Source organism: Arvicola amphibius, chromosome 3, assembly GCF_903992535.2.
Source record: "Arvicola amphibius chromosome 3, mArvAmp1.2, whole genome shotgun sequence".
Taxonomy (NCBI): Eukaryota; Metazoa; Chordata; class Mammalia; order Rodentia; family Cricetidae; genus Arvicola; species Arvicola amphibius.
Window position 1 is genome coordinate 73,112,564 of NC_052049.1, and position 120,844 is coordinate 73,233,407.

The 120,844-nt window shown below is 38.1% G+C and overlaps 1 protein-coding gene across 1 annotated transcript; it reads left to right on the plus strand.

The window, feature by feature from the left end:
- The first annotated feature begins 7,637 nt into the window (after positions 1-7,637).
- On the plus strand, positions 7,638-119,521 carry Cwf19l2 (CWF19 like cell cycle control factor 2). The gene is made up of 18 exons (XM_038324071.1): positions 7,638-7,750; positions 9,581-9,691; positions 10,957-11,079; positions 16,766-16,876; positions 17,751-17,870; positions 19,192-19,282; positions 23,664-23,779; positions 25,710-26,368; positions 36,433-36,523; positions 39,480-39,572; positions 42,328-42,441; positions 44,292-44,429; positions 90,982-91,194; positions 96,615-96,731; positions 98,603-98,758; positions 99,753-99,833; positions 113,153-113,254; positions 115,553-119,521. The coding sequence occupies exons 1-18, from the start codon at positions 7,658-7,660 to the stop codon at positions 115,691-115,693; spliced, it is 2,670 nt and encodes an 889-aa protein (XP_038179999.1). The 5' UTR covers positions 7,638-7,657; the 3' UTR covers positions 115,694-119,521.
- Positions 119,522-120,844: the final 1,323 nt, after the last annotated feature.

The following is a 120,844-nucleotide window of genomic DNA, read 5'->3' on the forward strand; positions in this document are numbered from 1 at the left end:
GTTGCTCTATATAAATATTATGTCTTTTCAGTAACTTGACATCTTTAATTCTATTTTTAGCCACTACCTTGGTTTTAGAGCATACATCTCTACGTTATGTTTTACTTAATAATAACAATAATAGCTCAATAAGACCTCCCAGAGGGTTCACTTTCACAGATAGGTATTCAAAGGTCTCCCTTAAGATCCTTCAGATTCTATTCAATACTCCCTTTCGTAAATGCTGTACCACATACAGTCTGCATGTCAGAATTTCAGACTATGGATTGATTATGTTTTGCTTGTACTGTTCATTATCACTTTTTGTGTTCTGGTTCACAAAGTTTTTCTGATGGCTGTTTCCAAACATTTCTTGTCATTTTCCTCCTGCCTCAAGCCTCACCCCTCTGATTTTCTGCCAAATGCTGTCAAAGTGAGTTGTATAGAACGTAAATATCTCTCACCTTGATTGAACTCTGTGAGTAACTTCTAATTCTTAGCAATGTATCCTGTAAATAACAACTCATTCCATTGCTGCTGTTGTTGGAGCTATAGCTGTTGGCTTAAATAGAGAATGAAAGAATGTGAGTTTGAAACAAGAAAATAAATTAATGTAGCAGTAGAAAAGATAATTGAGACTATGCTCTATTTTAACGTTCACTATAATCTAGACACAGAGCTTTGGGTGGTGTTGTGTTTGGTCCCCTCTTTGCAGAATGTTACATATGTGAGTGCAGATTTCTTTAAGTGAAAAATGTGTTTGCCAACAGTTGCACAACAACTGTCTTTATACATTGCTTAAGTCACCATTATAGTGCTATGAAGATCTATTATGACCCAGGCAATTCTTCTAAAAGAAAATATTTAATTGGAAGCTGCACACAGTTTTAAAGCATTAGTCCAGTGGGGAGATGGCTCAGTGGTTAAGAACACTGACTGCTCTTCGAGAGGTCATGAGTTCAATTCCCAGCAACCACAAGATGGCTCACAACCATGTATAGTGGAATCTGATGCCCTGTTTTGGGATAAAGGTATACATGTAGTTAGAACACTCAAACCTTAGTCCATTATTCTTGAAAGGAAATATGGCATAATGCTTGGCACTGGAGTAGTAGCTGAGTGCTACATCATGATCTGCAGACAGAGAAAGACTAGGCTGTAGCACAAATAATGAAAACCCAGAGACAGATATTGGGGACCAAACTGGACATCAGAAAAGCAAAGGAGTCAAGCCATTAGAGGGCTTTTATGTCTACCAAGGCTCAGTCAGGCAAAGGTGTGATCCTGTCTTCAGTGTGACTAGACTGCAATGCTCACCACCAAATCTCAGACTGCAATGAGCTCTTGTATCCTCCTGCCATATACACCCCTCTGCCCCAGCCATATCACTCCTGTCTCCACCTCCCTAGTGCTGGGATTAAAGGTGTCTGACTCCCGAGAACTGGGAGCACCTTCCTGTAAGTTCTATTTCTCGTTTTTAGATAGATTCAATCTTGTGATGCCCAGGGTGTCTTGAGTTCAGGATTAAAGGTATGTGCTACCACTCCCTGGCCTCTAGTAGCTTAGTTTTGCACTCTGATCTTCAGGCAAGCTGTATTTATTAAAACACAAATAAAATACCACTGCACTAGGCCTGACATTGACTTCTGAAGCTTCAAAGGCCATCCCCAGGGATACACTTCCTAAAGCAAGGCCAACCCAATTCCAATAGGGCCATTCCTCCTAGTTCTTAAGTCCTTTCAAACAGCTCCTTTCCCTGATGACTAAACATTCAAATATATGAGGTTATGGGGGTGTTTTTAATAGAAAAAGTCATTTATGTAATTTTTATCTACAGAATATAACTGATTTCTTTAGAACAAGAAAATTTATAAATGACAGTATTGCTTATTTTGTCAAACACTTCTTCAAGCAAGGCAGTATATATGGTTGCTTGCCTTTTGAATAACATGGTAGTAAACAGTGGGTATTAATATTTTATGTGTGTCTTAATCATTTATTCACAATAAGTCTTTTAAGTCATGATTGGTCACCTGCTAAGATGTAAGTGATCCAGAGGAAGAAAAAAATTCAAGAAAACATAAAAACCTTTCTGAAGATTTTGTTTTGTTTTTCAAGACAGGGTTTCTCTGTAGTTTTAGAGATTATCCTGGAACTAGCTCTTATAGACCAGCCTGGCTTCAAACTCACAGAGATCCGCCTGCCTCTGCCTCACGAGTGCTGGGATTAAAGGCATGTGCCATCATTGCCCAGTCTCCCTGGAGCTTTATAAAACAAATTCTTTGTAACATCTTTACATCTCATAGATCTTTCCACCTAATAAGCTAAGTACACTAATTATGTTTCTTTTCCCAACATTTGTTTTGAGGCTAGCACAGTAGGATGGTTTATTGACTGACTTGGTTCTGTACACAGTGAATACCCTTACATTCTTCCTACAATAATTACATCTTCCATAATAATTTTTATTACAGACAAGAGCAAAAGCTTAAAAGGAAATAAATACAGAAAGACAAATAGCAGTTTAGTCACAGAAATTTAGCCAAAGTATCTTTAAGAAAAATATTTTTTAGAACATGAATGTTTCAAAATTTTTCAAAAACAGTATTGAAATAACAATGTGAATTACTCCATGATTTCATGACATTAATCACATGAAATAAATGCATACTTGTGAGAATTTTCAACTAATTTTTGATCTTCCTTTCTTTTTCATTAAAAATTTCTACCTCCTCTCCGCCTCCCATTTACCCCCCTTCCCCCTCCACTCACCCTTCCTCTCCTGTCCAGAGAGCAGTAAGGGTTCCCTGCCCTGTGGGAAGTCCAAGTTCCTCCCCCCTCCATCCAGGTCTAGGAAGGTGAGCATCCAAACAGGCCAGCCCCCCCCCCCCAAGCCAGTATGCGTAGTAGGATCCAAATGCAGTGTCATTGTCCTTGGCTTCTCAGCAGCCCTCATTGTCCTCCATGTTCAGGGAGACCGGTTTTATCTCATGCTTTTTCAGTCCCAGTCCAGCTGGGCTTGGTAAGCTCCGAATAGATTAGCCCCACCATCTCAGTGGATGGGAGCACTCCTCGCAGTCCAGACTTCCTTGCTCATGTTTTCCCTCCTTCTGCTCCTCATTTGGACCTTCGGCGCTCAGTCCGGTACACCAATGTATGGCTCTGTCTCTATCTCCATCCATCACCAGATGAAGGTTCCCTCAGGTCCTGACATTCTTTCTCATGTTCTCCCTCCTTCTGCTCCTCATCAGGACCTTGGGAGCTCAGTTCGGTGCTCCAATGTGGGGCTCTGTCTCTATCTCCATCCATCGCCAGATGAAGGTTCTATGGTGATATGCAAGATATTCATCAGTATGGCTAAAGGATCTGGCCTTTTCTGACTCCCTCTCCTCAGCTACCCACGGAACTACCAGGTTCCATGGATACCTGGGAACCCCTCTAGAGTCAAGTCTCTTAACAATCCTAAGATTGTTATATATCCCTTAATTAGGATATATGCTTCCCTGCTCCCATATCCACCCTTCCTATATCCCAAGCATCCCATTCCCCCAAGCTCTCCCTATCCTCCCCTTCACGCTTTTCTCTCCCCATCTCCCCTTGCCCCCAAACCACCCCACCCCCAAGTTCCCAATTTTTGCCCGGCAATATTGTCTACTTCCAATATCCAGGAGGATAACTATATGTTTTTCTTTGGGTTCACCTTCTTATTGTCTTCTCAAGGATCACGAATTATAGGCTCGATGTCCTTTATTTATGGCTAGAAACCGATTATGAGAGAGTACATCCCATGTTCATCTTTTTGGGTCTGTGTTACCTTGCTCAGAATAGTGTTTTCTATTTCCATCCATTTGCATGCAAAATTCAAGATGTCATTGTTTTTTTACCACTGAGTAGTACTCTAATAGGTATATATTCCACACTTTCTTCATCCATTCTTACACTGAAGGTCATCTAGGTTGTTTCCAGGTTCTGGCTATTACAAATAATGCTGCTATGAACATAGTAGAACAAATGCTTTTGTAGTATGATTGGGCATCTCTTGGGTAGATTCCCAAGAGTGGAATTGCTGGGTCCTGGGGTATGTTGATCCCAAATTTCCTGAGAAACTGCCACACTGCTTTCCAAAGTGGTTGCACAAGTGTGCATTCCCACCAGCAATGGATGAGTGTACCCTTTTACCCACAACCTCTCCAGCAAAGGCTATCATTGGTGTTTTTGATTTTAGCCAATCTGACAGGTGTAAGATGATATCTCAAAGTTGTTTTGATTTGCATTTCCCTGATAGGCTAAGGAGGTTGAGCATGACCTTAAGTGTCTAAGAAAAGCATTTCTTAGTAGGTTCTTAACTTGGAACAGATCACTAATTTTCTCTGACCATCAGAGTAGTTTGTATTCAGATGTAATCTTCTCTGCAAATCACCACATTTTGTGTTCCACATTAGGTAAGTAAAGTGAAAAACAGAATTTTAAATTTTAAGGTAGACATGTCACCATGGAGAACATTAACATTATCATCAATGAGTATAATTATGGAAAGTATTCCTTCACCTTCTGACTTCTGTAAAGACTGATCTCCACTGTGTTCAAATCCATCCAACATGTAAACCAAAGTCTATAAATTCCTGTTCTTAGGAACAATCAGTTTCTTAGGAACAAGTGAACAGTCTCTGACTACAGTCATCCTCACTGGCTCTATTTCATCCTCAAAGAAGTAATTTTCTCTCTCTCTCTCTCTCTCTCTCTCCCTCCCTCCCTCCCTCCCTCCCCCCTCTCTCTTTCTGTGTATGTCTGTCTCTCCTAGTGAAACTGAATATCCTTCTATACCTTGTATATTAATTTATGCATGTTACTGTATAATAATGTTGTTTTCAAACACCCATGTACCTTTATTTTATGGGAAATTTTGTAGATGGTCTTTATTGTGTTTGACAGTTGTATTACACATGACAGAATTTAACCTCTCCAAAACATTGTTTCATATAAATAATTGTGTTCAAATATGTTGTCTAATTTGGCAAGGATTAAAACTTTTTTAATTAATTTATTTTTCTTTTTTGTGTATGAATGTTTTAACTCTATGTAAGTATACTGCATGCAAGCAGTGCCCACAAAGATGACAAGAGGGCATCTGATCCCATGAAACTAGAGTTACAGATTTTTGTGGCCTGTGTAGGTGCTGGGAACCCAGTGTGGGGCCTCAACATGAACAGAACCTCTTAACTACTAAGCCATTTCTTCATCCACAGACTTTGTTTTAAAGTATAGATTCTATATTAATACTTTTTAGATCTTGCAAGAATTATAAAGAATATGAAAGAAACTCTTAAATTATAAGCAGTTATTTATAATTATTATTTAAAATTATATGCAGTTTATTTATGTAAATTCAGCCATTCACCCAAGATCTTGAACTCACATGTGGTAGTTATCCAGGGGGTTATCCAGGAAACAAGAAAATGGGCAGCAAAAACAACTTCAAGTAGAACTAGAGGGCTATAGCAGCATTAAATCATGATGTGAAAATATCTGGGGAGTAGTGTGAAGATGGGAACACTACACTTTGTGATCAGGGAAAGGGATATTTGTTTGACCTGGAATATGAATGGCATGCAAAGGCCTTAAGTAGGAATAAAAACTGGAAGGAGGCCCAGCAATTGAAGTAAGTGAGCAGAAAGAAAAAGAAAGGAAGAAGGATAGAGGGGAGAGAATGGAGGGAAGCTGAGGCAGAAGAGGCAGTGAAAGCATAGCTACAGGGTAGCTTCTATGAATGGCTCAACTCCATGACTTATGAGAAGGACAGAATTCAACATCTATGAGCCTGCCTAGACTGTCCTCAAACAGGACAAGGTCTAACAGGGTTTAGGCCTTACCTGTGTTTTTCTTTACACAGTTGGAGCAGGGCAAACCCTGTGGAATTAATGGAGATACAGGCAACTACACAAAGTCAGGCACCTCTGTCTTAGCTGTAACAATGTCAGTCTGGTCTCTCATAACTCGTGCATTTTGTGATGGGTTGTTGTAATCTGTTGGCCTGGTCTGTCATCTAGGTACACTATCCCTTTAAGAGACAAGCTCTGCTCCCCTCTTCAGCGATTTCCTGCCTCCTCCACAGCCCTTGCCCACTTTTTCTCTGTCTGCCTGTCTTTTGGAGAAGCAGCTTCTGCCTCTCTCCTCTCCTCTCTCTCTCTCTCTCTCTCTCTCTCTCTCTCTCTCTCTCTCTCTCCCTCCCTCCCTCCCTCCCTCCCTCCCTCCCTCTCCACTTCTTCTTTCCTTCCCCTTCTATAAACCACTAAATAAACTCTATACCCCATCTCTCTGCATGGTGTACCTGTCTGTTTCTCACCCCCAGCCATCTCCCACCCACCAAAGGGACCAGATGAGGCCTTGTGTGGACCCCTTGTGGAACCAGGCCTTGGGTTACCACCCTTTATAAATAATTTCATGGTTAACAGGGAAGAAAAGTAGGGAAATTTTCAAAATATAGTTTCCGGTTTCCTGACATTTTCATTTCCTGTCACTCTTCAATGCCAAAGCTCATTGGTATTGCTCCTTAACAACAAAATGAACTTTCAAAGCACTTCTGACTTAACAGAGAAGGCACATTACTGAAAACCACCAAACTGACTAGAAGAATTTCACTGCATGCCCTTCTAGGTGCCTTTGGTATTGGGTGAGCAGTTGCAACAGCCCTTCCAATCAGCTATCTTGATTTAGATGCACAGGTGTATTTGAAAGGGTGCAGCCTCCCAAGCATAATGAATCAAATCTAACAATAGCACTTGGTGAGGGGAAGGGGTTTGGACATTTTAAATTCTGCTTAGCTGCCAGAGGTAAAAGGAGAAATGGTTCCTTTCAGTTTTCGTATTACCATCCCTGTGAAACAATCAAATGAAGTATAAATAAGGACTAGTATTTTGATACAGAGACTTAATTATGCAAGACGCAAGAAACACAATAAAGAAGTTCCTGTTTTCTTTATGAGAGATAATCTTCCACCCAATGCATCTTTTCTCAGGGTGATGAGAACTCTTCCTGTAGCCAGACTTGCGCAACACTTAGTTTCAATCTCTGTAGATTTTTTTAAAAAATATTTTTTTATGAGTGTTTTCTCTTCCTGTAAGTAAAGTGCACCACAAAGGTGCAGTACCTGTGGAGTCCAGAAGAGGATGTTGGGTCCCCTGGAACTCGGTTTTCAGTATATTTAGACAGCGTTCAACAACAACAACAACAACAACAACAACAACAACAACAACAACAACAACAACAACAAATACTAAATTTTAAAAGAAGTTTTTTTTTTTTCTATTTTCTTTTCCCCTATTTTCTCCTGACTTTCTTACCGGCTTCCCTTTAGCCTGGTGCACCATCACAGGATGTCAGAAAAGAACGTTGAGGTTTGAATTCTTTTAAGAGTCTAGGCAAGAAAGGAGTTAATATAGTGCAGGATGCTTAATAACTCCTGTTGATATTAACTCAGCGTTTAGCGAATCCAGTTCACTTAAAATGTCAGTCCTCCAGCAGTCTTCCAGGCTAGTAAACTTTTTTCTGAATCCGCCTGCTCCGTTGGCCATAGTAACGCCCTGGACTACTACTATGAAATCTGGATTTGGGTTCTGAATTACGACAGCCGCAAACTGAGGTTTCCTTACGGCGTCCTCGCTTTACGACAGTAATAACTATGGCGGCGTTCGGTGTAAGATTTGAAAGTGCTACGAGTATCGAAGACCGAAAAGAACAGACCCGACTTGCCAGGGACAATGTTTTACGCCAGGTACCGCCGCTTTTCAGGGCTTTCTTTCTTCCTTTTAAAACTAGTGCTTGCACCGAGAACTTCTACATGCTCGGCCAGCACTCCCAGAGACTCTGTCTTTACACAGATCCCGTAAAGTTGAGACTCCTGGGAGGCAGCTCACCTCCTCCTCCCGTTACTTCAATATCTCGCCCGGTCTGACTGAGGTCTCTTTACAATGCTGTGTTTTCTAAATGCTCTGGCCGGTTCCATTTGCTCATTTTCTTTGCAGAGAGATGCGATTGGTTTCCTCCCAGTTTCCTTAGCTTTTACGCCATCTGTTCTTGACATTTCTGTTGCCTGGGTTGCTCAGTTGTTATGTAGTGTGTTACGTCTGACGACTCCACCATTTATGTCGCAGCCCGAGTCATGGCAGCGGCTGATTTGGAAGTAGGTCATCTGAATACACTGGTGATCCCTCCAACCCTAGTTGAAGAACAGAATGTTTGGTAACGATTTTTTGGGGGGTGGGTGGGTTTAAGATGAAAGAGTGCATATAAAAATAGTAGAAAAGAAATAGAAAAGACAGGAAGAATGACTCTTCCAGTCACATTTTAAGGGAATAAATGAGCAGCAAATTTTGGACAAGTAAACCGTTGTGATTATTCATTGTTCTCACAATAGTTATAATAATGTTCTTTATTATTGTTTGTCTGGTATTTCCAGCAGTTTTGGTAGGAAATTCTTTGTAAGCTGTGATGAGTTTCATAGGCATTTACTTTATGATCAAACTCAGCTTTGACATTTGAGAAGTGGATGAGTAAGCAGAAGAAACTACTTGAGAAAACCTTGCATTGTTTGGCTGTTGACCACTGACTAGAAACAAGCAGTATGATCCTTTCTTTTTTTAAGATTTATTTATTTATTATGTATACAGTGTTCTGTCTGTCTCTATGCTTGCTGGCCAGCTGAGGGCACCAGATCTGAGCCACCATGTGGTCGCTGGGAATTGAACTCAGGACCTCTGGAAGAGCAGTCAGTGCTCTTAACCTCTGAGCCATCTCTCCAGCTCCTATCCTGTCTTTTTTTTGCTTTTTTTTATTCTTTTTTTTTTTTTTTTCGAGACAGGGTTTCTCTGTGTAGCTTTGGAGGCTGTCCTGGAAATAGCACCAGGCTGGCCTTGAACTCACAGAGATCTGCCTGCATTTGCCTCCAGGGTGCTGGGATTAAAGGCGTGCCCCACCACCGCCTGGCTAATTTTTTTTTGGGGGGGGGGAGTTTGGGAGGGGATTTTTTTTTTTTTTTTTTGACAGGGTTTCACTGTAACCTTGGAGCCTGTCCTGGAGCTTGCTCAGTTGACCAGGCTGGCCTTGAAATCACAGGTATCTGGGATTAAAGTGCTGGGAGTAAAGGTGTGCACCACCACCACCCGGCTGATCCCCCCCCCCTTTTTTTTAAAGAAGATAACTATTTTTTTTTTCCTGAGACAAAGTGTTGGGGTACAGATATTGCCTATTAAAGGCATGGGAAAATTCAGCTTCATAACTTTCTAAAGAACTAGCATCAGGAGTGATGAAGCCTAAAGTGATTCCAAGTTGTATTTGTGACAGGGAGAAAGGGGGACAAAGGCTAGACCTGGGCAGGATATTGTGTGTGATTTGTACCATGATTTACTGAAGGTTGGTAGTTCCAAAGAAAAGCTATTGTTAGGTTTTCAAAAATCTTTTTTTATACTAGAGAAACAAATTTATTGTCAAAATAGACCATTTATTCATTAGAAATCTTTATATGAAAGTGCTACCAATTTTTCTTTTTATATATGAAAAGTGGATCTATCAGCTGTCACCTTATCCTTTTATTCTTTCCTTGTAGGCTAAAAGTAATTTCGAAAAAGAACAAAGGTGCAAAGAACTTAAGCAATTGAGAGGTGAAGATACGTGGATGTTACCTGATGTGAATGAGCGAATTGAACAGTTTTCACAGGTGAATATTACCAGTTGTGCTTGCAGTAATAATAGGACTTATTTTCTTGATTTGTGTTTTTAGGAAGGGTTTTTCTTTGTAGCTCTGGTTGGTCTACAATTTATTATGTAGACTAGGCTGACCTCAAAAGCACAGAAATCAGCTTGCTGCTGTCTACCAAGTGTTGGGATTAAAGGCATGTGCCATTATGCCTAGTTTATGTCTTTTCTTTTTAAAGTATGTTTCAAGTTAATATTGGGGAACAGTTCTTTGTTTATGTATTCTTTCTCTTTCTCGTGTGTGTGTGTGTGTGTGTGTGTGTGTGTGTGTGTGTGTGTGTGAGAGATGATACATGTGTGCATGTCAGAGGACAACTTGCCTGAGTCAGTTCTCTCCTACCTTGTGTCTTCTGGGGATTGAATTCATATTAACAGTAATATGTTCACTATCAGGTGGTTAGTATTATTAAAATTTATCTCGTTAGACCATAAAATATCTGTCTTCACAAGTTCATGATGATATGAAAAGATTTTGTTACTTGTGTTGGCTGGTAGATTTAGTTATAAATAAGTGGACTATTTGTAGGAAGCTTCTAAATCTGAAAGTACATGCTTTAAGCTTCATGTCTTTATTTTTATTTAATTAATTATTTTATTTATTTTTATTGAGCCTCCTTTTCTCCCTTTACAAAGTTTTAAAAGTTTGCCTTCTGGCATGTGCCCTCACAATTGGTGTAGGATTATTTATTTATTGTTTGTTTGTTAGTTTTATTTTTAATTGGCAGATGTTTATTGTTTATATTTACAGAGGACACTGGTATTTTGACCTTTGTATACATTATGGAAAGATTTAATTGAGGTTATATACCCTTCATCTACTCACTTTTTTTCTTGTAAGAATATTAAAAGTCTGTTTTTTAGAAAATTTTAAATGTTAATATTTATTAGTTTCTGTGGTCCTGGTCCTGTACTACCTTTCACTAAAACTTAATGGTTGTATGTATATATCTATATTTATTTGGTAATACCTGTCACATACAAATAACCAAAACTTTTTTTCATATCTTCTCTGGTAAGAAATCTGAGCTACTACTTTGATTAGTAGTGCTCATCTTACAAAAAGTCTATGCAAGTTTTTTAGAGAATTTTTTATGGATAGTCATGATTTTTCTTTTCATGAAAGATGTAAAGTTTTTTGTAGCATGGATTTTTCATTCCACTCAAAATGCCTTACTATTAAAATTAAGTAAGATTTAAATTATGTTTATACTTGTTCAAAATTATTAGGAACACTCTGTGAGGAAAAAGAAGAAAAAGGAAAAGCATTCAAAAAGAGTGAAGAAAGAGAAAAAAAAGAAGAGCAAGAAGCAGAAACGTGAAGAAAAGAGTGAATCAACTGACAGTTCCTCAGTGAGTAAGCACTGCGATGGAGTCCTGCCCCTGTGCAAAGCAGTAGACTGGAAGGAATAATGTTATGATAGAAAATGTTTACGAGACATCTATGTGGAGTTCCTGGCAATGGAGATTGTTGGTTTTAGAAAATGGATTATCATTTATTGATCTTTGATGTTTGGAGATGTAACAGTAATGAACTGTGCAGGGAAACTGAAAGATGCACACCAATACTGAAGTACTACATGGGAAGGAGAGAAAACTACTTGTATAAAAGTGGTTGGAAATTATAAGTCAAAGTAGCAAAGAATTGTGTTAGAAAAATAAGGGAGCAGAGTTAAAATACTGGAGTCTATTTTTCTTTGGTATTTCTGTTTTTGTCATAGAAAGCAACATCTAAGTCTTCAAAGTAGAATTTATTTATTTATCTTTTCGGCCAAAAAGAAGAGAGTTCTACTCTGTGAGGACACAGAAAAAAAGCCAGCAAGCCAAATCTGTCATAACTTATTTTCAAGACGAAAGGGGTTAGTGTAGAAAGTGATGGCAAATAAATGTTTAGGGATGATTATTTCTCCAGATAAACTTGGGTTTTATTAGCAGGTAGGAAGAGAGGTGACATAGTCTTACTGACAGGAACCCATGCAAGATAAGTGCTATGATCAGGTTTCCCTGTAGCACTCCAAATGTGTGATGTATAGAGACTGGGGAAGGAAGGGGAGCAGGGAAAATGGGGATCCTAGAGCCGTATTTGGTGATTCAGTTGGGAAGGTGACAAGATCTGATTTAAGACTTCTGTTTTAAAGATGGAAAGGGGATATGTGTTAGTTGAAATTCTTTGTTGCACGTTATAGAAACTAAACAATTTAGCAGACTTGAAGAAGTCAGAAGGATGTATTATTCAGGTATAATATTCAGGTAAGACATTTAAATATAGGAGTAAGCTTAATCCCAGTAACAGATGGAATTGGAATTGGAGTTGTAAGCGCTTTATAATCCTAACTGGTCCATTTTTTTTTTTGAATTCCACTTTTCAACACAAAGATAGATCCTGATAATGTCTTTCTAGTTCTCTTTGTTTTTACATCAGCCCATTTGACTTCATTGTCAAATTCATTGACAAATAACTGTTTTGGCTAGAAATGTAGTTGGGGCTGGGATTGAGGTATGCTCACAGGGCAGTGATGTAGTGTTTGCTACATGGAATATTTAACTAGTGTTTGGAGTTGAAAATCAGCTTGGATTGGTGGTCCAGATGATTCTGTAATTCCTGACTTGATGATGCCAGGTAACCCAGTTTAGTTCAATCAATTCAGCAGATGAAACAGGCTTTATGGAAATGAAGGATTTATTGTTCTTGAGTTTAGCATAACACTCAAGATGGTAATTAAGTCACTAAAGCTTTGGTTGTACAAATAAATAAAGGAAGAAGAAAAAAGGTAATTAAAACAATGAGAATGAATAGTGGGGGCAAAAGAGTGTATAGAGAATAAAAATTATATTAGTGAGAAGGTGGAACCTCATGAGTGCTTAAAATCTGAGTAAAGGATGGAGAATATAAGAAGAAAATAAAAAGTAAGCATTGAGGGTTGGACTGAAGAACATCTTGAAAATTTTGAATGTGAGTCATCAGCAGAGTTGAAGTTCTGGAGATAAAGACTGGAATATTTTGTTGAGCTTGGAAATGTGGCAGCCATTTATGAAGTTTGAAGAATTGTCACTAGATTAATGTGTATGATAATTATGAGTTTAGAGAACTGTTTGATTGGGCAATTACTTTTTCAGTAATATTGTCCTAGAAAAGGATTTGGCGGATGAATTGCTCCTACAATCATACATAAGGCAGGGAAATGCCCCCATCCAAAAAGAAAGGGATTTGAAATGCTTAAGCTCACACATCTCTAGGCCATCAGAGCCCTTTGAAGCAAATCAGAAAGAGAGAGGTTGGTGGCTTGACTGAGACCAAAGTCCTTGGAGGAGGACTTACCAGCAGCAGGAGCAGTTGATAGGAGGATAGATCTAGCACAACTGTAAGTAATTTTGCCAGGGGTTGGAGGAATAGATAGAAAGCGAAAGTGACTTCTTTTTGGTAAGGTAAGACGAGAGATCATTTGCCTTGCATGTAGGAAATGTTAATTGGAAAAACCTTTAGGAGGGTATGAAGAAGGCAACAGTGGTCTGGTTATTAGAGTGGGTCCAAAGTTGGCAAAAGTGATTGTGGTTTCTGTAGTCATAGAACGTACTACCTAAATCAATTAAGGATCAGTAAGGTGAACTCTAGTTTCATTAGTGTCTAGTTAACTGAAATTGCAGGTGGTAATGGCATCTGGACTAGTTGGAACTGGGTGATAAAGTTCCCAGTGGCTCAAACTAATGAATTGAAGTCACTGGTCATACAGAGAAAATTCTCACTATAGAATTCCTGTAACAGGACACACCAGAACTCAAACTTCATTGTTATTTTACTTCATTTTAGTAAACTGGTCCTCTTTTCCCCCCACTCCCCAAAAGTGCCAATTGTTTCAGGCTGTAAATCCCCATTTTAGTGCATGGCATCAAGAACTGTGATTGAGGCACTAAAGTGACTTGACAATATAAACTTGAGTTAGGCTAGAACTATGTGTGTGTGTGTGTGTGTGTGTGTGTGTGTGTGTGTATCTACTTTATATATATATATATATATATAAAATGATTATTTTATATCTATATATGAAATGATTATTTATAAAAATATGTAAATATTTTTATTCCATTCATATGTAAATATGAATAAGTTATGGCGTTTCAGTACAAAATAAGGCATGAATGAGTAAATAGAATCTGCTTTGGGAAACAGTTGGCAGTTAATATGACAGAACATAAATATGTTTTACGTATTTCTTAAATCACAGATTTACTTGTGGCTGGAGCCACATCAGAAGAGCATTTGCTCCTTTTTCAGAGTACTGATGTTCAGTAGTTCTTGGCCCTCGCATTGGGTGGCTCACAACAGCCAACTCCAGGATATCTAGACCATGTGCTACACACACACACACACACACACACACACACACACACACACAAATTGTCTTAGGATTTCTACTGCTGTGATTAAATACTGTGACCAAAGAGCAAGTTGGGGAGGAAAGCGTTTATTAGGCTTATAGTTCAGCATTGCTTTTCAACACTGAAGGAATTCGGACAGGAGCTCAAAACAGAGCAGTATCGTGGAAGCAGGAGCTGATGCAGAGGCCATAGAAGGGAGCTGCTCACTGGCTTGCTTTCCTTGGCTTGCTCAGCTCATCATTTTATAGAATCCAGGATCAGCAGCTCAGGGATGGCACCAACCACCATGGGCTGGGACCTCTTCCATTGATCACTAAATGAAAAAGTGCCTTACAGTTGGATCTCAAAGAGGGATTTCCTCAGCTGAGGCTCCTCTCTCTGATGATTCTAGCTTTTGTCAAGTTGACACACAAACCACACAAAAACCACCCAGTACAACTGACCCCTTGTCAACTTGACATCACTACTAAACCCTCTTCCTTTATTATTCATTCCCAAGATCTCACATTAAGAACATAAAAGTTCCACTGTCTTTACAAATTCAAACACATTAAAATTTTAGTAACCAATCTTAAAATCCAAGGTTTTTCAAAATTCAAAGTCTCTCAACTGTAGACTCCTGTAAAATAATGTTCTTACTTTAAGAGGGAGAAATCAAGATACAGTCACTATCAAAGCAAAACATAATTTCAACTGTTCAATATTTGGGATCCACTCATGATCTTCTGAACTCTTCCAAAGAGCTTGGATCACTTCTCTAGCTCTGCCTTGTGCAACATATACAACTTGTCTTCTGTTCACTGACTGGATCTACTCCATTGTTTCTGCTGTTTCTCATGGTCATTCCATGGTATCTTCAAAATGCTAGGATCTCTCACTGCAACTGGACTGCACTTTCATAGCCTCTTCATGCTTCTTTGCATGACCCCTTCAGTCCTGGACTTTCAGCGGCCACTGAGACTGCACCTTCACTAATGGTCTTTCCTGGCCTTGCATAGTGTGAAACCTCAGCTGCTTTCCATGACCCCTTCATGCCTTCCAAACAAGTACCACCTGGGTGATGCTCACACATATCCAAGTCCAGATGCCAGCACGAGGTACCATCTTGGCCGCCTCTTAAACATAGTTTCCCTGTGCTGTCAGGAAACACTTCGTAGAAGACTTCACCTGAGTGGTGCTGGTCTCTTCTTAATCACCACTAATTTCTTAGATCTAAAGAGCCAGCATCCAGTACCCTAGCAAAGCAAAATGTTGCTTTAGTAATATTGCTATCTTGTTGATCACAACTCATTCTTCAGCCCCAGGTAGCCAGAACCACAGGATCTTAATTCAGAATAACACATGGCCCTTTAAACTTCTCTCTGAAATTTCACAAGTCAGGCCTCCATCTTCTGCATTGTTCTTAACATTCTTATCTTCCAAGCTAATAAAGAGTGTCCCACTGAGCTCTTAGTACTCACTGGTTCTTCTAGCCCAAAGTTCCAATGTCCTTAAACAGTCCTCACCAAAACATGATCAGGTCTGTCCCACTAATACCCCACTAAGCTGGTACCAATTTGTCTTAAGGTTTCTATTACTGTGATGAAACACCATGACCAAAAGTTAAGATGGGAAAGAAAGGGTTTATTTTGCTTACATTTCAGCATTGCTGTTCATCACAAAAGGAAAGGAACGCAAACAGGGCAGAATTCTAGAGGCAGAAGCTGATGCAGAGGCCATGGAGGGGAGCTGCTTACTGACTGCTCCACCTGGCCCATTCAGCCCAACTTCTGATAGAACCTAGGACCTCCTGCCCAGGGATGGCACCAGCCACCATGGCCTGGGCCCTCCCTCAATGAATACTAAATGAGAAAATGCCTTACAACTGGATCTCCTCAAGGCATCTTCTCAACTGAGGCTCATTCCTAGCTATGTCAAGTTGACTCAAAAAATCAACCAGTATACAAACAATTCTTTAAAAATGCTTTTAGGCAGTTTTGAGGAATTTCATGGAAGAGACAAGAGCATTAGTTTTTTTCGGGGTTTTGATTCAATTGGTAAAAGTGTTTGCTATACAAGCATGAGACCCTAAATCTCAGTCACTAGCACCCATGTAAACTGGCATGTCTTCACATGCCTCTAACCCAAGCACTGTGTAGAAGCTGAGACAGGAGGTTTTCTTGGTCTTACTAGCTGCTGAGGCCAAGTTCATTCAGAGACTCTTAACAAGGGAATAAGGTGGAGAGTGATAGAGCAGGGTAACCAGCCCAGATGTTATTAGAGATCTCTGCAGTTTAGGTCTAGGGAAATCCCCAAATTTTGCACTTAAGGCAAACAGTGAACTCCTTAACATGGTTGTTATTTCCCTGGTGCTATTTAGACAAACTTATGAGTTCATTTGGATGTTGGTAGAAATTGAGTCTTGCTTTGGTGCTTTTCATCCTAGCTTTTTATTTTATCTTTTGATATAACTCATGAGAGAAAGAATTAATTTGGTATGTCTTTTGGGCTCAAACCAAAGTAGGGATTCATGTTATTTCTTGAGGTTTTCCCATATTATTTTCAAAAGGGAAAAGCAATGAAAGTATCTCTTTTAATAAGCTGAATTATTTCCACTTAACATCAGAATTTTATATATAAGTATGCAAATTGTGAATGTTATGTATATGCTAAATGTTTCTAGAGCTCTGAAGAGTGGGTTGAGGCTGTCCCCTCTCAGATACCTGACAAAGAAAAGACCTGGAAAGTGAAAGACAGAAGTCTAGAAAAAGAATGTGACAGCCATGCTATGCAGGTAAGTACCCACCTGATTTAGAGAGAAAAGTCTTCTAATGGATATTAAACTGATGATTATAACTTCTTGAGGAGAATTATACTTTACAGTAGTTTATGAAGCCTCTCCACAGAAATACTGAATGCTGGTGTTTAGACTAGCCTTCTGCTATGGAAGGTAGATGCTTATCTGTGCTGCAGCCCTACAGGGCTCCCTCACCTATGATTGTTGGCATTTTCCTCTTTTTTTTTTTTAAAGATTTATTTATTATGAATTCGGTGTTCTGCCTGCATGTATCCCTGCAGGCCAGAAGAGGGCACCAAATCTCATTACAGATGGTTGTGAGCATATATGGTTGCTGGAACTTGAACTCAGGACCATTGGAAGAGCAGGCAAAGCTCTTAACCATTGAGCCATCTCTCCAGACCCGGCATTTTCCTCTTTTAATGGATTTACCAAATACTAGAAATCTCTGAATCTCCTGGATGTGTCAGTTTCAGCTTTTCTTTCTCTTCCCTTTATGTTGCAATTTTCTTAGCAATGCTTAAAGGTGAATAGCAAGTAAATTTTGAGTTCTGGTTCATATGCCTAGGAAAGAATATAATTTACCCACTTAGCCATAGATACAGGAGGGAAGGTGAACAGGAGCTAACATTTCAGTGTGTGTGCCAGACCTTATGTTGGCTGCCTTTTATATATATTTTATTTACTCCTTAAAACAAACTTGAATGGTGAGTTCTTTACCGCACTTTTATAAGGGAGAGACTAAGTATAGCAAAAACAAGAAACTTCTTGAGAGTGGCTAACCACTTGTTTGTTCCTGTTTGGTGCTTGCAGTCTCTGATATTAAGAAGGTCTTAAGTACAGATTAAAATGGCTTCATTCTTTTAAACAGCGGGATGAGTGGATGACTGTTGATTTTATGTCTGTTAAAACTATGTCTTCATCATCACTCAAAGCGGAAAAGGAAACTCTAAGGAAAATAGAGCAGGAGAAAGCCCAAGCACTAGAGAAGGTAAGAGAGCAGTTTCAATGTTTTCATTTTTGAATTCCCTTAAAATAAATACCTTATTTGTAATACTATTTAAAGTATGTTTTAAAATGGTATTTGATAACAGTGATAACTAAAGAATGTGAAACTAATTTTTAAAAAGTAAATTTCTTGTAGAAAAGCTGTTTAAAAGCATCCTAGAGCTTGAGAGATGTTCAATAAGTAAGAATAGACTACTGTACCAGAGGACTCAAATTGGGTTTTCAGCTCCCACATGACAGCTGACAACCATCTATAACTCCACTTTTAGAGGTTTATTGTCCTCCTTTGGCCATTGGGGGAACTGCATATATGTGGCACACAGACATACATGCAGACAAAGCATTCATACACTTTAAGTAAAAATAGATTTTTTTTTTTTTTTTTAAGAAATGTATACTAGATTTGGGCTGGAAAGATGGATCAGTGGTTAAGAGCATGTATTGCTCTTCCAGAGGACCCAGGTTCAATTCCCAGAACCTATAGTGTGTGATTCATGGCTGTGTGTAACTCTAACTTTAGGAGAGCCAATCCATCTGGCCTGGGCAGGCACTTATACACATGTTCACATATTTACATCTAAACACAGGTACATAAAATTATCTTTAAAAAGTCATTTTAGATGTGTAAATCTAGGTGAATGTAGTTGAGCAATTATTATCTGTTACATGACTGTCATGAATTACAGTTGAACTATCAACCGAGCCTTTAGTGTATACACAAATTACTTAAAAGAATGCTTTCAAGATGCTTAGAATGTCATATGAAGTATTAAACAAGTATTTTTATGCTATTGTTTTCACATTGATGTTCTGAAAACAATGGGAAATCCTTAGAGACCACAAAGTATAGAAATGCTTTCAGAGATTGTCTTATAATTTCCCTTAAATATGATATAGATTAATAACTGAAAAATGTAGCAAGAGATTTTGAGAGTTCTTTGGTCAGTGTTGTTTTTTGTTTTTTCTCAGTTTAATTTTAAATATAAGTGTGGAACTGTATTGTCATCAAGCTGCTACTTGTGTGAAATATCGGAGGACATGATTTTTGGAATGTCTTGTCTAAGTTTTGGCATGTCTTGTCTAAGTCTCTGAGATAGACTTGATGGTCCTAAGAAACAGTAGGTGTTCAATAAAGACACATGACATTGTTAGACATTGTTATGGGCAAGTTCCATAATATGTCTTAAGATTTTTACATGATATGTTGATGCTTTTATATCCAACAGTTAGCCACCTCAAATGATTTAGTCTTTTCCATGGTGATTGACTTTTACATTCTAACCTTTCAAAATGTTTTGTTCTAGTCCAAACTGCTAGAAAGAGAACTGAATCCATACTGGAAGGATGGTGGGACAGGTCTCCCATCAGAAAATTGTATACTGGCAGTTACTAAAGGTATCTTTATATTTTTTGTAGACTTGTGTGTATATCTCAGTTTCTAATAATGAGCATGGTAAAGATCTTTAAAGTATGTTATGTACTTGTGTGAAAATGTCATGATGAAACCCACTATTTTGTGCAGGTAATATATACTAATTATATACTAATAAAAGAGTACAAATCCTTAAAGTTTAATGTTCCTATGAGAATGGCTTGAGTTTATATATAACAAAATATTTATGAAATATCTGCAGTCTTTTGAAATCTTACTTAAGTCATTATGGAAAGTTTACTATTACATATTTTGCAGCAAGATAATTCAGTATATGTTGTTCATAATAGCCATCATTTGCAAATTTCTCTTTTAAATGGGCTAAGACAAAGCATGGTTATATGAAACTTTATATTGCATTTGATTTGTTAAATTGTATAGCAAAATACAAAAATGTATGTAGTTAAAATTTATGCAAATAATGTATGAACATTAATGATGCAACTTTATTGCTTTTAGAAATTCCTCATTCGTCAGGATTCACAAAATTTTTGTTGTTCTTAGGAGGAGAGTACTCTTGTGTTCTACTCAACGGAGACAAAATCTTTTGAGTATCACTAGTGCTCAGTATTGCCAATTCAGTGATAAGTTCAAATACAATTTAGCCAGAATAAAATAATATTATAAATAATGATTTTTTTGTCTTAGTTATTTATCAGTAAGATACTTTGTTTTATTTATAACTCATTTTTATTTGGCTGCTTCTTAAAGATTCTTTGTGGTGGCATAAAGCCACTGAATCCACTCAAAGACATCTTTAGAATTCTTAATTAGTAATTTTACTAAGGTATAGTACCTGTGTGTTGTACATGGGGTTTTTCTGTCCTGACCTCCTGTTCTCAAATAACCACTCAGAGTCTTAGTATTAATTATAATTGCTTAGCCAATAGCTCAGGCTTATTACTAACTGGCTCTTATATTTCAAATTAACCCATATTCCTTATTTATACTCTGCCACAAGGCAGTACCTTCTTTTTTTTAAATTATTTATTGATTGATTGATTATGTATACAATATTTTGTCTGTGTGTATGCCTGAAGGCCAGAAGAGGGCACCAGACCTCATTACAGAACAAATGGTTGTGAGCAACCATGTGGTTGCTGGGAATTGAACTCAGTACCGTTGGAAGAGCAGGCAGTGCTCTTAACCGCTGAGCCATCTCTCCAGCCCAAGGCAGTACCTTCTTAATATGGCATGTTCATCTCCTGTTCCCTTGCATCTGGCTGGCAGTTTCTCTGACTCTGCCCTCCTTTCCTTTGTCGTTAATTTTGTTGTTCCAACTATATATATGGCCTGGCTACTGGCCAATCAGCTTTTCATTAAATCAATCCAAGTGGCAAATCTTCATTCACAGTGAACAAAAGGATTATTCGACAGCAGCACGTTTTATTTTGTGTTTTTGCATGGACAGAAATGTCTCTATAAATAATAGTAATGGTAGTCATACAAAGCTCTTTTTGAAATATAGCTTTCTAGAAAGTTAATAGGTAGGGAACAATGAGTTAGCTCAGTCTGAGACTTAGAGTGGTCAGGTGATTTGTCTGTAGTCATGTAAGTACTAAGGGACCAGGCCTCAGATTCACATTGAAGCATTCATTACTGCAGATTTTTGAGAAGACTGATTTTTTTCATGTGCTTAGTGGACACTGATTTATGGGCTTTTTCAGTGAGTTCTGGTTGATTCTTCCTCCTCTTCTTTTTTTAGACTTTTCTGTCAGAATCTTTAAGTTGAAAGGACCTTTAAAGGTGGATACTTTATTTAGCATGAAGATACGAAAATTCAAAGACGAATAGTTTGGTTTTTGATGTTATAAATATTTTGTATTTAGTAGTAGCAGCAAGACTGAAGTCTAGGTTTCCTGGTGGCTTAGTTTATTGTTTTTTCCCTCTGTATTGTCTTTTTTTCCCCCCAGGCTTTTTTTTTTTTTTTAAATATTTATTTATCTATTCTCTATACAATATTCTGTCTGTGTGTATGCCTGCAGGCCAGAAGAGGGCACCAGACCTCATTACAGATGGTTGTGAGCCACCATATGGTTGCCGGGAATTGAACTCAGGACCTTTGGAAGAGCAGGCAGTGCTCTTAACCACTGATCCATCTCTCCAGCCCCCTTCTGTATTTTCTTTAGAGAGAAATGGGAGAGATTTCTAGTGTTTGGTTGTATTTTGTTTATTATAGCATAGCATAACTTGTTAAAACCATGAAATTAAAACTTAATTTTACGTTACTCAAAAAGTTAGGTGTGGGATACAGCTATATATTAAGTGTGTCATACCACTGAATTTACTGTGATTACTGATATAACTTTTTTTCAGCACAGACGGGTAGAACTATGCTCATGGTTTTTGAATATGATGTGTTAAACAGTTTTCCTGAATGTTAAATATTTACTAAGGACTTCTTGATTGAATCTGAGGATGCTGCTGCAAGTTCTGTTTCCTTTAACATATTCAATTGGGTAATTTCTCAGCAGTATATTAGTATCAATCCTGGTGATAACATTAATAAGACTGTTAAGTTTATTTTGTCAATCACGTTTCCTAACTGATTTTTATTCCAATTAGGTTTCACACAGAGCAGCATAGGGAAAGCAGTCTTAATTTTGTTTTCCTGAATTTCTCTCTGGACTTCTAATATCATAGTGACAGTTGAGGAGAGATTTTCATGTTTTTTGATTAGTGATCTAATTATGTAGCCGGAATATTAATAAAGACATAAATTGCTGTGGGTTGTCACTTATAACTATGCTGACCACATATTTGGGTTAAGTTCCTTGAGTGCTTACAGTATATAATATATGCTATATAAGTAAAAAAGCCCAAATTAAATAACATTTTGAATGAAAAGTGCCATCATTAGAGATCTGGGCTTGAATCACAAAGTGTTTTAGATCTGTAAAGAAAGACCTCTTTGTATTAGAAGAGATTGCTTAGAAAATGTTGAGATTTGAGTAAAATGATACAGTTACTATGAATATAATTTAAAAATCTGTTTTGCTTTTAGTTCTGTCTTTAAATTTAAAAAATATTTTTGTTACTTTTATTTATGCATACATGTGAAGTTGGAGTGTTATAAATGAAGGTGTCAGTGCTGACCAGTTATGCCAAATCTGGAGCTAGAGTTATAGACAATTGTGAGCCAACTTCTGAAAGTGTGGGAACTGAACTCTTGGATCATCTGATAAAGACAACGCATCATGCTGCTAACCTCTATTCCTTCCTAAGCCTCTTTTCAAAGTCTGACATACATAGAAAAGTACCCAAACCATAAGTGAGACAGAATGAAGTGTCATAGAGTGCTATGAAGAAGCAGCAGTCTTAACACTGCAGAAACATTTTCATCCCCTTCTAGTAACTGTCGCTGGAGGGGTAGCCACTGTCCTATTTTCTACCACCAAAGATGATTTGTGCTCTTCATCTTTTTAATTCTTTTGTCCACATTTAAAGTTCCTCCATATTGTTAAGAATAACTAGTTCATTCATTCTCGAGGCTGTATAGTAGTCCATTTAAGAATAGATCATGATCCCCGTGTCCTGCTCTGACCTTGACTATTTTCATGTTAGGCTATTGGTAGGCTGTTCTGATATGAAGATTCTTGTGCTGGTCTCCAAGAGCTTTTGTGTATTTCTTGGCTCTAGAGCTAGTGGGATCTATAACTGTCCTTATTGGAACAGGGAATATCAGGAACAGAGTTTTAATTTAAGTAATCAATTAAATTTCTTTGTATCAATTGAAAATAGGACAAAACATACACACACACACAGTTCATTGAAGGCATTCAAATGTTCATAGCTGCTAATCACAACTAAGTTTTAACTTAATGACATTGTCTTCTATAACTTTATTTATTGTGTTGCTTTCTTATTTCTGGGAGGGGCAATCCCTTATATATGTTGCAATAAGTCTAACTGGAAGGTCAGAGAAAATTCCATAGAATAATGCTTAGGCTAAGCATGATGACTCATGCTTTTAATTTCAGGATTTAGGAGACAGAGGCACAGATATCTCTGAGTTCAAGGCCAACCTGGTCCACCAGGCCATTTAGGGCTGCATAGTAAGACCCTGTCTCATTAAACAAACAACTGATCTTAATATATATAATTTTATGTTCTCTTAAATTGGTGTTTACTTACAGGTAGTTTGTTTCTCCTTCCTTTTTTCATCACGACGAACCTTTGTAGCTTGTATAGGTAGGTATTTAAATGTATGGTGAATATTAATTGTGATTATAACTTTAAATTAATCAAGGAAAGTATTTAATTTTATACTTTAAAAGTGATAGAAACCGTATTTTTTTAATAACCACCTTAGAAATATGACTGATGTTTATTATTGGAATTTAGCTTCAGGAGTAGAGGATGGTGGATTAAGCTGGCTAAGAAAGTCTTATCAAAGAATGAAAGAGCAAGCTCAAAGAGAAAACAGAAATTTTGTGGATGTTGTAGCTGAAAAATATGGGGTAAGTATTTGTGCTTGAAGAAGATATATAATATATTGTTTCATAGTTATTTGAAAACAATATCTTTGTTTTGAATAATGAAGCAATTTGAATCAAATAATATTAGATTTATCTTCATTCTTTTAAGTAATTTTCTGCTTTTTATGCAAGGATATTGCTTAAAAATGTTTTACACTTACTTCTGTACATGTACTCAGGAATGTACACATGCCACAGGGCCCATGTGGAAGTTAAAGGAGTCATTTCTATCCTTCTATTATGTTGTTATCTTATATATGTGGGTCCCAAGTATTGAATTTAAGTCATGATGCTTGTTAGCAATTGCCTTTAGCCTCTGAGCCATCTTGCAAACTTAGCCTAAATCTTTTTAAGATTAACACAATGAATGTAAAGCCCAAATGTTTAAAACATGAAATGTGTGTATGTTTAATATAAAAGTAGAATTTTTCTCATTGGAAGAAAATTTAGATAATGCAGGGGATTCTCTGTAGTACACCTTTAGAGATAAGCATTGTTGATGTTTTGTTGACTCCAGAATTTCATATTTTGTAGCATTTTGCAATGTGACTATACTTTAGCATATATTTTTTAAGCCATCATGATGTCTTTTCAGGTAATGTTTTAATTGCATACCTTGTCTGTGAATCAATTCCCACTTGCATAATCATTTCCCTGTCAAGATTTTGCAAAGATTTTTATTTTGAGTAGAATTAGGTTTAATAGTCTTTCTCTGTCTATCCCCCATCTAAAAAGGCCATTTTGTTCAAGAAAATCAGTTATGTGTAATCCTCTGTTTTTTTCCATGCTTTTCTTCCATCATCCTTTTCTTTGGAAGACTAAAAACACAGTTATAAGGGTCTCTAGAATCAAATGTCTACATGTCGTTTCCCCCCCTCTTAAAACATGCATCTGCTTGCTATTGATTCCCAAACTATATAAAATTTCCTGGTCAATTTGATTCTTTTCCCCCAGGATCCAGACTCCCTGTGTATTTTCCATCTTTATATGGCTTATCCTTTTTATATTATTCTGTTCTCTCTTTTTAAACATTTATTTATTCAATATTTGGGGGTTTCACATCAAGTACCCCAATTCTGTTCACCTCCCTCCATATCCCCTCTCACCCTTTTGCATCCGCACAAGGAAAAAAAACTAAACAGAGTAAGCAAGCAAGTAAAAAAAAAAGCAAGAACAAAAAACCCTCCCCAATAAACCAAAACAGAACAAAAACAACACTAGGGACAGAAAATTTTCTGTTTATCCTTCTTTTCTGACTCTCTATCACCTTTTCATCTATCCTGGTGGCATTGGAGGCTATCGTGTGTCATGCAGACTACACCTTTGTCCCATCAGCTTGACTGGCAACTGCTGATTGCAATAAGTCCTTGGTCTGGTTCAAGCCCTTTGGTTTTTGGTACACCATCCTCACTGGGTTATCACCAGAGCCCTTCTAGGGTATCCTGAGCCCCAGCTTGTGGGGGAAACAGACCAGCCTCCCTGATGCCAGAAGCAGATGTGCTTAGGTGGGGTTTTCCCAGCAAATAAGAAGGCCAGCCCGGGTCCTTGGGCCCAGCCTGGCAGTCAGTCTGATTTTTGAGAATTTATTTCATTCAGTGTACCTAAACTTTCCCCCATCATTTTAGGAATTTTTATAAGTTGTATCTGTAGTGTCTGTATGATACTCTATTGTGTAGAACATTTGTTCTCAGTGCATCCCCTTTTGAAATCTTTTAATTTGATTTGATTGTTTTTCTTTATCTACTTATACTTTCTAAAGTATTATTGGTGTGTGTTGATTTTTATGGTTGTGTCTACTTTGGTGGGTTATTTTTATTATACCATTTAACAATGCATCATAACACAGTGGTATGTGGGAGACAAGACACTGAACCTCTCTTAATTGTAGATATGTTATTATTCTCTTTTATAGTCAATGGAAATATTTCAGTCAAAATTAAAAAAAGCTGAAAAAATTGCATGCAAAAGAGAAGATTATGGACGGGAACGGTGGAGGAAGCCTGCACATTCAGATTGTACGCAGTGTAGTCAAGCAAGTAGCATTTCAGACTTAATGAAATGTAAGAAGGACTCAAAGGACAGAGATTTTGCTACAGAGGTTGCAAAGAGGAGCATTGGTGACTGTGAGTTTAGTGGCCCTGACACAAGGAACAGATCTGGATCTATAGAAACTTGTATAAAAGAATCTGCCCTAAGACAAAGGAAAAAATCTTCTGGAAATTTGAGACCTAAATTCTTAAGACCCTCTGATGAGGATGAACTGTCACTTCACAACAAGAGGAGAAATTTTGAACCAACTACTTCATCTTCTACATTAGTGGCTCAGACTTCTTTGCATTGTGATTTTCAAAAATCCACAAAGAACAGTGAAGAAAATTTGACTTCCTGGAGCCTGTGTGGTAGGCAAGGAGGAGACCGAAAGCATTCAGATCGAAAGCCATTGGAAACCTGGAGCCACAGTGCTGATCAGCACTCTCCAGGAGGCAGGAGAGAACAGTTACAGGCTGAGAGCTTGAGGGGTGACCCGCCAAGAAGAGGACATCTGCAGAACTTAAAGGCAGCATTTTCTGGGTATTTTATAAATATTTGTATTTTTTTCAGTTAGGTTCTAGAGTGGGATTATACAAAACTTGAATTTGTCATAGGGGTGACTCTTTTAGAGGTTAAAAAATGTATTCTAAAGATAAGGACTAACTTCCACTTAAATCCTTAAAATGGATTAAAGCTCTAGGGAGATAACTGAGATAGCGGGCATAGCAGTATGTATCTATAAACTCAGTGCTCCAGCAGAAAGATGGGAGGTGGAAATAGGAGAAGCTGCTGAAGCTCATGAGCCAGATAGCCTTTGGAAACTGAAGCAAAAGTTTTGTTATAATGACTGGATAACCATGGCAGGAATTAGAGAAAATTAATGTGTACAGTAACAAAAACGAGAGACTCTATTTCAAACTACCCAGAAGGCAGCACCACACTCTTGCCATGTGCCACTGAAAGGAAAAATATTGATTGAATAACCATTGGAGGGATTAGAAGAAGTCAAACTACATGGGCTTTATTTTGGGTGCCTTTTTGTTTCAAGTCCCCAAATTCCAATGGATGATGTCATTAAGTATTGATATCATTAATACTGGCTTAGCATTTGGCACAATGTGCTGGTCTTGTTTCTTTGAATGTAGATGAGCCATGTGTGCATAGCTTCCATATAAACATTGTTATTATTCTATCTAGTTGTTGAATTGCTTCATTTCTGTTATGTCTTCTGACATTGTAGATTTCTGGTACTTATAATACAGGAATGTAATGCAGGCCCTGTGGTCTGATATTATTTTTTTCAGATTAGTTAATTTGATATTAGAAGAAATTGTAGCTTTTTATGAATTCCATTATTAGCTGGAGAGAAAAAGAAGAATTTAGGAATCATCCCTATATAGTTGGAAGAAAAATATTTCTCAGTCATCAAGTAGTGGTAAGAAAGCAAGAATGCCAGAAAGTGTCAGTGAAGGAATGCTGAAACCTATTAGTGTTGTGACATTGGACATTGTTGTGAGATATGTTTGATTGTTAAACAAATGCTAGGATTCTAGGAATTTTTAAAACCAGTGAACTTCAGAACTGTAGAAAGGTTACTAACCTAATTTTAGAACCAGGAGAGATCATAGTCTGAGTCTTGCAATTTTCAACTGTGAAAAGTGAGGGAATTGAGGTTGTAATCCTCATCATATAACTATTGTTGCTTGACTTAGTAAATAAAAAAATTATTTTAAGCAGTTGGACATATTTATGATTTAAATAACAAACAGAAAACCCTGTTGCTAACCTGGAATTTGAATATAACTAGATTTATACATTTTATGTGGCAGCTCTATAGCCCATTAAATTTTTACTAGATACATACATTTTTGAAAAACAACTTTCCCATGGTATTTGTTTCTTTAAGTAAGTGTAGTAGTGGTACTTTTGTGTAGTTGGTTTCTTTTTCTTTATTAGCATCATTAGTTGGTTTCCTTTTCTAACCATTCGTTCATTTTCTTTCATAGGATCATCTTTAGTATTTCTCCTTCATACTTTTTGAGCCTGTGATTATTTTATAGGAAAACATCATCTAATACTTGGCCACATGTATTAAAGCTTTAAGCTCATTATTCTTAGAGACAAAAATGTGTTTGTGTATATTTTTATTTTGTTGGAAAAAATATATTAACAAGCACTTTTAGATGCCTGATACCCAGAGTGGTACTTAAAATGAGAAGAACATTTTTGTCCTTAATTTAGAGTTTATATATAACCAGAAACTAACACATTTAATATACTATTTGTACCTTTGGTTGTGATCTTGCCAGTTTGGCATTATAGCTCAGAAGGGCAAGAAAAAGCTGTCAGACTCTTAGTTTCTGAGTAAGGTTCTTAAATAGGAGTGAAAATGTGAGAGTGTAGTGAGAAAAGCATAATTTCAGAGATCAGTGACCACAGCCATCAGAAAAAGGAATGTTGAAATATACTCAAGTTTTCTACAATGTCAGTGAGCTGAACTGTAAACAGAGATTACACTTTTGTTTCCTGGCCTCCCAGACCTAAATAATCACTCAGAAACTATCTTAATTACAATCCTGTTTGGCCAGTGGCTCAGAAGTATCTTAGCTAGCTCTTAAATCTTAAATTAATCCATTTTTATTAATCTATGTATTACCACAAAGCTTTTTCTTACCGGTAATATTCTGGCATCTTTCTCCTTTGGGCGGCTACATGGTATGTCTTCTACTCTGCCTTCTCTCTCTCTCTGTTCGGATTTCCCACCTTGCTTTACTCTGTTAAACCATTGACCAAAACATCTTATTCATCAACCAATAAAAGCAACACACGTACAGAAGGACATCCCACATTACTGAACTCTGATTATTTCTTCAGTAGAGGTTTGGTGCTCGTGTGTGTGTGTGTGTGTGTGTGTGTGTGTGTGTGTGCAGGTACATTCATGCGTGTTTTCAAAATACACATTTTAATGAGAAACTGGTTGATTTTTATAGAAACTAATTATGAAGGAGACCACAGAAAAATCTCTGTAATCCAGGAAAATGCAGGAAAATGAGACACTACCATACTTCTTTCTTACATATAGTATGGTGGCAGATATGGTTATGTTTTTTTCTAAGTGTCTGCTCAGTGTTGCAGATGGCTAGAGAAGTTGGGGAAGGTTTATTCTGTAATTATGTTGAAAACTGTTGGTTTCATGTTGGCTTTAGTGTTTCTTTAGTACCTTCTCTGAATCTCTCTGCTTTGGTCTGAGACATGAGGGAAAGGGAAGTTTTTCAGCCCCATAAAGTAATTCTGCATTCTGTATAAGCATTAACAGAGGCCATCTGTGACTTCACCCAGGATTGGTTTCAGTAGTCTAAAGTATGATCCCATTTATGATGTCAGAGACAGAAATTATATACCAGAGATAGAAGTAAAAGTGTTGCTATTGTTTTAATATTGGCACAGTGACTGTGTCTTATTCTACTGATAATTCAGCCAGCAATTGCAACTCTGAAGTTACCAGCTTTGCTGGTCTAGCAGCAGCCTAATCATTCAGGCCACAGCCTGGCAAGAATTTTGCTCTCGCTGGCACTTTAACTAAATTTCTATCAATTCTAATTATGAATGATACTAAAGATTCAATGGCTGGAGTGAAAACCTGTGAGCTCAGAAAGGCTGTGTAGCAGCAGTTAGCTAATCCTCTCTCCTTGCTAGTGTCCACGGAAGATCCATGCTTCTGCTTCCCCAAACCACAAGCTGTGCCATTCCAACCCCCACTCTACTGCTTCCTGTGTCTCTCTTATCCCTCCTGGATGCCCTCTGGTACTCCATGATTATTTTCTGTCAACTAGTTGCTGTGCAGGCTCCTGATCTAAGGTTAATTTTATTAGTGCAAATGCAAATTTGGGGTATTCATTGTAATCAAATATCCCTCAATATATTGCCATTGGGCTCACGAGAGTTTTTGTTTGTGTCTGCAGTCCCAGATCTGAGAAGGTGGGTATGGGAGGATCCCCAGAGTTCATTAGTTACCTAATCTTGCCTCATTGGTGAGTTCAAATCATTGAGACATCCTATTTCAAAATAAGGTGAAATAAAATTTTATTATCTCTTTTAAGACTCTGACAAACTAAAATTTCTGGGAAATCCAATTTTAAAAAATAAATAGGAATGACTAGAGATTGTGGATAGCACAGGAGAAAATGGAGGAATTGTGTTCATGGTTAAGTTCACTGTTTTTTAATATGTGATTTCCTAGAATGTGGTATCTCTTTCAGCCTGTTTAAGGGCCTACAAAGAGTTTGGAAACTTCAACAATATTAAAAATGATACAAAAATTTAGTAGTCATACACATGATAACATTGAGATATCTTCTCAATTTGTTAGGACTCTGTTACTAGTCTAACTTGTTTTATCCCTTCAATTTTTGTGAGCCACTGAAACAAAAATATTTCAAAAACTGATTAGGACATATGCACATTTTATTACCATACATAGGTGAACTTTGGCTTCTGAAAGGTTGTGAATACACTAATTATTTCAGTCACCCAAATTTGGAAAATCATATCTGGATTTGTGTGGTATGGAATGGATTAACAATAGGGAAGGTTATATTTGCTTGGGAGTGTCTCTTGATGTTTGTTAGGTAACTTTTATGCATTTTGCCATTCATCCTATATTCACTGGATGCTTTTATTTCCTAGATAAGGTGGTATAAAATAATTATGTCGTAGTGTCTATTTTTGAGAATTTACATTGGAAAGGCAGTCAAGTAGGTACCTACACCAATATGATATTTAAGTACTATAACACTTAAAAATATAAGTATAGGTACTTACAGTTGCAGTTGTTATATGAAAGAAGGGGTGATGTGATTTTGATGGACAATATTATGGTGGCAGGGTACAGGGAAGTTGTAAAGTCCTTTGGAAGAATAAGCCTATTAGGTAGTGAGAAAAGGCAACCACTGCTGAGGGCATAACTGAAGGTTGGTGACAGCAGGGCATAGCTTAGTGTTTAAACAGAGCATTTCCAGAGAATGCTGCAGTAGCTCTCAAGAGAACTCTGTTTCTCTTTCTAGTCTGTGAATATCTGAACCTTAAGAGTACTTATCATATAGTAGTTTTTCATTAATTAGCTGAATATGGTTAAGTGAATGGACTGTGAGAAGGGGTCTTAAAACCACTGAAGCAAGTAGCTTCAAAAGTCATGCTTCAGTTAGACTGTGTTTTATAAATAGAAGAAGGAAGTATCTCAAGGGTTCTTGAAGGACTGATTTTACATTTTAAAAGCTTCTGTAAGGATGAAGGTTGGATTGGAAAATGGAATAGATTATAAAGGTAAATGTACTGGTCAGGAAGCGATGTTGAGAGAAAAGAAGTCCTGTCCGAGAGAAGTGGATATAGAAGAAAGGTGCCATTTGATAGAGCATTTGAGATTCACTGATGAAGTTATTTCATTGGTTCCTTGGAAGAATTTGTTAACTTGTCTATTCATTGCTCTAGATATTTCTTTTAACCTTTTTTGAAGCGATTTCATCATTAGACTTCAAGCAGAAGGAATGTAGGACTGTTTGGAAAATTCTGGGATTTAGTAATTAGCTGTCAATGGCAAGAACATGTATAATTATCAAGCACTGGGGTAGGTACTTTGGTTATTGCATTCCTACAACTCCTGTAATTTTATACATTCTGGCAGTTTATTTTGGCAGTATAAGCCTTGATATTAAAGACTATCTTTTTATTAAAATATATACTTTTTAATTTTATGTATAAGTATGTGTTCTTGAAGAGTTTATGTATATGGGCCTGATTGTATGTTTGTATACCATGTATTTATATGCAAGAGCCTGCAGAATTCAGAAAAGGGTGTCAGATCCCCTGGTTCTGAAGTTACAGGCAGTTGTGAGCCACCATGTGGGTGCTGGGAACTGAATTTAGTTATTATACTTTTTTTTAATGTCTTGGATAGGTTGAGGTACTTTGCCAGTATATAAATCTGGCTAATGGCAGTCTAGATTTGAACCCATGTCAGTTGGATTGGGAAACTCTTTGTCCTAAAACACTTCCTTTTCAAGAAAAGAAGAAATAAGTTCCATTATAAAGACATGACTGCTAGTGTGTGAATAGGTAATAGTAGAAAATCAGGATTGATTGGTTGGTTTCAGATGTTCCTTTCATTTATAGAAATGAACATGAACCTATTTCTACATTGATATTTAATATGTAGTTACTCTCTTTCCTTAGAGGAAGGGGATGCCTTGATGAATGGCTTCTACTCTTCCTTCTCATCTGGTCCAACTTAAACTTGGCTCCTTACTTTTTCAGTGACAGCTTGTGTAGAACTGTCCCATATCTGGATTTTAGTAAACTTCTCTTGGGTTAACAGGTAAAGATCTGTTAACCATTCTTCTTCCTTCAGGTCTTTATTTTTTTTATCTGGCAATTTTGAGATTGAAATAGATAAATTGGACATACATTTTTGGATAGGAAAATCTAATGAGGTATTAAGTACTTGGGAGGAGAAGTAGACCAGATGGAGCCAAAGGAAAGCAAACAGTTTCTCATGGAGGGAGCAGAGGTATGTGAGAAGCAGACCTAGGAGTTAGGTGCATTTGCTGGGATCATAAATGACAGATTGTCTTTAGGAGGGTGTGAACTGTGGTTCTCTACTTTATATTATATATTCCTGCAAAAATTTAACTACTACCTTTAACTTCTGTCTGAAGGACAAGAACAGTATATTTTCAAAGCAGGAATTTAATCGAATGGGAAATAATACGAATTGAGAAAATTATGTTGAGTGGGAAGTAAAATTTGTAGAAATAGAACTGGGTTTCTGAAAGTCAAGTAAATTGCATTTATAATACAATAAAAATGAGGTATTACTTAATTTGAGAAATTTTTCATACAAAAGAGTACAACTAGTAGTACAATCAGTAACAACCCACAGAGGCAAATAAATAGTTATGATATTCTCCTAATCATATGAATGCAGTGCCCCACTGTTTGTTTTAATTGCTTTTTATGGGCTCAAAAGAACATGAAGGGAAGGGAAAATCCCTTCTAAATGATTTCTTTTCTTCTAATATTTTTGTTTTTTAATTTAAGCTCTAGAATTTTACTCTTTGTGTTCATCTAGTATAAGACAAAATGGTTTCTAAAGCAAAGGATAATACAGTGTCCTTAACAACAAAACTCAAATGGTATCTGTTAAGTTGTCTTTTTTATGACAGAGAAAGTAAATATACCATTTTAAATTCCATACATGGTCATTAGCTCATGAGCTCTTTCTCCCTCTCTCAGAGTTTGTTTATTTTTTTGTTACTATTTTCTCAGAACGTATGTTAACAAAATAATAGCTTCATTTTAATCAAGTAAGATAAAACCTTAAAATAAAGAAAACTAGGATATGAATGATATGTTCTTTTTATTAGCATATATCCATTGTGCAGAAAGATAGGCTTCACTTTGACATTTCCATAAATCTGGATCTGCTCATGTTCACTAGATAAGTTGCTCAGGACGTCTGGAATAGCAAACAGTGCTCTTAACTGCCAAGCCATCTCTCCAGCCCCAACCACCACAGACACATTTTATATAAGTGGGAAATACATTGTGTAATTTGTGTAGAGGCTGGCCTCTTTAACTGAGCATAGTTGTTTTTAGTTTCATTCAGTTCAGTTTGTTGTGTGTATTAGTAGTTCATTCCTTTTGATTGATGGGTAAGATGCCATTGGTTTGTAAACCACAGTCTGATTCTTCATTCCCTCTTGGTGGACTTTTAGATTGCTTCCTGTTTTTGATCATCAGCAACAAAGTTTTTCTGTGCACTCATATACTTATGCTTTTTTATAGCATTCCCAAGAGATGAATCACTCGATCATAGAGTACTTGTACTAAAGAAAATATAACTGTTTCATAAAATTGTCATTTTATGTTACTAATAACAGAATTATGGAAGCATCGTTTCCCCTATTTACCTTCAAACACTTGGCAATGCATACTTTTTAACCTGGTTACTAGTTGTAGCCCACAGTTTTTTTTTTCTATTTTTTCTCATTTTTTTTATTCAAGATTTCCATCTCCTCCCCTTTCCTTCCCCTCCCTTCCACCCATACCCCCACTCCACCCCTCTCCAAAGACAAAGAGCCATCAGGGTTTGTTTTTTGAAGCTCCCTTATATGCACAGACATAAGGATTTCTGTGTACTTTGATAGCTCTGCCTGTTTTTCTTATGAAATGACCCTCTTTGTCCAGAATAATATAATATTTTGTGTTGTACAATAATTTGTCACATATTTACATAGACACTTCAGCCTTTGACTAATGTTGACACAGTGTATGTTACTTCCTTTTACATATAGCACATTTATATCTTTATATTTACAGAACATTTTTATTAATTAAAAAGTCCAGAGATAGTATCTACATTTTAATACATATATTTAGATAATGTTATTGATATATAGGCTGAATATCCTTTATCTCAAATGTTTGGGGCCTTTTCGTTTTATGGTTTATATTTATTTTACTTTGGACTATTTACACCTGCATATGTATCATGTGATCGTTTGGGAAATCTGTCTGTACATAAAATATACTTCGTTCCATAAATATCTAAATATCTAGTAAATACGTGTGTGTGTGTGGGGGGGGTGTGTGTGAGTGTGTGTATGTGTATTTTGAAGGTAATTTTATAGACTTTTAATAATCTGGTGTTTTGAGTGTGATTATCATGTGAGATCAAGTTTATGATATTAATGCTAAAACATTTTGCCCTTTCTCATGTCATTTTCAAATTTCATATGCTTTGGTTGGTGGTGTGCTCAATAACATAAAAAAATCTTCAGATATTCTTTGGTTTTCTGTTGTCCCATCTCTCTTCACAGTTCAAACTTCCTTGAGCTGCTTCTTCATTTTCAATAAAGTTGGGGGATTTGAGTCTCTTTATCTCCCTTTCCTTCTGGGGACTTCCCATATGACAGCGAATTTAGGATTGCCATGGAGCCTTCTGATGCTGTTTTTAAATTTTTTTGTTTCATTTTGTATAGTGTACTGGTCCTTTAGTAATGTGGTTTTTTAAAAATCTTAATGTGGTGTTTTTAATTTTTGGGTTGTTTCCCTGACTGGAAGTTCCATTTGCATCTTTTTTTGTTTTTGTTGTTGTGTCTTTAGACACCAAGCTGGCCTTGAACACTCTAACATCTTGCCTTATCCTCCTGACATTAGATGTGCATCACCAAGCCTGGTTAAAGTGGCTCTTCAATAGCTCTTTTGAACAGAAGGGATACATTTATCCTAATAATTGAATATACTTATATCTTGTATCTGTGTCAGTTCTGGACAGCTTTTGCTTGGTAGAATTTTCTTCTAAATATGAGTTATATTTTTCTACTTGCATATCTGATAATACCTGGATATTAGATATAATGGTATTTATTTGTTGAATACTACATTTCTCCTGTTTTTTATTGTCATATATTCATCATATGAATTGATCAATTTTATAAGACCATTTTCATTCAAATGTATAACATCTTTAAATATTTTTTGCATTTTGGTTTGAAATGTAACTAATGGGAAAGCATTTGCTACTTTCTTACTCTTAATCTTAACATTTTTTTTTAATTTGGACTCCAAGTAGCATTTTAGTGTACAGAACATATTATTTCTTAAGGCTTCTACCCAGTATTTTCCCACTTATGCAACTTTGCTGTGTGACTAGTGGGACCATACACTATTACCAGAATTCCTTATAACATTTCTTTAATTATGTGGGAGAATTGTTTCTCTGACTACAGGTGTTTCTTTCCTGAATACTCCAGGGCAACCCTGAGTGATTCTTTCATGGTATCACTTTCTCTTGGCAGTCTGTACCTTGACCTGGGACTACTTTGGACTTGTGTGATTATTACTATTCTTTCCTTGCTCAGGACTCCTCCAGACTCTTGCTGGGTTCACCCTCCTTTTCTCTAACCTTGACTCCTAAGAATCTTAATAATTTTAAATTATTTTGCTTATAATTATTATAGACCAATTTAGCAAAATAACACGCAATTGCTGCTTTTATTTCTTGAATGTGACTAAATATACCATCCCAAGTTTATAGTTAGAAGATGATTAGTAATTCATCATATTGAATACTAAATTTCTTAAGATATAAAAAATTTTGATCTGACATTAATGCTTTTGTTGGCTTTCTTTTTAAAATCAGTGTAGATTTTATTTGTTTCTGAGATGGTCTCTCAGTGTAGCCCAGAGTGGCTTCACTTAATATGCTCAAGATGGCTTCTAAGTCATGGCAGCTTCCAACTTTGGTCTACTAAGTGTTGGGATTACAGGTGTGCACTAATACACTGTCTGAGTTTTTAAAAAATGAAGATGTTAATTTGTATATTAACAGTTAACAGTACTCTTCAGTTATTATTGCAACTGTAATAGGCCATTCTTAACTTTGTAACAGAATCTTGAAGTGCAATTCACCCTAGAATGCTGAACGTAATTCTTTTGTGTTAGAATTGTGATCTTCTATTGGTCCTGAATGCTTTACTGAAGTCAGTTTAAGATAATGCATAATTTTGAATTATGGCATATGATCTCCTGTCCTGTTTCACCTGCAGTCCAGAGGCAGAGTCCACCTGTATCTTGAACGTTGATGAGAAGAACAAGTTGGGGGCCAAGATTATCAAGGCAGAGATGATGGGAAATATGGTAAGACCTGTGTGTGCTGTTCACTTGGAGAATAATGAAATGTTTAACCTTCACAGATAAATTTAGAAGCTTTAGCCATTTAGATGTGACATTCTTTGAAGATATTACTTCTTCTTAATTTCTTTTTTCTTTTATTATTAAGAATTTTTTAATATAATATTTTCTCATTTTACATAAGTATCCTCATTCTCACTTCTTCTCCACCTCCTGCCCCAGTCTTCCCCCAGTGCAACTCTCCTTCCACTCCTCAGAAAGGGTAAGGCTTTCCATGGGGAGTCTCAACAAAGTTTGACACTTCACTTCTGGGCAAGACCAAGGCCCTCCAAAAAGTATGTGCTTCAGGATGCCAGTTTAAGCACTAGGGATAAATCCTGGTCCTATTGCCAGTGGCCCCACAGATTACTCAAGCCTCACAACTGTCTCCTATATTCACTGGGCCTAGTTTGGACCTTTGCAGGTTCCCTCGCTATCAGTCCAGAGTCAGTGAGCTCCCGTTAGCTCAGGTATGTTGTTTCAGGGGGTATCATAATCATGGTGTTGACCCCTAGCTCCTCCCTCTCTTGGACTGGTCTCCTGTAGATTGGCCCAGTTCTTTGCTGTAGATCTCTTTATCTGTTTTCATCAGTTGCTGGTTGAAGATTCTATTATCTGATTACAGGGGAAGGCCAGTTTAGGTGTCCTCTCCACTGTTTTTTAAAATGTTCTAGTTGAGGTTATCGGTATGGATTCCTAGGAATTTCCCTAGTGCCCTTTCTCAGTCAAGATATTACTCTCTTTTCTCCCCCTCACTGACCTTCCCCCTTTTTGGTATCTAGTTCCCTCATGTTGTTCTCCTTTCTTCCCATCTCCTCTTCCCCCCTCCCAATTATCTCAGGATATCTTCCCAGGTGGATCCATGTATGTCTCTCTTAGGGTTGTCCTTGTTACCCAGCTTTCCTGGGATTGTGGACTTTAGGCTGGTAATTCTATGCATTAAGTCTAATACTCACTTATGAGTGAGTACATACAATGTTTGTCTATCTGATTCTGGGTTACTGGACTCAGGATGGTCTTTTCTATTTCTATCCATTTACATGCAAATTTCAAGATGTCATTGTTTTTTTTCCACTAGTAGTACTCCATTGTGTAAATGTACCACATTATCATTATCCATTCTTCTGTTGAGGGACATCTAGGTTATTTTTAGGTTCTGGCTATTATGAATAATGCTGCTGTGAACACAGTTAAGGAAATGTTCTTGTGTTATGAGTGTACATCCTTTGGGTATATGCCCAAGAATGGTATTGCTGGATCTTGAGATAGATTGCATTGCCACTGATGAGTATTCCCCTTACTCCGCATCTTCTCCAGCATGTGCTATCATTGGTGTTTTTGATCTTAGCCATTCTGACAGGTATAGGAGGTCCCAGTTATTGATTGTTGCTCTCAGTGTCTGTGCTACTGAGGTTATATTTAGAAAGTGGTCTCCTCTGTCCATGTGTTCAAGCCTCCTTCCCACTTTCTCTTCAGTGATGTTCAGTGTGATTATATTCATGTTGAGGTCTTTGATTCATTTGGATTTAAGTTTTGTGCATGGAGATAGATACGGATCTATTTACATTCTGGTACATGTTCACATGCAGTTATGCCAGTACTGTTTCTTGAGAACTTCTAGAGATAGTACTCTTGGAGAACTATGTATTATCTCTCCTTTTTAGATTTCGGGAATTTATGAAAAACATTTTATTTTTATATACCTTCCTACTTTTGCATTTCTAACATCTAACATCTGGGACGTAGTTGGAGGAGTTAAAGATTTCTTTCTTTCACTTCCATTTTAACTTCAGAATGCTTGTTAGGTTTTTTTGTAAAGATTTAATTTTCATTAAACATTTTTATTGGTGTGTGTGTGTGTGTGTGTGTGTGTGTGTGTGTGTGTGTGTGTGTACTATGATGCCTTCTGAAACCAGAAAAAGGTGTTAGCTCTTTTTGGAGCTATGGAGTTATAGGTAGTTGTGAACCACCTGAAGTATGTGCTGGGTATTGATGGCTGGTCCTTTGTAAGAGCAGCAAATGTTCTTAACCACTGAGGTGTCTGCAGCCCATTACTGCTTATTATTACTTTCTTAAAATAACACATAAGAACTTAAAAACTTGGTACAGGTCGGATGACTCAGTAGGTAAAGAAGTTTGTCATAAAGGCTGATAACCCGAGTTTAATCTGTACCACCAACCCATTACTACTGCAGGTTGTGCTCTGATTTCCATACATATGCTATGATGAAACTCAACAATAAATTTAAAATGTTTAAGAAGAACATAAAAAAGGTTTATGAGTTAAGACCAATTTGCCTACAATTAAATAAAAATAGGGATAATTTGGTAGGACTTACTCATTCATTTACCACACACACACACACACACACACACACACACACACACACACACATATATATATATATAGATATATATATATTTACCATTTATTTTAATTTGTATTAACTTTGATATGGCAGAATAGCAAAGACAGAAATTTTTCTGTGTTCTAGAATAGTGAATTCATTTACTGAAATATACATGGAGTTGTTTTAAGTTTAAATGTAAATGCTTTGGAGCCAGCCCTGGAGCTTGCTCTGTAGACCAGGCTGGCCTTGAGCTCACAGAGATCTGCCTGGCTCTGCCTCTCAAGTGCTAAGATGTGTGCCACCATCACCTGGCTGCAAAAGTGTAATTCTTGATGATAAGTATTTTTTTTTCCATTTTCTTACCTCTCTCAAAGTGTAGTTTCTTGAAATTATTCACCTCAAAATCATAAACAGAGTATCTCAATACTCAAGAAATTTGTAACTGAAGAATGCTTATTAAAATTAGTGTCAATTGGTTATCAAAGTCAGGTGTTGACTGCCTTATAACTTTGAAATATTCTGTAATGAAAATTTAACAACACAGCTTACCTATTTGATTTTTCCTTTTGAAGGAATTAGCTGAACAACTTAAAGCCCAACTTAAAGAGGCAAATAAATTTAAAGAAACCATAGCACAGATATCAGCACAAAGATCCAGAATAAGGGTAAGTAATGAAAGCTTGTTTGAATGTATATTACTTTGTTTAATGTTATTATACGACAGCAGTGGGATTGTAATTCTAGGTGTCTATATGTAAATTTCACTAGCATTTCCTGGTGAAAGCCTCATCCTCAGGCCAAGGAAATCTTTTATTCTAAATTTTGTGGCTTGATGATGTTCTTAAATTTTTTTTCCTACAGTAGAATAAAAGAATTGAATTAGATATTCATTTCAGATAAGACAAATGATTTTGTCTATGGTTTGTTTGTCTATTTATTATTGAATGGAACAGATAAAAATGCTTACCTATTTAGAACTTTCATTTGGATGATTTTTGCTAGCTATAAAGCTGTTTTATAGATAAAGAATTGATAGGACTAAAGCATATTGAGATTTGTTTATAAGAATATCCATAGAAAATGTTTGTAATTAAACATTTGCTTTCAGTGTTTGTAAAGTCAAAAATTGTGGATTGAACAGTGTTTGTTGGGAATAATGTAAAACTCTGGAGCACTTACGAAATGGAAAGCATTTATAAATCCTTTCTATTTGTAGCAGAAAATGTGTTTGCGTTTTTGGAGAAAAAATAGTAAATTACATGGATGTTAAGACTGGTTTGCCTAACTTCACTTTTAACTTCATGAGATAAGTGCTCTCTACTCTGTAACTCTTGTCTAGGACTCACAATTGTAGATCAGCTGGCATTAAATTCAATACAGATCCACCTGCTTCTCCTTCCCAACCACTGGGATTAAAAATGTTTGCCACTTTGCAATACCAGGCTTTTTTTTCCTTCATAGAACAGACCTCTCTGTTGTAAGTGAATAAAATGAGTTGGTTTAGGTCTTCTATACTGGCAACATCATGAAAATGAAAGTAACAAAGTGACACCCAAGGGAAGGAAGTGGTTTAATTTTGAGAGTGTATCAATCAGTTTGAGGCCCTGGTTTGTTAATTCCATTTACCAAGCATTTATTGAGGACTCTGTTATTTTACAGTGTTCCAGGTCTTCTATATATTTAAAATGTTTGCCTTTTCTTGGCCTGAAAAGGCCAAGACAGAAAATCACAAATAGTATAATGGTTGCTTTCTTGACTCGTAATAATAGCAATGTGAATATTCTTAAAATTACTTGGGAACTGATGGTTGGCTGTGATTACATTCTTGTTTTCCTTGTTGAACAAGAAGGTAACTATTTCTGTGAAATGGAAATAAAATGCAAATTTACCAGAATTGTGAAGAGCTAGAAAAGAAAAGAAGTACAGGGCCAGAATTTGAAGGCCTTACAGATTCTTGGGCTTTCCATGTTTAGTTTAATTCCTCTTGTTTTCTGTGCAGAATTAAGGTTGTTTATAGATATATAAAATGTGTGTGTGTGTGTGTGTGTGTGTGTGTGTGTGTGTGTTGTGTTCATGCTGAACTGATAGTGTCATAAAATGTGATTGACTTTATGAAAAAACTAAAGAATATAGGAAATGGGGCTAGAGAGCTGTCTTGGTGGTAGAACTGTAAGTTTAGTTTCAGTCTGCACATGGAAGTGTAACTCCACTTCCATGGGATCTGTATCACTCTTCTAGTCTCTTCTGAGACAAACTTCACATGTGGTACACATGTATGCAGACTAAACATTTATGCATGTAAAAATATAAGAATATACAAAATGTCTCAATTTTTATGTTGAATTGAATCAACATAAAATTCCTGTGTGCTGACTTCAAAGATCTATGAATGTTCAGGTTTTAGATCTTTTATTGCATTAATAACATATTTCACCCAGGTCATTCTGAGCATCACCCTGGTCTAGGAAATCTATAAATCTTGGAATCACCAGCATATGACAGGTAGCTCTGTCACATTCTGGCATTTATTTATTTATTTATTTATTTACTTATTTACTTATTTATTTATTTATTCATTCGTTCATTCACTTATTTTAGTTTTCAAGACAGGGCTTCTCTGTAGCTTTTGGAGCCTGTCCTGGAACTAGCTCTTGTAGACCAGGCTGGCCTCGAAATCACAAAGATCCGCCTGTCTCTGCCTCCCAAGTGCTGGGATTAAAGGCGTGGGAGCATAGACAATAGATGTACACAGCCTCTGCTGGCAGCAGATAACAAACGTGGCCCTCAGATTACAGCAGGAATTATATGCCTCAATTTGGTCTCTGGAGGTAACATAGACCACAGACTTCAATATGGCCTTCTGTGGCAATGCCACCATCTTTGTTCTTTCCTTTATCATCCTTCAATGTATTTGGATGAAACTGTTTGAACTGGGCCTTTAACACAAGCTTGGAATCTTAACGCTGTGGGAGGAGGGGGTGGGATATGGCAAGTTCAAGGTCAGTGTGAAATACAGAGTGAGTTCAAAGCCACTTTGGATAATTTAGTAAGACTGTATCTCAGAATCTTTTTAAAAAAGGAAATATCAGGGTTAGAATATAACTCATTGGTTGGCTGCTTACCTAGTATTATGCATGAGGCCTTAGATTCAACCGCATTGTGCCCAGTTAAAAATGGTTAACAGAATCATTTGAAGATTGCCTCATTAATTGAATTATAAAAATGCTAAAATGAACTTTGGGTTTCTCCCCCTCTTGTTTTTCATTTATGGTTAATTTACAATGAGTGTTAAAAATCCAAGAGGCTTAAAATGACCCATAGGTCTTTCTGAAATCTAGAATCTTTTCTGTAATTTGTTGTTGTTAAGTGTGGACATTTAGCATTATAAGTATTTTAAATATTAACTAAACCTTTTCTTAGCATGAAGATGAAGAAGTGATCCTTACCAGAACAGATGAGTCTGGAAGAGTGTGGCCTGTGAACACCCCTGGAGGAACCCTGGATTTGAAAGCAAAAAGAAGAAAGAGACAAGGCGTATGTGTAGCATATGCTTTCACTTATAAATTCACAATTGTCTTTTTCTCTTTGGAGTTCATTTTGCATTAGACTTGTATTTTCTTTTGAAATGAAAATATTGAAAAATAATAAATTTTCACTTTTATACTTAGTTGTACCTTTTTACATTTTATAGATGCTAGACAATTCAACCATGGTTTTGGAGTGACTGAACATGGAAGGCTTACTGCAACTTTAAATTTAGTTTACAGTTTTGACATTGTATTCAGTTTCTTTTGCATATTTACCATATTGCACATAGAAAAGCTTGACCTCCTAGACCTGGTGTCATTGTAAACACCTAGTTTGAGGCCTAATGTTAGGGTCTTCACATACAGTAATGTCTTAATTACATAGGGGGTGTGAGCTTTTAAACACTGTATTTTCTTTTCTATCTTCCATCTCTGATACGTAATTTTTAGCACTACCTTGAGTATGGAAAGGTGGTAAAAACAACACCTCCATTTTCTATAAATTAGGTTTTTTTTAAAAAATTGAAGATCATGATAACTGAATATAAAAATTTTTGTTTGCTTTGGAATTTTTGGCAACTATTGGTTGTTTGCCTGTTGAGTGCCTATCCTACTTTAGATACTAATTAATTCCTTGAATACTGAGAGATGAGATTGATACTCCTAATATAATGGGGAAGCTGGAGAGATATGGTGAAAAATAAATGAACAATTAAAATGGCAGATCTGTTTAGGGATCCATAACCACAATATCAGATGTCATGAAAGCCTTTTTAAGTTGCATACTACTGAACAACCTAAACAAGTGATTAAAGTCAGAGACAGATTCATTCAGGCCTGGGATTTGCATTTTTGAGTTTAGGCCAAATATTAAGTATATGGAGCCAGGGAAATCATATCAAATGAGGTTCAGGTTACTGAAAAAAATAATAGCAATGTTAGAATAAATGATGGGACATTGTTTTTAGGCATTGCAAAGAAGTTAGAGGATGGGTTCTATTTGAATACTAACATGAGTGGTTGGACTAGGGAGAAAGTAAATCGCACTTTGTGATTCACATGTGGATAAGGAAACAACTGAGGAAAACCCAGGGCTGAATTATATGGCCTCAGAATATCAGTTTTGTTTTTGATAAAGCTGTTTATAGAATAATTAGTGGTTAGAAATGCATAATTTATAGGTCTGACAATCAGAACAATCTGTTAGGTTGGTGGCCTGGCTAACAGAAATGTATTCTTCTAGTACTGGAGAATGAGGATTCCAAATTTGAGTTTACAGTGATGCTTTCTCATTTATTCTAACGTAGTAGAGAGCAGACACAGAGCAGGTGCTCTCATATCTTTATAGGATACTAATCTTACTCATGAGGGCTACATCTTACCTCTCTAAAGTTCTGACTCCTTGTAACACATGAGTCAGTGGAGGGTTACAACCATTAGACCCAGAGTAGTAGATGTTTACCTCTTTTTTTTGTTGTTGTTGTTTTTGTTTTTTAATTCTTATTTCCTGCCTGAATAATGGCAGTCTTTCTTCTACCATGTAAGGAGTTTTAGGTGTAAGGGAGAGTAGGAGAGATAGAGCAGGAGAAAGGGGGTAGGGCAGTTGTAATTATGGAGAGCAGGAGAGATAGGGACAGGACAGTTGTAATCTTTGGCCAAACTTGGCAGTCAGCTAATGATTGCTCCCTCCTGGGAAGAAAGACAAAAAAAGGAAGAAGTACTTTCTTTTGGACTTTCTTTCATGTGGAAGGGACAGTTGTGATATGTGTTGGGATTTTTTTTAACACTTATTACCAGATTTATGGATAACCCATTCAGAACATCTGCTGAGACTTTATTATGTTTTCTTTGCTTTAGGTTTCAACCCATGAGGATAAAGAAAGGATCCGATACTTTCCTGATGATGATCATCTGAGTCTCAAGGATTTAGTAAAAAATGAGAAGATGGGGACAGATATTGATCAAAACAGACTTTTCATGAGAATGACATCTAAGGTAAGATAGAGTGCTAGCAAACCTTTGCATTGTGAGAACCTGATTCGTAACTAACAGTGGTGTACATGTTAAAAAGTCTAATCTTATATTAATTAACTAATATATTTCATTATATTGAACTTTTTATATGGTATATTAGGAAAATATTAAGGCAAATATTGCATGTGATTTTACCCAATATTTTAATTGTAATTTTTTCCATAAAATATATTCTGATAAAAGTTCCCCTGCCTCATCTTCTAGATCATTACCCACCTGCCCATCCATTCAGCTCCATAATCTCTCTCTTTTTCTCTCTAAAAAATAAACAGACAAGCCAGAGTAAAATAAACAAAAGGAAATAAAGATGCATGAGAAACATGCCCACCCCTACACAAACACACCCACACTCCATGAAACACAAAATCAAAAACTGTGATATACAAGCAAAGACCAGTAAGGTTAAAAAGTGCCCCAAATAAAGCATTATGAGACAAAAAGTCATTTGTTACATATTGTCCATCTAATACTGGGTATGGGGCTTCCATTAAGTGTGGTTTGTATACCGAGTAAGACTCCACACTTGAAGATAACTTTTGGGTTAGGGTTGGGGGCTCATGTCCACTTCTCCTCTTAGTGCTGGAACCTTGTATGGTTTTTATCTGTTCAGACTCTATAGGCAGAGGCTGCCTGTTCATTTCTCAAAAACTCAGACTGGAATAATCAATCACACAGAAACTGTACTAATTACTACACTTCTTGGCCAATAGCTTAGGCAAATTCCTGGCTAATTCTTATATCTTAAATTAATCCATTTCTCTTCATCTGTGTATCACCTTGTGGCTATGACTTACTAGGTAAAGTTCTGGCATCTGTCTCCTTTGGCAGCCAAATGGCATCTCCCTCCCTCTCTCCCTCTCCCTCTCCTTCTCCCTCTCCCTCTCCCTCTCCCTCTCCCTCCCTCCCTCTCTCTCTTTCTCTCTCTCCCCTCTCTCTCTCTCTCTCTCTCTCTCTCTCTCTCTCTCTCTCTCTCTCTCTCTCTCTCTCTGTCTCTCTCTCTCTCTCCTCTCTCCTCCCCCCGCCCCAGCCTGGCTATATTCTGCCCTGTCCTAGGCCCAAAGCAGCTTCTTTTTTTTTTAATCAGTGGTATTCACTGCATACTGAGGGTAATCCCACATCATCTCCCCTTTTCTGTCTAAATAAAAAGGAAGGTTTTAACTTTAACACAGTAAAGTTACATAAAGCAAAATAGGTACCAACCAAGAATTATAGTTACAATATTTATATCTACTTTATCTTTTATCATAACTAAGGAAAACTATAATTATAACTCTCTATTCTTCAACTCTATCAAAGACCCCAGAAGGATATAATATTACCTAACTTAACAGGAAGTGTATTGTAAGCAACTTCCAAAATCCTAGAATTGACAAAGACATCTTGCTGCCTGGACAAGTTTACCCGAAGTTTTTCTGTACTTTTGGGGCATCCATCTTCAGCCTATAGGCCCATAGAATTGGGCAGATGTTTCTGTGAAGCAAGAAATTTTAAAGACAGTTCTGCCTATATTGGCAGTTTATCAGTCACTTTCATCTGTGTCCTGCAGAATATCTGGCAGGCTCTTTCGTGAAGGAGGAACCCTGAAGGACTGTCTCATCTTCTTTAGGCAACTTCAGCAGTCATTTTTCTGCGGGTCCTGCATGTCCAGTTTATACAATATACCATCAAGCAGTCCAGGCAAGAGCTGTTTCTTTCCCAAATGGCTAGCAAATTTCATAAGGAGCCTTTTGAATACCCATTACCCTCCTGAAGTAGATTGGTGTTGCCTGTAACAGATGTGTCTCATTGTCACGTAAAGTCCTAATTTCTTAAACATTTAAATGCCATATTCTGTTAATTTTTGAAAGGTTTGAAAAATACCTATTCATCTGAAATATATCTCTATACATCTAGAAAACCTAACATGACTACAAGCTTAATTATTATAGATGTGTATTAGCTTATATTTCTTAATTATATATCACATTTTTAAATGAGCTGTACAAATACAATACCTTAATCAAAGAGCAGAAATATACATATAACAAAATTGACCTAAAATTTGTATCAATAAACCAAGATCCATAACAAGGCAAAGTATTCATCTCTATATTATATCCCCTTAAAATGAAAACAAACATTTATAAACAGTATTTTGGAATTTGGATGTAGTTCTCTCCAAACTGCTTCCTGATTTGTGTTGGAGAAATAATTTTGGGGGTTATAGAGACCTTTTAGGGCGTCTTGTTCCATCAAACCATTTAGTATGGAAGGAATTCACAGGTTCTCATCCTCTGTGCAAACAAAAACAGAACTTCTTTTCCAAAGCAACATATCCTTAGACCCAAATTTTGAAGTCAAGATACCTTTAAAATAACTGTTGGTTTATCTTAGCAGCCTGTACAATGCAATGTCTCTCTATACTTAGCTCCTTCACAGCCAAAAAATTCAAAGAAAACACAATAATATACATAATCCAGATTCTCTGTATATTTTCCATCTTTACGTGGCATTTTTTCCTTTACTCCTTTAATCTGTGACTGTCTGTACTCTGTCTCTTTAAAGACTGTTTTTTTAAACCACTTCCTTTTATAGCTGTCTATTAATAGTTTTTCTTCTCTCTGCTAAGCCTATATACATTTATCTAACAATGTGACCCATTTAGAGGTCTTTTCATCTAAATTTGTCCTTATCTGTGCATATCTGTAATTTTTTTTTGACCAGGAGCACTTTTTTTTTAAATATGCTAAATGGGTGTGGCTAGGACTAAGGTTGCTTTGCCTTTTGGCTCTGCCCAGTTTAACATGGTGGAGGCATGTTCACTGCCTCTGAGAGCCATGCTCTACACCCTAGCTCCAGGGTTACAGTGGGTCTATTTCACCATTAAGCAACTAGTAGCATGCTGCTCACAAACCTCGTTTAAGTGCTTGGCCTCCTTAAATAGTGTTTATGATGCCAGCATGAACTAGGAAACCATCATTTCTTATACTAAGTCAGTAAGCCTTCTGTTAATGGAGCTGTGGTGCCCCTGCTCGCCACCAACAAACAGAGCCTATCTGAAAAAAATGTTGTTACGAAGAAGCTTTGCTTGGCTCCTGTTTTTGCGGATCTAAAAACCATTCAAAAATAAATCTTAGACTTCACATGAAAATTCTTGCCTCATTCTGGCTGCCATTTTGTAGGTTGAGGCTGCTCGTTCATTTCCTGGCTGTTCAGACCTGAATAATCACATAGAAACTGTATTAATTACACCACAGCTTGGCCAATACCTTAGGCATATTCTTGACTAACTCTTATATCTTAAATTAACCCATTTCTCTTAATTTCTGTGTTTTGCCATGTGGCTGTGGCTTACGGAGGTAAACTTTGGAGGTCTATCTCCTTTGGCAGCTACATGGCTTTTTCTTGACTCCACCCATTCTGTCTATATATCTCTTCCAGCCTGGCTATATTCTACGCTGCCCTAGGCCCAAAGTAGCTTCTTTTTTTTCATTGATTTATTTTCATTTTTTAATTGAGCTCTACATTATTCTCTGCTCCCCTCCCTGCCGCTCCCCTCTCCACTTTAATCCTCCCCCAAGGTCCCCGCGCGCCCAATTTACTCAGGAGATCTTGTCTTTTTTTACTTTCTACTTCCCTTGTAGATTAGATCTATGTATGTCTCTCTTAGTGTCCTCATTGTAGTCTAAGTTCTCTGGGATTGTGGTTTGTAGGCTGGCTTTCTTTGCTTTATATTTAAAAACCACCTATGAGTGAGTATATGTGATAATTGTCTTTCTGTCTCTGGGTTACCTCACTGAAAATAATGTTTTCTAGTTCCATCCATTTTCCTGCAGTATTCAAGCTGTTGTTATTTTTTTCTGCTGTGTAGTACTCCATTGTGTAAATGTACCACATTTTCCTTCTCCTATCTTCGGTCGAGGGGCATTTAGGTTGTCTCCAGGTTCTGGCTATGACAAATAAAGCTGCTATGAACATAGTTGAGCACATGTCCTTGTGGCACGATTGAGCATCCTTTGGATATATACCCCAAAGTGGTATTACTGGGTCTTAGGAAGGTTGTTTCCTAATTTTCTGAGAAATCGCCACAATAACATCAAAAGAAGTTGTACCAGCTTGCATTCCCACCAGCAATGCAGAAGTGTTCCCTTTTCCCCACAGCCTCTCCAGCATAAGTTGTCATCAGTGTTTTTGATCCTGGCCATTTTTACAGGAATCTCAGAGTTGTTTTGATTTGCATTTGTCTGATGACTAAGGATGTCGAACATTTTCTTAAGTGTCTTTCAGCCATTTTAGATTTCTCTGTTGAGAGTTCTCTGTTTAGTCTGTACTCCAATTTTTTTTATTGGATTACGTGATCTTTTGATGTCCAGTTTTTTGAGTTCTTTGTATATTTTGGAGATCAGACCGCTGTTTGATGTGGGGTTAGTGAAGATCTTTTCCCATTCTATAGGCTGTTGTTTTGTGTTGTTGACTGTGTCCTTTGCTTTACAGAAGCTTTTCAGTTTCTCAATGTCTGTGCTGCGGGAGTTATATTTAGGAAGTGGTTCCCTGTGCCAAAGCATTCAAGTGTACTTCCCACTTTCTCTTCTGTAAGGTTCAGTATGGCTGGCTTTATGTTGAAGTCTTTGATCCATTTGGACTTGAGTTTTAGGCATGGTGATAGATATGGGTCTATTTTCATTCTTCTACATGTTGATATCTAGTTATCCCAGCAACACTTGTTAAATATGCTTTCTTTTTTCCATTTGATATTTTTTGCTTCTTTAAAGATCAGGTTTTAAAGATGTATGGATTGATATCTGGGTCTTCTATTCAGTTCCATTGGGCCTCCTGTCCTTATGCCAATACCAGGCTGTTTTCAGTACTGTAGCACTGTAGTAGAGTTTGAAGTCAGGGATTGTGATGCCTCCAGAAGTACTTTTATTGTACAGGATTGTTTTGGCTATCCTGGGGTTTCTGCTTTTCTATATGAAGTTGGGTACCATTCTTTCAAATTCTTTGAAAAATTTTACTGGGATTTTGATGGGCATTGTGTTGAATCTATAGATTGCTTTTGGTAAGATTGCCATTTTTACTATGTTAATTCTGCCTACCTAAGAGCATGGGAGAACTTTCTACTTTCTGGTGTCTTCAGAGATTTAAAGTCTTTGTCATACAACTCTTCCACTTGTTTGGCTAGAGTTACTCTGAGATATTTTATGCTATTTGTGGCTATTGTAAAGGTTGTTGATTCTCTGATTTCTTCCTCAGCCCTTTTATCATCTGTGTACAGGAGGGCTACTGATTTTTTTTTTTTTTTTTGAGTTAATCTTGTATCCTGCTACATTGCTGAAAGTGTTTATGAGTTGTAGAAGTGTTTGGTAGAATTTTTGAGATCAATTATGTAAATTATCCTACAGCAAACAGTGAGCGTTTGAATTCTCCTTTTCCGATTTGTAGCCCCTTGATCTCCCTTTGGTGTCTTAGGACCTCAAGAACTTTATCAAATAGATATGGAGAGAGTGGACAACCTTGTCTTGTACCTGATTTCAGTGGAATAGCTGGTGGTTTCTCTCCATTTAGTTTGATGCTGGCTGTGGGCTTGCTGTATATTGCCTTAATTATGTTTATGTATGTTCCTTGTATTCCTGCTCTCTTCAAGACGTTTATCATGAAGGGATATTGTATTTTGTCAAAAGCTTTTTTGGTATCTAATGAGAAGATTATGTGGTTTTTATTTTTCACCTTGTTTATATGGTGGATTACGTTGACAGATTTTGTATGTTGAACCATCCCTGCATCTGTGGAATGAAGCCGACTTGATGATGGTTCTGATGTGTTCTTGGATTCGATTTGCTCATATTTTATTTAGTATTTTGGCATCAATGTTCATGAGTGAGATTGGTCTGTAATTTTCTTTCTTAATAATGTCTTTCAGTGGTTACGGTATCAGGGTAATTGTAGCCTCATAAAAAGTTTGGCAATGTTCCTTCTGTTTCTGTTGTGTCAAATATTTTGAGGTGTATTGGTCTTAGTTCTTCTTTGAAAGTCTTGAAGAATTCTGAGCTGAAACCATCTGGTCCTGGGCTTTTTTTTGTTTGGGAGAATTTGATGACTGTTTCTATTTCTTCAGCAGTTATAGGTCTTGCTTATCTGGTCTTGATTTAATTTTGGTAAGTGATATTTCTCCAGAAAGTTGTCCATTTCCTTTAAGTTTTCCAATTTTGTGAAGTACAGATTTTCGAAATATGACCTGATGATTCTCTGTATTTCCTTCGTGTCTGTTATTATGTCCCTCTTTTCATTTCTGATTTTGTTAATTTGGATATTCTCTCACTGCCTTTTGGTTAGTTTGGATAAAGATTTGTCTCTTTTGTTGACTTTCTCAAAGAATCAGCTTTTTGTCTCATTAATTCCTTATATTGTTATCTTCATTTCTATTTTGTTGATTTCAGCTCTCACTTTGAATATTTCCTGCCATCTAGTTCTCTTATGTGAGTTTGCTTCTTTTTGTTCTAAGTTGTTAGATGTTCTGTTAATTCACTAGTGTGGGATTTCTGCAGTTTTTTATGTGAGTGTTTAGTGCTATGAACTTTACTCTTAACACTGCTTTCATTGTGTCCCATAAATTTGGCATGTTGTGTGGTCATTTTCATTGAAGTTTAGACCCATTGATGATTCAGGTGAGCATTGTTTAATTCCATGTGTTTGTGGGTTTTCTGGAATAGTATTGCTGCTGACTTTTAGTTTTATACCATGGTGATCTAAAAAGGAACATTGGGTTATTCCAATTTTTTTATATTTGTTGAGGTTTGTTTTGTTACCAAGTATGTGGTCAGTTTTTGAGAAGGTTCCATGAGGTGTTGAAAAGAAGATATATTCTTTTCTGTTTGGATGGAATATTCTATAGATATCTGTTAAGTCCATTTAAGTCATAACATCTCTTAGTTCTCTTATTTCTCTGTTCAATGTCTGATTGACCTGTCCAGTGGTGAGAGAAGAGTATTGAAGACTTCCTCTCAGTGTGTGGGTTTAATATATGATTTAAGCTTTAGAAGTGTTTCTTTGACATATGAGGGTGCCCTTGTATTTGGGGCATAGATATTCAGTATTGAAATTTCCTCTTGATGGATTTTTCCTGTGACTAATATGAAATGTCCTTCTTTGTCTCTTTTGACTGATTTTGCTTGAACTCTATTTTGTTAGATAGTAGGATAGATACACCCACTTGTTCTTCTTAGGTCATATGATTGGTATATTTTTTTCCCAACCCCTTACTTTGAGATTCAGTTTTCCCTCTAGCATTTTATGTAGGCTGGATTGTGGCTAGGTTTTGGTGAAATCTAGATTTGTCATGGAATATCTTGTTTTGTCCTTCTATGGTGATCGACATTTTTGCTGGGTATAGTACTATGGGCTGGCATCCATGATTTCTTTCTTTCATTTTTTTTTTTTTTTTGGTTACCAATTTTTTTTTTTTTATTAAAGATTCCATCTCCTTCCCTTCCTCCTCCCCCTTCCCTCCCCTCCCTTCCACCCATACCCCCACTCCACCCCTCTCCAAGACAAAGAGCCATCAGGGTTCCCTTCACTATGTTAAGTCCAGGTCTTCCCAGCTCCCCCCTAAGTCCAGGAAGGTGAGCAACCAAACTGACAAGGCTTCACAGTGCGCCCGTCCATGCTGTAGAGTTCACGTTCATTGCCGTTGTCTTGGTTTCTCATTCCTCCTCCACTGACAGCCACATTCAGAGAGTCGGTTGGTCCCCTGTTCCATCAGTCCCATTCCAACTGGAGTTGGTGGTCTCCCGTTAGATCTGTCCCACCGTCTCAATGGGTAAACACACTCCTCATGGTCCTGACTTCCTTGCTCATGATCTCCCTCCTTTTGCTCCTCATCAGGACCTTGGGAGCTCAGTCCGGTGCTCCTATGTGGGGCTCTGTCATTTTCTCCATCCAATGCCAGGTGAAGGTTCTATGGTGATATGCAAGATATTCATGAGTATGGCAATAGGATCTGTACATTTCTGGTACCCTCTCCTCAGCTGCCCAAGTACCTAGCTGGGGGCGTCTTCCTGGACACCTGGGAACCCCTCTAGAGTCAAGTCTCTGCCAACCCCTAGAATGGCTCCCTTAAGTAAGATATATAATTCCTTGTTCCCATATCCACCCTTCCTATATTCCCACCATCCTATTCCCCCAGGCTCTTCCCATCCTCCACTTCACACTTTTCTCTCCCCATCCCCCCTGCCAACATCCCACCCCACCTCTATATTCCCGATTTTTGTCCGGCAGTCTTGTCTACTTCCAGTATCCAGGAGGATAACTATATGTTTTTCTTTGGGTTTACCTTCTTATATAGCTTCTCCAGGATTTTTTACGAATTATAGGCTCGATGTCCTTTATTTATGGCTAGAACCCAATTATGAGTGAGTATATCCCATGTTCATCTTTTTGGGCCTGGGTTACCTCACTCAGGATGGTGTTTTCTATTTCCCTCCATTTGCATGCAAAATTCAAGATGTCATTGTTTTTTACCGCCGAGTAGTACTCTAATATGTATATATTCCACACTTTCTTCATCCATTCTTCCACTGAAGGGCATCTAGGTTGTTTCCAGGTTCTGGCTATTACAAATAATGCTGCTATAAACATAGTTGAACAAATGCTTTTGTAATATGATTGGGCATCTCTTGGGTAAATTCCCAAGAGTGGGATTGCTGGGTCCTGGGGTAGATTGATCCCAAATTTCCTGAGAACCTCCACACTGCGTTCCAAAGCAGTTGCACAAGCCGGGCGGTGGTTGGCGCACGCCTTTAATCCCAGCACTCAGGAGGCAGAGGCAGGGGATCTATGAGTTCGAGGTCAGCCTGGTCTACAAGAGCTAGTTCCAGGACAGACTACTAGAAACTATGGGGAAACCCTGTCTCCAAAAAACCAAAAAACCAAAAAACCAAAAAACCATAGCGGTTTGCACAAGTTTGCATTCCCACAGCAATGGATGAGTGTACCCCTTACTCCACATCCTCTCCAGCAAAGGCTATCATTGGTGTTTTGGATTTTAGCCATTTCTGACAGGGTGTAAGATGGTATCTCAACGTTGTTTTGATTTGCATTTCCCTGATTGCTAAAAAAGGTTGAGCATGCCCTTGTCTTTTGGCCATTCGAACTTCTTCTGTTGAGAATTCTCTGTTCAGTTCAGTGCCCCATTTTTAATTGGGTTAATTAGCATTTTAAAGTCTAGTCTCTTGAGTTCCTCATATATTTTGGAGATCAGGCCTTTGTCTGTGCTGGGTTGGTGAAGATCTTTCCCAGTCAGTAGACTGCCTTTGTGTCTCAGTGACAGTGTCCTTTGCTTTACAGAAGCTGCTCAGCTTCAGAAGGTCCCATTTATTCAATGTTGCCCTTAATGTCTGTGCAGCTGGGGTTATGCGTAGGAAGCGGTCTCCTGTGTCCAAATGTTGTAGAGTACTTCCCACTTTCTCCTCTAACAGGTTCAGTGTGTTCAGATTGATATTGAGGACTTTAATCCATTTGGACTTGAGTTTTGTGCATGGTGATAGACACGGATCTACTTTCATTCTTCCACAGGTTGACATCCAGTTATGCCAGCACCATTTGTTGAAGATGCTTTCTTTCTTCCATTGTGTGCTTTTAGCTCCTTTATCAAAAATCAGGTGTTCATAGGTTTGTGGGTTAAGATCTGGGTCTTCTATTCGATTCCATTGGTCGACTTCTCTGATTTTATGCCAATACCAAGCTGTTTTCAATACTTTAGCTCTGTAATAGAGTTTGAAGTCAGGGATGGTAATGCCTCCAGAAGTTCTTTATTGTGTAAGATGTGTTGGCTATCCTGGGTTTCTTGTTCTTCCATATAAAGTTGATTATTGTCTTCTCAAGATCTGTGAAGAATTTGATGGGATCTTTAAGGGGATTGCATTAATCTATAGATTGCCTTTGGTAGTATTGCCATTTTTACTATGTTGATCCTCCCAATCCAAGAGCAAGGGAGATCCTTCCATTTTCTGGTATCCTCTTCAATTTCTTTCTTCAAAGACTTAAAGTTCTTGTCAAATAGGTCTTTCACTTCCTTGGTTAGAGTTACCCCAAGATATTTTATGCTATTTGTGGCTATCGTGAAAGGTGACGCTTCTCTGATTTCTTTCTCTGCTTCCTTATCCTTTTTATATAGGAGGGCGACTGATTTTTTTGGAGTTGAACTTGTAACCTGCCACGATACTAAAGGAGTTTATCAGCTGTAGGAGTTCTTTGGTGGAGTTTTTCGGGTCGCTTATGTACACTATCATATCATCTGCAAATAACGAAAGTTTAACTTCTTCCTTTCCAATTCGAATCCCCTTGATCCCCTTGTTTTGTCTTATTGCTATTGCTAGAACTTCAAGCACTATATTGAAGAGATAAGGAGAGAGTGGACAGCCTTGTCTCGTTCCTGAATTTAGTGGGATGGCCTTGAGTTTCTCTCCATTTAATTTGATGTTAACTGTCGGCTTGCTGTAAATAGCAATATATTTAGGAATGACCCCTGTATCCCTAATCTCTCCAAGACCTTTATCATAAATGGGTGCTGAACTTTGTCAAATGCTTTTTCTGCATCTAATGAGATGAACATATGGTTTTTATCCTTCAGTTTATTTATATGATGGATTACATTGATAGATTTTCGTATGTTGAACCAGCCCTGCATCTCTGGGATGAAGCCTACTAGATCATAGTGGATAATTTTTCTAATGTGTTCTTGGATTCTGTTTGCCAGTATTTTATTGAGAATTTTTGCATCGATGTTCATGAGTGAGATTGGCCTGTAATTCTCTTTCTTGGTTAAGTCTTTGTGTGGTTTAGGTATCAGGGTAATTGTAGCTTCATAAAAGGAATTTGGCAATGAATGTTCTGTTTCTATATTATGAAATACCTTAAGGAGTATAGGTATTAGGTCTTCTTGGAAGTTCTGGTAGAATTCTGCATTGAATCCATCAGGTCCTGGGCTCTTTTTGGCAGAGAGGTTTCTGATAACAGTTTCCAATTCTTCACGACTAACAGGACTATTTAGAGCATTTACCTGGTCCTGGTTTAACTTTGGTATATGGTACTTATCTAAAAAAGTGTCCATTTCTTTTCCATTTTCCAAGTTTGTGGCATACAGGCTTTTGTAGTAAGATCTAATGATTCTCTGAATTTCCTCTGTGTCTGTGGTTATGTCCCCTTTTCATTTCTGATCTTATTAATTTGTGTGTTCTCCCTCTGCCGTTTGATTAGTTTGGCTAGGGGTTTCTCAATCTTGTTGATTTTCTCCAAGAACCAGCTTTTTGTTTCATTGATTCTTTGGATTGTTTTCTGTGTTTCTATTTTGTTGATTTCTGCCCTCAGTTTGATAATTTCCAGTCTTCTACTCCTCCTAGGTGAGTCTGCTTCTTTCTTTTCTAAAGCTTTCAGGTGTGCTGTTAAGTCTCCAATGTGTGCTTTCTCCGTTTTTTTTAAATGGGCACTTAGTGCTATGAATTTTCCTCTTAGCACTGCTTTCATAGTGTCCCATAAGTTTGAGTATGTTGTGTCTTTATTTTCATTAAATTCAAGAAAGACTTTAATTTCATTCTTTATTCCTTCCTTGACCCAGCTGTGGTTCAGTAGTTGACTGTTCAGTTTCCATGAGTTTGTAGGCTTTCTGGGGGTAGTACTGTTGTTGAATTCTAATTTTAATCCATGGTGATCCGATAAGATGCAGGTGGTTACTAATATGTTTTTGTAACTGTGGAAGTTTGCTTTGTTACCGAGTATGTGGTCAATTTTCCAAAATTTCAATGAGCCACAGAGAAGAAGGTATATTCTTTCCTGTTTGGGTAGAATGTTCTATAGATGTCTGTTAAGTCGATTTGGTTCATTACCTCTATTAAGTCTCTTAATTCTCTGTTAGGTTTCTGTCGAATTGACCTGTCCATTGGTGAAAGAGGAGTGTTGAAGTCTCCCACTATCAGTGTGTTTGGTTTGATGGCTGCCTTGAGTTCTAGTAATGTTTCTTTTATATAAGTGGGTGCTTTTGTATTAGGGGCATAGATATTCAGGATTGAGACTTCATTCTGATAGATTTTTCCTGTAATGAGTATAAAGTGTCCCTTTCCATCTCTTCTGATTGATTTTAGTTTGAAGTCAACTTTGTTAGAAATTAGTATGGCCACACCGGCTTGTTTCTTAGGTCCATTTGCTTGATAAACCTTTTCCCAACCCTTTACTCTGAGTAGATGTCTGTCTTTGTGGTTGAGGTGTGTTTCTTGTAAACAGCAGAATGTTGGATCCTGTTTTCGTATCCAATCTCTTAGCCTGTGCCTTTTTATAGGTCAATTGAGTCCATTAATATTAAGTGATATTAATGACCAGTGGATGTTAACTCCGGTTGTCATTTTTTATTTGGTTGTAGAGATTGTGTGTTTCCTTTCTTTGAGATGTGCTGGTGAAGGGTCGCTAGATGTCTGAGTTATTTTGGGCAATGCTGGACTCCTTTGATTGTGAATTTCCTTCTATTACTTTCTGTAAGGCTGGATTTGTGGCTACGTATTGTTTAAATTTGTTTTTATCCTGGAATATTTTGTTTTCTCCATTTATAGTGAATGAAAGCTTGGCTGGGTATAGTGATCCGGGCTTGCATCCATTGTCTCTTAGTTTCTGCAAAACATCTATCCAGGACCATCTGGCTTTCATGGTTTCCATAGAGAAGTCAGGTGTTAGTCTGATAGGTTTACCTTTATATGTTACTTGACCTTTTTCCTTTGCAGCTCTTAATATTCTTTCTTTATTCTGTATGTTTTGTGTTTTGATTATAATATGGCGAGGGGATTTTTTTTTTTTTGATCCAGTCTATTTGGTGTTCTGTAAGCTTCTTGAACCTTAATAGGAATATCATTTTTTAGGTTTGGGAAGTTTTCTTCTATAATTTTATTAAATATATTTTCTGGACCTTTGAGATGTATTTCTTCTCCTTCTTCTATGCCTATTATTCTTAGGTTTGGTCTTTTTATTGTGTCCCAGATTTCCTGAATGTTTTGTGATGAGAATTTTTGGATTTGCTGTTTTCTTTGATCAGTGCATTTATTTTCTCTATGGTATCTTCCAGAATCTGAGATTCTTTCTTCTATCTCTTGTATTCTGTTGGTTATGCTTGTTTCTGTAGTCTCTGTTCGTTTACATAGATTTTCCAAATCCAGCTGGCCCTCGGGTTGTGTTTTCTTCCTTGCCTCCATTTCAGTTTTCAAGTCTTGCACTGTTTCCATTATCTGTTTGATTGTTTTTTCTTGGTTTCCTAGGATATCATTTACGGATTTACTCAATTCTTCAAACTTTTTGTTATTCTTCTCGTCCATTTCCTTAGGGGAGTTTTTCACCTCCTGTTTAAGGGACTCTATTACTTTCATAAAGTCAATTTTTTCTACTTCTTCTTGATTAGTGTGTTCAAGTCCTCCTGTTATAAGTTCGCTGGGTTCTGGTGCTTTCATGTTGTTTTTCAAATTGTTAGAGGAATTCTTGCATTGGCGCCTGCCCATTTGTTCCTCTGAATAATCCCCTTTGGGTCTTCTTTTAGAAGTTCAATTCACCCCAATGAATTAAATTCACTCACTCCAATGAATGATGGATCCTCTGGCAGACTGTCAGGTCTCCTTGCAGGCCAAGCAGCTCACTGACAAAGGGCCTACCTTGCTGCAGGCAGGCTAATGAAGGAGGGGACCTCCCACCAGCCTGGGTGCACTTAATTCCAGGTCCCTGGCGCCCAAACAGGCTGAGCTGTGGATTTTGTGGCCCCAAAGAAGGGAGGATAAGGCGGGGAGAGGGGGTTCTGGGTGCAAGCTGGGAAGGGACAGGAAGAGAGAGGCAGTATCCAGGGAGAATAACCCCTGCAGGAAGAACAGGAAGTGTGTGGGTGGCGGAGGAGTTGGGGAATGTCGGTGGTCCCTTGAAGCTGCTGTGGTTCAGGCACTCCCTACTCACTTACCCCAATGAATGATGGATCCTCTGGCAGACTGTCAGGTCCCCTTGCAGGCCAAGCAGCTCTCTGACAAAGGGCCTACCTTGCCACAGGCAGGCTAATGAAGGAGGGGACCTCCCACCGGCCTGGGTGCACTCAATTCCAGGTCCCCGGTGCCCAAACAGGTTGAGCTGTGGGATTTTGTGGCCCCAAAGAAGGGAGGATGAGGCGGGGGAGTGGCGGTTCTGGGTGTAAGCTGGGAAGGGACAGGAAGAGAGAGGCAGTATCCAGGGAGAATAACCCCTGCAGGAAGAGCAGCCATCCATGATTTCTTAATGTCTGTATAATGCTTGACCATGACCTTCTGGCTTTCATTGTCCCCAATGAGAAGTCAGGTGTAATTCTGATAGGTCTGCCTTTATATGTTACTTGGCCGTTTTCCTTTGCATCTCTTAATATTCTTTATTTACTCCATATGTTTAGTGTTTTGATTATTATGTGGCAAGAGGACTTTTTTGGATCCAGTCTATTTCATGTTCTGTAAGCTTCTTGTATCTTCATGGGCATATCTTTCTTTAGGTAGGGAAAGTTTTCTTCTATGATTTTGTTAAATAAATTTTCTGTGCCTTTGAGTTGAACTTCTCTTCTATATTTATTATTCTATTATTATTCTATTATTATTCATGGATTTTTGGGTAAAGCTTTTGTTAGATTTAATGTTTTCTTTAACTGATGAGTTAATAGAGTTCCTCTATTGTATCTTCTGTGCATGAAAGTCTCTCTTCCATTTCTTGTATTCTGCTGTTCCTGCTTGTGTTTACGGTTCCTGATCTTTTTCTCATGATTTCTGTTTCTATAATGCCTTCGGCTTGTGTTTTCTTTATTGTTTCTATTTCAGTTTTCAAGTCCTGGATAGTTTCTTTTATATGTTTTATTTCTTTTTCTTGGTTTTCTTTAAGTGATTTGCTGATATCTTCCAATTTTTCTTTGCCTTTTCCACAATTTCTTTAAGGGAATTTCTTATTTAATCTTGACGAATTTCAAACATTCTCTTGAAGTTATTTTTTAGGTTATTTTCTTCTGGTTGTTTAGGTCTTGCTGTTGTAGGGTCTTTAGGTTTTACTGGTGTTGTGTTCCTCTTTGTGGTGTAGCATGTGATCTTACCTTTTCTACTCATCTTTTCCTCTAATAGGTATGGTAGGGGCTGTCTGAGATTCTGTTGAATAGTCTTCTAGGTGCCAGTGAATCCAAAGCTCAGATGGTTTTCCTCATGGTAGTCAGTGTCATAGTTCTAGTTACCCTGTTGGTTACTCCTGTTCCTGTGCTTTGTTCTGCTCCCTTGGAGTTTGCTGTCTCAGGTGTACTTTGGCCTAGGTTGCTGTCTTTGATCTTTTTCTATAAATCCTGGTCTGGATCCCCTCCTACAAATGTCCGTGGCTTAGAGTTGGACCTGTTTTGGTGCAGATCACTGACTCTGGATCTGGTGGTTGGCTCAATCCTGATCCGCCAGGTTCTGGGACTGGATTGGCTCCCAGAAATGGACTTGCTCCTGGCTTCTGCTCCTGGTGGAGCTCGTTTCCTCAGGCCCTGTCTGTCCTAGGTGGCTTGTCCAGTCCCACTCCTGTGTAATTTGTTGCCCAAGGTGGAATTCTTGCATCAGGGCAGCTATGGCCTAGGTTACTGGCTTTGACTTCTATCTGTAAATCCTGGTCTGGATTCCCTCCTGCAGAAGTCCCTGGGTTGGAGTTGGACCTAGAAAGGTTTCTGGTTCCGGTCTACTGCCTTGGAAGTCCCAGGCTCGGGTGTGCCTGGACCCACTTTTGGCACAAGTATTGCTCCTTTCTTGTTTCTTGTGTTAATGGAGATGTTAATTTTCTGGCGCTACTAAGGAAGATGGAAACAGTGCCAATCCTTTATTCTTGTAACCAGTTTTTACATATGGGGGTATGAGATGAAAACTCATTTTTGTTTGATAATGACAATAGGAAAGTAGTGAGTAAAGCAATGCTTTCAATTTGGAGACAAAACTAAGGATACTTGGGTTGCTGTGGATTAAACATATGAGCCACCATGCCTGACTACAATTGTTTCTTCTTTTAAGGATTTTCTGTATTCTTTTTTTTTAAAACATACTGTAAATTGCAGGCTAGAGCAGAAATCTGCTGGGGGTTCCCTAGGAGTGATGCTGAGGCTGAGGAAAAGTTAGATTAAGAGAAATGAAGACAGAAACATAGAATAGACTGGGAGCAGTGAAGATCAATTCCAAACAGCTCCCAGTTTAGTTACTTCTTGCCATCTTTTTGGTGATATTCTTTGCCTTTTTACTAGAGTTTTTAGATATGATAGATAGCGTGAGAGCACTCCATTTTTTTACGTAGCCACCTAGTGCTGTGAACTAGCCTTTGAGAAAACTCTTAATTGTGTCCCAGAATTTAGGGTATATTGTGTTTTTATTTTTACTCTATTCTAGGAAGTCTTTAATTTCTTTCTTTCTTTTTCTCTTGACCCATTTTTCATTCTGTAGAGAATTGTTCATTTTCCATGAGTTAGTAAGATTTCTGTTGTTTTTGTTCTTGACACCCAACTTTAATCCATGGTGGCCTTAATAGGACTCAAGGTGTTATCTTGCATCTATTGAAACTTTTATTCTTACTGAGTATGTGATTAATTTTGGAGAAAGTTCCATGAGGTACTGAGAAAATTTCTCTCTCTCTCTCTCTCTCTCTCTCTCTCTCTCTCTCTCTCTCTCTCTCTCTTTCTCTGTGTGTGTGTGTGTGTGTGTGTGTGTGTGTGTGTTTGGGTGAACTGTTCTGTATGTATCTTTAGGTTCTTTTGGTTGTGCCATTAGGCAGCTCCAACATTTCTGTTTACTTTTGTAACCTTGATGACCTGTCTTTTGGTATGAGTGTGATATTGAAGTTACTAAATATCACTGTGTGAGGGTCAGTATGTAATTTAAGCTGTAAGTGTTTTTGTTTTTTTTTTTTTTTTTTATGAACTTGGGTGCCCTTGTATTGGGTGCATAGAGTGACACAGTGGAAGGAGATGTTGTAGCAGGTGAGCTGATAGAAAACTGTAGATGAGATTGGTGGGTTGTAATTGGAAAACAGGGGGGACAGTAAACATTCTGTTCTTTACAGATGTGGCCGTGGATTTTCAGGAATAGTCTTCCTTGGACATTGGTGATTGAGACAAGGGGTGGAGTGGTCTAAGAAGGCTGATTCCCTGGGTGATGTGGCTGGTGTGGCTGGTGGATCGCCAGGGTATGCCTTCAGCAATTGCTGACTGAGACTTGATTATCATTTTGCCTTGAGAGCATTGTCATAAGCTTGGATGCTTTTGTGGACATTAGATTTTAGCTTATTTTCCTCTGTTATAATCCTGTTATTTTGTCTTAATTAGGGTTTTTGTTGCCTTGACGTGACACCATGACCACAGCAACTCTTACAATGGAAAATATTTACAATTTCAAATATTTAGTCCATTATCACCATGGTGGGGAGCATGGTTGCCGGCAGGCAGACATGGTACTGGAGAGGGAGCTGAGAGTTCTACTCCCAGGTCAGCAAGCAGCAGGAAGTGGTCTGTCTCACTGGGTATGGCTTGAATATAAGACCTCAAAGCTTGCCCTTGAGTTATGCATTTCCTTCAATAAAGCCCTACCTACTTCAAGGCCACACCTTCTAATAGTGCCACTTTCTATGAGCTTATTGGGGCTATTTTTATTCTTACTTTTACTTCCTGGCCCCTATTCCTACTTCAAAAGTCCTTATAGTCTGTAAGAGTCTCAAACTTGTTTAAAACTCCAAAGTTCAAAGTCCCTTTTGAGGCTCATTCTATCTTTTTTTTTTTCCTCTCTCATGGTTTATTTTTTTTTTTTTATATTTAAAAATTTCCATCTCCTTCCCTCCTCCTCCCCCCTCCCTCCCCTTCTTCTCCCACTTCCCTCCCCTCCCCTCCACCCATACCTCCCCTCCCTCCCTCTCAAGGCCAAGGAGCCATCAGGGTTCCCCACTCTATGCTAAGACCAATGTCCTCCCAACTCCCCCCAGGTCCAGGAAGGTGATCGACCAAGCTGAGAAGGCTCCCACAGAGCCCGTCCATGCAGAAGAATCAGAGCCCAGAGCCATTGTCCTTTGCTTCTCAGTCAGCCCCCGCTGTTGGCCACATTCAGAGAGACGGGTTTGGTCGCATGATCCATCAGTCCCATTCCAACTGGAGTTGGTGATCTCCCATTAGTTCTGTCCCACCGTCTCCATGAGTGAACGCACCCCTCTCGTTCCTGACTTTCTCCCTCAAGTTCTCGCTCCTTCTGCTCCTCATCAGGACCTTGGGAGCTCAGTCCAGTGCTCCAATGTGGGGCTCAGTCACCTTCCCCATCTGTCGCCAGCTGGAGGTTCCCTCACGGTCCTGACTTTCTTTCTCATGTTCTCTCTCCTTCTGCTCCTCATCAGGACCTTGGGAGCTCAGTCCGGTGCTCCAATGTAGGGCTCTGTCATTTTCTTCATCTATCGTCAGGTGGAGGTTCTATGGTGATATGCAAGAAATTCCTCAGTATGGCTATAGGAACTGGCCTTTTCAGGCTCCCTCTCCTCAGCTGCCCAAGGAACTAACTGGGGGCGTCTCCCTGGAAACCTGGGAACCCCTCTAGGGTCAAGTCTCTTGACAACCCTCAGGTAGCTCCTTAAATTAAGATATATGCTTCCCTGCTCCCATATCCACCCTTCCTATATCCCAAGCACCCCATTCCTCCGAGCTCCCCCCGTTCTCCCCTTCACACTTTTCTCTCCCCATCTTCCCTTGCCCATTCTTGCCCAACCCTCAAGTTCCCAATTTTGCCTGGCGATCGTGTCTACTTCCAATATCCAGGAGGATTACTATATCTTTTTTTGGGAGTTCACCTTCTTATTATCTTCTCAAGGATCCCAAATTTATAGGCTCGATGTCCTTTAATTATGGCTAGAAACTGAATATGAGTGAATACATCCCATGTTCATCTTTATGGGTCTGGGTTACCTCACTCAGAATAGTGTTTTCTATTTCCATCCATTTGCCTGCAAAATTCAAGATGTCATTGTTTTTTACCGCTGAGTAGTATTCTAGCATGTATATATTCCACAGTTTCTTCATCCATTCTTCCACTGAAGGGCATCTAGGTTGTTTCCAGGATCTGGCTATTACAAATAATGCTGCTATGAACATAGATGAGCATATGCTTTTGTTGTATGATTGGGCATCTCTTGGGTAGATTCCCAATAGTGGAATTGCTGGGTCCTGGGTTAGGTTGATCCCAAATTTCCTGAGAAACCGCCACACTGCTTTCCAAAGTGGTTGCACAAGTTTGCATTCCCACCAGCAATGGATGAGTGTACCCCTTACCCCACAACCTCTCCAGCAAAGGTTATTATTGGTGTTTTGGATTTTAGCCAATCTGACAGGTGTAAGATGATATCTCAAAGTTGTTTTGATTTGCATTTCCCTGATAGCTAGGGAGGTTGAGCATGACCTTAAGTGTCTTTTGGCCATTCGAACTTCTTCTGTTGAGAATTCTCTGTTCAGTTCCGCGCCCCATTTTTTAATTGGGTTAATTGGCATTTACCGTCTAGTCTCTTGAGTTCCTTATATATTTTAGAGATCAGACCTTTGTCAGTTGCAGGGTTGGTGAAGATCTTTTCCCAGTCAGTAGGCTGGCTTTGTGTCTTAGTGACAATGTCCTTTGCTTTACAGAAGCTGCTCAACTTCAGGAGGTCCCATTTGTTCAATGTTGCCCTTAAAGTCTGTGCAGCTGGGGTTATGTGTAGGTAACGGTTCCCTGTGCCCATTTGCTATAGAGTACTTCCCACTTTCTCCTCTATCAAGCACAATGTGTTCAAATTAATATTGAGGACTTTAATCCATTTGGACTTGAGTTTTGTGCATGGTGATAGATATGGATCTACTTTCATTCTTCTACAGGTTGACATCCAGTTATGCCAGCACCACTTGTTGAAGATGCCCTCTTTCTTCCATTGTGTACTTTTGGCTCCTTTATCAAAAATCAGGTGTTCATAGGTTTGTGGTTTAAGATCCGGGTCTTCTATACGATTCCATTAGTCAACTTCTCTGTTTTTATGCCAATACCAAGCCGTTTTCAATACTGTAGCTTTGTAATAGAGTTTGAAGTCAGGGATGGTAATGCCTCCAGAAGAACCTTTATTGTATAAGATTTTTTTGGCTATCCTGGGTTTCTTGTTTTTCCATATAAAGTTGATTATTGTCCTCTCAATCTCTGTGAAGAATTTTAATGGGACCTTGATTGGGATTGCATTGAATCTATAGATTGCTTTTGGTAGAATTGCCATTTTTACTATGTTGATCCTCCCAATCCACGAGCAGGGGAGATCCTTCCATTTTCTGGTATCCTCTTCAATTTCTTTCTTCAAAGACTTAAAGTTCTTGTCAAATAAATCCTTCACTTCCTTGGTTAGAGATACTCCCAGATATCTTATGCTATTTGTGGCTATTGTGAAAGGTGATACTTCTCTGATTTCCCTCTCTGCTTCCTTATCCTTTGTGCATAGGAGGGCGACTGATTTTTTGGAGTTGATCTTGTAACCTGCCACGTTACTGAAGGAGTTTATCAGCTGTAGGAGTTCTTTGGTGGAGTTTTTGGGGTCGCTTATGTATACTATCATATCATCTGCAAATAATGAAAGTTTAACTTCTTCCTTACCAAATTGAATCCCCTTGATTCCCTTATGTTGTCTTATTGCTATTGCTAGGACTTCAAGCACTATATTGAAGAGATAAGGAGAGAGTGGACAGCCTGTCGTGTTCCTGAATTTAGTGGGATAGCCTTGAGTTTCTCTCCGTTTAATTTGATGTTAGCTGTCGGCTTGCTGTAAATAGCTTTTATTATATTTAGGAATGACCCCTGTATCCCTAATCTCTCCAAGACCTTTATCATGAAAGTGTGCTGAATTTTGTCAAATGCTTTTTCAGCATCTAATGAGATGACCATATGGTTTTTTTCCTTCAGTTTGTTTATATGATGGATTACATTGATAGATTTTCGTATGTTGAACCAGCCCTGCATCTCTGGGATGAAGCCTACTTGATCGTAATGGATAATTTTTCTAATGTGTTCTTGGATTCTGTTTGCCAGTATTTTATTGAGAATTTTTGCGTCAATGTTCATGAGTGAGATTGGCCTGTAATTCTCTTTCTTGGTTGAGTCTTTGTGTGGTTTAGGTATCAGGGTAACTGTAGATTCATAGAAGGAATTTGGCAGTGACTCTTGTATTTCTATATTATGAAATACCTTAAGGAGTATAGGTATTAGGTCTTCTTGGAAGTTCTGGTAGAATTCCGCATTGAAACCATCTGGTCCTGGGCTCTTTTTGGTAGGGAGGTTTCTGATAACAGTTTCTAATTCTTCGTGACTAACAGGACGATTTAGAGCATTTACTTGGTCCTCGTTTAACTTTGGTATATGGTATTTTTCTAAAAAAAATGTCCATTTCTTTTACATTTTCCAATTTTGTGGCATACAGGCTTTTGTAGTAAGATCTAATGATTTTCTGAATTTCCTCTGTGTCTGTGGTTATGTCCCCCTTTTCATTTCTGATCTTATTAATTTGCGTGTTCTCCCTCTACCTTTTGATTAGTTTGGCTAAGGGTTTGTCAATCTTGTTGATTTTCTCCAAGAACCAGCTTCTTGTTTCATTGATTCTTTGGATTGTTTTCTGTGTTTCTATTTTGTTGATTTCTGCCCTCAATTTGATTATTTCCAGTCTTCTACTTCTCCTAGGTGAGTCTGCTTCTTTTTTTTTCCAGAGCTTTCAGGTGTGCTGTTAAGTCACCAATGAGCGCTTTCTCCTTTTTCTTTAAGTGGGCACTTAGTGCTATGAACTTTCCTCTTAGCACTGCTTTCATTGTATCCCATAGGTTTGAGTATGTTGTGTCTTTGTTTTCATTAAATTCAAGAAAGACTTTAATTTCTTTCTTTATTTCTTCCTTGACCCAGGTGTGGGTCAGTAGTTGACTGTTCAGTTTCCATGAGTTTGTGGGCTTTCTGGGGGTAGCATTGTTGTTGAATTCTAATTTTAATCCATGGTGATCCGATAAGACACAGGTGGTTACTAATATTTTTTTGTAACTGTGGAAGTTTGCTTTGTTACCAAGTATATGGTCAATTTTCGAAATGGTTCCATGAGCCGCAGAGAAGAAGGTATATTCTTTCCTATTTGGGTGGAATGTTCTATAGATGTCTGTTAAGTCCATTTGGTTCATTACCTCCATTAAGTCTTTCAATTCTCTGTTAGGTTTCTGTCTGATTGACCTGTCCATTGGTGAGAGAGGAGTGTTGAAGTCTCCAACTATTAGTGTGTGTGGTTTGATGGCTGCCTTGAGTTCTAGAAGTGTTTCTTTTACATAAGTGGGAGCTTTTATATTAGGGGCATAGATATTCAGGATTGAGACTTCATTCTGATGGATTTTTCCTGTTATGAGTATAAAGTGTCCCTTTCCATCTCTTCTGATTGATTTTAGTTTGAAGTCAACTTTGTTGGAAATTAGTATGGCCACACCCGCTTGTATTTTAGGGCCATTTGCTTGATAAACCTTTTCCCAACCCTTTACTCTGAGTAGATGTCTGTCTTTGTGGTTGAGGTGTGTTTCTTGTAAACAGCAAAATGTTGGATTCTGTTTTCGTATCCAGTCTCTTAGCCTGTGCCTTTTTATAGGTGAATTGAGTCCATTGATATTAAGTGATATTAATGACCAGTGGTTGTTAACTTCAGTCATTTTTAGTAGTAGAGTTTGTGTGTTTCCCTTCTTCTAGTTGTGCTGGTGAAGGGTCGCTAGATGCCTGAGTTATTGTGGGCGTTGTTGGACTCCTTGGTTTGTGATTTTCCTTCTATTACTTTCTGCAAGGCTGGATTTGTGGCTGCGTATTGTTTAAATCTGTTTTTGCCCTGGAATATCTTGTTTTCTCCATCAATGGTGAATGCAAGCTTTGCTGGGTATAATAGTCTAGGCTTGCATCCATGTTCCCTTAGTGTCTGTAGCACATCTATCCAAGCTCTTCTGGCTTTCATGGTTTCCATTGAGAAATCAGGTGTAATTCTGATAGGTTTCCCTTTATATGTTACTTGACCTTTTTCCTTTGCAGCTCTTAATATCTGTTCTTTATTCTGTATGTTTTGTGTTTTGATTATTATATGGCGTGGGGATGCTTTCTTTTGATCCAGTCTATTTGGTGTTCTGTAGGCTTCTTGTACCTTCATAGGAACATCCTTCTTTAGGTTGGGGAAGTTTTCTTCTATAATTTTGTTGAATATGTTTTCTGGGCCTTTGAGTTGTAATTCTTCTCCTTCTTCTACCCCAATTATTCTTAGGTTTGGTCTTTTCATGGTGTCCCAGATTTCCTGAATGTTTTGTGTTAAGAATTTGTTAGATTTGTTTAGTTTTTTAATCTGTGAGTTTATTTCCTCTATAGTATCTTCAGAGTCCGAGATTCTTTCTTCCATCTCTTGTATTTGGTTGGAAATACTTGTCTCTGAAGTTTCTGTTCGTTTACTCAGAGTTTCCATTTCCAGTCGTCCCTCAGATTGTGTTTTCTTCAATACCTCCATTTCATTTATCAGGTCTTGTACTGTTTCCCTTACCTGTTTGATTGCTTTTTCTTGTTTTTCTTGTTTTTCTTGGGTATCTTTGAGAGATTTATTTATTTCGTCTACCTTTTTGTTTGTCATCTCCATTTCTTTATGGCAGTTTTTTACCTCCTGTTTAAGGTCCTCTATTATTTTCATAAAGTACTGCTTAAGGTCGGTTTCTTCTATATCTTCTGGGGTAGGGTGTTCAATTCTTGTTGTTTTGGGATGTCTGGCTTGTGGTGATGTCATGTTGCCTTTCATGTTGTTGGAGGAGCTCCTGCTTTGGCGCCTGCCCATCTCTTCCTTCAAAGGGAACCCGGAGGCGTTTGGTGTCCTAGACCAATCTTTGCTGTGATTGAAACTGGTTGGATCTCCCCAGTGCCAGAGGAGGACCTATTCCTTGCGACCCAATCTGAAGATGCCCGCACTCCCTTGCAGGAATCCTCAGACCTGCCTGGAGGCCATAGTCTGACTCCTCTGGGTGGATGGCCTTAGAACAGGAGCAGGACACCTGAGAACACTAGGGAAAGCTTGGGAGACACAGGGACAGGAGAAACCGACACAAGCCTGCAGAGGGAAGTGGGGGTAGGGGGTCTGTGCTCTCTTCCAGGGCAGGTTGCCCCAGGGTCCGCATTCACTCACCAGTTCAGATGGAATGTCAGGGCACAGGATCAGTTATTCCAGGCAGCCCAGGGTCGCAGCCCCGACAAAAGGGCCAAGGTGGGGGCACGGCGGGATGGAATACCACACAGCGAACCTGGCAGCACAATCTGAAGGAGCCCGAACCCCTCCGCAGGAATCCTCAGACCTGCCTGGAGGCCAGAGTCTGACCCCTTTGGGTGGATGGCCTTAGAACTGGAGCAGGACACCCCAAAGAATGATGGATCCTTTGGCAGACTGTCAGGTCCCCTTGCAGGCCAAGCAGCTCTCAGACAAAGGCCTACCTTGCCCCGGGCAGTCAAATGAAGGAGGGGACCTCCCACCGGCCTGGGTGCACTCAATTCCAGGTCCCCAGAGCCCAAACAGGCTGAGCTGTGGGATTTTGTGGCCCCAAAGACGGGAGGATGAGGCAGGGGGAGGGGGGGAGGATTCTGGGTGCAAGCTGGGAAGGGACAGGGAGAGAGAGGCAGTATCCGGGGAGAATAACCCCTGCAGGAAGAGCAGGAAGTGTGCTGGAGGCAGGGGGAGTTGTGGAGTGTAGGTGGTCCCTCACTGGGCAGCTGCCGCGGTTTGGGCACTCACTCCTCACTCACCCCAAAGAATGATAGATCCTCTGGCAGACTGTCAGGTCCCGTTGCAGGCCAAGCAGCTCTCAGACAAAGGCCTACCTTGCCCCGGGCAGTCAAATGAAGGAGGGGACCTCCCACCAGTCTGGGTGCACTCAATTCCAGGTCCCCAGAGCCCAAACAGGCTGAGCTGTGGGATTTTGTGGCTCCAAAGACGGGAGGATGAGGCAGGGGGAGGGGGGGAGGATTCTGGGTGCAAGCTGGGAAGGGACAGGGAGAGAGAGGCAGTATCCGGGGAGAATAACCCCTGCAGGAAGAGCAGGAAGTGTGCTGGAGGCAGGGGGAGTTGTGGAGTGTAGGTGGTCCCTCTCTGGGCAGCTGCCGCGGTTCAGGCATTCACTCCTCACTCACCCCAAAGAATGATGGATCCTCTGGCAGACTGTCAGGTCCCCTTCCAGGCCAAGCAGCTCTCAGACAAAGGCCTACCTTGCCCCGGGCAGTCAAATGAAGGAAGGGACCTCCCACCGGTCTGGGTGCACTCAATTCCAGGTCCCCAGAGCCCAAACAGGCTGAGCTGTGGGATTTTGTGACCCCAAAGACGGGAGGATGAGGCAGGGGGAGGGGGGGAGGATTCTGGGTGCAAGCTGGGAAGGGACAGGGAGAGAGAGGCCTCATTCTATCTTTTAACCCATGTAAAATCAAAATCATAAGCAGATCTCATATTTCCAACATATTATGGCACAAGTTATACATTACCATTCTAAAATGGAGGAAAGGGAGCCCAGTGAGAAAATACCACACCAAAGCAAAACTGAAAACCAGCTGGGCAAACTTCAAATTCTGCATCTCCATGGCCTGATGTCAAAACTTTCTTCTATCTTTTTCAAAATCTTTGTTCTCTTGTACTGGTTCTGTGCCGTTTTGTAGCTTTCCTGGGCAAATGACCCATGGTTCTGGCCTCTCCAACATTTGGGGTCTCTAAGGCAACCCTTGCTTCACCTTCACAGCTTCACAGATTCATGACTCTAGACCTCCATTCAGCGATACACCTGACACATGCCTGGTCTCAGACACTTTCTTTAGTCACAGAGGCAAATTTCATAATCCCCTTCTTCTATTCTTGAGTCAAAAACCAGAACAACAAGGTTGAAGCTTCCAAATTGTGCTTCTTGCTAGGGCTGGAACATCACCCATTGTTTATTTACAGCTTCACCAACTTTCTGTTTTCTATAGTTTTCTTTACTGCCTAAGTTTGGCTGTCCTGAAACATCTTCTGCAGACCAGGCTGGCTTCAAATTCAGATATCTACAACTTTCTGCCTCTGGATTTTTGGAATTAAAGGCGTGAGTGTGAGAGAGCATGCATTACCACACCTGGCTCCAAGCTTTCCTTTAATTCCTTTTCAGTTGAAAAGTTAGAAGTTCAGCTAGGTAGGGTCTTGCCCTGAGGTCAATCTCTTTATTTAATTTAAGGCTTTTCTTTAGTCTGTTTATTTTTTTGAACGCAAGATTTAGCTCTATACTACTTCGTGGTACCCCCTTTCCCCTTCAACTGTACATTTTATATTTTTCCCTGCTCAGCTTGCTCCTTTTTATTATAGATCTACATAAGACTGAATACTAATAACCTCACAACAGAATCAATACTAGACTGACTTGAAATTTCCTCTGCCCAAGCAATTCAGAACTCTTCAATTTAGCATCCAGAGACATTTCAGAGAAGGGAAAAAAGCAGTCACATTCTTCACCAAAATATAAGAATGGTATCTAGGCCAACTCTTAATATTATTCTCTTGTGAAGCTTCTTGTGCTAGGGTCCCACAGTTAAAATCACCTTCAGCATCACTGTTGTTATATCCTCTTACTGGTATGGCCCTATAAACAGCACTTAAAGCATTCCACAGCTTTCCTAACCCAGAGCACCAAAGCCCAAATTCCTCCAAACAAAAACTTAGTCAGGTCAATTACTGCCAATAACCCAGTCTCTGGTACGAACTTCTCTCTTAATTAGGGTTTCTATTGCTGTGCAGAGAGACACAGTGACCATGGCAACCTTTATAAGAAAAAATATTTAATTGTAACTGACTTCCAGTTTCAGAGATTTAGGCCATTATTGTCATGATAGAATGCATGACAGTGTGTGTGCAGACATGGTACTGGAGAAAGAGCTAACAGTTCTACATCAAGATCATCAGGAAGTGAATGTCTCACTAGACCTGGCTTGAGCATTTGAGTTTTCAAAACCTGCTTTTGGTGGCGCACTTCCTCCAACAAGACCACACCTCTTAGTAGTACCACTATCTATAACCCTACAGGGGCCAATTTTATATAAATACAACATCTTTTAAGAATTTGGAAAGTTTAGGTTTTTTTTAGATTTATTTATTTCATGCACTGTTTTTGCCATTATGGATGTGTATTTGTGCCTCATGCCTACAGAGATCACAAGGAGGTGTAACCTACCCTAGAATAGGAGGTACAGATGGTTGTGAACTACAGTGTGGATGCTGGGATAGGAACCTGTGCCCTCTACAAGAGCAGTCAATGCTCTTAACCTTAGAACCACCTCTCCAGCCCCAAGGTTTAGATTTTATGTTTATATTTTTGATTCACTTTTGTATATGATGTAGGGCTTCTAAAAACCATTTATGAAAAATACTGGATCTAAAATTGAAATTATTTTTCCCCTCCTTTTTACTAACATTTGCAATTTACATACAGGATAATGGATTTTATTATGGCATTTTCATACAGTTATGTCATTTTACTTTGTATTCATTCTCTTCTATTATCTGATCCTGTGTCCCTGTCACTTTGTACCCTTCTGCCTGGTTTCTTCTCTTTCCTCAGATAACTGTACTTTCTACTATCTTATTACACGTGTTCCATAAGTTCCTCTCCCTTAAACATTTCTCTCCTCTCAGATCTATTTCTAGTTTTATGACACACACACACACACACACACACACACACACACACTTTTAAATCTAAGTGCCATATATAAGAGAGAACATATAGTGTCTTTCTAACTCTCATTGCATTAACATGATCTCTGGTTGTTTTTACTTTCATGCAAATGTCATGATTTCAATTTTCTTAACATCTGTGTAAAATTCCATTGATTAAACCATTTATTTAAAATTATCATTTTCTCATTAAAATACTCTTGTCCAAAGTCATTTGGCCATGTATACATGTATTTATTTGGCCATGAATGTGTATGTTTACTTGACTCTGTGTGTGCTTATTTGACCATATGTATTTGTTTTAATTTCTGGGTTCTATATTCTGTCCCATTAATCCATGAGTTTGTGTTTGTGCCATTATTGCAGTGTTTTAATTCCTGTAGTTCATAGTAAGTTTTAAAATCAACAAATTTGCGTTCTCCATGTTTGCAATTTTGCTTTTCAGAATTACTTTAGTTTTTTTAGGTTCACTGAGAATCCATGGGACTTTTAGGATGGTAATTTGTTGATGGTTGGTTTTTGTTTGTTTCTTTGTTTGTTTTGACATAGAGTCTCAATGTGTATCTCAGTCTGGGAGTTTTCAAGCTGTGAATTCTTTTGTCTTTTATCAGACCATGGCAGATTTTGTTTTCTGTTTTTGTTCTCTTTCTACTTTAAATGTCATTGGCCTTTTATTTGGGACTTCATTATATCTGTGTGACACCTTGTATAGAGTTTGTAGTGGTTTAAGTAAAGATGCTATGGATCCCCAAGTGGCTTCAGTGGTCAGTGGATCCCGAAACCATGCTGCAGGTCCCCTAAGTGGCAGCAGGTCCCGAGACCATGGCAGGCCACAAAGGCAGCTGGGTCCCAGGGAGGAAGCCACGTGGTAGGTGAGAGACCTTGATGGGGCAACCAGTCCTATGAGGAGAGACAGACAGATGGGCATGCCACTAGACCATGCTGCAGGTCTCAGAAGGTGGCTGGTCCTGGACAGATGGTGGGTGATAGACAGACGGATAGGCACGCCATGCAAAGTGAGGTTAGATATTTATTTAGTGGGCTATGGATGGAAAAAGGGAAAAGGGGAAAAGAGCAGAAAGAGAGGCAGAGAAAAGGGGGAGAAAGGGGAAGGGGACAAGTGGTGAGAAGGGAGAGACAGATGCTGTCTTTTCGAGGGGGAAATGGAAAGGAAAGCTGGGTGCTGGTCACATCCTGGCGTAACTGATCTCTTTGTTCCTGTCCAGTGTTTGTGGTATGGAAATGTCTGATGTTTATTATACCTCTTTAAAGTATTGGCAGAACAGATGACGAAGTTAAATCTAGGGGAAAAAATTTCTAGCTCCAGAGAATTGATAGAAGTGTATCTGACCTGTTTAAGGTGGATCCTTCAATTCGGCTTCCTGGAACTCACAAGAATTCTTTGGGTTTGTGAAAACAGGAGCTTTAAACATTTACATTGTATAAACAGTAGCATATTTGTTTCTGAATGACTGTGACAGATATTTTTGCACAATGAAAAGTATTTTTAAGGCTATGGGAGGCAAAGTGAGAGAGAATTTTTATTAATTTGTATAACCTGCAGGTACCTTAATAATTTGTATTTGTGTTTTACTGAAATGTGTTTGGTGAGGTTGTCCTTTTAAACTGACAGAACTTATCAACTGTCAAACTGCATCAGAGATCTTTGAGAAGTTTTGCCCAGTGGTCAGTACTTGGCAGTTGAAGTGAACTGCAGATGGACGTTTTCTGTGCCCATTTGTCTTCTGTCTTCTTTGGAGGAAGTAGAGTGCTGCTGCTAGGAGCCAACCTGTTTTTGTTTTGAAAAGTTTTTTTAATAATTAAATATTTAAATGTCATATTTCCCAGATCTCTGGGCAGTTGAGGGCTTTTTATCAGGTGTAACTACAGTATAGAATCTGCCTGAGAACTGGGTACTGAGCTTGACTGTCCTAGCTCTTAACAGGTAAGATTTACACTCATAAAAAGATAGAAAGAAAAACTGCTTGCAATAGAAACTTAATGGCAGAACTGACAATAGTAGAGAAGTTCATACCAATTTAAAACATGAAACTTTTGCTTTGTAGTCTGGAATAAGATACAATGAACAGACAATTATAACATTTAACAGTAAACATAGGTGCATTTAAGTTACATGTATGAACACACACACAGAGTGAACATGAATTGGGTGAAATGGATGCTCTTGGTGGGCCCTACCAGAGGCATGCCACAGCACAAAACACACATGCAACAGAGTCAACAAGAGGAATTTAGAGACAAAAACAAAAGTAAACCAGAGGACCAGGCAGAGAACATCTCAGTAAAGATGGTGGGATTTGGTTACCTGACCTGGCTCTTAGTTAAGATGGTGGTATAGTCACCTGACCTCAGTTAAGATGTTGGTAAGGTTACCCATGTAACAGAGGTAACACTGGGGAACTAGGAAAGGAATACCTCAGTAAAGATGGTGGTATAGTCACCTGACCTGGCTGTCAGCCAAGATGGTGGTGAAGTCACATGACCTCAGTTGAAATGGCAGTGGTCACATGTTATATGGAAAAGCCACAATTTTTGAGCTGCATGGATTTTAAGTTTAATAATAAGAGAAACCTAGAAGCATGATTTGTGCTGTCGGTAAGCCACCATACCACAAGCCATGGCAGGGAGCAAAAAGCTGGAATTGAAAACAGCCACCTCATGGATCCAACCAATCTTGTTGGCAGCAGTAGCAGTGGCAGGGACAGGTTGAGGAAACTCCTTCCATTTGCCTATGCACTGATAGTAGTTAGAAGGCTCCCATAAAAGTGGAGCCAGCGGGACACTGGAGCTGAAGAAGTAGGGCATTAAGACCTGTTTTTGGGCCTCTAAAAGGCACCCATCCCAGGGGGAGGCAGGATTGATGGACATGAATCCATAGCAGAAACCATGAAAATCTGTGAAAACGGCAACACCACAAGGCATATACGAAGATGTCTCCCCTCTATAGGCGGGGTGTGAATTGGCGGCAAACACCTCAGGGCTTGTAGGAGAGTGTCCTCTGCCTACAGGCGGGGTGCTGAAGCCTAATTGGCTCTGGTTGAGGAGATTTGGAAGCCAGAGAGGCCAGAGGCCAGAGGCCACTTTGACCGGCCTTTCACAGTGAGTAAAAAAGAGAAAAGAAAATAAAAACGGAGGAAGAAAAATCTGAGGGATCTTTGGCCCCCAGTCACAGGACGACTGACCCCGGGTCATCCAAACACAATTTTAGCTAAGGGAAGCAATCCAGAGATGAATGCCAGCGAAGGGCTCAATTGTAGCCATAAGGACTGCAGTTGGGCGCTTTCTCCCTATTTCTAAGAACACCAAAAGATTGTCAGAAGCTCAGTTGTCAACTCCTTAAGTTTGAAGAAATGGTTAAGCTGTCCAGAATCGGGTAACTCACCAACTGAAGCTGGTGGTGTGTGTAGAAATTTTGCTTAGGCAGAGGGAATGGAGAGCTATTGTAAACAAATCTGGTTATTGAGCCTAGGGTCCCATACGTCCTCAGCCAGTCCACCCACAGGCAGGAGGGAATGTAGAGAGCCTGTCTGAATCACGACACCAATGTAATGGTTTAAGTAAAATGCTGCAGATCTCCTGAGGGCCAAAACGCTGTGGATACCCAAGTGGCTGTAGCAGGCAGTGGGTCCTGAGACCATGCCACAGGTCTCCAAAGTGGTGGCAATGGGCAGCAGGCCATGAAACCATGGCGGGCTATTCTGCATGTTCCTGAGTGGCTGCAGTGGGCCACGAGTCCCAGATCATGGCAGGCCACGGAGGCAGCTGGGTACCAGGTAGGAAGCTATGTGGTGGGTGAAAGACCTTGATGGGGCAACCAGTCCCACAAGGAGAGACAGATGGATGGGCATGCAATGAGACCACCCTTCAGGTCTCTGAAGGCAATTGGTTCTGAGCAGTAAGCCACATGGCAGGCAAGAGACAAACAGATAGGCATGCCATGCAGAGTGAGGTTGGATATTTATTTAGTGTGTTATGGAAGAGAAGGGGGAAAGGTGAAAAGAGCAGAGGGAGAGGGAGAGGGAGAGGGAGAGAGAGAGAGAGAGAGAGAGAGAGAGAGAGAGAGAGAGAGAGAGAGAGAGAAGGGGGGAAGAGGAGAGGAGAGGAGAGGAGAGGAGAGGAGAGGAGAGGAGAGGAGAGGAGAGGAAAGTGAGAATTGGGGAGAAGAGAGACAGAGACAGAAGCTGCCTCTTCGAGAGGGAGATGGAAAATAAAGGACTCGAGCTAAAACTGAACATCAGTTTGCCTCAGTGGACAGGGGAGAGAGTGAGTGTGGCTCTTAAAGGGACAGAGCCACCCATTACAGTGTTAACATTTCTTTTCCTTTTAAAAGTCTTCTTTCTTTTAATTTTTGTATTCACTTTAGCACATTTTTCTGATATTTGCCATAGAGGTGCTCTAAGTTTTAAGATGTATGTATGGTGTACTGTTTTAGATTGTAGTGTAGCTGACCTTCCTTTAACATTTTGTCTAAATGGTGAAACTTGTTTTCCTGTCCCTGTTTTCCCTCTTTACTTCTACTCCTCTACTACTTTTTCTTTTTAAGGATAAAATGCTTTCTACTACCTGTTAAAAAAATACTGACTAAAAATGTTGTTTATTGATGTCAAATATATTATTATAGGCATAAAGTTGTAGGAGAGGCCTGCATGACTAATAAGTTATAAATATTTCAAGCACATCACAAATATAATAAAAGGCTACATAATTAATGTTTTCAGATAAGTGGAACTATCCTCACTTCTAGTCTGTACCAGAATCAGTTCAAACACTAGAAATAAATTAGAGAAGATTGGTAGCATCTATGTAACTTTTATAAAGTATGAAAGTACTGTCTTTGATATTCAGAAAATAAATATCTCCTATAACAATATAGAATGGTGTGCTATATTTAATAAGGACATGATTTTATATGTGGAAGGATGTACTAAGTTGTTTTAGTATACTGTATAGAAACCACTACTTAAATTTCACATTGTTTGATTTATTTATCTTTGATGAAATTTCATTTTCTTCTAACTCTTCTGTCTTGTTGAATGTATTTACAGTATGTTGATAATACCTTTCATAAATTGGGTTATTTTTATGTTTGTTTTTTCTAGACAGGATTTTGTTATAGCTTTGATGCCTTTCTTGGAACTCATTCTGTTGACCAGGCTGGCCTCAAACTCAGAGATCCACCTGCCTCTGCTTCTTAAGTGCTACGATTAAAGGCATGTGCCACCACCATCTGGCTAGAAGTTGGGTTCTTAAGGGGAAGAATCTCACATTGTCAGATAAATGTGGCTGATTGTGTTGGCCCACACCTGTAATCTCAGCAATCAGGAGGCTCAGACAAGAGGATCAGAAGTTCAAGTCCAGCTTGAGCTACATAGTGAGAATCTTAGAAATGTGTTCCATGTAGTCTTGGTTGGCAGTTTTATTAATAGCATTTTTGGTTACATTCTAGACTCTTTAAAGTGATTGAGATTTATTTATGATCTAGAATGTCATCTTGGTGAACATTGTGCAAACTTGGAAAAACATTCATTTTTTTTGCCTAACGGGACCTTTGTCATTGTTAATTAGATCATATTGGCTCATAGCTTGTTAAAGTCTCTATTCTGTCTCTTGATTCTCTACTTATTCACCAATTATAAAATGATGTTTAAATCTCTGAATTCTCTGTTTTATTTCTTCTTCTGTACCATTGAGTTTTTGCATTGTCTATTTTAAAATTTTGTTATTAGGCACAGAAATGTTAGGAATTTTGTATCTCTATGTGACTTTTTTCTTTAGAGATTCAGTCTCACTATTTAGCCCTGAATGACTTGAAACTCACTGTACTGAGTACTCACAGAGATACGCCTGCCTCTGACTACCATATGTAACCAGCATTTTTTATCTTTTTTTTTCAATTTTTTTTATTTTATTAAAAATTTCCATCTCCCCTCCTCCCATTTCCCTCCCCTCTCTTTCCCCCCACACCCCTACTCCCTCCCTTTCCAGGCCAAAGAGCAGTCAGGGATCCCTCCACTATGGGAAGTCCAAGGTCCTCCCAACTCCCCCCAGGTCGAGGAAGGTGAGCATCCAAACTGACAAGGCTCCCACAGAGCCTGTCCATGCAGTAGAATCAAAGCCCAGCACCATTGTCCTTGGCTTCTCAGTCAGCCTCCACCATAAGCCACATTCAAAGAGTCCGGTTTGATCACATGTTCCATCACTCCCATTCCAACTGGCCTTGGTGATCTCCCAATTGATCTGTCCCACCATCTCCATGGGTGAACGCACCCCTCACGGTCCTGAATTCCATGCTCATGTTCTCCTTCCTTCTGTTCCTCATTAGGACCTTGGGAGCTCAGTCCAGTGCTCCAATGTGGGTCTCTGTCTCTATCTCCATCCATCACCAGATGAAGGTTCTATGGTAATATGCAAGATAATCATCAGTGTGGCTATAAAACAAGGCCAGTTCAGGTACCCTTTCCTCTGCTGCCAAAGGAACAGACTGGGGACATCTCGTTGGACACCTGGGAACCCCTCCAGAGTCAAGTCTCTTGCCAACCCTAAAATGGCTCCCTTAATTAAGATATCTACTTCCCTGCTCCCACATCCACCCCTCCTCCATCCCAACCATCCCATTCCCTCAAGCTCTCCCCATCCTCTCCTTCTCCCTTCTCTCCCCCCATTTCCCCTTATCCCCACCTCACCCCCACTCCCGTGCTCCCAACCCCTGCCCAGCAATTTTGTCAATTTCCAGTATCCAGGATGATAACAGTATGTTTTTCTTTAGGTTCACCTTCTTGTTTAGCTTCTCGAGGATTATGAATTATAGGCTCTATGTGTATATGTGCCACACCTTCTTTATCCATTCTTCTATTGAGGGGCACCTAGGTTGTTTCCAGGTTCTGGCTATTACAAATAATGCTGCTATGAACATAGTTGAACAAATGCTTTTGTAGTATGATTGGGCATCTCTTGGGTATATTCCCAAGAGTGGTATTGCTGGGTCCTGAGGTAAGTTGACTCCCAATTTCCTGAGAAACCACCACACTGCTTTTAAAACTGGTTGCACAAGTTTGCATTCCCACCAGCAATGGATGAGTGTACCTCTTACTCCAAATCCTCTCCAGCATAGGCTATCATTGGTGTTTTTTTTTAGCCATTCTGACAGGTGTAAGATGGCATCTCAAAGTTGTTTTGATTTGCATTTCCCTAATCTCTAAGGAGTTTGAGCATGACCTTAAATGTCTTTTGGCCATTTGAACTTCGTCTGATGAGAATTCTCTGTTCAGTTCCATGCCCCATTTTTTAATTGGGTTAATTAGCATTTTAAAATCTATTTTCTTGAGTTCTTTATATATTTTGGAGGTCAGACCTTTGTCTGATGTGGGGTTGGTGAAGATCTTCTCCTAGTCAGTAGGTTGCCTTTTTGTCTTACTGACCTGTCCTTTGTTTTACAGAAGCTTCTCAGTTTCAGGAGGTCCCATTTATTCATTGTTGCTCTTTTTATCTGTGCTACTGGGGGTTCTACATAGGAAGTTGTCTCCTGTGCCCATGTGTTGTAGACTACTTCCCACTTTCTCTTCTGTCAGACTCAGTGTGGTCAGATTTATTAAGGTCTTTAATCCATTTGGACATGAGTTTTGTGCATGGTGATCTATTTTCATTCTTCTACAGGTTGACATCCCGTTATGCTAGGACCATTTGTTAAAGATGCTTTCTTTCTTCCATTGTATACTTTTAGCTCCTTTGTTGAAAATCAGATGTTCATATGAAGGTGTAAATCTCAAACAATCCCACACCAGTTTGGAATTATGATTAATAGAATGGTTGTTTATTTAAAGGGGAAAAACTTACAGATTACCGCCCCAGACAACAGCCCTCTGTGCAATCAGGAAGGGAGCCTAGTCGCCGGAAGCAGAGCCGGAAGCCAGAGAGCGAGTGGAGGGAATGGCCGCATTTTTAAAGAGAGAGACCGTGCCCCAATGGGCTGGTATCTCAGCGGCTATTGGCTGAAGGAGCGGAAGGAGCTCCCGCAACACCTCCCCTTTTTGTTTAAGTAAGAGTTCTAAACCTACTATGAAATTAATTACAATAAGTACAAATACCCTAGTGTAACTTGCTTAAGTCTTGTATAATAAATAACTTGGCCAAGTCATGAGAGGAAATAAACTACATTTATATAGTCTTCAACCCCTTCAAAGATCTGAGAAGGGAAATAATGTTACCTGAGTAATTAGGAAGTGCATTCAAACAACTTCCAAAACATGCAACAAATCACAGAGACAATTAGCTACCTGGACAGTTACCCAAAGTCACGTTTGCAGCATTGAAGCATCGATTTTGGCTAAGGCATAACGTAATTGACATACCATTTTCAAAGGCAAGAAACTTTTCAAAACTATCTTACCCTGTCTTGGCAGGATATGACAGTCCTGTTTTATCCTTTTACGGATACTCTGTATCTGTCAGTGGTTGAAGTATGGGCATTTCTTTGCCCAGAGGCCAATTCCACCAAGAAGAAAGGCTCCACTTGGAGTGTCTTTGGTGCTCAACATTCTCTCGGAAATAGATCGGTGTTGCCAGGAGCAATTGTGTCTCAATACCAAATTATTTGTCTACCATGGAACTCTGGGTTAAATTAAAGGCCATTTTCTAAAGCTCTTTGAAGAGGCTGAAGATTATCTATCTATACTAAGTATAATCTTTACGTATCTAATGAATCTGATTAGTATAATTATAAATGACAACATAGATGACTATTGATCTATATAATTCTCAATACCTATCTAACTTAAAGCCTAAGACAATAAACAACTGCAATAAATGAGGAAAATATGACCTCCAAATATAAACAATGTACAAATATACGATGCAATATGGTAAATAGATATCAATAAACAATATATAAGTATCTTAATCAGAGGTAGAAATGTACACTGCAATATGGTATATATATATATATATATATATATATATATATATATATATCAATACAATATATATCCATACATAAAAAATGTGTTAAACAGGTAGAAACGTGCATGCATACAATAGTCAATATAATTTAACTTTCTATCAATATACAAGAATCAATACCAATGTATTTGTCTAAAAACAGTAACTCACGATTACAAATCTATTTATTATCCCATCATCCAATTATCCCTCTTGTGTTCAAATAGATCCCTGAGCTTATAAAATTCCTCCCCAACCCCTCAACCCTCAACCGTATACAAATTATAATCAACCCTTAAATAATGTCCCTAAACCCAAGGACAAACTTTACTGGGAGAGGGGACATCCTCTAGAATTACTTACAGCTGTCATGGGGGCGACATTCTTTCTGGGGGAGCCTGTGAAAGTAAAATGATGGTAAAATTTCAAGATCAATGTCTTTTAAAATTGCAAATAGTCTCTGAGTATTTTGTGCAGGTCTGGCCAGAATGTTGTACAAGATGTGCACCATTTCAGCTAACCAAGTTGGAACTGTCTTGTGCAGCTGGTACCCAAAACGGGTCTTGTAGTAGCGCTATCATTATCATGACATCATATCAACCAGGTGGAATTGTTATTATAGGGCCCCATCTTCTTCCTGGAAACTTCAAATGTCACTGCAAGAAAAACTCATTGTTCATTGTGAAAAACTTAAACATTAATCATCTAGACATATTTAGACATACACATATTCAGTGAAAGGTATGATAGATATGAAGAAAAGCAAAGATGTTTTCTAAACTCATATTTCTTTCTGTCATATATCATGTCTCTTAACATGAGACAGAAACTCTAGAAACTTTGGGTTTTTTCTTAACTTAAGAGTGTCTGAGCCAGAGTCCAACTGCAAAACCAGCTCTATAAATTTAGAAATATGATTTAGTATATTTTACTTACGGAACTTATTCAGTTTTCTTGATAATTCCTATTGGGTAGTTATTTCTCCATCTGTTAGTATTCAAACATCCAGGGTCCCTTGAATTTTTCAAAGATGAATGTTTACCTGTGCAGATAAGAACAGAACCCTGCCATCATTCTATATGTTTTTCTTACCGCCTGTATGAATATCGTCATTGTGGATGAGCTGTCATTTCACCTTTCCAAGAGGTTTCTCCTCTTCAAATCGAACCTTTATTAATTTTGATGCTATCCACATTTTTTCTTCTCCTATGGAAACAAGAGCAAAACCCCTTCCCCAACATAGCACATCTCCTGGCTTCCATTGAGAGGTCAGCACATCTTTGAAATAAATCAGTTGATTTAGTTCAGCAGCCTTTTCCATTACCCAATGTCTTTCTGCCGCTGTTGTTCCTTTCTCATTAGCGATAAGAAAATTCAAGGTTAATAAAGCATTATGTAATCTATTTCTGGGGTTATTTTTCATCACTTTCTGTTTGTTCAGCATATCCTTTATGGTACGATTTTATCTTTCTATAACTGCCTGACCTGTAGGATTATTTGGTATACCTGTAATATGCTTTATATTATACTCAAAAAAGCATTTCATTTTCTTAGATACATATGCTGGACCATTGTCTGTCTTTATTTGTGCAGGTATACCCATGATGGCCATAACTTCCAACAAATGTGTGATTACTGACTGAATCAGCCTTTTCTGAGCTCAGGGCAGTAGCCCATTGAAAACCTGAATACGTGTCTATGGTGTGGTATACATATTTTAATTTAACAAATTCCATAAAGTGAAACATCCATCTGCCAGATTTCATTCCTTTGAGTACCCTTTGAGTTATTCCTTGCAAGCAATGGTGTTTGATTACAGAAAGAACAAGTAGGACATCTCCTTATAATGTCCTTAGTTTGTTGCCATGTACTGGAAAAATCTTTCTTTAAGCCTTTATTATTGACATGATACTTTTTATGAAATTCTGAGGCCTGCAACACGCTTCAAATCAATAATCGGTCAATTTCAGCATTACCTTGTGCTAGAGGACCAGGCAGACCCGTATGGGAACGGATGTGTATTATGTACATTGGACAAAGCCTATTCCTAATTATGTCTTGTACCTGGATAAACAATGAAGTCAACTCTGTCATCTGGAATAAATTCAGCAGTTTCAATATGCAAGATAACTCTTTCTGCATATTGTGAATCTGTAACTATATTAAGAAGTTCTTTAAAGTCCCTTAGCACCATAAGAATGGCATATAATTCTGCCTTCTGGACATAATTATAAGGGCTTTGTTCCACCTTACTCAATTCATCTTACTTGTAACCTGCTTTCCCTGATTTATTTGCATCAGTATAAAATTTAAGGGCTCCAGTTATTGGAGCATCACATACAATTCTAGGAAGAATCCAAGAAGTTCTCTTTATGAGGTTAAGTCTATCACTTTTGGGATAGTTGCTATTAACTTCTCTCAAAAAATTAGCACAAGCTCTTTGCCATGGTTCAGTGTCTTCCCATAACGTTTTTATTTCCTCAGTAGTAAAAGGCTCTGTAATTTCTAATGGGTCTATACCTGCTAGTTGACGAAGTCTCAGCTTACCTTTTATAATTAATTCAGAGACTTTTTCCACATAAGTTTTTAATTTTTTACATGGCTTATTAGGTATAAATATCCACTCTAAAATAATATCTTCTCTCTGCATTAAAATCCCTGTAGGAGAAATTCTGAAAGGCAATATGGCTAGAAAGCAGCTAAGATTTGGGTTCACCCTTTCACATGTGCCTCCTGTAATTTTTCCTCAATCATTGTCAGTTCCTTTTCTGCTTCATCTGTCAGTTTTCTGGGACTATTCAAATCTTTATCACCATCTAAGGTTTTGTTTAAATGAACTATTAGATCAGGTGTAATCCCAACAGCTGGTCATAGACTGGAAATGTCTCCTAACAATCTTTGGAAGTCATTAAGAGTCTGTAACCGGTCTCTCCTAATATGTGCCTTTTGCGTTTTAATTTTCTCTAACCCTATTCTGTAGCCTAGGTAATTAATAGAATTTCCTCTTTGAATTTTTTCAGGGGCAATTTGTAGTCCCCATTTAGGCAAGACTTTCTTCTTCAAACATCTTTTCTAAAGTATATTTGAATCAGATAACAAAATGTCATCTATGTAATGAGAATTTATGGACTTGGGAAATTGCTTACGAATTATTTCCAATGGCTTACTTACAAAATATTGGCACAATGTAGGACTATTGAGCATACCCTATGGGAGGACAGTCCATTGATATCTCCTAGTAGGCTGAGAATTATTATAAGTAGGCACTGTGAAGGCAAATTTTTCTCTATCCTTTTCTTGTAAAGGTATAGTGAAAAAACAATCTTTCAAATCAATAACTATAAGAGGCCATCCTTTTGGTAATAGAGAAGGCAATAGAGAATAGGCAATAGAGAAGGCAATAGAAGGTAATAGAGAATTCCAGATTGTAGTGGGCCCATAGGTTGAATTACCTTGTTGACAGCTGTTAGATCTGTCACCATTCTCCATTTTTTTTTACAACAAACACAGGAGAATTCCAAGGGCTGGTTGTCTCTTCAATATGGTGAGCATCTAGTTGGTCTTGTACCAGCTGTTCCAATGCCTGTAATTTATCTTCAGCTAGAGGCCACTGTTTGATTCATACTGGCTTTTCAGTTAGCCATTTTAACAGTAGGGCTGCTGGTACCTCTAAAGGTTTGCTATTTGCTGTATGTTCTTGTACAGCCTGAATGGATGGTAACCTTTTTGCATAATACCTCATCATATCCTTCCCAGAATTATGAGTTCCTGGAACTACAGGAATGTTAATCTGGGTATTCCATTGCTGTTAAGGCCCTATAAATTTATTGCAATATTGGCTATATATGGCCTTAGTCTTCCTATTTGCCCTTCAGGCCCTATGCATTCAACCCATCTTGTGCTTTGTTTTACACGAGATAAGAGTTCCAATTCCTAGGAACTGAGCATCTACCTCTTGAAGAGGCCAATTCAGATGCCGAGATTCTGGAGTAATGATACTTACATCCACACCTGTGTCTAATAAGCCTTCAATAAAAATGCCATTTATACACTCTTAGCTTTGGTCTTTGATCGTTATTAGAAGTCTGCCAAAATATACGTTTACTCTGTGCTACTGGATTTTTTGACTTGTCCTCCACATGTAATTCATCATTTAGACCAGTATTACATTTTACAGCAGAAATTGGAGCTTTTAATTTTCTTGGTTAGGCAGGTTCTCAACTGTATCTGGGAATGACTGGGCCACTGTTGGCTTGGGGGCCTGCGAGAGGCCCCTCAAGGGGTTTCCCGATGGTATCGGGTTGCCTTGTCTGTCTGTTGTTGACCTGCATTCGTTGGACCAATGTCGGCCTTTACCGCATCTCCTACATATATCTGAAGGCCGAGGTCTCCTATTTTTGTCATTCCCAGAGGAGATATTATTCCTAGAAGTTCTTTGTCTGCAATCTCTTTGCAGATGTCCTAATTTACCACAATTAAAACACCTGGCAGTTTGATGTCTCCTCATTGCTTTGGAAATTGCTTCTCCTACCCAAGATTCATCATTATAGTTAAACTTCTCAACATTCATCGTATGCTGAATCCATTCATCCATAGGTGCTGATCTAGACTTTAAAGGCCCAATTATCTTTTTGCAATCTACATTTGCATTTTCAAAAGCTAGAGATTCAAGAAGTATTCATCTAGCTTCTGGGTCTGTTACCCCTATGTCCAGAGCCTTAATTAATCTTTGCAAAAAGTCAATAAAGGGTTCTTTCTTTCCCTGCCTAATCCTGGTATATGATTCGACCCCTTTTGCTGGATCTTGTATCCTATTCCAAGCATTTAAGGCTGCTTGGTGACATAGACATAATACTTCGTCGTCGTAAAGAGCTTGGACCTGTGGATCAGCATATGCTCCTACACCAAGAATTTGATTTTGGGAAACCTCCACACCTTTCGCTCTTCCTTGCTATTCCATATTTGGATTCTGCTCTGAAATAAATTCCACACATCAAGGAAGGTCCATCATCTAAAACTGTAGACACTGAGAGAAATCATGGGGGGTAGCTCTGAAATTAGAAGCCCAAGTCCTTATCATTTCCTTAACAAATGCAGAGTGCAAGCCATAATTAACGACAGCTTGCTTAGTTTGTTTTAGATCATTCAGTTCTATTGGCTTCCATCTAGCTTCTTTAACTCCCTTTGAGCCTTTAGAAGCTGACGCCTTGTCAGAATAAATTATAGGGTATGTCACTAAAACCCTGGGTAAGCCAGTTCTAATAGCTGGTGGTGGCATTGTATCCTGTCCTTGTGCCTCCTTATTCTGTTTACCAGCTTCAAAAAGTTCTTCAATCTTTTCAAATCTTTTTATCATTGTCTCTCTTAAATCCTGAGTCTTCTGACCTATATGTGTTTCTAGTGATTTCACTAAGGTATCAATTTTTTGGTCCCTATTCTGTATCTGTGTTTCCAAAGTTTTAATTTTTTCTTTCATAGATAACATGTCCTCCTTAAACTTTTCTTGTATATCATGTTGATTCCCATCTTGGAGGTACATTCTGTCTGTTACCTTATCAAAACTTTTTTGATAACGTCTGAACATCAAATTCAACAGCCTGAACCCTTTCAGGTAACTTCCTAGTACCCTTGGATATGGAATCAGTTTTGTCTATCATAGTATCCACTTGTTCAGATAACCTCTGATTTTTAATAATTTTAATCCTTTCAACTAATTGTTCATTATTATTCCATAGAGATTGTATCATTCTTACGAGTGCCTTATTCTTCCTTAATGATAGAATATGGAAAATAAAACTGAAAACTAGTAACAAGTAAATTAAGGTATTCCCATAATCATATAAACCATGCATGATATAATCCATTGTATTAGTAAACAAAACAGAAAAATTGGCGTTGGAAACTAAAACTGCCATATTACCTATTATCCAGCCGATGGCGCTGTTGCAGAGTTGCGACTAGACCCGCTGCAAAGTTGACTAAAACGGGGTCCTGTTTCAGTGTCCGCCTTAGTATTTGTTAAAAACTGAGGAATACTAGTTGCTCAACAAAGTAAATGTAATTAAATCAATTCCATACACGGAACCAGAAACCCAGAATCCAGGTTTAGAGAAGAGCAACCCGGAAGCTGCATATGGCCTCCACATGACAGAGTCGCCCTAAGGGGTTGCAATTTTCAGCAACTGCCTGCACTGTGGTTCGAGCCACTTAAGCGCTGAGCTTGCAAGGGAGACTTAAAAAACGTCTTAGCAAAGAATAGGTCAGGCGGGCAGAGACTGTGCTGGCCTGTGGAGTTTAAATCCACGTGGGGAGGCAAACAATAGGGTGGGTGGGGACTTGAAGTCAATCTGAGACCTGTAAAGGGAAATTATAAAGAATTTCAGCAAGAAAAGCCACTGTGTGATAATTTATATTAAACGCTGTCTCCATGCACAAGGCACAGGCCGCAGCTGAGGGAGGGAGGGCTCGCGCCAAGCCGTGCTGGCAGCAGGCAGCCGAGCAGGGAAAGGAGGGGTCCTAAAATCAAAAGTTCCTGTGCCAGATGAAGGCGTAAATCACAAACAATCTCACACCAGTTTGGAATTATGATTAATAGAATGGTTGTTTATTTAAAGGGGAAAAACTTACAGATCACGGTCCCAGACAACAGCCCTCTATGCAATCAGGAAGGGAGCCTAGTCTCGGAAGCAGAGCCAGAAGCCAGAGAGCGAGTGGAGGGAATGGCCACATTTTTAAAGAGAGAGACCGTGCCCCATTGGGCTGGTATCTCAGCGGCTATTGGCTGAAGTAGTGAAGGAGCTTCCATAACGTTCATAGACTTGTGAATTAATATCTGGGTCTTCGATTCTATTCCATTGGTCAACATCCCTGTTTTTGTTCCAATACCAAGCTGTTTTCATTACTGTAGCTCTGTAATAGAGTTTGAAGTCAGGGATAGTAATGCCTCCAGAAGTAGTTTTATTGTATAGAATTGTTTTGGCTCTCCTGGGTTTTTTGTTTTTCCATATAAAGTTGATTACTGTTCACTCAAGGTCTGTGAAGAATTTTGTTGGGATTTTTAATGGGGATTTCATTGAATTTATAGATTGCCTTTGGTAGAATTGCCATTTTTGTTGACTCTACCCATACAAGAGCATGGGAGATTCTTCCATTTTCTGGTTTTCTCTTCAATTTCTTTCTTCAAAGCCTTAATGTTTTTGTCAAATAGATCTTTCACTTCCTTGGTTATTGTTACTCCAAGATACTTTATGCTATTTGTGGCTATCATGAAAGGTGATGTTTTTCTGATTTCCCTCTCTGCTTCTTTATCTTTTGTGTATAGGAGGGCTATTCATTTTTTTTTTTTTTGACTTGATCTTGTGTCCTGCAACATCACTGAAGGTATTTATCAGCTGAAGGAGTTCTTTGGTGGTGCTTTTGGGGTTACTGATGTACACTATCATATCATCTGCAAATAATGAAAGTTTGACTTCTTTCTTTCCGATTCGAATCCCCTTGATCTCCTTATGTTGTCTTATTGCTATTCCTAGAACTTCAAGCACTAGGTTGAAGAGATATGGTGAGAGTGGACAACCTTGTCTTGTTCCTGATTTTAGTGGAATGGCTTTTAGTTTCTCTCCATTTAATTTGATATTAGCTGTTGGCTTGCTGTATATTGCTTTTATTATATTTTGGAATAATCCTTGTATCCCTAATCTCTCCAAAACCTTTATCATAAAGGGGTGTTGAATTTTGTCAAATACTTTTTCAGCATCTAATGAAATGATCATTTTTTTTTCTTTCATTTTATTTATATGATGGATTACATTGATTGATTTTCGTATGTTGAACCAGCCCTGCCGATCTGGGCCTACTTGATCATAATATTTAATTGATGAAGCCTACTTGATCATAATATATAATTTTTTGGATGTGTTCTTCGATTTGGTTTGCCAGTATTTTATTTAGAATTTTTGCATCGATGTTCATGAGTGAAATTTGCCTGTAATTCTCTTTCTTCGTTAAGTCTTTGTGTTGTTTTGGTATGAGGGTGACTGTAGCTTCATAAAAGGAGTTTGGCAATGACTCATCGGTTTCTATTTTGTGAAACACATTAAGGAGTATAGGTATTAGCTCCCCTTGGACGTTCTGGTAGAATTCTGCATTGAAACCATCTGGTCCAGTGCTGTTTTTGGTAGGGAGATTTCTGATGACAGCTTCTAATTCCTCGCGACATACAGGTCTATTTAAACTGTTCACCTGGTCTTGATTTAATTTTGGTATATTGTATTTATCTTTAAAAGTGTCCATTTCTTTCACATTTTCCAACTTTGTGTCATACAGACTTTTGTAGTAAGGTCTAACGATTCTCTGAATTTCCTCTGTGTCTGTGGTTATGTCCCCCTTTTCATTTCTGATCTTGTTAATTTGCGTGTTCTCTCTCTATCGTTTGACACAAGGGCAGAGGTCGGGGCAGGGCAGGGTCAAGTGGAACCCAGAAACCCTGCAGCAGGAGCTGGGGTAGGGGGGTTGTGCTCTCTTCTGGGACAGACTGCCCCAGTATAGCACACACTCACCAGTCTGGATATGAAACTCCTCAGCACTGAAACAGGGCTACCTGTCTGGATGAAACTCCTCAGCACTGAAACCAGCATTCTGTATCTTTCATAATCTTTGATTAAAAAGGTCCTTTTACTTAAGTAGAACTATTCTGCCTCGAAATTGTTTTTCAAATTAATCTAAAATTCAAGTATCTTGTTACAGTTTTGTGTTTGATGATTTTTCAAGTAGTTTTTTGGGGAGGGCATGATGCTAGTAGATTGAGTAGGAAATAATTTAGTAAGAGGAAAAACAGGCCAATGAATATTAACACAGTTCAGTCATTATGAGACTGATGGGAATACTTTGGTGGGGCATGAATATTCAAGGAAATTTCTTTCCGGGGCTAACAACTGAGTCTAAAAGTACAGCTGAAAAATGGCAGCATGGAAAAAAATTGGTCAGAGAGCATGTGCAAGCTGAAAGGCAACAGTACCTTGGAAGGCTAAAACTTTCTAGAATACGGAAAGTGAATAGGTGTGGCCAGATGTGTTAGGAAAGGTTATTGATGCTAGATTATGTAAAGCTTCTTTTTAATGAGATTTATTGCTTTAGGTTATTAGTATTTATTTACTTTGTTAGTTACGTGTTGTAGGAATAACCCAAGAAGACAGAGAATATTGTTGTGATCATTGTAAAATAAAGAATTGAGAGAGTGTAGATATATTTCATAAAAAGCTCAAGGGTAAATAGATAGGAGATAGAATTTTACATTGATTATTTTGGCAGCTTCTAATAACTACAGTTTTTGTATCTAGCATTTTTCTAGGCTGTAGGAAAGTTTGTAGTTGACCTTATATGCAGTATAGAACTCTTTAAGGATTTATAAGTAGGGACATAAAATTTGTGTTTGTCCAAATGTTTAAAAGGAGTTAGAGTAGCAGAGCAGTATTTAATTTTTATATATTGTATAAGCTGAGTTTTCCAGCAGTTTTTCTGTACTTTTGTTCCTTTACAGCTTAAGTGAACATAGTAATGGTTCCCATATTATAGTAGTAGATAAAATAATTAAATGGAATAAATTAGTAAAGATTCAGTGACTTTAGCTGTGATGAGGTTGATGATATCCTCAGTAATGATAGATAATTTTTTTTTACCTCAAGCTTAATTTTAATCATTAAAGTATTATAGTTTGTCTTGTATCACTTGCAGACTTTAGGATGCCATTTTTCAACAAAATATTAACTACCACCTTCTGTCTCCCACTATTATTATTTTTATTTTTTAGTTCATGGGAAAACCAGATGGAGACTATTATACTCTGGATGACATGTTTGTCTCCAAAGCAGCTGAAAAAGAGCATCTTGGAGAAAGAGAAGACAGCCAGAGGAGGAAAGCGATTGCCGAACACAAGAGTCTTACTGAACAAATGGCCAAATGTCTGTACTGTTTTGATAGTTCTCAGTTTCCCAAGCATCTTATTGTTGCCATTGGTGTGAAGGTAAGAAATAAAACACAGACAAGGTACAGACGGTATATGCAAATTTGTTCGCTCATCAGATTTTTAGAAAATTTTTGCAAGTTTTTATTTTTGATTTTTCAAATGTTTTTGTTTTCTTTTTTCTTTCTTTTTTTTAATTAAAAATTTCCACCTCCTCCCCGCCTTCCTCTCCATTTCCTTTCCTCTCCCCCCACTCCCCTACCCCTCCCTCTCCAGTCCAAAGAGCAGTAAGGGACTGCCCTGTGGGAAGTCCATGGTCCTACCCCACTCCATCCAGGTATAGGAAGGTGAGCATCCAAACTGGCTAGGCCCGTTCAAAGCCAGTACATGCAGTAGGATCAAAACCAGTGCCATTGTCCTTGGCTTCTCAGCAGCCCTCATTGTCCGCCATGTTCTGGGAGTCCGGTTTTATCCCATGCTTTTTCAGTCCCAGTCCAGCTGGTCTGGGTGAGCTCCCATTAGATCCGCCCCACCATCTCAGTGGGTGGGTGCTCAGTGGGTGGATCCCATTAGATCCGCCCCACCATCTCAGTGGGTGGGTGCTCTCCTCGCAGTCCTAACTTCCTTGCTCATGTTCTCCCTCCTTCTGCTCCTCATTTGGACCTTGGGAGCTCAGTCTGATGCTCCATTGTGGGGCTCTGTCTCTATCCATTGCCAGATGAAGGTTCTGTGGTGATATGCAAGATATTCATCAATATGGCTATAGGATTGGACCATTTCAGGCTCCCTGTCCTCAGCTGCCCAAGGACCTAGCTGGGGATATCTCCCTGCACAGCTGGGAACCCCTCTATAGTCAAGACTCTTGCCAACACTAAAATAGCTTCCTTAATTAAGATATATATTGCCCTGCTCCCATATCCACCCTTCCTTTATCCCAAGCATCCCATTCCCCCATGCTCTCCCCATCCTCCCCTTCACACTTTTCTCTCCCCATCTCTCCTTATCCCCATCTGACCCCACCCCCAAGTTCCCAATTTTTGCGCGGCAATCTAGTCTACTTCCAATATCCAGGAGGATAACTGTATGTTTTTCTTTGGGTTCACCTTCTTATTTAGCTTCTCTAGGATCACGAATTATAGGCTCAATGTCCTTTATTTATTATGGCTATAAACCAATTATGAGTGAGTACATCCCATGTTCATCTTTTTGGGTCTGGGTTGCCTCACTCAGAGTAGTGTTTTCTATGTCCATCCATTTGCATGCAAAATTCAAGATGACCTCATACCTATACTCCTTAATGTATTTCACAATATAGAAACAGAAGAGTCATTGCCAAATTCCTTTTATAAAGCTACAGTTACCCTGATACCAATACCACACAAAGACTCAACCAAGAAAGAGAATTACAGGCCAATCTCACTCATAAACACCGATGCAAACCTTCTCAATAAAATACTGGCAAACTGAATCCAAGAACACTTTAAAAATTTATCTATTACAATCAAGTAGGCTCATCCCAGAGATGCAGGGCTGGTTCAACATACGAAAATCTATCAATGTAATCCATCACATAAGTAAACTGAAAGAAAGAAACCATATGATCATTTCATTAGATGCTGAAAAAGCATTTGACAAAATTCAACACCCCTTTATGATAAAGGTCTTGGAGAGATTAGGGATACAAGGGTCATACCTAAATATAATAAAAGCTATTTACAGCAAACCAACAGCTAACATCAAATTCAATGGAGAGAAACTCAAAGCCATCCCACTAAAATCAGGAACACAACAAGGCTGTCCACTCTCTCCATATCTCTTCAATATAGTGCTTGAAGTTCTAGCAATAGCAATAAGATAACATAAGGGGATCAAGGTGATTCGAATTGGAAAGGAAGAAGTTAAACTTTTGTTATTTGCAGATATTATAGTGTACATAAACGACCCCCAAAACTCCACCAAAGAACTCCTACAGGTGATAAACACCTTTAGTAACAAGGCAGGATACAAGATCAACTCAAGAAAATCAGTTAGTTGCCCTCCTATACACAAAGGATAAAGAAGCAGAGAGGGAAATCAGAGAAGTATCACCTTTCAAGATAGCCAGAGTTTGCATGAATTATCTTGGGGTAACTCTAACCAAGGAAGTGAAGATCTATTTGACAAGAACTTTAAGTCTTTGAAGAAAGAAATTGAAGAGAAAACCAGAAAATGGAAGGATCTCCCTTGCTGTTGGATTGGGAGGGTCAACATAGTAAAAATGGGAATTCTACCAAAAGCAATCCATAGATTCAATGCAATCCCCATCAAGGACCCATCAAAATTCTTCACAGATCTTGAGAGAATAATAATCAACTTTATATGGAAAAACAAAAAACCCAGGAGAGACAAAACAATCTTATACACTAAAGGAACTTCTGGAGGTATTACCATCCCTGACTTCAAACTCTGTTACAGAGCTACAGTATTGAAAACAGCTTGGTATTGGCATAAAAACAGAGAAGTTGACCAATGGAATCGTATAGAAGACCCGGATCTTAAACCACAAACCTATGAACACCTGATTTTCGATAAAGAAGCTAAAAGGACACAATGGAAGAAAGAAAGCATCTTCAACAAATGGTGCTGGCATAACTGAATGTCAACCTGTAGAAGATTGAAAATAGACCCATATCTATCACCATGCACAAAACTCAAGTCCAAATGGATTAAAGACCTCAATATGAATCTGAACACACTGAACCTGATAGAACAGAAAGTGGGAAGTGCTCTACAAAGTATGAGCACAGGAAACTGCTTCCTACGTATAACCCCAGCAGCACAGACATTAAGGGCAACGTTGAATAAATGGGACCTCCTGAAACTGAGAAGCTTCTGTAAAGTAAAGGACACAGTAAGACAAAAAGGCAACCTACTGACTGGGAAAAGATCTTCACAACCCCACATCAGACAAAGGTCTGATCTCCAAAATATATAAAGAACTCAAGAAACTAGACTTTAAAATGCTAATTAACCCAATTTAAAAAATGGGGTACTGAACTGAACAGAGAATTCTCAACAGAAGAAGTTCAAATGGCCAAAAGACATTTAAGGTCATGCCCAACCTCCTTAGCGATCAGGGAAATGCAAATCAAAACAACTTTGAGATACCATCTTACACCTGTCAGAATGGCTAAAATCAAAAACACCAATGATAGCCTTTGCTGAAGAGGATTTGGAGTAAGGGGTACACTCATCCACTGCTGGTGGGAATGCAAACTTGTGCAACCACTTTTAAAAGCAGTGTAGTGGTTTCTCAGGAAATTCGGGATCAACCTACCGCAGGACCCAGCAATACTACTCTTGGGAATATACCCAAGAGATGCCAAATCATATTACAAAAGCATTTGTTCAACTACGTTCATAGCAGCATTATTTGTAATAGCCATAACCTAGAAACAACCTAGATGCCCTTCAGTGGAAGAATGGATGAAGAACGTGTGGAATATATACATATTAGAGTACTACTCAGTGGTAAAAAACAATGACATCTTGAATTTTGCATGCAAATGGATTGAAATGTTTTTGTTTTCTAAGTTACCACAATTCTTAGGATCTTTGATAGACAACATAATTCTATTTTGTTAAGAATATAATTCTGGCTCTTCTATTTTCTAGCTTTATGTCCTAATGATTGAATTTAAATAACCATTAAAATCTTCCCTTAGAGTCTTTTCCTAAAGCAGCTTTCATTTCTTTACTTACTTTCTCATAGAGTATATTTGAACTCTTGTAGACTGTGTCATAGTTTGAAAACTTACTAAAGTTATTTTACCTTGGTTGGGTTTTTCCCAGTGTCTTGAAGCTTCAGGAGTACAGAAATAGATAACTTTTTACACCATTGTATTCCAAGCATCTTATCTTCACAGTATATCATAATCATTTATTCAAAAAATACTTGTTGATGACTATTTTTTACATTATATAAATTAGGTCATTTAAAAAAGTTTTTTCTTTTAAGGATTTGGTGGGGGCAGTATTATTGAGATTTGATTCTAGGGCTCCACCTAGGCAAGTGCTCTAGGTAGTTATACTTCTGAAGCTTATATTCTATTGAAATATAATAAAATAAGCAAATTAAACTTTACCCTGGTTCAGAAGGATATTGTCATAAAGTGAGGGACAAAATCATGCAAGGTGTTAGTTTGAAAATGCGTTCTAGAAATCTTCTGAGGCACCAGTGAATGAAAAGCCTTTATAGGGAACAAAGAAAAGAAAGACACCTAGAGTAGCCCTCCTGTAATCCTGGCACTTGGGAGACAGAGTCCAGCAGATCTCTCAACTGGAAGCCAGCATAGTCTACAGAGAGTTCCAGGACAGCCAGGACCACACAGAAAAACCCTGTTTAAGGGAAAAAAAATACTGGAGCAGATTAAATGAAAATGGGTGACTGAGGCTGAATGAAGAAGTTCTAGTTTTAGGAAGTAAAAGTTTAGGGAACATTCATATTTATTATCTTTCTCATCACTCATATACATATGAATATCTCCTTGTATATAATAAAAAAGTAGTTCTGGGTTATAGATAATTCATATATGTAAATAGAGTTTAACCATAAAGGTAAAGCTATTCTGGACTCATTTTCTTTCCCTCAGCTGGGTTAACTCAGTTTTCTCCCATAATGAGAGAAATTGCTGATACACATAGTTTAGACTGTCAACAAAAGAAAACAAAAAGCTTCTTTTCTAGAGCCAAGCTTGAATGAGCATAGCCCAAAAACACTGATTTAGGTCACCTCAAGTTCCATATTCCAGGGTGGAATAAGCAATTTCTTAATGTTTTTGGAATAACAGATCAAGGAAAAAACTCACCAAGATACTTTTCATATATGTTCATGAAAACAGCAGGTAGGTAAGTTATAGAACAGCCAGGAAATCTCAGCAATCTGAAGCTGACATTCTGGAAGGTTTGCCTATTGGTCACAGGGATGTTAGGTCTTACACGAGAAGGGAAATAAATGACTATTAAGGGGTAAAAGGTTAGCTCAGGGTAATTTGGTTCTTGACTTCTAGCACTTTAGGCTCCTCAACAAGTACAGCTCTGTCTGATTCAGTAGCTCTAAACAGCGTAAGGTGCAGTTCTTCCGAGAACTTCCATTCATACGATTTACATTGTGTCTTTTTATTTTTCAAATAAATGTTTTTAGTGTTTGTAAGTATTTAGTTCTCTCAGATAAAAGATCAAATGGCATTTGTTCTTGTCCTTTCTTGGTAAATCTTAGTTTTTGATGTCGGTCAATGAAAACTGAGACTCGTGCTCTAAATTTCAAGTTTATTAGAAACTATTTCTATGGCGTTTTAAGTATAAATAGCATCTTTGAGGGTATTGAAATAAAACTAGTTCATAAAAGCAAATCTGCCTTTTTAAATACTTATGGTTTCACTACTGTATTCTCATTTGTTATAATCTTAACTAAATAACACATCATTAAAATTTGCCCCTAGGTTTATTTATGTTTACCCAATTTCCAGTCTCTTACTGAGGGCCACTGCCTCATAGTCCCTCTGCAGCATCTTCAAGCAGCTACAATGTTGGATGAAGATATCTGGGAGGAGATTCAGGTCAGTACTGTCATGCTCATTGTCTGGAAGGCTCATGAGGAGGTTTTGCAAATTATTATGATAAATTCAAACAGGTTTGATAGAACATTATGTTTCCATCTCTTACTATTATTTTCTCCACATTCTTGTTTTGAAATCTTTTGTTTACTGAGTGAACTAACAAAGTAATTACTTTTAAAAATCAATTTGATTTATAATTAGTGCTTTGTGCAGCTTGAGATAATAATTCTTACTAAATATTAGAAGAAAGAAGTTCCTAAGAATGAAAATATTGGAGTCAGAGCTTTACAGGCAGCAATTATTGTTTGCCCTCTGACTATGGTGATTGTGCTGCCATATCAGCCCCCGTTTCTTCTTGGATCCCTTTATAGCATACTCTGGCAATGAAGTCAGTTACATGAGTTAGTTATATAGTTTTGTGGCTGATACTTTGAGAGACTGAAAGGCATAGCATGGGTTAAATTGTTGCTGAATTATTTCAAGACCTCATATTGACCAAGAAAGAAAGCATGTTAAGTGCTGTCAGCTGAGTTGAGGTTTCAGAGACCCAAGATAGAAAATGTGAAGTTGTAAGATGTCAAAGAGATGACAGTATATATTAGTTTTAGAGAATATGGATAAAATGCCAAAAGAGGACATGTTTGCCTGCATTTTATGAAATGCAGTCTCTTATTTCTTTGCGTTTTGAGGTTGATACTTTAAAAGTTCATGGAACAATTATGTTGTTGTGTCAAAAGCCAAACATAATTAGCAACAAAGACAGAATATTTTTAATGTGAAAAAAAATGAAAGTGCTAGTGACACTAGGTAAGTTTATGTCAAAAGTATGTAAATTTGGTCTTTAGGGTTGTTGGCGGACTTTTCTGAGGTACATTTAAAAATTTATGAAATATTGATTAAACTTACAATAAAATACAGGGCAAAACATTCAATTACAAGAATCTAGTGTGTATGTTAGATTTTTGTGTGAGGAATTAAGGTGAGTGGTGAAAAAGCTCAAGGTGGTTGAAGCATTTTTTTCAGTGCCCTAGGAAGTCAACACATGAACATGACATTTTCTGTGTTGTACCCAACGGTATACTGTTTTCTACTATAGGCTGCATTCTTGTTTGTTGACTTCATTGAGCCAGTGGTATTTTAGAAAACTGAGTGAGAGAGGAAAAGCCAATCTGTATACAAATAATGTCATTGTAGTTTTTGGACATGTGTCGAGAGTGGCATGCTGAGATGTCTGCACCAGGGAAACTGAAGAAGCACAGTGTTTTGATTTTACCTTCAAATATGTATGACTATGCTCTGGTGACTAGTCCTCTCTGCTTTGGTTTATTATATATACTTTGAAAAGTGATTGGACTTAACACAAAAGTATTATTTGAAAATGAAGGAGCTCTTTTTCAATGATTTTCCTTTTAAGTACCTGAAAACACTGGATTTGACCTTGTGTTTGGCAGAAAATGTTCAGATAGTTTCATCAAAGCATACTTGAACAATCACAAATGCAAATGAGAATGATTCAAATTGTATAGTATTTTTTAGTTGAGCTTAAAGACAATTTTGCCTTTAATGCAATTGATTATCTCAAATTGTTCCATCTAACCAGTGGTTTTTTGTTTTGTTTTGTTTCTGTTTTTGTTTTTGTTTTTTTCGAGACAGGGTTTCCCTGTAGTTTCTAAAGCCTGTCCTGGAACTAGCTCTTGTAGACCAGGCTGGCCTTGAACTCAGAGATCTGCCTGCCTCTTCCACCTGAGTGCTGGGATTAAAGGCGTGCGCCACCACTGCCCGGCCTAACCAGTGGTTTTTGAGATTAAAAGCCTTTGTGAATGTAGAGTAATTTTTGAATATATGTCTGTCATATATTTCCCATCTTCTAGTTGTTTAGGAAATCATTGGTAAAGATGTTTGAAGAAAAAGGATTGGATTGTATCTTTTTGGAGACTAACATGGGCATGAAGAAGCAGTACCATATGGTTTATGAGTGTATCCCTCTCCCAAGGGAAATGGGTGATATGGCGCCCATCTATTTTAAGGTATTTATAAACAAGTTTTTTTGTACATTTTTATTTTTACATTCAATTTTGGGTGAATATATGTGTAGTAATGTATTTTTTAATATAGTCATATCAAATTTTATACAAAGAAATGAGGTAAGCATAAAATATTCTAAATACATTTCTATTTAGTGAATTTTGAACTTTGTGTTTAAGGAGGCTTGCTTAGACCTATAAATAAACCATCAACAGTGACTTACAATTTCTGTTTTAATGCCTTTAGTGAAGTCATTGTTTTACCATGAGGTACTTTCAATATAACTCTAGAAAAATGACCTCATGCAGTTGTAAATTGGGAATAACAGCCTATTTGACATACTTTAAATTGGATTTAATTTAATGTTAATTTCACCTCACAATGTGTTCCCTAATGGTAGCCAAAAGTAAAAAAATAAAAAAGATTATAAGTAGTACCTATACTATTTAACTTAGGAAGCCCTAAAATTCCATTTCTATGTATTTTTATGCCTACTTTTAAAAAGTAGACTTTAGTTTTGAGAATATTTTTTCTCAAAATGTTTACTACCAGTTGTTTAGTCCTAAATAGTTTTTGATACTCACAAAAAATATACATATCTCTTTTTTTTGTTATGAAGAAGACTAGTAAAATGAACTGATTTGAGTAGATTTCTATGCATTCAAAAAGAAATTTGTGAAATTTGTGTTTATCTTAAATTATTTACTCTTCTCAAGGATAGCTTTTTGTCACATGAAGTTGAGGTGGTCACTATAGAGTTAGGAATAAAACAATATTATCTCTGACTACAATTTGGTCTTTAAAACATTAAGTACTTTGAGTTTTAAATCCTCTAATTAAGGCTTTTACCCATTCATAACAAGTCTGTCCTATGCACTGAAACCTGCATTCACCTAAAAAAAAAAAAAAAGCAACAAAAAACCCTGTCACTTTGTGTTTGATACACTATTGATTCTTTTTCTGTTTTGTTTTGTTTTTCAAATGGTTGTTTCCTAGAAAGCCATAATGGAATCTGATGAAGAATGGTCCATGAATAAGAAGTTGATTGACTTATCTTCCAAAGATATTAGAAAGTCTGTGAGTATTAAGTTTTCTGTAATAAGAAATTACTATAGTTTGGGGATCTTTGTAAGTATGAATTTTCTTGTATGAGAATTAGGCCATTTGATTGAGAGAGTAAAAGTGAAGCAGAAGTACACTTCACCAAGAAAGTATTTTCATTTTATGTGGTCTGTAAAATCTCATTTGTTTATAGGGGGATTTTATTTGTTCAAATAATTTTTTCTTCCTGGTCCTCAGCTCCTTGCCCTTTTATTCACCTTAATCAACTATGATGGCCACTGGATTCTGCTGTGACAGCATCTCAAGAGAACACTTGTCAAGGGTGTTTTAATGTAAGAAGTAATTTGTGGTGGCTCCATTTTGAGTTTAGAATACCCTAGCTCTTTTTCTGCCCACTCTTTCTTCCCATTCCATTAAAAGAATATGTGTGCATATGTGCATCTGTGTCTTAGCCTTCCACTGTGTTTTAGACAGGGTCTCTTGGTTGCTGCTATATAAACTAGGTCAGCAAATGTAAGCCTTCAGGGATTCTCTTGTCTATACATTCAGTATTGCCATAAGAATCCTGAGGTTATGGATTTATGCTACCGCATCAAGCTTTGTTGGGTTCTGGGGAACCCAACTCAGGTCTTTTCACATGTGTGGCAAAGACATGCTAAGCCATTTCCCTGACCCCAGATTTGTTTTTTATGTAAAAGTTCCCTGCTACATTCCTAGAATATAGTAGTTGGGTTAGATTCTGTGTTTGCCACTTTCTTCGGGATTTGCTGAAGGATGTATTGTTCAGTTTTGACTTTTAGGTCAACTTTTAGATGCAATATAGTAACTACTTCTCTAGTGACTATTGTTTTGTAGAAATGGAAATTAAATTGAATAGAGATTAATAAACATAGATTGCTTTTGAATTTTTTTTTAAATGACTCATTCTGTTAGTCTTCATTGCTTGACTGCCATTTACCAGCTCTGTTCTGGGCATGCTCTGTGTAGTAGATCAGAACAGAAAAGGTGGTTGCTTTTATGGAGTTTACTATAGTGAAGGCTGTCAGTTTAGCCCCTATGCTAAGCCCAGTCTTCCATACAGAGTTGTTTTTGTTTTTTTGTTTGTTCGTTTGGTTTTTTGTTTGTTTGTTTGTTTTTTCTTTTTTAAAAAAAATACAGCTGTACTCGCCTGTAAATTGCCCCTGTAGGTTTTTCATGCTGCTACGGGTTCAATAGTCTACCAGAGACTATATCACCTTCAAACCATAAAAAGCATTTCAGCATGAGACCTTTTGACAGAAAATGTGTGACCACTGCTGTTTAAATAGATACCTTTAAAATATTTTCCCTCCATTTCTGCTTTTGGAAAGTCAGACATCTTAGTCAAAGCTCATGGATGGCCAACATTCCCTGTCACACTGACAGCCAGTCCAGAGATGCATATTTCATAGTACTAGTTAAGGTATAGTTTTAACTCAGAGGTGAGTATTTTGTCTGCCATCTTTTTCTGTTCCTTCCCTAGACAACTGGACCAGAATTTTAAGGAGAAAAAAAACATCCTAAGTGTCTTGATTACTCTTCTTCCTACTGACTCATTAAAACAGTGTTTAATGTACAGTTTTTGTTCCATTTTTTTTATTTTTCCATTCAAAAATTTACACTTTCATCCCTCCTCCCATTCCCTCCTGTTCCCCCACTCACCCTTTTCCCACCCTGTCCTGTGGGAAGTCCAAGGCCCTCCCCACTCCATCCGGCCTAGAAAGGTGTGCATCCAAATAGACTAGGGTCCCAAAAAGCCATGTACATGTAGTAGAAACAGGTCCCAGTACTATTATTGATGGCTTCTCAGTCCAACCCCGTTGGCAGCCACATTCAGAGAGTCCAGTTTGATCACATGCTCGTTCAGTCCCAGTCAGCTAGATTTGATAAGCTCCCATTAGATTAGGCAATCTGTCTCACTGGGTCGACCAACCCTTCACGGTCCTGACTTCCTTGCTCATCTTCTCCTTCCTTCTGCTCTTCAACTGGACCTTGGGAGCTCAGTTCCTTGCTCTGATGAGGGTCTCTGTCTCTATCTCCATCCGTTCCTGGATGAAGATTCTATGGTGATATTTGAGATAATCATCAGTGTGACAGTGAGGCAAGGCCAGTTCAGGCACCCTCTGCTCTGCTGCCCAAGGACCTAGCTGGGAACATCCTCGTGGACACCTGGGATCCTCTCTGGAGCCAAGTCTCTTGCCAACCCTAAAATGGCTCCCTTAATGTAGATATCTTCTTCCCTGCTCCTATATCCGCCCTTCCTCCATCTCCACCCTCCCACTCCCCCAAGCTTTCCCCAGTCTTTTCCTTCTCCCTTCTCTCTCCCTCTCACCCCTTCCCCCATCCCCACCTCCACCCGTACTCCCACCCCCATGCTCCCAACTTTTGCCTGGCGATCTTGTTTGCTTCCAATTTCCAGGAGGATCTATATATGCTTTTCTTTGGGTTCACCTTCTTATTTGGCTTCTCTAGGCTTGTGAACTCTAGGCTCAGCGACCTTTGTTTATGGCTACAGTCCACTAATGAGTGAGTACACGCCATATTCATCTTATTGGGTCTGGGTTATCTCACTTACGATAGTGTTTTCTGTTTCCATCCATTTGCATGCAAAATTCAAGATGTCATTGTTTTTTACTGCTGAGTAGTACTCTAATATATATATATATATATATTCTACACACTCTTTATCCATTTTTCCAATGAGGGGCATCTAGGTTGCTTCCATGTTCTGGCTATTACAAATGATGCTGCTATGAACATAGTTGAACAAATTCTTTTGTAGTATGATTGGGCATCTCTTGGGTATATTCCCAAGAGTGGTATTGCTGGATCCTGAGGTAGGTTGATTCCCAATTTCCTAAGAAACCACCACACTGATTTCCAAAGTGTTTGCACAAGTTTATATTCCTACCAGCAATGGATGGGTATTCAGCTTATTCCACGTCCTCTCCAGCATAGGCTATCATTGGTGTTTTTGGTTTTAGCCATTCTAACAGATGTAAGATGGTATCTCAAAGTTCTTTTGATTTGCATTTCCCCAATCACTAAAGTAGTTGAGCATTACCTTAAGTGTCTTTTGGCCATTTGAACTTCGTCTGATGAGAATTCTTTTCAGTTCAGTACCCAATTTTTTAATTGGGTTATTTAGAATTTTCACATCCAGTTCTTTGAGTTCTTTATATATTTTGAAGATCAGACCTTTGTCTGATGTACGGTTGGTGAAGATCTTCTCCCATTCAGTAGGATGCCTTTTTGTCTGAATGACAATGTCCTTTGCTTTACAGAAGCTTCTCAGTTTCAGGAGGTCCCATTTATTCAATGTTGCTCTTGTTGTCTGTGCTACTGGGGTTATACGTAGGAAGTAGTCTCCTGTGTTCATGTGTTGCAGTCTGCTTCCCACTTTCTCTTCTATCAGGTTCAGTGTGTTCAGATTTATATTGAGGTCTTTAATCCATTTGGACTTGAGATTTGTACATGGTCATAGATAAGGATCTATTTTTATTCTTCTACAGGTTGACATCCAGTTCTGCCAGCACCATTTGTTGAAGATGCTTTCTTTCTTCCATTGTATACTTTTAGCTCCTTTGTTGAAAATCAGGTGTTCATAGGTTTGCTGGTTAATATCCAGGTATTCGATTTGATTCCATTGGTCAGCATCTCTGTTTTTATGCCTATACCAAGCTGTTTTCATTACTGTAGCTCTGTAATAGAGTTTGAAGTCAGGGATGGTAATGCCTCCAGAAGTTCCTTTATTGTATAGGATTGTTTTATCTCTCCTGGGTTTTTTGTTTTTCCATATAAAGTTGATTATTGTTCTCTCAAGGTCTGTGAAGAATTTTGTTGGGATTTTTAATGGGGATTTCATTGAATTTATAGATTGCCTTTGGTAGAATTGCCATTTTTGTTGATTCTACCCATACAAGAGCATGGGAGATCCTTCCATTTTCTGGTTTTCTCTTCAATTTCTTTCTTCAAAGCCTTAATGTTTTTGTCAAATAGATCTTTCACTTCCTTGGTTATTGTTACTCCAAGATACTTTATGCTATTTGTGGCTATCATGAAAGGTGATGTTTTTCTGATTTCCCTCTCTGCTTCTTTATCTTTTGTGTATAGGAGGGCTATTCATTTTTTTTTGACTTGATCTTGTATCCTGCAACATCACTGAAGGTATTTATCAGCTGAAGGAGTTCTTTGGTAGTGCTTTTGGGGTTACTGATGTACACTATCATATCATCTGCAAATAATGAAAGTTTGACTTCTTTCTTTCCGATTCGAATCCCCTTGATCTCCTTATGTTGTCTTATTGCTATTGCTAGAACTTCAAGCACTAGGTTGAAGAGATATGGTGAGAGTGGACAACCTTGTCTTGTTCCTGATTTTAGTGGAATGGCTTTTAGTTTCTCTCCATTTAATTTGATATTAGCTGTTGGCTTGCTGTATATTGCTTTTATTATATTTAGATATGATTCTTGTGTCCTTAACCTCTCCAAGACCTTTTTTATAAAGGGGTATTGAATTTTGTCAAATGTTTTTCAGCATCTAATGAAATGATCATATGTTTTTTTTCTTTCATTTTATTTATATGATGGATTACATTAAAAGATTTTCATATGTTGAGCCAGCCCTGCATCTCTGGGATGAAGCCTACTTGATTGTAATGAATAATTTTTTAATGTGTTCTTTGATTCGGTTTGCCAGTATTTTATTGAGAATGTTTGCATCGGTGTTCATGAGTGAGATTGGTCTGTAATTCTCTTTCTTGGTTGATTCTTTGTGTGCTTTTGGTATCAGGGTAACTGTAGCTTCATAAAAGGAGTTTGGCAATGACTCATTTGAAACACATTAAAGAGTATATGTATCTTCTTGGAAGTTTTGGTAAAATTCTCCATTAAAACCATCTGGTCCTGGGCTTTTTTTGGTGGTAGGTTTTTCATGACAACTTCTATTTCCTCATGAGTTATAGGTCTATTTAAATTGTTCACCTGGTCTTGTTTCAATTTGGGTATATGGTATTTATCTAAAAACAAGTCCTTTTCTTTTACATTTTCCATCTTTGTGGCATATAGGCTTTTTTAGTAAGACCTAATGATTCTCTGGATTTCCTCAGTATGTGTTGTTATGTACCCTTTTCATTTCTAATCTTTTTAAGTTGCGTGTTCTCTCTGTGTCTTTTGATTAGTTTGGATAGGGGTTTGTCAAAGAACCAGCTCTTTGTTTTCATTGATTCTTTAAATTGTTTTCTGTGTTTTTATTTTGTTGATTTCAGCCCTCAGATTGATTTTTTTTCCAGTCTTCAACTCCTGGGTGAGTCTGCTTCTTCTTTTTTTTTTTTTTTTTTCTAGAGCTTTCAGGTTTGCTGTTAAGTCTCTAATGTGAGCTTTCTCCTTTTTCTTTAATGTGGGCACTTAGTGCTATGAACTTTCCTCTTAGCCCTGCTTTCATGGTGTCCCATAGGTTTGGGTATGTTGTGTCTTTATTTTTGTTGAATTTAAGGAAGACTTCAATTTCTTTATTTCTTCCCTGACCCAGGGGTGGTTGAGTAGTTGACTGTTCAGTTTCCATGAGTTTGTAGGCTTTCTGGGGGTAGAATCGTTGTTGAATTCTACCTTTATTCCATGGTGATCCCATAAGACACAGGTGGTTACTAAAATTTTTTTGTATCTGTGGAAGTTTGCTTTGTTACTGAGTATGTGATCAATTTTCGAGAAGGTTCCATGAGATGCTTAGAAGAAGGTATATTCTTTCCTATTTGGGTGGAGTGTTCTATAGATGTCTGTTAAGTCCATTTGATTCATTACCTCTGTTAGTTCTCTTAAATCTCTGTTAGGTTTCTGTCTGGTTGACCTGTCCATTGGTGAGAGAGGAGTGTGTGGGGTTTGATGTGTTCTTTATGTTCTAGTAATGTTTCTTTTACATAAGTGGGTGCTTTTATAATAGGGGCATAGATATTCAGGATTGAGACTTCCTCCTGATGAATTGTTCCTGATATGAGTACAAAGTGTCCATCTCCATCTCTTCTGATTGATTTTAGTTTGAAGTCAATTTTGTTAGATATTAGTATAGCCACACCTGCTTGGTTCTTACGTCCGTTTGTTTTAAAAACTTTTTCCCAATTATTTACTTTGAGGTAATGTCTGCCTTTGTGGTTGAGGTGTGTTTCTTGTAAACAGCAGAATGTTGGATCTTGTTTTTGTTTCCATTCTCTTAACTTGTGCCTTTTTATAGGTGAAGTGAGTCTATTGATATTAAGTTATATTAATGACCAGTAGTTGTTAACTCCGGTTATTATTATTTTTTTTGTTGGTAGTGTTTGTTTGTTTCCCTTCTTTGAGTTGTGCTGGTAGAGGGCTGTTAGATGCTTGTGTTATTATGGGTGATCCTGGCTTCCTTGGTTTGCGATTTTCCTTCTAGTACTTTCTGTAAGGCTGGATTTGTTGCTATGTATTGTTTAAATTTTTTTTTTTCCTGGAATATCTTGTTTTCTCCATTGATGGTGAACAAGAGCTTAGCTGGGTATAGTAGTCTGGACTTGAATCCATGGTCTCTTAGTTTCTGCAGCACATCTATCCAAGACCTTCTGGATTTCATGGTTTCCATTAAAAGTCAGGTGTAATTCTGATAGGTTTACCATTATATGTTATTTGACCTTTTTCCTTTGTAGCTCTTAATATTCTTTCTTTATTCTGTATGTTTTATGTTTTGATTATTATATTGCGAGGGGATGCTTTCTTTGATCCAGTCTATTCAGTGTTTTGTATGTTTCTTGTACCTTCTTAGGAATATCCTTCTTTAGGTTGGGAAAGTTTTCTTCTATAATTTTGTTGAATATATTTTCTGGGCCTTTGAGCTTCAATTCTTCTCTTCTACCCCTATTATTCTTAGGTTTGGTCTTTTCATGGTGTCCCAGGTTTCCTGGATGTTTTGTTTTAAGAATTTGTTGGATTTGCTGTTTTCTTTGATCAGTGCATTTATTTCTTCTACAGTATCTTCAGCACCAGAGATTCTTTCTTCTATCTCTTGTATTCTGTTGGTTATACTCATCTCTATAGTTTCTGTTCGTTTACCCTGATTTTCTTTATTCTGCCATCTCTCGGTTTCTGTTTTCTTCATTGCCTCCATTTCAGTTTTCAAGTCTTGAACTGTTTCCATTACCTGTTTGATTGCTTTTTCATGGGTATCTTTGAGGGATTTATTTATTTATTCTAACTTTTTGTTATTCTTCTCATCCATTTCTTTAAAGGAGTTTTTCACATCCTGTTTAATGGTCTCTAACACTTTCATAATGTTACATTTAAAGTCTGTTTCTTCTACTTCTTCTGGATTAGGGTGTTCAAGTCCTTCCTGATGTATGTTCGATGGATTCTGGTGTTATGTTACTTTTCAGGTTGTTGGAGGGATTCTTGCATTGGTGCCTGCCCATCTCTTCCTTCAAACGCTGTTAGGAGAGTCTTGGCTGCTTGATCAGATCTTTGCTGTGGCTAACTGTCTACTTGGGGGTTTTTCTTGGTCTGCCATCTTTTAGGTCCCCTCAACACTGGAATTGCCTCTCATATCCTCTCCACCCTGAAGTAGGCTGTGGTGGTAGATCCCTTTGGATGGAGCTACTCTACTGGTACTGGATCAGGGCCACTTGCTGGCCAAGGACCTCGCAGACAAAAGAGTGGGCTTGGTAGGTGCTGGCTTGTTGAAACAAAGAAACCCCTGCAGCCTTGCACTCACCACTGTGTCCCCAAACTCTCAGCCCCGAAGCAGGCTGAGTTGGGGGATCCTAGGACCCCACAGGTGGAAAGGGGTGCTTGGGGGCAAGCTGGGGTGGGATAAGTAGGGAAAGCCTGTAACTGGGGAGAAGCCCCACTGAATGGTCAGAAAGTTTAAGGGATTTGAGGGTGCCTGTGCTCCCTTCCTGGGGCGTCTGGCTGGTGGGGGTGGGGAGGGTGGGAGAGTGAGGAGGGGGGGGGGCACACACTTACCCCTCTGGATGGAGCTACTCCAGTTTTTGTTCTTGACATCATAATTCATAATCAAAATCCTTTCATAAAATTGTAATGATGACCAGTGTATTCAAAGTAGAAATTTTAAAAGAAATGAATTTTTCCGCATTTGCTACTGTAAGTACAGATTGTGGGCCATCTAGTGCTTAAGCTTGCTTTTTGAAAACCTAGACTTAATACATGAAGTACATATCCAGGCACTCTCACTAACTTAACTGATAGGGAAAACAAGAATCAGGTGTGGCTTCATATAAGAACATGAGTCACTCTTCACCATCAGTAGTCTGAAGAGGGAACCCTTGAAGCAGTAGGGATTCATAGAATTTTTTTTTACTGGACCTCTTTAGAAATTATAGTAGATGGGGAAGAAGACAGATAACTTCCTGGTGCATCTTCATGTCCATTTTGGTGGAGTAGTGAGAAGATCTTTAATTCCAGAAGAGTTCCAAAACAGCCAACTTTCAGGGTACCACACTTTTCAGTGTCTTTTAAAGTCATGTGTTTCAGAATATAAAGTGAATAAATACTTAGTCACGTTAAAATTTTATGGCAAGCCGGGCGGTGGTGGCGCACGCCTTTAATCCCAGCACTCTGGGAGGCAGAGGCAGGCGGATCTCTGAGTTCGAGGCCAGCCTGGTCTACAAGAGCTAGTTCCAGGATAGGCTCTAGAAACTACAGGGAAACTGTCTTGAAAAACCAAAATAAATAGATAGATAGATAGATAGATGATAGATAGATAGATAGATAGATAGATAGATAGATAGATAGATAGATAGATAGATAGATAGATAAAAATTAAAAAAATAAAATTTTATGGCAGAAAGACTTATACACATTCTTGTGAATGTATTGTTGCCTAAATAATTTCAAAAGTTTTTTTTTCTTCCTCTTTGCAGTTGGGGGTCATTGTTTTTTCTCCAAGTACATTCTTAGGTTTCAATGGAGATTCATGTATTTGTACTTTCTTCTGATTCTTTTGAGTTTAGTTTTTTCTATGTCATTTGAGTGTTAGTGTCCCATTTCTATGGTCTTTAGATTTCTTGCAGTGTGATTCCAAGCCTTTGACTAGCACAGTAGATGATGTAAACAGATCTGAGTGCTCACAGCAAAGGGATCGTGTGATAACAAAAAAAAAATCTGTCAAGAAAATGGGCAACTCTTTTTAAAAAAAAAAGCAAAGCTGTTTTATTGAGAGATAAGGAAATTCTTAATTGATTTTACAAAAATTAAGGTGAATTTTATGGGAAATGTAGCAGTCAGTATTTAGGCTTTTTAATTAAGAAAACTGCTTTCAAGGGAAATTTGAGGAAGTTAGGCATTACTATTGAAATCAGAGGGAGAAATTCAGACTGAAAAACTGGGCACTTTTCACAGTTTTGCTATTCATCTGTACAACACTCTTAACTTCCTCACTTCTGAGCCTCCATATATACCTCTCCTCTGTCCAGTTCATAGTCTAATTTTGTTATGTAAGTATGTCTAGGGTTGACCACTTGGGATTTGACATGCTCTGTTAGAGCTTGTTCCTGGAGGAAACTTTCTCTTAGCAGCCGTTGATCACTTGTAACTCTATCTTTTTTGTGGCCTGGCAAGATTTCCCCCATCTATGTTGTTATGTCAATCTTGTTGTTATGCTACTCTTGTTCAGGTAACCATATTCTTCAGATTTCTTACATGCATTTTTTTTCTGTTTTGTCTAGGGAACACTGTAAAGCAACAGGCCTCTTGAACCTCTGACTCTTATAATTTTTTTTTTGCTTCTTCTCTCTTGAGCCTTAGCTGTAGGACTTGCATTACAGATATATCAGTTGGGATTGAGCAACCACACACAGACCTTTCCTTATTCTCTGCATTTTGACCAGTTCTGGTTCTCTGTAATAATTCATGTTTGTAAAAAAAAAATTTTTTTTTGATGCGAGCTGAGAGCTGACAGCTATACTTAATCTGTGAGTATAAATATTTGAACACAGACATTACATTGGGTTAGGAAAATGGCACTAGTAGGTTCTCTTTCAGGTCTGAGATCTTTCTAGCAATCTAGCCGTGAGTATTAGGCTACATTTATAGAACCAGGCATGAATTTCCTACTATTAAGTTGGCCTTAAGTCCAATTAGACAGCTTTGACTCCCCCTAAGATAGAATAACCATTCTTAGACCATTAGTAATCTTTTGCTAGTCTCATCATTGCTAGGATTCATAGGCTTTACAGCTTGATAGAAGTATGGATTGATCCTCTTTTAGCAGCTTACATACTATGAGAACTAGTCCTCCCAGAGGAGGCTTTCAGTTCAGGTCTAGTTCAATTCCTCTAAGTTCTAAATCCTGCTTGTTGTCTCTTACTTGAGGGTCCTAGATCTGAATCTTTAGATTTGAGTAGATAATCTTGAGTATCTGAAGTAGCCAGTAAAGTAGAAGGAACCATGGGAGGATGAGGTGAGAAAAAGCTCTAGAAAAGAGGATAGCAGGAGGCAGATACTATAAAAGCGATAATGGTGAAAATGGAGGACTTTTAACTGGGGATAAGGGAGGAAACGAAGCATAATAAAGGGGCTAGGCAAGGAGTGTAGCATGAATTCTAATTGTTCTCAATAGTAAAAACTCAGAATCATCAGTCAGAGGGTGAAAGCTGAAGGATCAGAGAGGCAAAATGGTCATCTGCTAGAGAGTTCTTGCCTCTTCTAATGCTCAGACCAGAGGGACAATCCTGTCTCTACAAAACCTCAGATTGAATGAACTGACCTCTTGTCTCCTCCCGCCGTATATTCCTCTCTCTGCCCAGCCATATCCCTTCCTTTTTCTACCTCCCTAGTGCTATGATTAAAGTTATGTGACTCCCAAGTACTGGGATTAAAGATGTGAGCCAATACTGCCTGGCTCTATTTCTTTTAGACTGGTTCAATCTGTATAACCCAGGGTGGCTTTGAACTAAGAGATCCATCTGCCTCTGCCTCCCAAGTGCCATGATTAAAGGTTTAAACCACCACTGCCTGGCCTCTATGACTAACTAGTGGCTTTGCTCTGCACTCTGATCTTCAGGCAAGCTTTGTTAATAGTGTAAACAAAATATCACCACAAAAGAGAGATGCATAACATTAAGGTTGTTTGAAAAAGGAATAGGGTAACATACTGTTTTATAAGCCATGTTCTTTCTAACAGAAATCCCAGTGCTAGGTTTGGGGAACCGCTCCTCGTGTTGATGGTTGAAGGAATACAAGAGCCTCCTAAAACAATATGGGCTGTTGCCATTGCCTTTGGTTGCCTTCTGAAACTTGAAGGTCAGACCCTATTGCTGTGTAAACTGTTAAAGATTGGAACTGGAGTTCTAGCAGTTTTTCTTACGATGGAAAAGGCAGGAAAAGGAGAGTGCTAATGATTACAAATATACAAACTCTGATGTCAGTGCCTTTGTTGGAAGTATGGACTACACTCTGTTGGGTGTCTCCTGAAGACTGTGGAGAAGAGATTTTTTTTTTAATGGACTGGTACTGAACTTGGGGCTTTGTGCCTGTAAGGTAAGAACATTCCCACTGAGCCATATACCCCTGCCTTAGTTTTGTTTTCTTATTAAGTACTTGCTGACTTTTCTCTCAAGTCAGCTTTGACCTCTTTATAGCCAAGTCCTTTAACTTGAAGCCCTCCTACTTCAGCCTCCTGTGTGTCTTTGACTATAGGCATCTGTCATCAGTTCTAGAGAAGACACTCTTATCTTCTTAGTTGATAGAAGCTATCTATGTCTATGGCTTGTGGCCTTCTCCTGCCTTCAAAATGAAGAGTTAGGTACCTACCAATCTTTATACTCCAGGCCTCTTGTTTCTTGTAATTATCCCCATGATTATATTTATCTCATGTGAATAACACAGCATCACCATTTTATTTCAAGACTCTAAACTTGTTCATGTGTTTAATGTCTCTCTTGCCATGTAAAGTAGTATACTTAGGGCTTTGCCATATTCAGGACCCATTACTCTGCCTACCAGAGTGTAATACAAAGAAAATGAAAGAATGCTGGCACCATATATTCCTTCAAATTATTTCTCAAAGTATTGTATGCTGCATGCCCCATGACCTAGTTAGGTCAGTGTCCAATGGAACCTTCTTTCCTATTGTCACTGAACAACTTTGCACAGAGCATTCTTTTAGAGGACATAGAAATGAAAGTAGCAGTCTTCTATATGCTAAAATTAGAGCTGGGGAGTTGCATAAACATTTTTCTCTTGGATGTTCCCAACAAACCTCAGAATGCTTCATGTTTTCCCTTAGACTCAAATGTTGCAGAATTGTCTGACATGACATACTCATGAGAATCAGAGATGTGCTTAAAGCTTTGTCTGTTTACTTTGTTTTTTCTCAATTGTCAGTAATTATCGTTAAAAATACAGAAATATAGAAAACATATAAATACATGAAGCAACATTTTAATGTTTATATTACTTTCTAGATTGATTTTTTTAAAAAATTCCTGCTTTATGAGAAACATTTTGTTGTCTCTATTTTCTTTGACTTATGACTACAAAGGACTTCTCTGTTCCTACTATACTGTACTGTAAACTCTGAAGTTGTGCCTTCTGAAGTACCCAGTACCAATTGGGTGTACTTATGTGGGAATATGTGGTCCAGATGAGTCATGTTTCTTGCATAGTGGTTTTAGAGGGGAAACATACTGTATATTGACTAACCTGGATGATATGTAGTGATAAAAGTTGCAACTTTAGAGGAAAACCTTACAAAGATACAAAATCTGCTGCATAAAAGCAAGAAATTATAGATCTTTTCAATGAGTAAGGAGATTAAAACTCCTTTACACATGTGTATGTGTAAAGGGAGGGAGAGAAGGGATCCCAAGGTATTGTGAAATGAACTTGGTACACTAAATAGTGCTATATTTATCTATCTAATTAGTGAAAGAAATAAAAATTATAAATGTATTTATATTTGATAAATATTATCATAGTAAAGATTTTACGCATTTGTAAACACAGCCACAAATATATGATCAAGCTCCCCTTTCCTAATTATAATATGAACAAAATAAACTTTTATTTGTGTAATGATAGGAAAATTGTTCCTTGTTTTCTGTAAAATAGATTAGAATACCTTTTTTCCACTCTCTTCAAGAACAGGAAAGAAGTTGTTTTGATTGTGAATTGCTAGACTTGATGAAGAGCTGTCTGACTGAAAGGCTATTTGAATGAAATCTTTTCCATGGAGAGTTAGGTCACTGGAAGTTTGTCATGTACATTCTCCTAGATAGATGATAAGTTCTCTCATGGCAGAGAATTCTCCATAGCTTTCTCATTTCATATGTAATTTGTTTGTTTACTTAGGTGCCTAGAAGCTTGCCTTATTTTGCCGTAGAATTTGGCCTTCAGGGGGGATTTGCCCACGTCATTGAAGATCAACACAAATTTCCTCGTTACTTTGGAAAGGTAAACTCAGAAATATGATAAAACACTGAAGTTTAGTGGTTTTATTAATATTTTCACAAAAGTATGAAAGAAAATTAAGTTTGAACACAATATACAAGAATTTGGTGAGTTGTTCTCTATACAAGTTTGAGAGAGAGGGGTGGGGTTTAAGAGGTAACAATAAAAATATACCAGAATATTCATGATCACGTCAGAGATATTATTTTGACAGTGTTCTCAGTCTTAATAACTGTAATGCTTTTCTGACTTTGAAATCAGACAGCTTTGTCCTGAAAAATTGTGATAATTTGTTAAGGGCTTACAGTGTGCCTACCTACTGTCCAAGCAGTCATCTAGTGCTCACAATAACTCTGTTGTCTAGATTTTGATCTAAATTTTGTTGTACAGATTAGAAAACTATAAATTGCAGAGAGGTTGTGTAACTTGCCTAGGGTTACATGCTATATGAGAGAACCCAGATACCCTAGGTTATGGTTATTGGAGAGAATAAATAGTTTCAGCTCTTCATTTATAGTTAAAGTATAATCTGGAACAAATAAATGACCCATTTCACACAGTTAAGTTCCGGGCACATATGAAAGAAAATCCCAGTCATTTGACTGCCAGTAGTTTCTTTCAGGGAAGTAAAAAAAAATGCCTTTTAAAGAACATATTTCTTAAATTAGAGGTCTACTTAACTACATATCTAAAGTCTTGTCAGGAGCTGTAATGGAATTAATGAGGCATTTCAAATTGGCAAAATGAATCTGGGCCTAGCACAAGCCTTCTCATATCACTTCTGCGTGTCTCTGCATCTAGAGAAAGGGTTCTTGATAAACTCTTCTGAGAGTTTATAATTTCCCACCCTGCTTCCTCCTCTGCCCTACTCTCATCTGCATAAGATAATCTTCTACAGTGAATTGGGATGTGCCAAGAAGAAACAGAGCTCCATTGGTTTGAATCCAGAACTGCTGTACTTAATGAGTACCCAGATTCTAAAATCACATTCATTTTTTAATTATTGCTTATAGATTCTCACATAATCTAACCGGATCTTGAATTTACCACATAGCTGAATATGTCCTTGCAATCCTGATCATCCTACCTCCACCTCCTGATGTGAGTTTCCAGGAGTGTACCATCATGCCTGTTTTTATATATAGTCTTAGGCATCAAACCCACAGCTCATGCATGTCAGGCACACACTCTACTACTAGACCTACCAACTGACTTCTAGCCCATCCCTTGTTTGAAAAGTTTGCAGATTTTTTTCCTACAGAATTAACAAAACAAATAAAAACCAAAACAACAACAAAGAACAACAAATTTGCACTGCTATGAAAAATTGTGTTGTTGTTCCCTAGAGATTTTTAACTGCTCTTTAGCTTTGGATTTAGAGCTCTCGATTCATAGTTTTACAGATTGTTTTCTAGAGGAAAGGATACCATTCATCCATTGTTTTACTTTTTCAATTTTCATTGGGTGAATTGTCTCTCCTTCAAATATTACTCATGCATTGTGGTTTTAAGATTGAACAGGCAATTTCCCCATGCCTCAGAGCATCCTTGTCATGAACTACTTTCTATCCTTCTTTGACTTGCTTCCCAAGAAATTATTCAGAGAACAATGGAAAATAGTTTCTTTTGCAGTAAGAGAATAAGAACCTGTCTTGCACTGTCAAATAAATGCATGCAGTGGTCTAGAGACAGTTTCAGACAGACACATAAACTACCTTTTCTCAGACTGTACTGTTTAAATGGCATGATGCCAGGAAACTTTTGGACTAAATCTGAATTTGTTCAGTCTCTCCTGAGGTCATATGCAGAATACTTTCTTAGTGATGGATGGTTCCCTTTTCTGATTTATCCAGCAAGTAGGACATTCATTTGTTTGTTTGAAATGTCTTCTGGTCTTTGCCACCTCCCTTTTCCAACCATATAACTGAGAATTTATCATTCTAGTTCTCACCACATCTCCATATTCTCTTATGAGCTCCTGATGACATATTATTTATCTTTATGAGCAAGGAAATTAAATTTTACTTTCTTTATCCTTTTTGCTACCATTAGATAGATATACTAATGAGCAACCAAGCAGACAAATTGCTTCACAAGAGACACCACAAGTACTGTCAAGATCACAGAATTTCTAGTTAAGATTGTAAATAAGGTTTTTTGCTTGAAACTAATATGTAATGTGTGTACATTGTCACAAAGAACTACTTAATAAAATGTTTAATAGCAGAATTAATGAGTAGTTCCATTCTTGATTGCATTGTTTGTGCATGTATACTTTCATATTTTTCTTACTCTTTAAAAGGAAATCATTGGTGGTATGCTGGATCTAGAGCCCAGGCTGTGGAAGGGCATCAGAGAAAGCTTTGAGGACCAGAGGAAGAAAGCACTGAAGTTTGCTCAGTGGTGGAAACCATTTGATGTCACCAAAAGTAAAAGCTGTTAAGTGTACCCTGCATGTGTCATTTCCTCTGCTGAGCCCATTCAGTTTATATCTATTATATTTACAAGCAACTTTGCCTTGGTCCCTAGGGAAAGCAGCAGGAGCTGGCTACTCTAGTCACTGACATCCATGCTAGGTCAAACTGTTTTCTTCCTCATGGGAACTTAGTTTGAGTGATAGTGGAATAAGAGCAGATGTATCAGGATTATTGGCACATGTTCCTTTCTGTATCTAACTTCTAGCTGTTCCAGTTGTTTGCTTACCCTAGAGAAGGACTTGTCTCCAGAGGTCTAACAAGACTTCAGTGGAAAGTGGGTCTGCTTTCAGGTAGAGTCTGGTAGCTTCTTTTGTGCTTTTTAAAGAAAACTAGATATATTCAGAACTAACAGGCTTATTTTCATAGTTTTATTAAAGGGTTCTTTTTTTCCTTTTTTTAAATAGTAGCATATAATATCATCTTTGTTAAAGAAAATTATTAAAGAATTAAATAATGAAATATACATAAATCAAACTGTGATTTTATTTCTGGACCTTAAAATAATTTGAATTTTGGTAATCTAAAAGTAATTGTCTTAAACAGCACAATTCTTAGTTGTTTGGGGTTTGTTTAAAGTTAAATTCTGTAGCCAAATCACTGTATTTTTTAATATTGTCACAAATGTCAAATAATATAAATATTCAGGAAATGTTCTTAATAAAAGTGCTTAAGTTTTATTGTTCTCAACATCTGATTTTGAGAAAACCTTGTGTTTATAAAATATGTGTTGTAGTAAGTCTTTTTAAAACATGTTTTCAAAAAAATCAAGCTGTGATATTTTATTTTAAAATGTTAGTGCCTGGATTAAGAGTGAAGTTAACTCTAGAGTTTCTCATTATGCATTTATTTTAATGTCAAACTGTCACTTTTTCCGTGTATGTTCCTTGTATGTTAAAAGACATCTGTTTTTGTTCCTTTTAAATTTTACAAATAATGATAAAGCTTACTGGTTTTAATTTTCAGTACTTAATACATCAAAGTGTGTATATGTATATGTGTATGTATAGTGTATTATGCATAATAGTATGATTGTGTTTTCAAGCTATTAGCTTTGTCTCGTTTTAAATGAATCTAAAATTTTCATTTTTGTAGTGAGTTAAAACATTTGTTAATATAGTGCTGTTATGTAGATAGTTCAAGACATATGAATACTCCTGCCTTAAATTCTACTGTATTTGTAGTATGTGCATTCCAAATGAACTCTTCTTTTTGTCTTGGCTCCATTTACTTCTTGATGCACAGTCAATTTCGCTAAACCTCAGTGGCTTGAAATAATTACTTATCTTGTACCTTATGGTTGGGATTTTTAGTGATTTGCCTTTTCCTTATGATGTCTAGGTCCTCGGCCAAAGTGGCTCAAACATCTGGAGATGAGTTGTTTGTTGAGGGCTTCTGTTCTTTATATTGCAAATGAGGGCTCTGAAATGTTCTATGTTGCTTTGTCACTTACATATCTATTGTCTGGAGTGGGGAACAACTGGGGATCTTTTGGTATCATTTTCTCTATACATGATACCTTCAGAATAGTTGGATTTCTTTTCTTTCTTAAAACTCTCCCAGAGAAACTATTACACAGGAAATCTTTAAGAAGTGGGATGTGCCAGTCACCAAGACAGAGCCCAGATATAGATACAACTTGACATTTCTGTGTTATGTTTGTCAAATTTAGAGCCTACGTACATTTAAGAAGAGGGGTAGGACCGAGCATGGTATTGCAAGTCTTTAATCCCAACACTTGGGAGACAGGCAGGCAGATCTCTGTGAGTTCAAAGCCAGCCTAGTCTATCTAGTGACAGGTAGGACTACAGAGAGACTCAGTCTCAAAAAACCAAAACCAAACAAGCAAAACAACAAAAAAGGTGGTGAGTGTCATAATCTTGCCTTTGATAGAAAAAATGTGAAATGTGTGGCCATTTTTATTTCACTTCCTCTTTATCTACAAATTTACTTTTCTTTCCTGTAAAACAGGTGTGTTCAAATCTTCATAAGGAAACCTCATTGCAGTCGGGTTTTAGGTTTTGAATTATGCTTTAGGATCTCACCTAAAGCATGATAGAGATAAAAAGCTATTGAGGTTTTTTTCCATTCCATCTGAAGACCTGTATACTTAATTACCTGCACTCTTCCCACACACATATGATTTTAAATCTACAGCACTGAGAGAAGTATACATTAATTTATAAGACACGGCCATCAGACAGGAAGGAAGGCAATCGGGAGAAATGTTGTCAGTAGTGAGTTTGAAACTAAATTGGGCATGTTGTTTTTTATGTTAGAGCCTCAATCTGTTCTTGAGAAGACTCTAGCTCTTTCCTCTGTTCTTGGGTGCTCTTCATATACTTGAGTTGACTTTGGTTTTTTCGAGACAGGGTCTCACTGTAGTTTCTAGAGCCTGTCCTGGAACTAGCTCTTGTAGACCAGGCTGGCCTCGAACTCAGAGATCCACCTGCTTCTGCCTCCCGAGTGCTGGGATTAAAGGCATGCGCCACCACCGCCCGGCCTGAGTTGACTTTTTTTGCATAAGAAATTGTTCAAGAATTATACGTGGAGGCAAAATAGAATGACCATGTTGCCCTCCTGCCTAAAATCACCAACAAACAACATAAACCATGATTTTCAGGTAAAGAGAATCAGAATCATGGAACAGAGTTTGGTGATCACTGAGAGATAGGAAGTAAGTGAGAAGGCTTGTCTAGGTCGTGTCCTGTCACTTTGATATGTCCATAAGGTGGGGGATCTAGGACGAGCCTGGTGTGTTTTTTAGCTTGTATATGAGGACGCTTTCTTTGGCTAAAGTTTAACCTACTTGAGAGTTAACATTATTATGTTTTATTTGCTAGATTGTAAAAATGTGTGCTTGTCTGGGGTTGGGGAGACAGAATATTAGCACATAGTATGGAATAATAGCTGTGGTGGTTTAGAATTACTGCTTCAAGTCTGAGTGCTGATCTAGTTTTGAGAAGCATAGCTTAGAAGAGGTAAAGGTATTAAACTGTTTTCAAGAAACTTAATTGCAGTGTAGAACAAAACTTAAAAGTAAAAGAAAAAAAATTCCATTAGTCAGAACATGCTGAGATGCCCAGAGTCAAAAACAACAAAACAACAACAACAAAAACAGCCATGCAAAGCACCAAAATGGCAACTGCTTGGATAAACATGTTTTTCATCTTATAAGATTACTATATGAGCAAAAATAGTGAGAAATTTATCTAATAAAAGTAAAATCACCAATAGTAGTGAAAATGTGTAAAAAGAAGTTAAAGAAGTGTGCACTGTTGTAAGAGTTTTGCTCTTTTATAGAAGTGTTAATAACTTAAATATAGACTTTGGTAAGTTAAAAGTTCTTAAATATAATTTCTAAAGAAGACCTTAAGATTAAGAGAAAAATATAGTTGAAAGAGCCAATAAAGAAGATAAGGTAAATATATCAGAAAGAAGAATAGAGAGCATAGTGTAAGTAGGACAGATAAACAAATATATTTAAACCTTCACATACCAATAATAAATTTCTGTTTTTGTGTAGCAAATTTTCATGAGGCTAGATGCTTAACAGCAACATGTATTACATGCTTTCATAGCATCTGTGACAGGATATCAGGCAAACTTAGTCAAGGTTGTGACATTGCTAGAGAGGACAGTCTTTCTCTGGAGACTGCCCTCGGTAAAGATCTACTTCCTCACTTATGTGTTTTTTTTTTCTACATTTGCATCCTTTCAAACAGTAGGATAGCTTCATGTGTTTTCTGTGCTGTTAACTATTTACTGTATATTGGCATTAAACGTTCTTCACTTTATGTTTCCCAACATGACTGGTTGCTTCTTTATACCCAATTCAGTATCTGAAGGACCTGATAAATGACCACCATAGTAAGGTATAAGGTAATCACATAATGACTTGAACAAGATAATATATACATCCTATCACCACTGCTATGTCTTCCCTAAACCCAGAGTATCTGTATACGCTGTCACCAGCAAGTGTCAATCCCTGTGAGGCAAGAAAGAAATCCTGTTCAACATAACTCAGCTGTTATTGGTTCATACTTTGAGAGAAAAAAGTTTCCTGATGATAGTTAATTGCATGTGTACAACAAAGGCTAAGACATGAGTACATTTAACTTGTAAATTACAGGTGACATCTTCCATAAATATAGACACTTTTGGATAATACTATTTTAAGGTGTGTTACTTTTGTTTATGTTGCATTTGTTTAACTCTGTGAAGCTGTGTTTCTTTCCCTGCCTAAAACACCTGATGGTCTGGTAAAGAGCTGAACAGTCGATAGTGAAGAAGCAGAGAGGATTAGATAGGGGTGGCAGGCAGAGTGGATAAATATGATGAGAAATCTGAGAGAAAGGGATCTGAGGATTGAGAAATGAGAAAGGAAGGAGGTGGACTTTAGGCGCCAGCCACCCAGCTACATAGCTATATAGCCAGACACCTAGTAAGAAGGCAAAAAAAAAAAAAAAAAAATATACAGGAATAGAGGAAGAGAAAAGCCTTGGGGCCAAAGATAAATGGGATAATTTAAGAAGAGCTAGCAAGACAAGCCAAGCTAAGACTGGGCATTCATAAGTAAGAATAAGCCTCTGTGTGTGATTTATTTGGGAGTTAGATGGCAGCCCCTACCCCCCAAAAGCCAAAGAGTAAAAGCAAAAATATTGTTCTACAAGCACAGAAAAGGTTGGTAAGGTTGGGGACTTTATTAATGAAGAAAAATCTATAAAAGTTAGTTGTGAAAACTAGCAAGTTTTCCTTGGTGAGAGGCTTCAGTTAATATCTTAAAGCTATTTTTAAAGCTGTGGTTGGCATTTTTGGTTTTTTTTGACAGTTGTTAAGACCAATGTAGTTTTAGGTAAGACTGACTTTTCACTGGGACAGTTGTTTGTAATATGAGCTTTTTCTTTCCATTGCTTCTCAACTCTCTTGTAGATGGGAAGACAAAAACTCCTATTCAATTCTACATATGCAAAAACAATAAAAATTACAGGTGTTTTTATTCTATTCATTAAAAATAATGACTACAAATCAAATATATACTTTGAGCATATTAGGATTTGTGTGTTAGATACAAGTACTGAAGACTGAGAAATTATAGCATAATCTTTTCTTCCCAA

What these genes read in the sequence shown, in the direction of transcription:
- Cwf19l2 (XM_038324071.1), top strand. Translation starts at nt 7,658, where the DNA reads ATGGCGGCGTTCGGTGTAAGATTTGAAAGTGCTACGAGTATCGAAGAC. An exon ending in AAAGAAGAAAGAGACAAGGC is followed by an intron (nt 42,442 to 44,291) that starts GTATGTGTAGCA and finishes TCTTTGCTTTAG; the next exon opens with GTTTCAACCCATGAGGATAA. An exon ending in TCATGAGAATGACATCTAAG is followed by an intron (nt 44,430 to 90,981) that starts GTAAGATAGAGT and finishes TTTATTTTTTAG; the next exon opens with TTCATGGGAAAACCAGATGG.